This window comes from Carassius carassius, chromosome 2, assembly GCF_963082965.1.
Source record: "Carassius carassius chromosome 2, fCarCar2.1, whole genome shotgun sequence".
NCBI classification, from domain to species: Eukaryota; Metazoa; Chordata; class Actinopteri; order Cypriniformes; family Cyprinidae; genus Carassius; species Carassius carassius.
Genome location: NC_081756.1, coordinates 23,965,050 through 24,108,042, shown reverse-complemented (window position 1 = coordinate 24,108,042; position 142,993 = coordinate 23,965,050). Strand labels below are relative to the sequence as shown.

At 37.2% G+C, this 142,993-nt stretch overlaps 12 protein-coding genes across 16 annotated transcripts; 4 read left to right on the top strand and 8 right to left on the bottom strand.

The window, feature by feature from the left end:
- Positions 1-1,787: 1,787 nt before the first annotated feature.
- On the bottom strand, positions 1,788-5,731 carry LOC132097559 (ras-related and estrogen-regulated growth inhibitor-like). 3 transcript variants are annotated; one of them, XM_059503368.1, is made up of 7 exons: positions 5,621-5,731; positions 5,303-5,398; positions 5,150-5,206; positions 4,947-5,020; positions 2,880-3,027; positions 2,394-2,487; positions 1,788-2,169 (listed from the first exon to the last, which is right to left on the bottom strand). In XM_059503368.1, exons 2-7 carry the CDS (start codon positions 5,373-5,375, stop codon positions 1,980-1,982), a joined length of 636 nt encoding a protein of 211 aa, XP_059359351.1. In that variant the 5' UTR covers positions 5,376-5,398; positions 5,621-5,731; the 3' UTR covers positions 1,788-1,979. The 3 variants fall into 3 exon arrangements, with proteins under 3 accessions (XP_059359351.1, XP_059359334.1, XP_059359342.1); XM_059503351.1 differs by having other exon boundaries at positions 5,303-5,380; positions 5,621-5,727; XM_059503359.1 differs by having other exon boundaries at positions 5,303-5,508; positions 5,621-5,709.
- Positions 5,732-6,604: 873 nt separating this feature from the next.
- On the bottom strand, positions 6,605-8,568 carry LOC132106927 (putative nuclease HARBI1). Of its 2 annotated transcripts, none has more exons than XM_059513027.1 (3): positions 8,449-8,568; positions 7,162-7,850; positions 6,605-7,065 (listed from the first exon to the last, which is right to left on the bottom strand). In XM_059513027.1, exons 2-3 carry the CDS (start codon positions 7,829-7,831, stop codon positions 6,689-6,691), a joined length of 1,047 nt encoding a protein of 348 aa, XP_059369010.1. In that variant the 5' UTR covers positions 7,832-7,850; positions 8,449-8,568; the 3' UTR covers positions 6,605-6,688. The 2 variants fall into 2 exon arrangements, with proteins under 2 accessions (XP_059369010.1, XP_059369016.1); XM_059513033.1 differs by lacking the exon at positions 8,449-8,568 and adding an exon at positions 8,368-8,447.
- A 158-nt stretch (positions 8,569-8,726) lies between these two features.
- LOC132106915 (autophagy-related protein 13-like) lies at positions 8,727-16,997 on the top strand. Of its 2 annotated transcripts, XM_059513006.1 has the most exons (18): positions 8,727-8,908; positions 9,641-9,721; positions 9,830-9,910; positions 10,011-10,130; positions 10,225-10,271; positions 10,382-10,522; positions 10,644-10,684; positions 10,776-10,872; positions 10,981-11,079; positions 12,568-12,661; positions 13,375-13,473; positions 13,864-13,959; positions 14,151-14,290; positions 14,405-14,489; positions 14,887-14,964; positions 15,099-15,212; positions 15,726-15,854; positions 16,159-16,997. In XM_059513006.1, exons 2-18 carry the CDS (start codon positions 9,653-9,655, stop codon positions 16,234-16,236), a joined length of 1,608 nt encoding a protein of 535 aa, XP_059368989.1. In that variant the 5' UTR covers positions 8,727-8,908; positions 9,641-9,652; the 3' UTR covers positions 16,237-16,997. The 2 variants fall into 2 exon arrangements, with proteins under 2 accessions (XP_059368989.1, XP_059368998.1); XM_059513015.1 differs by lacking the exon at positions 13,375-13,473 and having other exon boundaries at positions 8,729-8,908.
- A 3,807-nt stretch (positions 16,998-20,804) lies between these two features.
- On the bottom strand, positions 20,805-29,718 carry LOC132106904 (rho GTPase-activating protein 1-like). Its single transcript, XM_059512995.1, has 13 exons — positions 29,562-29,718; positions 26,443-26,587; positions 25,168-25,260; positions 24,996-25,083; positions 24,032-24,163; positions 23,849-23,935; positions 23,615-23,713; positions 23,385-23,495; positions 23,096-23,172; positions 22,810-22,887; positions 22,577-22,705; positions 21,445-21,548; positions 20,805-21,140 (listed from the first exon to the last, which is right to left on the bottom strand). Exons 2-13 carry the CDS (start codon positions 26,576-26,578, stop codon positions 20,970-20,972), a joined length of 1,305 nt encoding a protein of 434 aa, XP_059368978.1. The 5' UTR covers positions 26,579-26,587; positions 29,562-29,718; the 3' UTR covers positions 20,805-20,969.
- Positions 29,719-30,508: 790 nt separating this feature from the next.
- On the bottom strand, positions 30,509-35,227 carry LOC132106894 (prothrombin-like). Its single transcript, XM_059512986.1, has 14 exons — positions 35,034-35,227; positions 34,780-34,937; positions 34,573-34,597; positions 34,178-34,249; positions 33,946-34,051; positions 33,633-33,763; positions 33,021-33,335; positions 32,549-32,659; positions 32,315-32,441; positions 32,065-32,232; positions 31,737-31,910; positions 31,078-31,256; positions 30,893-30,963; positions 30,509-30,770 (listed from the first exon to the last, which is right to left on the bottom strand). The coding sequence occupies exons 1-14, from the start codon at positions 35,107-35,109 to the stop codon at positions 30,615-30,617; spliced, it is 1,869 nt and encodes a 622-aa protein (XP_059368969.1). The 5' UTR covers positions 35,110-35,227; the 3' UTR covers positions 30,509-30,614.
- Positions 35,228-35,895: 668 nt separating this feature from the next.
- LOC132106888 (zinc finger protein 408-like) lies at positions 35,896-39,899 on the bottom strand. The gene is made up of 5 exons (XM_059512973.1): positions 39,769-39,899; positions 38,780-38,991; positions 38,233-38,297; positions 37,883-38,133; positions 35,896-37,793 (listed from the first exon to the last, which is right to left on the bottom strand). The coding sequence occupies exons 1-5, from the start codon at positions 39,791-39,793 to the stop codon at positions 35,980-35,982; spliced, it is 2,367 nt and encodes a 788-aa protein (XP_059368956.1). The 5' UTR covers positions 39,794-39,899; the 3' UTR covers positions 35,896-35,979.
- A 7,822-nt stretch (positions 39,900-47,721) lies between these two features.
- Positions 47,722-59,353, bottom strand: LOC132106881 (synaptotagmin-13-like). Its single transcript, XM_059512960.1, has 6 exons — positions 58,927-59,353; positions 55,895-56,075; positions 54,883-55,020; positions 53,375-53,691; positions 50,854-50,977; positions 47,722-50,309 (listed from the first exon to the last, which is right to left on the bottom strand). Exons 1-6 carry the CDS (start codon positions 59,098-59,100, stop codon positions 50,005-50,007), a joined length of 1,239 nt encoding a protein of 412 aa, XP_059368943.1. The 5' UTR covers positions 59,101-59,353; the 3' UTR covers positions 47,722-50,004.
- Positions 59,354-65,459: 6,106 nt separating this feature from the next.
- On the top strand, positions 65,460-76,109 carry LOC132106872 (F-box only protein 3-like). The gene is made up of 11 exons (XM_059512948.1): positions 65,460-65,596; positions 67,909-67,998; positions 68,149-68,312; positions 68,424-68,538; positions 71,691-71,895; positions 72,977-73,022; positions 73,108-73,192; positions 73,293-73,415; positions 74,626-74,741; positions 74,931-75,121; positions 75,239-76,109. The coding sequence occupies exons 1-11, from the start codon at positions 65,505-65,507 to the stop codon at positions 75,365-75,367; spliced, it is 1,356 nt and encodes a 451-aa protein (XP_059368931.1). The 5' UTR covers positions 65,460-65,504; the 3' UTR covers positions 75,368-76,109.
- Positions 76,110-78,209: 2,100 nt separating this feature from the next.
- LOC132097551 (CD59 glycoprotein-like) lies at positions 78,210-80,629 on the top strand. Its single transcript, XM_059503340.1, has 4 exons — positions 78,210-78,257; positions 79,614-79,688; positions 79,796-79,897; positions 80,027-80,629. Exons 2-4 carry the CDS (start codon positions 79,634-79,636, stop codon positions 80,224-80,226), a joined length of 357 nt encoding a protein of 118 aa, XP_059359323.1. The 5' UTR covers positions 78,210-78,257; positions 79,614-79,633; the 3' UTR covers positions 80,227-80,629.
- An 11,758-nt stretch (positions 80,630-92,387) lies between these two features.
- LOC132106866 (26S proteasome regulatory subunit 6A-B) lies at positions 92,388-98,116 on the bottom strand. The gene is made up of 11 exons (XM_059512935.1): positions 97,988-98,116; positions 97,396-97,476; positions 97,174-97,299; positions 96,955-97,059; positions 95,614-95,676; positions 95,356-95,493; positions 95,131-95,274; positions 93,727-93,972; positions 93,495-93,640; positions 93,019-93,100; positions 92,388-92,753 (listed from the first exon to the last, which is right to left on the bottom strand). The coding sequence occupies exons 1-11, from the start codon at positions 98,027-98,029 to the stop codon at positions 92,643-92,645; spliced, it is 1,284 nt and encodes a 427-aa protein (XP_059368918.1). The 5' UTR covers positions 98,030-98,116; the 3' UTR covers positions 92,388-92,642.
- A 1,359-nt stretch (positions 98,117-99,475) lies between these two features.
- On the bottom strand, positions 99,476-105,689 carry LOC132106860 (mitochondrial carrier homolog 2-like). Its single transcript, XM_059512923.1, has 13 exons — positions 105,530-105,689; positions 104,360-104,444; positions 104,171-104,277; positions 103,350-103,373; positions 103,133-103,189; positions 102,577-102,634; positions 102,425-102,476; positions 102,291-102,350; positions 101,918-102,011; positions 101,642-101,689; positions 101,030-101,097; positions 100,692-100,767; positions 99,476-100,197 (listed from the first exon to the last, which is right to left on the bottom strand). The coding sequence occupies exons 1-13, from the start codon at positions 105,614-105,616 to the stop codon at positions 100,111-100,113; spliced, it is 903 nt and encodes a 300-aa protein (XP_059368906.1). The 5' UTR covers positions 105,617-105,689; the 3' UTR covers positions 99,476-100,110.
- A 15,329-nt stretch (positions 105,690-121,018) lies between these two features.
- Positions 121,019-123,392, top strand: LOC132097542 (hatching enzyme 1.2-like). Its single transcript, XM_059503330.1, has 9 exons — positions 121,019-121,142; positions 121,261-121,291; positions 121,372-121,434; positions 121,594-121,740; positions 121,821-121,938; positions 122,054-122,232; positions 122,390-122,471; positions 122,588-122,709; positions 123,168-123,392. Exons 1-9 carry the CDS (start codon positions 121,047-121,049, stop codon positions 123,170-123,172), a joined length of 843 nt encoding a protein of 280 aa, XP_059359313.1. The 5' UTR covers positions 121,019-121,046; the 3' UTR covers positions 123,173-123,392.
- Positions 123,393-142,993: the final 19,601 nt, after the last annotated feature.

Genomic DNA, 142,993 nt, shown 5'->3' with positions numbered 1-142,993 from the left:
AATCCCAGAAGTATTGAACACATTTTGTATGATAGACGTTAATACTAAAACATATTTCATCACAATTGCGAAAATTCCAAAGTGATGTAGAGAAGCTGCGTTCTGTTCGGTGGTTTAATGGTATGTCAGATTTTCTAAGTGCATTGAAAAAAGAACGAAAAGGGAAAACAGCCCTTACATAAATGCTCATCTGATTTGACTTTTGCAAATGTCATCTCCTGTCCTTTAGGGGCCAAGAATCCTGAGGCCAGACGTGGTTAGTAGGACTGACTGTGCTTCTGTGACAGATGTTCCCTGAAGAGATAGATGGGAATCTACTGTGTCTCCTCATTCATGTTCCTTACACATGAGAATTGGGTATTGTGTCCCAAAGTGTATGAAGTCTGATCTCCTCAGATATTAATAACGTTTACTGAGAGCTCAGGCTTTTGTACATGTTTTTAAGATACGCATAGTAATGCTTTTGAAGATTCACGTTCTTACACCTCATGCTGTTACCTCATTCAGGTTGATGAAACACTCTAAAAAAATCAAGGATAGATTATTGAAAATATCAAGAACACAATTTACTTCAATTTGTTGTAAAAAAAAAAAAAGAAAAAAAAAAGTGTAGATTCTTTCATAATAGTTTTTAAAAGGGATGTGTATTGCTCTTTTCTTTCATTTTACTTTTTTTATATTTTGTATGTTTTGTTTCTTAATCTTGTGTGTTGCCTGATGTCTGTTTACCTTTTCTCATAGAAGTCCATGTGTAAGTTATTTGAATATATAACTTCATGAATTCTTTCTGTTGAGGAGGCTGGATATTACTGGAGCATTTGATCAATTTGTATTTATTTATTTTTACCATTTTTGCTAAATAAAATTGTAAATTAAACAGTCTGTTTTTCTCTCTAGGAGGAGTTCAGCGTTCTGTTTTACACTAAAGCAGCAAATATTAACACTGTCATTCTAATGAACATTTAAACAATACATGCACAATTAATAATACAACATTTAGCAGTATGATACACTCTCCTGTAACCCATTTTGGAAACAATTTACTCCACAGAGTGGATTGTGCACACTGCCAGGACATAGTAAGTCTAAAAACAGCTGTGTGAAATAGAGAAACACCGTAAAATTGGTTCTGTTCCCTCATGACATTTCAATCTAATGGAGGCACATGAGAACAGAATTGGATCAAAATACCAAGTTGGAAGACAGATCATCTGCCACATGGTGCGTCATCTGCCATTTTAGGCTCGACTTAATATTAGACAAGCTCAGTCTATCAGAATGAATTCAGTTCCTATAAATAAGCATTTGTGACTTCTCACACATTAAATTCAGTTTAAATACAGAATGAATGTTGCATTGGAATGACATCATTTATAGTAAAATTGATGCAAAGGAAGAGGTAAACTAAGTGGTCAATAGGATCCATTTTAAATGTTAAAGTACTTTCTCTTAAACTTGACTTTCTGTAGAGCAGTGTCGTGTAACTCGATTCCTTGAAGGCCTGAAGCCCTGCAGAGTTTTGTTCTAACACATATGTAGTTTTCAAATAAGTCTGAGGACTTGATTGGTTGGATCCGGTGTGTTTAATTAGGGTTGAATCTAAACTCTGCAGGGATCCAGCGCTCCAAGATTTGAGTCTGACACCCCTGCTACAGAGTATAAACTGTTTATCAAACATTTCAGCTTCTGACTCAATCAGTTGTAAGTGTGAGGGGAGACTGCCTGTCTCCTGCCAGGGAGTGTTTTAAGTCATTATTTTCACAATTTAGTTAATTCCTGCCAGTGGCCCATAAATTGCACACTGCACCTTTAAAAAAAAAACACTGATTTTTGGTTTTTTATCCTGTCTGTCATAAACACAAAAAGATCACAATGTTCATGACACTATTTGGAAATCCAAAAGGCACTTGTTGTTCTCTGAAAGGTTACTGATTACAGCACTACGGTTGTCATCTCTGAACTACGTTTAGTCTTTCTGGTCACCACTGCATGGTTTTACTCCGTGTGAGCTTGTTTTTGAGTGCGTGTCTCATCTGCAGCATCCGTGAGCGCTTGTCCATAGCCAGCAGATGACGCTGAAACTCCTGACGCACTTCACGCACCAGCTGCGCACACGCGGCCTCCACTGCTGAAGCGTCCTCTGCCACAGACAGCTCAAAAAAACTGCACCTACACCACCAGTGAAACCCTACCTTTAACACACACAGCAAAACCTTCTCATTCAAATAAATGATTTAATTGAGGCATTTCAATCAAACTGAAGATCATCTAAGTGTGTTCAGACTTTTTTTTTTATTAGGATGGATAATGGAGTTCAAATAACCTTTATTTGTATGTACTTCATACTATCACTCACAACTGTGCAGTTAATAGTAGGAATAAAGCATACTGACCTCAGGTCTGAGGCTAATGCCTGTCCCTCATCTGTCCTCACCACTCGGCCATTCTCCATGTCGCATTTGTTGGCAACGATGACTGTTGGAATACCTGGAAGACACACACACACACACACACACACACACAAAGACACAGAATGATGTAATGGATAACTCTGACGAAGAACAGACTGCCATTAAAATGACAGTACCTGAAGATGAATGGTGTAATAAAATACTGCAGAGTTGTAATCTATCTGTAATTTACAAACTTACACTCACAGGCTGCAGTTTACTATATTAAGAGTTCATGCCTGAGGTGAAATCTCTGAACCGAGACCAGTTAAGGCAGGCTGAGTCACACTGATGGATAACAGCACTATTTGCTAGTTGAAGGGACCATATACATAAACAAGACTGCTTGCAGTAGTGCTAATAGCAGAATAGTGTCACTATTTCTCCTTAGTTTGTGATCATTCACATCCACAATCTGAATGGTCTTACCAAGCGTTTGTTTAACGTGGTCAATCAGTCTCTTCAGGCGCGACACAGCCTCAAAACTGCCACGATCCGTCACAGAGTACATAATGAGGAACCCATCGCCCCATTTAATGGAACTCTCCAGAGACGACGCAGCAGGTCCCACACATTCCTGAAAACAAACACTTCTCAATCCTGGACTTAGAGTCGAAGCGCTGCACATTTTGGATGTCTCCATTATTTAAAAGGATAGTTTTTCCAAAAATAAAACCATTTTATAGATAAAGCAACCATTCAGTATAATTGACAGAAACATTATTTTGTGTTCTAAAAAGGAAAGAAAGTCAATCGGCATGGTGATGAGTACATGACGACATTTTCATTTTTGGATAAACTATCCCTTTACCCACACCTGATTTATATCATCAGCTTATTCAAAGACCTAAAATAGGTGTATCAAAGTCCTCCAAAATACCAGAACCGCTACTCTACTGCATTTACACAGACGGTGAAGCTACAGCCTAATCTTATGAATTAACAAGTGCTGCTCTACTGAGTAACACGATCAATGGCAGGCGGGCCTATGGAGTCAAAATAACGCCTTATATATACGCAAAAAAATTAAAATAAAGTTTTGCAAACGAAAATTAAAGTATTGAGGAAAATAAATTTGCTTTTTGCAAACAAAAATTAAGAATTGCAAAACATAAATGAAACAGCGCGAAAGCAATGATTTTGCAATACATATTTTCCATGGTCATATCTATTAATTTATCTGCAGCGCTGCTTTTATTTTGCGTGTCAATCTAGTTTGAGCTTGCAATACCGTTTTTCCTTTGCGCTTCACTTTTCTGCACATCTCTTTGTGGCACTGTTTTGACGTGGGGGTGGAGTCAAGGGACGGGGGCGTGTACAACATGCCTCCCTGGAAGTGACGTCATCGGCCCGAGACGCAGCTCACTGATCCAGGTCCTGTCATGATGAGCGAGACTTTTGAGTGGATCGTTTCTTTTTATTCAGTAGCATTAAAACATTCATGTTTTCGTTTTATTTACTTTATTAACAAATGTATGTGTATTAGCAGCGTTTGCTCAAGTTAAAGAAGTTGTTAACGTGAACATCTGCTGTTTATTTCTCTCGATGTGCACACTTTTATTGCATTAAAATGTGTATTGATTCATTTGGTTAACTGCAAGTGTTTGTTTAAAATCTCTTAACTTGTGGAGGACGCCAGCGCACAGAAGCTTACATAATGTAACTGGGAACGCTTCTGTGCGGTAACAACTTCTTTAACTTGAGCAAACGCTGCTAATACACATACATTTGTTAATAAAGTAAATAAAACGAAAACATGAATGTTTTAATGCTATTGAATAAAAAGAAACGATCCACTCGAAAGTCTCGCTCATCATGACAGGACCTGGATCAGTGAGCTGCGTCTCGGGCCGATGACGTCACTTCCAGGGAGGCATGTTGTACACGCCCCCGTCCCTTGACTCCACCCCCACGTCAAAACAGTGCCACAAAGAGATGTGCAGAAAAGTGAAGCGCAAAGGAAAAACGGTATTGCAAGCTCAAACTAGATTGACACGCAAAATAAAAGCAGCGCTGCAGATAAATTAATAGATATGACCATGGAAAATATGTATTGCAAAATTATTGCTTTCGCGCTGTTTCATTTATGTTTTGCAATTCTTAATTTTTGTTTGCAAAAAGCAAATTTATTTTCCTCAATATTTTAATTTTCGTTTGCAAAACTTTATTTTCTTTTGCAAAACGTAATTTTTTTTGCGTATATATAAGGCGTTATTTTGACTCCATAGCGGGCTGTTAAAGCTGCTCCAGCAGCCTGAGATTCAGCACAGCACACATGAAAGGAAAGGAATGGTTCAGAGAGTCCTGTGTCTCATCAGCGGTTTGACAAGGCAAGATCACCCTGCTGACTTTCTTTGTGTCTATGGATAAATAGGCCTGTAAAACAGCACAGCGGCATATGCACAGTGACAAAGAGATGCTCATTTAATTTTTTAGGTAAGAGCCAAAATACAATACAACAACATACTGCAAGATCAAATCTCAGGCACTCTGTACCTTATTAACAGTGTCTAAAATCTCCAGCTCAATCGCCTCCTTGTCCACGATTTTCTGACACCTGTAGGTGACCTCTAAGAGACAAAAAAAGTATATGGCATGTCATATGATGCAGATTACTTGAATACAATGCAGATACACAAATGTTTAGAGCATGAAAACAGCTTTACAGCATCACCGAGTTTGTGTTTCACTTGTTTTACCCCTTTTATGTTCATACTCTCCAATGAAACGTCTGGTGATGAATCTGACACACAGAGCTGGAGTTCAAAAGAGAAAAACCGATCTATTAAGAGTCATCAAGACCAACCAATAGTCATTAACCTCGAGAAGAAACACAAAAACAGCATTGTTACCTGTCTTCCCACAGTTATCTCTTCCCAGCACCACGAGCTTCGGCCTCAACATCTTCCGTACAGATTCTGACATGATCACTGTGGATAATATTATATCTGAATATAATAATAACAACACTTTTAGAGGCAGGCCAAATAAATGACCGCGGCTGCTGTTAGTAACATGTTCTCTTTCTCGTGTTGAGCTTGACTGCACTTCCGCTACGCTAAAGATGATAGATAAATGCGGCAGAGCAGATGCAAATTTAAGTATAATACAAAGTTAAAATACAAGGCACCGTGTTGAAGAATGAAACAAAGTTCCCCAGAAATACTTACTTTGCTCTTGAAAGTTGTTAAAAGTGTGAGCATCTATATCACTGTGTTCCAGTGGAGACTCTCGTGGAGATCATATGCTGCAGTCTCTGCTGCTCCTGCGCTCTCCGTCTGTCTGCTATTAGTAATTACATTAGAAATAGCGCGCGCGCGCGGACACACACACACACACACACACACTGCGGACAGCACACACACCGGACTCGACACACACCGGACTCGACTGAGAGACTCATTAAACAACCCGCTGATTTATCGCCTTTGACAGGTAGCCTCCGGAGCAGCAGAGACAGAACCATTCATTAACTCAGGCTAAAATTAAAGCTTTTTATTTTTGCCCTGATATATCTTTTACTCAGATTACAGAGCATCAGTGGGGATCTTTGAGGAAGATATACTTAGTAGGTAAGTGCTTCTGATGATATGGACTAAAAATTTTACAATGTGAAAGAAGCTTGAGTTCATGAATAACTAGCAAGAGGTTTGCCTTGTTTGGAAAGTCATTTGTTCCTGTGGAACTTAAGTTTTGAAACATAATGCACTTGACAGAGATATAAACAGACAAAACTACTTCTGATGTGTTATTTATTGATGTCAACATTTTACAGGTCTATGAGTTTTGAGTAAAATATATATACTTTTTTTTATTAGAATTTCAATAACTTGTAATAAAATACACTATTTTCATTTCTCATTGCTAAATACTTGTAATTACATTACAATGTAAGTGTACATTACTTAATACTATTTTTTTAACTCCAGCTTTGCAGTTTTTTGTGTTCACAGGACCAGAGTGATAAACAGCACACTCATAAAGGGATAATTCACCCAAAAATGCCATAATCATTCACTTTGTCATTCTAAAACTTTATGACTTTCTCTTTTCATTTTGAAAATTAAGACAATATTTTAAGAAACATCTCACTGTTTTTATTTATTTGTTTACTTACTTACTTTTGTCCATACAATGAAATGAATTAAAACTTTGAAATATCATCTTTTGTTTTCCACAGAAGAAAGAGGAGACTGAAACAAGTAAAATGTTAAATTATGATTAAATGACAGATTTTCCTAACTGAAATGATTTTGGATGAGTTCCTGTCGAACTCTGAGAGCTTCTGGGTCGACGGGGTCATTGAGATCAATATTCTCCCCTGATTGGTCCGTGGCCTCAGTCCTCTCAAAAGTCCAGGCATCAAGGCCAGACTGCAGGGAAATGTTATGTAGCACACAGCAGGCCTGGATTATATGGGAGCATTTCTCCGGGGAATACTGCAGGTAACCTTTAGCCCCATCCAGACACCGGAAACGCGTCTGAATGGCTCTGAATGTGCGGTCCACAATCTCATGCGTCGTCGTGTGGGCCAGGTTATAGCGGTACTCAGCAGGGGACTCTGGACTCTGCACTGGAGTCATCAGCCACTTCTTCAGAGGGTAACGGTTGTCACCTGGAGACAAGAGACAGAAAATACACTGACATTTTCACAGGATACTTTGGCAACGTCAAGAAAAAGTAACTACAGCAACCAAACTATGTGTCTCACCTAAAAGCCAACCTTCATCATTGTCTTGCTCTTCAAACAGCTTTGCCACACTGGATTGCTTAAAGACAGCTCTATCTGTCAGACTACCTGGCCAATGTGTCTCAGCGCTCAGCAGCAGTCCTCTGGCATCACATACTAATTGGCAATTGATTGAGTGAAATCCTTTTTTATTTACAAACGAAGAGTCATCTGCATTGGGAGCTTTAATGGCTATATGTGAACAGTCCACTACTCCCATGACATTAGGAATTCCTGCTATTCGGTAAAACTCCTCTTTAGACTGCTGCCTGGTGGCCTCATCCCTAGTGAAGCCAATAAACTCTGGTGCTTTCTCAATCAGAGCTTTAGTGACGTTAGAAACACAACGGCTCATGGAGGCCTGGCTGATGCCGATCGCGTCTCCCATCTTGCTCTGGAAAGACCCGGTGGTGTAGAATCCCAGGGCGGCGAGTATCTGGACATCTGGGCTGATGGCTCTGGATCTCTGTGTCCGTCTCAACAAGCTGTCCTTTAGCAGTTCCACTAGGTAATAAATGAACTCACGTGGGAAGCCGAATGTTGTCATCAGAAATTCATCGGACACTGTCTCGATATCGAATCGATCAAGTGTTTTGTGCCCCCGGCCATGCAGAAGCAGGTCACAGTCTAGGATCGCAATAGAGATTGCCATTCCACACACTCAGGAGGACCTGTGGACAGATGCCATGTGTGAAGGTCAGCTAGTGTCACGTTACGCCATGTCAATAACTAAAAGATGATACAGCCGAATGTTCACATTTCTAGGCTTCTCAGAAGTGGAAATTGTACTAGTTGGGTAAACATCTATAGTGATGGATGAAAACTACAACAAATATAATTTTTGCCTTCCTATAAAATCCACAATAGCATTTCTGTGACTTTCCAGAAGAGGGAAAGAAATTTAGAGAAACATGTCAAAATTGCTGTGACGCCCATTGTATTAGGAACTCATCAGCTTTTTAGTTTCTGTCATTTAATGGCAAAGGAATAAACCACAAAATGATAAATGATTCTGCATGCGCCGCTGCACTGATTTCGCCAATGTGTGACTGCTTACAACACAATCTTAAAGCCTATCTTGACCTAATCACGTATTTGTATTACAGTAAAGTTACTTATCGCTCTTAAACTGAGCTGGTAATATGATCCAGTTTGTCGGCTCAGCACAGTATTTTACACAAAACCGACCGTGATCTCATAGTGAACAGATGTGATGAACGCAACGGCAGTGGAAACAGTCAGATTGACTGAAAATGAGTTGATCGTTACCTGCTGCACTGGAGATTGTTTGTGTGCGCCGACATCGAGATGTGACGTCACGCACGGAACACATTTCCAGTTCGAGGGCTACACTTTCGATATTTGTATTGGTTGTTTTAAATAATAAACTAAGAGCAGGCCCATTCATATCATAATATAACACATATGTGCATATAACTGTATTATATCTCAATTGCGTACAGTCATTTGACTATATTTAAAAAAACAACGAAAGTGGCGAGGTTGAATCGGTACAGGCTACACGTCATTCCTGACCTACCCAAACAAGAAAAATAAACAAAAACGGGGAGCTTGTCAGCGTGTGACGCTGTGGTGCTACGATGTGATTGATTAAAAATACAGGATCGTCAAGGCTGTATTTGATCATTTCACGCAGTCAGTCACGCTGTTTTGCTGTTATCGTCACACTCTGCGTGTTAACAGCTGAATCTCCGCTCGGTGATGAGCTGTAAGTATCTGCGCATGTTTTGCTAAGGGGTTAGCACTGGCTGCACAGACAGACAGATGACTAAACTATTTGAGATGTTTTGCTGTGAGAAACAAATGGACTAGCAGCTGTGGGGTCACACTGATTCTTATGAAGGGGTTTTAGTGTTGTGTTTTTTATTATTATTATTGAGTAAAGTTAGAGGCGAGCTGCCGTAGAGATGCGACAGTATTCATGAAGACACCAGTACTTTCGTTAATTATTACTATTATTAGAGTCGGATGGCGCAAGATGACCCCCACCTTATTTTTCCTCTTGATCATAGAAGCACATAAGTCCCTAGTGGCATGTTATTGTTATTGTACTATAATAATGTAATATGTTTTAACAATGGTTACTGAATAATAATATGCTAAAACCTGCTTTGTCTGTTGTTTGTCTGTCATCAGTCTTTCAGATATTCAACTAAATTGTCAAAGTACAATTTTTAATAGAATAGAACCAGATGATGCAGTATTTTACATACATATCACTCATCTTTTACATGTTGTATCTAAATATGGTACGATTTTAAAATGTTAAATCAAAATGTGCATTATTATTATTATTAAGGGGGCTTTTTCCTTCATCGTATCCTACTAATAGTCCTGACCTTCAGTTATGTGTATTATGTTCCTTTTTTATTATTGTGTTATTTATATCAGCTTTTTTCACTCTTCACTGAGGAAAGTGTCTTTAATTTGTATGTCTTAGGCTTGTGCGACAATGGATAGTGAACTGAGCTCACAGGACAGGAAAGACTTGGATAAATTCATCAAATTCTTTGCCTTGAAGGTGATTGCATTAATTGCTACAATGCTAAGGGTATTGTTTCATTCATGAAATCTGTTACCCCATGCAACAGGGTGATGATATCCTTTGCTTTATGTGTGTGTCTTTCAGACAGTGCAAGTTATAGTTCAAGCTCGGCTTGGAGAGAAGATCAGCACTTGCTCATCTTCATCACCGACAGGATCAGACTGGGTAAGACACCTCCAGGACGCTTCACTTACAGAGGTCCTGTTTTCTTCATCATAACTAATGTGAGATCTGCCTGTCTGGTTGTTTTCATGTTTTTATCAAGTTTAATCTGGCAATAAAAGACATCCCAGAGGTGACTCATGAGGCAAAAAAAGCTCTTGCTGGCCAGCTGCCTGGCATCGGCCGATCCATGTGTGTGGAGATCTCCCTCAAAACCTCAGAGGTCTAGTCTTTCTTTTAGTTCACCATGACAAAGATATAAATATTAATAAAAAAATGTTTACTTGAGTATTAACAAATTGTGTTTTCCCATGCAGGGAGACACCATGGAGCTGGAGACGTGGTGTTTGGAAATGAATGAAAAGTAAGCAAGCCCACACAGTTCCCCTTCATAGACAGGAGATTGATACATTATTGATAGAGCCAGTCAATATTTACTATAGCAGGGCATAACTAGGGTTTGCATTTTTCCAGGTGTGATAAGGACATTAAAGTGTCCTATACGGTTTATAACCGTCTGTCTCTGCTGCTCAAGTCTTTGCTGGCCATCACAAGGGTGACTCCTGCTTACAAGCTTTCACGTAAACAAGGACATGATTATGTCATACTCTACAGGTAATCAACACACTTTCTTCTTGCACCACAAAGCTCTATATTGCTTGATACATGAGTTCATATAGAGAAAAAAACAGGATGTCATATGTACAATCCAATCTTATTAATATCTCTATGGTAGGATCTATTTTGGAGATGTCCAGCTGACAGGTCTCGGGGAAGGTAATATTATGAAAGATTCTCTTCAGAATGCTAATAAAGGATTTGTAGATGTTCTGTAGTATTTGTTTATCCTCTTCACTGCTTTCTGCAGGCTTCCAGTCCGTGCGGGTGGGTGTTGTAGGCACTCCTATAGGCACCATCACTTTGTCCTGTGCATATCGCACTAATTTGGCCCTCATGTCTTCAAGGTATATATTATAGCTTCCTGTATTCAACACATTCAAGTATTTGGATATTCTGGTTATTGTAGTTTTGTAGTGTTGTTGTGCAAGAAATTGTCCTTGTGTGTCTCACAGGCAATTTGAGAGGACAGGCCCTATCATGGGTATCATCATTGATCATTTTGTGGAGCGCCCCTTCACTAATATGGCACACATGCATCCCTGCACTTACAGGTGCGTAAAAATCCTAGATATGGTATAGGAATTAATACTTTTTATTAAAGCTTTTATTCAGCATGACATTAGTTGATCAAAAGTGGCAACGCATACTTTTACATTGTTACAAAACTAGGGATGTAATGATGCCAAGCTGGTTGAAAATCGATACAAATATGCAATGATTCAAGTCGTTTGAGAAGTTAAACGAATCACAAAACAATTTGTGGTGGGGGTTTATATTAATGTATCTCTGAGGGAAACTGACTGTATTCAGAAAATTCAATGGTATTTTCTTTTCATCGTGCCTCTGCAAAATGCATATTAAAACAGTATTTAAAAAAAACAGAGTGCTACTGTGTTTGCAGCGATAACCTGCAATAAAGGAAACGCTTTATCGCTGCTGTTCCATAAGCGCCACCTGCTGTCAGAGAGTGAATCTAGCTCTCGTTCAGTGCATCTGCTGATATTGTTTGTAGCATAATTTCACAAAGCTAAAGTCAGACCATTCTGTTTTTGCTTTAAATTTTGAAATTATACAATCAAATTTAGATCACAAACTGCTCATGCTGCATGTATTGTTTGGATTGTGATTATAATGCAGTGTTTGCCTATACTTTTAAATGGAAAGAGCACAGACAAAGCCTAAGTTTGTTTATATGAGATTTATTTTATTTTTATTATTTATTTTTTTGATTTAGGATTTGTTTTAAAAATACAGTTTACTTTTGTTATCAATTATTTGACATGAAAGGTGTATAATTTTGTCTGAGAAATTATAAAAGGACAGCTTTTCATTTATAATTTGTCGTAAATGTAATTTTGTTAAAGAAAATCGTAGTGTGAAATCAGTATTGTGAATCATATTGCATCATGAAATGACTGAATCATTAACATCCCTATACAAAACATTTCTCTTTCCAATAAATGCTGTTCTTTCTATTCATCAAAGAATTATGGAAAACAATATATCATAGTTCCTACTTATTACAGAAAAAAAAATGCTAAACTTTTCAACATTGATAATAATAAGAAATGTTTCTTTAGCACCAAATCGGCATATTAGAATGATTTCTGAAGGATCATATGACACTGGAGTAGTGGAAATTCAGCTTTGCCATCACAGGAATAAATTTAATCATAAAATAGAAAAAAGTTATTTTAAATTGTAATAATATTTCACATTCTTACTGTATTTTTGATCAAATAAATGTGGCCTTGGTGAGCATAAGAGACTTCTTTCCAAAACATTTAGAAAATCTTACCAACCCCCAAACTGTTGCATATATTGCAGTGTAGAATATCACCTGAATTGTTATTTACAGTCAAATTTATATTTAATTTTTTTTTATTGTAAAGTAGAAAGTAGTTTTTTTTTCAGTGTTCAAAATGAGTTGGAATCAAACCATTAATACCAGAAGTTAACCTTTACATACTGATAGTACAAGGATTCAAGCTGATAACTCTGCTTTCTTGTCCTTTGGCCTGTTCTCTTTTCTCTCTTAGAGCCCCTGGAGAAGATGAGGGAGGGACTTATGCAGGAATAGAAGACTCTCAGGAGGTGTGCACCACGTCCTTTTCCACCTCCCCACCATCACAGGTAATGGCATCACTATCAACGATCCATCTATCCCATTAAAAATAACCCTTCACCACCTTCCTTGTACAGGTCAGGCTTCAGTACAGGTGCAGTGCAGCCTGCCATAAGAGATTAACTGTTAACCTTGGATAAGCTGTTTTCATTCATGAGTCTCTTTCAACTCTTCCCTGATGTACAGGTCTCATTCTTTATATGGGGTTTTGCTCCAGCCATAAATATGACCTGAGATTGCTGCTTAGTACAGTACATATCTTCCCTATTCTTAGGTGTTTTCTTTCATTATTTTTCTCAGCTTTTGGTTAGTCTGCTGTCTCGATCAGTGTCATTTTAACTAATATATATATATATATATATATATATATAAATATTTTTAAAAAAATACTTAAAATTAAACAGTAGCACACAGCTACAAAATGTTCTAAAATTTAAAGAAATTTTAGGAATAAATGCTGTTTTAAAATATTACTAAATACTAAAATAGTATATAAATAATACTAAAATAACATTGGTCTTGGTGTACTTGCTTTAGTATTTACCTTTCCACATAATGCTTGTGTAGTATTGGAGGTTGCAGAAAACTAGCATTAAAGTCATTTATGTGACCATGGAATCAGATTCTCTCTCCCCGTTATCTCTTTCTGTGGTAGTGCTTTCATTTCTATTATTGCTTTTGTTTTCTTTCTTTCTTTCTTTCTTTCTGTGTGTGTGTGTAGTGTGTGTGTACCGTAAGTCAGGCACATTTTAAGACACCTAAGCCGGCTCTGATGGCCACACTGAAGGTTCCCCTCATGGGGCTTGGCATCTCACAGCAAGTGAGTCCAGTATGTGTTTGTGAGAGAAGTGTGTGTACACGCATGCAGCTGGTAGATTAAGTACAAAGTGTGTGTGTGGCCTGCCCCAGTTACCTATACTCCACTGCTTACCCTTCATAACCTTGTATAACCTTTTAATGAAGAGGGTTATACAGTACCACTCACACAAGAGATTGTTTGAGCACTGCTCTGACAAAAGCACACAAATCACTGCTGCCTTCTCCTTAAACTGAACTGCCTGCTGAAGCATTTGTGTGTTTGCTCTGACTACTACTCTGATCCTTCTTGCGCTCTGCTCTGCAGTGAGGTTTTAACAGGACCAGATTTAAAAAGCTGTCCTCTTAATCTGACATTTGTCTCTTATTTGTGATATGAATCTCTCTGTCTCAGCTGTACAGCTCTCGTCTGTCATATCAGACTCCGGCTCTGGGAATTGTGGATTTGTGCCATCCTACAGCTTGTACTGCTGCTGCACATCCTCACCAGGTACGGCACACAGTGCGCCAGCGCATACACACATGCAGGAGCCCCACCCTCACTATCATAACTTCATGCCCTTGATCCCTTCTGATGTAGAACAGCTGCTTGGAATTACTTGCACGTGTCTACAGAAATGAGTTTACTTGTGTCTTTCTGAGCTGACTGTGGTGGCCATGTATGTGTCTCTTCCAAATCAGATGGTTGTGCCAGGTAAAGAAGGTGGAGTCCCACAGGTGCCGGCTCAGCCTAATCATGGCACTGCAGCTGAGCATGGTCGTATCCCATCATGCCCCAATGGTCAGTCCCCTCAGCCGGCACAGCCCACATCCTGTAGTAGGTAAGAGTGTGAAGAGATGTTCAATACTGATTTTTTCATTGATCAATTCAGCAACATTTGATTCCGTGTGTGTGTGTGTGTGTGTGTGTGTGTGTATGTGTGTGTGGGTCGTAGCGAGGTGAAGACTGTGTTCTGTGATGCTCTAGAGACCACCTTCACCAGGAAAGTTGGTGCTTTTGTCAACAAAGCCACCACTCAGGTTAGAATATACTTATAATTTATAATAACCTACTGAACAAAAATGACCTTATTGTATATTGAAGTAGTTCTCATAAAAATCAACATCAATCAGATATGCTGATTTGGTGCTCAAGAAACATTTCTTCTACTTCTTTTTGTAATTATTGTACGCTGAGCAAAATTGTGCTCCTTAACATTTTTGTAGAAACTGTGAACTTTTCAGAATTTTTTGTTGCATAGAACGATCCAAATAACACCACTTATTTGAAATAGAAATCTTTTTAAATGTCATAACTGTGACTTTTGATCAATTTAATGCATTTTTATGAATAAAATGATGAACATTGAAAAGTGATGAACACTGTCATGTTCAGGGAGAAATGCATTCTGATGTGTTGTGTATGTGTGGAACTCAGGTGACAACAACCAGCCTGGATCTTCCTTTTGCTGCATTTGCTCCAAGAGCCTATGACCTGGAGTTGAACGACCCAATGGTATTAAAACCGAAAAACACACATGCATACTATGTATTTCAAATTAAGAAAACCCACTTGGACTCTACGTTTCCTTAGTGTGCAGCTGCATCATCCACTGTCTCCTATTTAGAGGTGTTGTTCTCTGTTTGCAGGTGCACCCTCCTCCATCCCCAGCTCCTTCGTCTCCCTTGCAAGGCAGCCTGCACTCAAACAGCTCGAGCCAAAGCGGGGGGCAGCCACAAGATGACTTTGTCATGGTTGACTTTGTAAGTACACCAACATATAATAAAAATTCACTTCTCAAGATCTGCTGAACAATTGAGAGCTATATAAAAGAGAACACACTGAAAGGCACTGCATCAGTACAATGAGTGAATTTGAACTGATAAGTATCATTAGAGAGATGGGTTCTGGTTGGCATTTTGTTGTTTTTAAATTCTCATGTGAGCGGTTTGATTTAGGGCTGCACGATTACGTCAAAAATCATAATTGTCGATTATTCCCTTGAAATTGTAATTGTGATTATTAATTATGATTAGCACAATTTACATTGAATGCACTAAAAAGCACTAAAAGTGTTTTCAGTTAGTGTTTTCAGCTTGTTTATTTTCATATAAAAATACGGCATGCAGTTGCATCAAACAATGGTATAAATATCATTCAGTGTAAATTGTGATAATTGTAAGGGAATAATCGACAATTATGATTTTTGTCAAAATCGTGCAGCCCTAGTTCATATTATGTTTTAAAGACCAGTTCTGTGTTTGTGTGCCAAGCAGAAACCAGCATTCTCTAAGGATGACCTTTTGCCAATGGATCTGGGAACTTTCTATAAAGAGTTTCAAAACCCCCCTCAACTTGCAAGCCTGTCCATCGATGTCAGCGCTCAGTCTATGGCTGAGGATTTGGTGAGAAACAAACACATTTTCATCACGGCACATACTGAACATTTTTGCAATCTATGTGGGACAGGTTGACCTTTAAAGCAAGAAAAGCATGAGAATATACACTTGAGTAGAGACACTGAGAGTATTCATATAGGTATGATTACATTAGTAATTTTGTAGCACCAAACCATTGTGTAGATAATAAAAATAATTGCAAGTATTGTTTATATGTAGTACATTCATGCCGTAGTATGATGTTAAAACTTCTGTAACATTGTAATGTGTTGATTATTAGTTGTTTGGTAACATGAACGTATTTTTGCAGGATTCTCTTCCAGAGAAGCTGGCTATTTATGAGAAGAACATTGATGAGTTTGATGCATTTGTGGACACTCTACAATAGAACAGAACAGAGATTGCATCCTTCACAACTTCTTTACTCTTCTTGCTTCCTTCACTGAAGCATCCCTCATTGGATGTCTTCATTAACCCTGTTTTGTGTCAGTTTTTCCTTGTGCAATGAGCTATGAAGAGAATCATCGTTCAAGAAAAAAGTGAACTGAGGTATAAAGAGAACAGCATCTGTTAAAGAAACTGAGCAACATAAAATTTCCAACACTTGTATTTATTAAAATAGCAGAACTGTGTAAGTAAAGCTCACTGTAATGAATGTATAAACCGGTACCAGCCTTTATTTTTGTTTTTCTCATCACGACAACACACGTAGTTCACTGATTTCTGTCATTGTACTGCTGACTCCATACAAATTCTCTACAGCTTAAATGTGAGGGGGAAACTTGAATCATCTAAGAGTATGTCCACTTTTGCTTTATAGAGTTAAACATGAATGACACTACAGTGAATATTGACAACAGTGAATTGTGAGTCTGTGTCTGCTTATCTGGTTCTTGTAAATGCATCTTACCTTAACTTTTCATCCTTTTTTAAATTTTATTAATTAGGGACAGTTTATCAGTACTACTTGTCAGTTTTTTAGATGGTGAGGAATGCCTTTTTCCCCCCTTTTTTTTCTTTTAAAGCTTATGTTTGGCAAGTCATTAGGAGCTGGACCGTCTTTTATTATTTTAAGTGTCTTCTTTCTCTCCTCACTTGGTTAATATGGCATGTAAATGTTGGGTAATAAACTGATTTATTTCGGACAAACCTGTGCTTGTTTCCCCTGTATGCTGAACTCGTCAAAAAACATTACGCAAACCTTGTAGTTGCACTAGCTAATGAATATTCGTTAGCTCGACGTTCGCCCAATGGAATGTCGAAGGCTTGGCTTATGAATATTAATTAGGGTGCGTTACTGAAAGGCAACCAAGCAACGTCTCCAGCGGCTATTTTCATAAAATTCATGAGCACGCCTACATCCTAATTGGGATGAAAACTTCTTTTGACAGCAGTTGTGAAATGTTTATCTCTTGTCCAGCTATCGTAACACCTATATGTAAACTTGACTGCAGTCTTTATTCCTTTTTAAACGCGGATTTTAAGTGCTCAAAAGAAAGTTTTACATAAGTAACGTTAAGCGTACATTTGGTAAGTCCTATGTTTTCTCTATAGTAGATGTGTACCCTTCTGAGTTCTCCGCGTTTTGAAAGATCGAAAAATAGCCGGCATGGTACACTCGTCCTCTATAATATAATAACGAATATGTAATATGTAACTTAAAAATATTCGAACTATCATGGCGCCCACCCCATCATTGCCTGTAGTAATGGGGACATTGGATTAGCTAAAAAAAAATTTTTACTGTACAGTCATTGATATGGTAGATATGCTGTGTGCTGTAGAGAGCAAATGTTGCGCCTGGGAGAGTTGGGAGTGGGATCCGGACAGTAAATCTCCTGATGCTCATCTGTCTCTGTGCCGACAAGCTGTGTATTTTCATGTCAGTCCTCTGCTGGACAGTCAGGGTACTGCAGGGGTCAGAGGCACCAAAGGTGAGATCACAAGTCAGCTAGTTTTATTATTCAAGTACAATCTCACATTTAATCAAGATTAACAAGGGAGGAAGCGTACAGAACAATTAGACCATATGAAAGCACACAATGCTTTTCTTTTAATCATTTTAACGGTGTTTATTTTATTGTTATTATCAAAGGCATCGACAGCGAGAGTTGGGGTCTGTCATACAAAGGCTTCATCTGGCATAACAGAAGGAGTCACAAATACACAGAGCCTTTTTATGAAAGAAATACAGTCCTTGGGGTTTTGCTGGACTTGAGCGCTGGAACACTGACGTTCTTCTGGAATGGAGTGAACCTCGGGGTGGCCTTCACTGGCCTGGAGCAGGTACTGTAAATATCACTGCATTGAGGATGTGGAAGTACTGGATGTAAGTTATATGTGGGGATTTATAATGCTCTTGTAACTTTTGTGTTCCTTTCAGGCCAGCGAGGCTCTGTATCATCTGGTGAGCTCCACGGCTCCTGAAACTCCAGAGAATCTCCTCCCTACAGGAACAGTGCATTCACATCATCACACAGTCCCTCTCACATTATAGACACGCACACGAATTACCATTACCCACATCTCTGCTCTGTCAAATACACAAACATGTGCATTTATAAAGGAGGTATGACCTGTTTCTGATTCATTTAGAGCATGCCAACCTCAAATATCAACACAAATATGTCTAGTGCAGCAGATCCATTTTATATGCAGCCTACCTCAAAAATTATATTTTTATTACTTCAGCTGAACAAAAACAACATGTGTGACCCCAATGTAATCATATTACTGTTTGTATTCTTAATTTATATGCCATTTCTGCATTTTATAGATGATGTTGTTGGCAATGATTGTGTACCAAAATAAGATGTAATTACCTGTATTTATAATTATTTGTAACTTTTTAGGACCAAATATGTAAAAGCCAATTAAATATAACTGCCTGCTTTAATATGTATTGAGAAAACTGTGGTAAAAGTGTTTCTATTTGCTCACCAAAACCTGTGGATGTTTAAAAAAAAAGGGGGGGAGGAAATATCACACCATCTCTAACGATTTATTACTCTGAAATCACAACATGATATACAAAAGTAAAGATTTCAAAAGCACAGAATACACATTAACAGCCAAAATGGAAGAAAAAACCTTCACAAAAGAAGTAATGAGTTCCACCTGGAAACCAGATATACACGTCTACAGTACAGGGGAACAGGGAGGTGTTTGGATACAGATACAACAAAATGGCACAAAGTCTACAGATCTGTCCAGAGAAAGGGAATTTAACAGCTAATATCATCGCCAGTTCACTCCATTAAGGCACACGTACACTTGGGTTTGAGGGCGCTTGTCTAAAACTATTTAAGCCACTGGTTCACATGTCAATGCTCGGATGGATTGACATGAACAGGACGTTTACATGACACGGTAAACAGTTACAATTTTATATCAAGGCTAATGACACTTACCCAAGTACCTGCTTTATGGTTCTCTTGGATTTCAGACCCATGAAACAAGACTCTATTGTGCGAAATCTGGACGATTCACTTCACATACAGAGCCCTGGGACACAACTAAAATGTCGCTGTACTATTATGTACTCCAGTACACCAGTGATAACTCATCGCACTGTGATATGTTTCTTCAAAGATAAAACCACAATTTCACTGATAGGACAAAATGACATCAAATAGTTCTTTGCTATTTCTATCTTGATTTGGGCTTTTGTTGCACCCAAATGCACCTATGTTTAATGCCACTGTCCTCGACAGGCAGTACGTCTTCCAAGTTACAAATAAATTTGATCACACAAACATTTTAACCATATAATATTTGCCGAAAATAAATATGTCTAGGGTAGAATAATACAACAGCATTACTGAACAAACCACACACAACTCTGTGGACTGTTGGCAGACATACAGCATGTATATAGGCGTGTGTGAATATATATATATATATATATATATATATATATATATATGACATATATGACCCTGGACCACAAAACCAGACTTAAGTGTCAAGTTTACGAAATTGAGATTTATACATAATTGGAAAACTGAACAAATGAGCCTTCCATTGATGTATGCTTTATAAGGATCTGACAATATTTGGCCGAGATACAACTATTTGAACATCTGGAATCTGAGGGTGCAAAAATCGAAATACTGAGAAAATCACCTTTAAATTTGTGCAATTAAAGTCCTTAGCACTGCATATTACTAATAAAAAATGAAGTTTTAATATATTTACGGTAGAAAATTTACAAAATATCTTCATGGAACATGATCTTTACTTAATATCCTAATGATTTTTCCCATAAAAGAAAAATCAATAATTTTGACCCATACAATGTTTTTTTGGCTATTGTTACAAATATACCCCAGCGACTTAAGACTGGATTTGTGCTCCAGGGTCACACACACACACACATGCATATATAAATGTATACACACACATACAGTTTTTGATCATAAAAATGACTTTTCTGTTTCAGCATTATTAAATTTGTGCTGGCCATAAAGCATCTGCCCTGTTCCTGGAACCACTGAGACACCAAAAAAAGATGAAACAGATTATAGAAATAATAAAAATATAATGATATGATAATATAAATGAAAACTGAAAGCTCTTTGAGACAATACATAATATCATATATTTTATGTAAAAAGCAATAATCATGTTTAAAATAAGTGTTTCAAGTTTGAGTAGTAGTGCTTTATACTTGTGCCAACTATGGCTTACAAAAATGTGGCCGTGTGCATTTAGTCTTATTTTACTTGGAAAAATGAACTGAAACGAGTCTCTAACAAACAATATATGAAGTATTGCAGATGAGCTACCAAAAAATAAAAATAAAAGCAGCTACTTGTACACTTGGTTTATTGATCTAGGCCTCTGCTAACAGACCATATAAAACTCTAGTGCCTGTGCCAGTACCATTATGTCTGACAGTACCCACATGACTTCTGCAGGAAAGAAAAGGAGACGATTGTCAGAATTTGTCAGCTTGACCACTCTGCACCCTCCAGTATCCTTTTTTTATTTAAAATACTCATGCATTTGGCAATACTGAGGGAGACATGAAGGACGGGACACAGCCACAGAGGAGCAAAGCTATGGAACTAGGAGGGACAATAACCAGAGAGGAGTCATCGTGAAAAGTTCTCCCGCTCCTCACTGGGTAAAGACCTCCTGATGTAGGTCGAGCAGGATGCGGGTGAAGTTGTTGATTGGTCCGATCGCGCTGAGTGTCATAGAAGCATCCTGCCCCCACAGCAAGTTGGGCCCAAACACCACAGCCAGGTTGGCATTGGTCATCTTATTGACTTCACTCTCAGCAGACACCTGCACATCAATAACAATAAAGATCAGAAACACTAAAGGGCTTGAAGGAGAAAGGAGGAAAGAAACTAATTATAAGAAGTTGCATTTAAAATTCTAAATGCAATATAAAAAATAAGTATAATAATAATATGTGCATTTATATTATTGTTATATATTTACACACACACACACACACATATATATAAAATATGTAGATATATATAATTATATAATATGTAAATATATAATTAATATAAACTTTAAATAAAACTTAAATTAAACTTTTAAATAAAAATAATTTTTGCTGAGCATTGATGAGCATTACCTGAGCAAGAAACTGTACAAGGAAGCGCAGTGATGCATAGTTCTCCTCAGGAAGTGACATCAGCATGTTCTGAATCCTCTCTGCCTGAGACTCTGTGTCAACATCTGATAACACATCACACGTGGAATGCAAATCAAGTTTGTGTGAATGTGTGTGTGGTGTGGTCAAGTCACTTTCAAGGCTCATTGTAAAAAGTCTACATGCAAAAGCTGTGGTTTTAACAATCAGTAAACAAATGTCAGTATAGTAGGTGTACAGATTAGGGATGTAACGATTATCCGCGAGCCAGTTGAAAATCGATTCAAATTTGTGACGATTCAAATCGGTTGAGATGCCAAACAAATCGCGATACAATTGGAGTAGGAGTTCCTATAAATGTATCTCTGAGGGGAACTATCTTTAGAAATGTTTACGTGGTATTTTCTTTTCATCTTGCATCTAAACAATGCATATTAAAGTAGTGTTCATAAGCGCTGAGCTGCTCGAGCAAACACTGTATCACTGCTGTTTATAAGCGCCACCTGCTGTCAGAGAGTGAACCTGCGTCTCATTCAGCTCGTCTGCGGTTTCATTCAGATATGTTTTATGTGGTATAGTTTCACTATACCACTAAAACTAAAAAGAACTAAAACTAAATTCAGACCATACTGTTTCTGCTTCTAATTTTTTTATTATACAATCTAATTTAGATTAAAAACTGCTCATGTTGCATGTATGTATCTTTTTTTGGATCATGATTAAAATGCAGTGGTTGCCTCTAATTTTAAATGGAAAGGGCACAGACAAAGCCTTAGTTTGTTCATAATAAGATATTTATTTTACTTGTAAAACTCACTTCCTTGAGTTGGGGTTTGTTTTAAAATTTCAATTTAGTTTGGTTATATTTCGATTTCACAAAGAAACAATGCAGGAATAGCCTAATAAAACGACACCTTTTCAATTACTGTATGTCTTCAATCTCATTTTGCAAAAATCGTGAAGCGAATGGAACCGTGAGTTGAGTAAATCATTTCATCCATTGTACAGATGTGTGTGTGTGTGTGTGTGTGTGTGTGTGTGTGTGTGTGTGTGTGTGAGCTTTCTGGAAGCTGCTGGTGTTGATGTGTGAGTGTGTTGTGTTTTGTGTTCTCACTGTGGAAGTTGACAATGTCGTTGTAGAGCTGATAGGTGAGCAGCGGCTCTGGCAGTTCTCTGAGGAACATCTTTAAGATCACAGCTGACAAGTGGACATCGTCCAGCTGAGATAAACTCACTTCCTCTCCTACAGACACACACACACAAGATTTAAAGACCTGATGACAATCGTTCTTGTGAACAGGAAATGTGTGAGGATTCTTCTGCATACAGAGCATCTCATGAATTTACCGGAGTTATATTTCAGCTTAACATCCTTAACCAAAGAAACATTAGCAGAACGCCGGAATATTCCCTCTGTCTTGAGACCTACAATGAAGATGGGAATAAAATTCACATTCTCAATTTAAGAAAGTAAATAAATAAAGTTTAAACTATTCTATAATAAACAGAATAGCCCCCCCCCAGGCTAAACAAAAAGACTACTACTAGTATATCCAACCTTACATGGATACATACAGTACACTTACGTTACGTAAAAGTTTGATTATAAATCTGACTTTACTAAAAGACCTACCGTTCTCTTGCAGGTATCCAATGGTGTCACGCATGACTAGTGGAATTCCCTCCGAGTCTGCAGCCCTGTGTCTCAATCTGATTACAAGCAACGACACAAAACATCACCTAAATAAGCTCCTCCAAAAAAAAATTTCTCATAGTGCACAATCAAAGAGTAAAAATATAAATTCTGTAGTATAAATGAGACTACATCTTCAACTACATTCGGTCCAAACATTCCGTCAGGAATAATATCTTTAACAGTAGCTGTGTGAGATATGAGAGGAACTGTTAGCGACGTTACTTACACTGACAGTGGAACCCCAAACTGCTGGAAAGGAAGAGGAGGACTACGAGGGGGAGAGATCGGTCCAGGGACGACAGACGGCTTCAGGGACAGATGGATCTTATCGTCATACCTACACAAAGAAACTCCTGAATGCACCTCAAAAGAACTTATAATCCGGCCTCAGATGTGACAGTGTGATTCAAACACATGAATACATGCCTATATAAAAGCATATATAGAATTTCTTACTCTCGGACTCTGTTGGGGATCACCAGCTGATCACACTTCACAATCTCCTCCAGTTCACTCAAATAATTGATGTAATTTATCTTGCGGCCAAATTTAAAGCTGTGAACAGAACATAAGCACATGATGTATTACGAAGTATTATGCGTTCAGGCTGTAAGATTCAGATTACAGTACAGATCACACTTGATAATCAAAGTGAGAATAAAATAACATTGAGTGTAGTGTGGCACGGACCTGATGATGGGTTTGAAGAGAATAAGGAGGGTTCTGATAAACATGGTGGGGTGGACAATGTACAGCGCCTTGATATTTTTCTTATACCTGCAACAGACACAGCAAACTGAAGCTTGAGGTTTGCTCTCGTGTGCCGCAGTTAAAAGCACTCAAGAGCCTCTCCCTAACAACAGCGTCACTCACTTCCTGTCAAACTCTCGATAGGCATCTCGAAGCCAGCTTAGAGAGGGCTTGTTCTCGCTGGTCAGACCATGATGGAAGTAGATGAGGGTATAATCACTCTCCACATACTTATCAAGAGTCTGCTTCAAATACCTGCACACAAATATCAATGAATGCACACACCAAATCAAAACTTGTTTGAGTTCATATTAGACACTAAAACCAACAGAAGGAACATCTGCACTTATTGTTATATTTATGAATCAGCTTCCAATTACTGAAACTTTAGGTTTTATTTATACACTTCAGCGCCTGTAATATATGCTCTAGATTCCATTACACAAACCCTTCTGTTCTCTGACGTTCCCAATAGGGAACTAAACTAAGTCTTGATTTCACTTCATTAAAAACGTCATTGTCTTAGGGTGCTTTGCCCCACTGAACACATGATTCATTTAGAACTCAGCATACGAGTGGTTGACATTTAACCCCAAAAATGAAGAAAGGAAAACCTCAAAAATCGTCCTAAATATATTTCTCACGGGAATATACATTTTGGCATTTTAAGATAACTAGTTTAACTTAAGAATTGACAGTTAATCCCTGAAATCATCAAATGATGTGGCATATGGTGTATCATACATTTATATAATAATGTAAAATGACATATTTATTTTCAATAATCATTCCACTGACTGGCCAATCAGAGCACACTGCGCTTTTCAGAACGATGAGCTTTGTAAAAATCGATGTGTTTCAGAAAGGAGGGGCATAGAAGAGAAACAATAATGTAGAGTATGTGGAAAATTTATGTGTTTTTGAACCTTAAACCGCATAAACACATTGCATTACACCAAATACAAAAAATAATGGCTTTTTTTTAGCAACATCATATGACCCCTTTAATAAGAGGCGACACAGTGTATTGAGCCAGGCATGATACATCTAATGAACCACTTAAATGAAGCAGAGCAGCGATGCCTACATGAGAAGTTTATGATGATCCAGCTGATGTTGGGGAGGCATGCGGCAAGCATTAAAAACAATGACCTTCCGACCAAAGTTATCATCACCTAAAAAGAAAGATAAAGATCAGGAGATTTTAGAATTAGAATTAACCCTCGCTGGTGATGCTTGTGCATTTCATAACACCTCACCTGCAACCTCCACAATCTGATGTCTGGCAATGTCATAGAAGGGGTCGTCCCAGGACAGATGTGATGGGCTGCCAAGGCTTTTAATATCTGAAGCTGCAGGAAAGACTATAATGAATGCTACATTTTAAACAAGTAAAAAAAAAAAACAATTTGCTAACTTAACCAGATGATCAGGATTTGAAATGAATAACCACCAACCCAACAAATGCAAGTAAAATCAGCCATGGTAATAAATATCATGTCCCCCAACCAGAAGCCTTCAACATCAAAACAAAAGGCATAAAGAGGGCCACACATTGGACCAGAACCATTTCCTGAACCCCCTAGGAAACATAGCCACTTCTTCTGAGCTGTTCTCACCTTTCTTTTTTTTATGGATATATATGTGTGTGTGTAGCTCAAGTGGTAGAGCATTGCATTAGCAGCGCAAGATTGTGGGTTCAATTCTCAGGGAACACATGTTAACTACAAAATGTTAGTCTGAATATACTGTAAGTCGCTTTGGATAAAAGTGTCTGCTAAATGCATAAATTTAATTTAATTTAACATAAATTGTCAGCATGCTAAGCTTCAACGTATTAAACACTAATCATTAATTTTAGGGTGACCTATATTTGGAATTACAACAAAAAATAAACAAGAATTTCTATTGTATTTATTAATTTTTTTTTTTTACAAATACATTTTTAAGGTATTGGTAAAAAATGGTTGACTGTCGTAAAATTGAAGGCCATTCAATGATTAAGAATCAGGTTTAATAAAAAATATTTTCAAATTTAAGCAGTGATTTTGACCATCAAGTTTATTTCTGATATTTTTGTTCCAGCTAGAAGAAATTCTGAAACACCAGAAACTTAATTTAGTAGCCAAATTGTCCACTAAGTAAAAACGTTGATTTCAAACTCTGAATTACACTGGACTTCACGAAGCCCGCCCTGTAAGAGGGGTAAAGTGTGCCTCTGGGTATATGCCTGTGTAAGTGTGTGTGAGTGTGTACTGTATGAGTAATGCTGTATGACTCCTTCAGTTCTCTGCTGCCTCTTAAAAAGGCAGTGACAATTATATCAACCGGAAGGTTTCCGCTTCACTTGCCTCTAAAAATATAGCAAGCATATGATTGGTATTCATGATAAGCTGGTAAAGAAGTTGACAATTACTTCCTTTTTCTTACACTGCTTTATTCTTTGAAAAGATCAGTATAATTCTGCAAAACTGAATGTCAAAATGATTATTATCCTGTATGACACACATAAACTCCCACCACCATGCACTCACCGGATTTGCTCAGGCTAACAGGGTCATCTGGTGGCCACTGTTTGTCCTGAACCAGTTTGAGCTGGTCCAGGGCAGCGCTAGGAGAGTCATCTCCTCCCAGATCATCGTGAAGGTCCACCAGCAGTTCAGAGGACATGATGGTCCTCTTAGACAACACAATTCACACACAAAGGTTAGACACAGAACAGCACGTTACAATCCCACACAATGTAACTCTGAGATCTGTGAAAGCTCAGCTGCCGTCACACTAGGTTCCTGTCTGTCCAGCATAAGCCCGGGTAAATGCAGCATTTTCACACGGGCACACTTGCATGTTTAGTGACTTCCTGACACACATGATTGACCACGATGTCAAATGCTGAACAGGTCGTTTGAGTTTGTTCCGTAACTCAACCTAACCCCCCCTTAAAATGAAAATGAATCTCGTGCATACTGGCATTTCAGAAAAGATCAGGGTAGTCATGATATCGGTACTGAAAATTCTTCAACGATTCCCTGTCCCTTCTCACAAAACTCAAAAAAACAAACAAAAAAAAAAACACCTTAACTTCTTCATTGCAACAATATCACATTCAAAAGAACAGGTAAATGGTTGCATTAAATTTGATTGTTAAATGAGCTACAGTAATTGTGTCTATTAAAAAAAAAAAAAAAAAAGCATGATTAAAAATGATTCATTTCCAGATCACATAATCACTAGCTGCTCTGCCCTGCCATGTGCACTCCATCGTGAGCAAACTAAACCCAACAATTAATACCTAATGTTCTTTCTAAGACAGTCCACAGTGCATTCATTTGACAGCTCGCCTGTTGTTTGAATGTTTTTATTTGCCACAACCATAATGATCACAATCAATCTTCTCAGCGCGCATGTCGGAAAGGTCAAGATTTGTGGAACTAAATTCTTAATAATATTATTATTTCTTATGTTATATATTTTTGAATCTGTGTGTAGCTATAGGGCTACCAGAGCAGGCGTCAGTAGAGCTCAGACAGTGATCTGCTGTGACAGTTCTTCTGCAATGAGGCCGTCCAGCCGGATACTGACAACAATTCTCTGTTTTACCCTTTGCACCTATTTATATCCTCAACCCTAGAAGAGCCAGTTTCACATTTACTATCATCTGTGACAGCCTTTGTTCTGCTATCTCTAAATAAAGTGATAGCATTAGAGCAGTCTTCAGGTGATGTAACCTGGGCCATTAATCTGTCGCTCTGATTAAAGAACATCTCAGTTATCTAGCCTTGTTGTACTGACAACACTCTTGCTATAGATTGCTTATAGTCAAAGAAACCGTATAAAGAAGCTTTCACAATTCTTAGGTTAGTTGGACTATCGTTGATATTGATACTTTATACATCTCTTGGTTCTAACCAAACAGCACCTGTCCAAAATCAATCCTGTCCCTCTCTACAGTGCCATCTCATTCATAGCCAGTTCAAAAAGATCGTCAGCAAAAACTATGAGCCTCATTCACACTTTTGCTTCAAGGCTGCACTCAGTGAATTAACCAGCACTTCAGACAGAAACAAAGACCCTAAAGAGAGCATAAAACAAGAGACCTAAAGAAACCCCGAAAACCTCCACACCTCCAAAATCAACTACACTTTCTAAAATATAAAGACCACAACATAAAGCAATAACTGCCAGAATAAAATCAATAGCTAGTGCTTTTCTCATGTACTAATGAGCTTATTACAATTATTAACAAAATACATACAATCAAGAATTCACTCTAAATTATAATATTAAGAGCAAAAAAAAAAAAAAAAAATACAGAAAAAAAAATTCTGTACTTGATTTCTGCCCATTCACATGTTAGTACATCTGTGGCTGGTCACTAATACTGAGAGCCAGACATCGCTAAAACCAGCTCCATATCCCTGTAACGTTCCTCAGTCATAAGTTACTAAACATCTGCTAAAAAAATGCAAATGTGATAATTATCAGTTCCATTTCAAGTACAGCCAGATGGTTTAGACGTGCTCGGCTGACAAACACAGTGAGATACCACAGAATAATCAGCAGAAAGGAGCAGACGAAAGCAAAACTGAGTGTGAGGTCTAGATCTTAACAGCATCATGTGATTCTGCTCTTCTCTCTGCAGTGTCACCATCCACACGTGGATCCAAGGAAGAGAAACACGTACAGAACAAATGATCTCTGCACGTCTCTGACGATCCCCTCCGCTAACTGCTGGATTAACTGTGATAAGGTCATTTGCGATAAGGTAGACATTTATTACGGTAATTAAGAAATTGTAAGAGAGAAGGGGGGGGGGGGTCGATATGAAGGATTTCCTTCACTAGTCATTTTTAAAAGGCCCTGCGGTGAGATAAATTGTTTTCAGAAAAAATAAAGGTTAAATGTAAGTCTCTCAATTAATGTGAGGTCATAAAAAAATGCATGCACAATAATAATAAAATAACAACTAATGGCTGTTTAAAAAAATAGTATCGGATGAAGAAGACCATGTTACGCTGCAGTGCATGTCAATAACCCAAAACCCCTTTTTTGTTAAACAGGTACCACCATGTACTACAAATAGCCACGGTAGAGCCAATATTTTACCTCATGAACAATATTACAGGAAAACAATCGACATTCGGGATAAGGGCTTAGCGCTTGGTAACGTTAGTCTATGAGCGATTTCTCTGTGGCAGGTAAGACAACATCACCGATCGTGCTCTTCCAACTTTCAGAGTGTTTTAGTAAAATGACAAACGTTTGCTCTCTTTTTGGTCGTCTGATGTAGATACACGTCTATCAAGAGAGACAGTGTCTGATTCCCAGCGTTTCTAGGGAAACGCAACATCTGCACGCGCAGCCGCGCGCCTGACAGCACGAACAGAGTCAACATGTAGACATGTGGTTTCATAAATAATACGCAATAGTTAAGGGCTCAGTGATGGCGAAAAAAGCCAGATGCCGCACATATTTGTGCAGTAACATCATTCGACAGTCTGCTAAGCTAACTAGCTACAAATCTGTTTAATATTGACTCACGAAAACGGAGATTCTAACAAGTGTCGCCCTGCCGAGTGACTAGAGGCTTGTGCGGAACAGAGAGCAAAACAACAACAGACGTTATGAATCGAATATGGAGAAATTAATTTACCTAATTGTCAGCGCTCCCTATCGAAGTCTTCACCAAATTTCATGCGGCACTTCCTGTTTGCGATCCGTGTAGTTGAGTGTAAACGGCCCGGATGCGGGAGGGGGACGCCTGACCACACCTCCGAGAATGTGGTGTGTTGTGATAATCGTCGAACAACGGGGAAAATTGCCCACATATTAATATCTAATTGTCTAAAGCAAACGCACCAATGTACACATTTTATACTGCTCTTTGTGGGTTCAGTCTTTTATCATAATGTGTTGAACACAATGATCTGTAAATATGCTCTCTATTATGGATCAGTGGTTGAACAGGACAAGAGCCATAAATGTCAGCCTGCCTCTGTGTCACTCCTTCATTCTGGGACCATTGAATCAGTGCGACACCATACGTGAATTACAGTTACATTATAACCTTGTAAGAAATGTATTAGTTTATGTCTGTTCAACCGAGGTGATTGCCCTGAAACTGCCTGACATTTATTTTAGCATTGGATGACATTTTAGTGTGAAATACATAAATTCAGAAATTAAAGCATTCAGTGATCAGTTGCACGACATCCTAAATGATCTGGGAAGATGATTTTTTTTTTATTGAATTACTCTTAATAATTTTGTCTGCATTCCCATTTTATGCAAATTTACTAATAGGAAACTTTATGGCCTTTAAATTGCTATTTTTTAATCTTCTTTCAAAGCATCACAGCAAAATACAGTGGATTTGATAGTTGTGAAAAATAAGCGCATCTTTGGTGTGTGTTGTAATCTCCCTCAAAACTGTTATCATTCAAAATCACAGTTCCTTCTCTATTTCTGTATGGGAGGAACCTGGCATTTAATTTAATTTAATAAAAGCAGAATTACATTACATGTGTTTCATTATAAACAAGACACCTGCCCATTCTCACCTTCAAAACACAGAAAGAACTCCAGGATCACAGACGTGTATCAACATACAAAGATTTCAGATTTATTTATCCATTTGGAGGTTTAATCACATTTGACCAAAGTGTTCATTTATTGTGTGGCAAAGGTGTTCTTTCAGCTTGGAAGATCACTCGTCATCTGCTGAGCCTGTTTTCTCGATTACTTTTTTCATCCAGCGACGCATACGGAATAAGTGTGTGTAGAATCCATATTTGCCATCGCGGTCACAGCCCTCGCCCCACGACACAATGCCAATCTGATACCAGCGACTATCTGTAGGACTCTGTGGGCAGTAATGGGTTTTAAAAGATGTTCAAATATAGAGGTGTGAGTCCAGCAAACAGAGCTTTATAGGTCACTGACAAGTCAAACTTGTTTGAGGAGAGAAAAGCATAAACACTGTACCTTCATCACAAAAGGTCCGCCACTGTCTCCTTCACAAGCGTCACCTCTTTTTGTATCATCTGGCTGGTAACCTATAAAACAAAAGATGACCTTGTGGTGACACCTGAGTGCAAAAACATCAAACAAGCTCTCAGCAAATGAATTGTCTAGGGTCTAAAAGCCATGAAGAATATAAAGTATATTACCGGCACAGAACATGTTGTCAGTGATGATGACCGAGGTGGAATCACGACAGATGCTTTGATCCACAATGGGCAAGTGAATCTGTTGCAGCACTGATGGAAGATTGGTTGGGTTTGAGGACCACGATTCCCTCAGGTTCCCCCAGCCAGTCACACGGCCCTTGAAACCTGCAAACATCAAACTTCAGAGAGAAAATCTGTCAGTCACAGCATACTTTCAGTTTGTTCTAAAGTTATGCTAAAATGCTTTTTCCATACATCGTCATTCCCCAAGAAAATGTTTCACCATAAATAAAGATAACCAAATGCATAAAGGGGGTTGAAGGTGTTAGCATCATTATGGTGTGAAGTCTCAAAATCGTAATGAAATGAAAATCTACTTTCTAAATGCATGTTATTAATCTTATTGTGACTGATTCATTCATGATTCATCGAACTATTAGTCTGCTGACACTCTACCTGTTTCTTACAATTGACTGCTAACTTGCATTCATGTACCTCCATCCAATCAACAACCCATGAGTAGCGCCAAGTCCCTGCCCTACATGATTTTCTTCTCCAATAATCTTTTAACTTGTACATACAGAATGGAACAATATATCTGATGCAACATCTGTCTCATTGTAAATATATATAGATATTAAACTACTGTGTTTTCTTACTTCTTTGCAATGCTCTTGGTGGGCAGACAAACAGGGTGGATCTCATTCGTAAAGGTTACAGGCTTCTTCATGTGCAAAAGAGCAATGTCTCGGTTCAGATTTTCCTTCCAGTTATATTTAGGGTGGACAATGATTTCATCAATGGCCACAATCTTCTCAGTGCCCCTCTCATACCTGACTCAGAGAGAAACAGGAAAGGGTTTAAAACACCTCAACCTTCAGTAAACGGATGTTTCTCAATTACTTGGGATAAATAAAGTATGTATTTGTGAAAACTCCAGTGCAAAGAACTATATACAGGTTTACTAGAATTTTTTGAAAGGCTCACTTGGTACGCGAGTGTTTTCCGAGGCGTACGATGATATCATCGATGGAGAAGTTCTTGTTCCACGGTGGATAGAGAATGCAGTGGGCGGCAGTGAGGATCCATTCGTCACTGATCAGACTGGCTCCACACAGCAGCTCCTGAGGACTACGCTTATACAGCATCACCTGCCTGCATTAACAAACACATCATTAGCTGTCGAGATAATCAGTAATGTCAAGATGTTTAAAAACAGCCTCTGTGTTGTATTTACCATGGGGCACTGCCCACTTCAGCCTCCTCTCCTCCCACTATTCTGCTTCCAGAGTATGACGCTAGCAGCTCCTTCTCGTTCTTGTCTTCTTTGTGGGTCTTCTCAAACAAGGGGCGCACTCCACACTCTGACAAAAAACAGTTTAATCATCTTAATTATCAGCTGATTTTAGAACAACTCAAACTTCTAGTGATAACATCCACAAAACAGATGGGCAAGGTATCAGACTCTTACCTTGCTCTCCCTTGCCAAAGCTACGGGGATTAAAGAAAGCTTTCCTTTTGTCTCCGAGAGTTGTTCTCTCTCTACCATCTGATTCCTCGACAAACTTGTCCAAAGGGGCATCTGAGAGTAAATGACAAAGACCGAAGGATGTTCAGTGTTGGCTTAGTGGTGTGTTTATAATTGATGTCTAATGCACTAAGGCTTTGAAAATGACATTTAATCCTAATTTAAACACTTTGGTTGCAGATGTCCCTTTCAATGAAGGTTCAAGGGAAGAAATTCATATTTTGTTGTTGAAGAGATAGTTCACCCAAAAATGAAGATTCAGTTCTAAAGGTCCAAAGAAGAAGAAGTAGAAGTTGAGTAGAAGACATTCATACAGGTTTCTAACAACAAGAGTAAATGACAAAATGTACATTTTTGAATGAACTATCCCTTTAATGTATGTGTGTTTTTGTAGAAGGCACTACTGTTCACTTACCGCACATCTCCAAGTCACAGTAATCAATGGTAATGTTTCCGCCTGCTCCCTTTACATAGCACCAGGGACCCTCCATATCTCCATCTGGGTTTCTGCAGTGGTTCTTCACCAGCTGAACTTGAGCTAGCAACTCTTTCCCCTTTATTAAAGCCTGCACTTCTGCTGCGCTCCACTGCAGACATGTGCGACCCCCCAGAGTAACAGACAAATTCCCCGTGTAGCTCTCCCCAGATCCATCCAGACAGTCTTCAGTCTTCAGGTAATGCTCTTCAGGTTTCACACTAGGTAGTGGAGGAGGGGGAAGAACAGTCTCACCTGAGGAGGAAAGAGTGAGATGATCAGGCCAGGTGGGACAGCATAAATGATGCAATGGACATGTAGAAACTTTTTTTTTTTTTTTACGTATTTACACTGAAGCATAAAATGTGCCATAAACACAGGGAACAAATATGTGTCAGTTGCTATAAAAAATATGCATGTTTTAGTAAGTCAGCAGTCATTTAGCAACCATTTCCTCTGAGCAACCTGGTTCAACAACACAATGCTGATGGCTCAACATTCAGGTTGCCAGCACAGTGCTTTAGTTATTGCACCGCAGGACATTTTCTCTACCGCATTTTGGCACGCTGCAGGACTCCCTCCTGACTGTTGGGTCTCTTGTAAAACACCAAGGGCCTTGATCGCTCTTATCTGGGTTTCTGCAAAAGTTCTCCGGTAGCTTCAGCTGTGTCGCATTAACTTCGCTAGGGGGGGAACAAGACGGTCATAAGACAGAAGAGCTGCTTCAACATTACGGAAGGCTTTTTAAGCTAAATGCATGAAAACAAAACACCCTTTTCTTTACTGAGAGCATTTGTGTTTTCTAATCAACATAAAAAGATTAAAAGTGGTTCAACACAAAAACAACATAAACAGGAGTACATACTGAATCCTGTGGGGGAAGTTGCTTGTCCAGTACTGGCATAACTTTCCAGACTTCGTGACAGACACAGTACCACTGTAGCTTTCACCCTTGTCAGTGTAACAGTCTCCTGTCAATCACACATCCAACTTATAGGGTTATTTTGTAACATAGAAACTAAAGCTTTTACCAAATATGTATTTGTGTTACGAGAAAGACTCATATTCTGTGTTATGAAAGTATGCATCACTCTTACCCTCTGTTTGCACACATACTCTCAAACTCTTTATATTAGTTGGTGTTCTGGATAATTTTGTTCCTTCACATCCTGTTAAAAATAACAGAGGCGCCAGTTCGGCAGCATCAGAACAATTTCATAAAGTTATAAACAGTTAATATAAAAAAAAAATAGCTCAAAATTAAAGGATTGCCACTTTTATAAATGATATTTGTTCACAAGCTGTCATTCTTAAGGTAGGTTTATTATTGCTATTATTGTTTTAACCTGATACAAATCTCTTTCATTTGTAAATTGAACAGGGAAAGGTTAGAGAAAATGCACTTTGTCCCTGGTTCAATAGAAACTGTTTACACAAAATGTTGTCACTGTTTACACTGAAACTTTCCGTAATGTGATATATACATTCTTACCCAAATATTTTGCCCAAAAAATCTCCTGTGAGGCAATGGAAGAAAAAAAGTGAATAATATAATATACAATATTAGATTAAAAAAAATATATATGCCACACTTAAAATATCTGTAATTCCATAAAGACATACCTTAAAAAAAATTATACATTAAACACTTCCATTTATTTTCAACTGCAGCTAATCTGTCCACAAAGGCACTGCTCACCGTTTTATCAGCCATCTCGAATACTTCTCGAGCTTCCTCATGGTCACAGATCTCTTCCACACACTCTCTCTCCAGATTCCCAGGTTTTAACTCCTCAAGAAAAGTGTTAGCCCTCTTTGCCCGAATGATCTGAGAGGCTCCCTTATTGTCGATGAACACTAAGGTACAAAAGTCAATATTTTTCCAAAATCATCACAAAGAATCATCACAAAATAATGTTTTAGTTCTTAGCCTAAATCTCTGTTAATGCTTACCATTACGACACAAGGCGAGTTGGAGGACTTGTCCAAGAAGTAGGGATAGTAGGAGAGTTGCTGGTTTTGCTCCCATTCTTGAGTAGCTGAGCCTGTAATCCTGAAAAAAACTTGGAGCATCTCATTGAATCTCTTCGCCCACTTAGTCAGAAAGCCCACAGCTAGAGTTACTGGAGTCACCAAGTTAATATTGAACCAAAGTTCAAAGAGAACAAACTGTCTGAACTGTTGATACTCTTCACTCAAAAAAAAGCCACTCTTCAGTATCAGATCACCCTTATATCAAAGTGGAACATTCTTTGCTTTCTGAGGAACATGAATCACAGATATATTTAATGAAAACATGATGATACGCTTCATATCTCCAAAGCTATGTGAATTCATGCGTGAGGACATATTATACAAGTTCTAATATTCAAACTAAAAAAATCTTACAAGTCTGTTTAAATATTTCACACGGTGCTTTTTTTGTTGTTTAAATATATTTTATTTAAATGTAAATGCATTTTGTTACATGCCATCAGAAAGAGCGTTCATCATGAAATTATCTCTATGCAGCTGAACAGCTCTGTTAGTGCTCCTCTTATCCACTCATTTATCAGTAATCAGTATGTACTTCATGTAAAAAGTACAAACATAGCATTTCAATTTTCCTGTTAAGGTATAAATGACGTGCTTATTTTTAACTCCAATACAACAGATATATCATGAACTAATTTGCCAACCCAACTGTGTTTTGCTGCTGTACTTGTACAATGTCTGTATAAACAGTGATGAAACAAGGTCCACTGCACACAGGAGTCAATATTTACTGATACGTGCCACAAACCCTCCTAAAAATCAAAGAACAGCAAGACTTAAATTCAACAGAGCTTATACATTTATTTCACAAAGGTTGTTCGAGACATGTGAGACATAATATGAAGAAACTATATGAAATTCAGTGTCACAGCCCTGTCTCTATTTCTATAGTCTCTGCCACTGAACCTAGACCATCCTGACCTTGTAAAATGACCAAACAATTATTAGCAACATGTTCTGGAGCTACAATACAGCCACTGCTGGCATCGTCTTCCTGCACAACTAGGCATTTAGCATTAGCTTCATGTTCCTGAAGCTCTATAGACTTAGAAGGCTGTTCTTGCACTACTATACACTTGGTATTGTCATCGGAGACAATAATCTCAATGATATCCTCACTGATCTCAATGCGTTCAAGCCCCTTTTCTGCTCCTTTTTCCAAAACAATTGTGCCACGGTGGTAGACACCAGAGTCCAAAATGACACCTTCTGGGTGAGACAACATAGTGAAATCCTCTGAGGCTTGAACATACGCCACAGCCTGTCCCTCCTCCAAATTACTGCAGTCTGTCCTCTCCTGCTCACCTTCTGCTTTCTGGCCTGACCTTTTGGGTCGACCTCGTGTCGGTAACGCATGACCAGAGTCTGAGTGATGTTGGTGCGACTGCAGATGCCGCTGTAGACTCTGCATCATTGTGTATTTGGCTCCGCACACCTGGCAAACATGTGGCTTCTCCTCTAGGTGAGACTTCATGTGGCGCCGTAGCTTGGTTGCCATCGTGTACCCCTTCCCACATTGTTCGCATTTATAGGGTCTGTCTCCCGTATGCAGCCGTTCGTGGGCCCGCAGTGTGTGAGGGTCCCGTAGAGCCTTACCACACACAGGACACAAATACACCTCACCCGTGTGTGAAATCAGATGCCGACGTAGTTCAGGCACTTGGGAAAAGCGCATCTGGCAATGGTCGCACTGGTAGGGTTTCTCTCCTGTGTGGATGCGCATGTGTCCCAGGAGATTGCCACGTTGGCGAAAGCTCTTGTTGCAGTGCTGGCAGACGTACGGCCGTTCTCCGGTGTGTAGACGCATGTGGTTCCTCAAAGAACCAGAATTGGCCAGTTCTTTATTGCACTCTGGACACTTAACTTTGGGAGCCTGGTAGTCCGGCTCTTTCGTCCGGTGGACTTCCCTGTGGACGCGCAGCGAGGGCCGGCGAGCGAAAGCTTTTCCACAGATGTCACAGACGAACGGTTTCTCGCCTGAGTGAAGAACCTGGTGCTCCTTGAGGTCCCGTTTCAAGCCGTAGCTTTTGTCACAGTGCTGGCACTGAAAGGGCCTCTGACCGCGATGCATCAGTAAGTGGGCTTGGAAGCTCTCCTGCGAACTGTAAGATTTATCACACTCCGTGCACGCGTAAGGCTTTTGATTCTGATGTGTGAATTTGTGTTTCTTCAGATGGCACAGCTGGAAGAAGCTCTTGTCACACTCCTCGCATTTGTACTTCCTCTCTCTGATAATAAAGTGAGTAAAATCCCGCTCAGTTTGCTCTGCTTTGGAATCCTCATTAGTACTCAACGTCTGCATTGTGTTGTCTTTGTTATCCGAGAGCTGCTTCTTGCTGCTTAGGCTTGACCTGTTTTTTGATTCTTGTCGTTTGTAGATATGCATTGTTGACGAGTGCACTTTTCGAGGTTTAGCGGCAAGGCGAGAGCTGGCTCTCAGGTTTCTTTCTGGGTTCAAATGTTCTGATGAACTCTGGGCTTGTGATGCACTCATACTAATGCTTGGACTCTCTTCTCTAGCAGGACGCTCCTCGCTCTGATCAGCTTCACTGTCCCCGTGTGCCTCATCCACCCCATCCTGCTCCAGGACACTGGAATCACAGGCTCTAGACTCCTGCACAAGATTTTTCTCCTTGATTGAAGGCTTTGTAACCTCTTGTGTGACACTCTGAACAGGATCTGTCAGAATACAAAAGTTTCCACATTTTCTAAGAAAAACATTATATCATGGACCTTATACATAGCGTAGATATTATGTATAAACTCACCTGCACAGCCTGAGAGGTGATCTAAAGCGATGGCCTCTAAAGCATCATCTTGTTCTCTGTTTGGTGTACTACTAATTTCACAGGCTTTTACTTGCAGTACTTCTTTTTCAAGAGGGGCTTTTTGTTGATCTTTCCAGAGGAGCAGTTCTGTTCCTGGCTGAACGTCCCGACAGACCCTGAGGCCTAATTTTCCATCCACCTCGAGCACACTGACATTGCTCTCTTCCTCATTTTGAGTGCTGCATGCAAACCTGTGGAGGCAGTTAAACAAGTCTGATTCTGTGTTGTCTTGATATGCAACTTAGTCATTGTATTAAATATAATACTAAATGAGTTCTGGGTAAACTTACCTCATCCAGTAGATTTTATCTGAGATTTCACATCTGAACTCATTAAGGCATGCAAGTTGCAACACCTGGATAATAACAAGATTTACTTCTTATGTTTTTGCTTCTTAATTTAATTACTCACTTAAACAGTTAAAAACAGCAACAACCCATGTAATGCTAAAACTGCTCTTGTTCTTGTTGAGCCAATTGAACGTAGCTATGACATACAGTACTTGCAATATCAGGTGAGAAGAAAATGTAAAGGCTGCTATTATCTAGAAGCAGATTTGCTGTAGTGGTACTAAACCAGGGGTCACCAAACTTGGTCCTGGAGGGCCGGTGTCCTGCAGAGTTCAGCTCTAACTTGCCTCAACACACCTACCTGTAAGTTTCAAGTATACCTAGTAAGAGCTTGATTAGATCAGGTGTGTTTGATTAGGGCTGGAGCTAAACTCTGCAGGACACCAGCTCTCCAGGACCCAGTTTGGTGACCCCTGGACTAAACAAACAAACCTTTGTCTCAGCTGTATGGTGCAAAATGAAATCTGAAACACACGGCTACGCATACCTCAGCCTTTTCCTTCCTGATTATTCTGTCAGGTTCCTCCAGACCTAGCAGGGTGTCTTTCTCCAGCACGCGCCCAACACACCACAGACCCAGCTGTCCATCTTGGGCCAGAGAAGGACCCAGGGTCAGCCCTCGTGGTACTGATCTCAGCACGCTGTGGATGCAGTCTCTCATGTTCCCGGAGTCTTCATCCCTTCCAGTCTCTGTAGCCACTAGATAAAAACACATGACAGTAAGACAAGCTGCTACTCTCACACTTTCATTTTGAAAACTGTCTGTCGCTCAGAGAATGAAGTGATAAAACTGAGACATCACTTACAAAACAAACACTTCTGATTCTAAATAAATGTATATTCGGCTGTTAATTTTTCATTAAACCATTTTTCCCTCTTATATTTTTATAAGATATTTTATTACATTATTTATTTATTTTTCAGATTTATCAAAAAGGTTTCCCTCATCTTAAGATTTCTCATATTGTTACTGTTTGAAGGAAAGTTTATAATAACTTATTATGGTTTTACAGTTATAACCACAATGGAAGTTACTGCTAGTCATTATTGTACTATACGAATTAATGCAGTTGCTAAATTGTAAATGCACAGTTTTTATAACAGTGTGGTAAATTATAACAGTGTGATAATACTGTTTGTAAGTTTATAAAGCCATGTGCAGTTTGTAAACTAGACAGTATAATGGGAGAGCAGCGCTAGCTGATGACAATATATATATATATATATATATATATATATATATATATATATATATACGAAGTTCAATATTAGTCCAGTGCATTCCATCTTTCATAAGTGAAATAAAATATTATACAGTAACGCGCGATGTCCTATAACTCTCCATCAAATATTGTTTTTGTTGTATATCTATAATTAAGCTTCTTCACAGAAACAGATTGTGCCAAAAACCAGCGCTCGTCTAGAAAGTAACAGAATCTGAAAACATAAGCATGAGCATAAACATGTTCAACCAACTCAGGGTTATATTTCCTCTGCGCATTGGCCACTCGAAGGTTGTTTATTCATCCAAAACTCCGGGAAAACTATCGTTCTCCAGCCAACGGAGCACCGAGCGGAAGTCAGGTAGCTGACTGTCCCAGAGAAACGGTTCCCTCTAGAAACAGCTACCGCTGCTCTCACCCTCACCAGAGAAAGATGACAGTCACTTGGTTTGGAACTTGTGTTAAAAGAAATTTCATTATATTATAAAGGCTTTTAGCAGATGCTGACAAAAGGGTCGTATATACGTTACAGGTATATAGATGTTCCTCGGCTTGTCGTTTATGGATTTTAACCGCTGAACTAGGAGAACCAACCCTTATTTCAAATCATTAAGGAGGTTTTGCTGAGCTACGGTTTAATCTTTAAATTTAAATAATGTTTAATGTCTTAATCGTTTAAAAAGTAAAGAGACTTTAGAAACAATCTAAATGCAGACAAATTTTCCAGCACTAGGTGGCGCTAGAGACACATCTCTGCTTTACATACAGAGGAACACAGCTAGAGCACAAGACAAAGTCCTTCTGGACGTTTTGACAAAAAGACCAGCCCACTGTTTCACAGACAAGGCTTAAGCTAGTCCCAAACTAAAACGCGTGTTTGAGCTGTCTCAACCTAAAATATTTTGCTCTGACATATCTTTAAATATGTCATTGTTCTGTGTCAAGATGCACACCTAAGGCATTTTTGTAATAAGTTGCTTAAATATAATTTAACTGAGGCCTAGTCCTGGTTTAAGCTAAGCCCCATTTGTGAAACCAGGCCTAGAGGTTAATAAGTATACTTTAAAGTATAAAAGAGCACGACATTCTGACGTAGTGTTTGTATTTTACCGTGTTCATGCTGGCTATTCACACTTTGCCCACAGTGTCAGTACAAATGCAAAACCTAGCAGATTACTTAAATCTACTGCTTCATCATTCAACATGTTTTAAATTCTACAAGCTCTGACATAACATTAATTTCCTTAGAAATGCAGAATACACCAGCAAAATCACTTTTCCATGCCACTAAAGCCTATGAGAATCTATACTATATCTTTTTGCAATGCCATTAGAGTAGAGAGCCTTTAAAATAATAAATAAATGCATACATATATGAAGTCTTTTTCATTTTAATTAAAAGCACAGGTGTTGTCCTTCATCTACTCACCAGTATTTCAGTCTAGCTGAGGTTACAGTGTTAGTTTAGACCACTGCTACATCAATTTCAGATTATTTTGCTATTTGCTATTTTTGTATCAAGAGTTTCAAACATATGCTAAATGCATTTTAAAGATTTCAAGAAAGTGAACTGATAGTAATATACTTTGAGATTATGTGAGCTGTCCCTGATTGTTATGTAATTCTGTAATAGGGAGACCGGAGCAGAAGAGTAGGCTAATGCAAGAAACATATTTTGCAGAAAGATATGTTACAGTAGTCTAATATGCCTGAACAAGTGTGTGCCAAGGGCAAAATTTTCCTTTTGTTATGCTACCTGAAACAGATGTTGCAGAGTGATTCGTAAAGGCTAGCTGGATGTCCAGTATGCATAGGTGATCATGACTGCTGTAATGGCTGGCTTTAATCACAGCAGCTAGCAGTGCCACTTATATGGCACTTACAATGGAAATGGATGATTTGTATAATTACAAGTTTTTGTCAGGAAGAAAAACCTGTATTAGATCTCTTGATATATGTGCAGTTCAAGGACTGCCTTAATTCTTTGTGGCATAGATTCAACAAGGTGTTGGAAACATTCCTCAGAGATTTTGGTCCATGTTGACATGATTTGTCGGCTGCACATCCATGATGCAAATCTCCCATTCCACCACATCCCAAAGATGCTCTATTGGGTTGGCTATCTATCTGGTGACTGTGAAGGCCATCTGAGTAAAGTGAACTCATTGTCATGTTCAGGAAACCAGTCTGAGATGATCTGAGCTTTGTGACATGGTGCATTATCCTGCTGGAAGTAGCCATCAGAGGATGGGTACACTGTAGTCATAAAGGGATGGACATAGTCAGCAACAATACTTAGGTAGACTGTGGCATTTAAACGATGGTACTTAGGGGCCCAAAGTGTGCCAAGAAAACATCCCCCACTCCACAACCTCCAGCTGACTTCTGACATCAACAAGACATTTTCGTCTTGCCGCTCACTGGATATTTTCTCTTTTTCGGACCATTCTCTGTAAACCCTAGAGATGGTTGTGTGTGAAAATCCCAGTAGATCAGTAGTTTTTTAAGTACTCAGACCAGCCCGTCTGGCACCAACAACCATTCCACGTTCAAAGTCATTTAAATCCTCTTTATTCCCCATTCTGATGCTCAGTTTGAACTTCAGAAAGTCGTCGTCAAATTGATTCAGATATTACTCTTAGTGGCAAGAAAAATTATTACTTGGTCCTGGCTCAAGGTCCAACCCCCTACGCTTGCACAATGGGGTTAAAGGAGATATATTGTATAGAGAAAATCACACCCCAACTTCACTTGAAAATTGATCAGTTTAAGGATCTTTGGGACCCAGTTATTCAATATTTGAGCTGGACACAATAAAATGTGAGTGAAGGGGGGACTTTCTTGCCTATTTCTCTTGCATTTATCTTGCATTTTTATTTTTATTTATTTTATTTTTTTCAAAGCAGTAAAATGCAGATAAAGAATATTGCACTATAATTGTATGCTATGGGAATATCTAACGAAAAAATTTAACTGTTATTTTGGATACGAATTGATATTTTACTATGACCTTAATTTTTATTTATTTTTGTGTGTTTGTGTAGGACACTGCCGAGTTTGCCGTTGTTCTTCTGTGTTTGTAAAAAAATAAAAATAAAAGTCAATTAAGATGTGCATTTTCTTAAATAAAAATGTTCAAAAAAAAAGAAAGTCGACGTCACCACATCTAGATGCCTAAATGCATTCAGTTGCTGCCATGTGATTGGCTGATTAGCAATCTGTGTTACCAAGCAATTGAACAGGTGTACCTAATAAAAGTGGCCAGTGAGTGTGTGTGTATATATATATATGTATGTATATATATGTATGTATATATATATATATATATATATATATATATATATATATATATATATATATATATATATATATATATACATGTATATATTTAAGATATAAATGTAATATATGTATATTTATATGTATATATATATATATATATATGTGTGTGTGTGTGTGTGTGTGTGTGTATTCATATATATAAATATACACAGTACAACCACATATATTATGTAAACAAACTTTTATTTTGGATGTGATTAATCATGATTAATCGATTTGACAGCATTAATACATACACATACTGTACATACATACAATGTGTTGTTGTTTTTTTTTTACTTTTATGTGCTTTTGACCATAATATACATCAAAGTAGAGCAGCTTATAGTGCCAGAAGACACATCCAGTCACAGTGAATGTGTTAAGCAGCTAATTCTTTAATCGCTTACTTGCCTCTGCATTGAAATTCTATCTGTTTGTTTTCTTGAAGATCGATCAGTTTCAGTTTTTTCCCTCTTCATTAGCTCTGTTACTTTCCCCATATCCTCTTATCTCTGTCTCCTTGTACCAGTTATTGATCTCTCTACTCTGGTAGAATTGAATGTTGAATTGTTACTGTTAAGGACCTGCACATTTTGTCTGTTAGTTTTGAATCGATTGTTGAGGATGAGGAGATGGTCTGAACTGATGTTTCTAAACCTTGATGTTATTCAGCAGTCCTTACGGTCTAAATGACCAGCCAGCCCAGTTGATGAATGCAGAAAAGATCTCGATCACTCAGCCTTCTCACATCACCGTGGCAACATGATCAGTCTAACTAACCCAGGAGAGGCTCATAGGGCAGACTGGATGCAACACAACACACACACACACACACACACACACACATGACCCGCTCGCTTCAAGCTGTGATTTGTAAAACATGTATACCTTCATTCACAGGTTTTATGGTGGCTTGAATGAGCAGAGAACACATTCTCATATAACATCACATCTTTCTGAACATTTAAGAAGGACAAAAAAGGTGTGCAAAGGACCTGATTTTGTTAACCAGAGTTCATTATCATCTGAATGGAGCTGCAATAGTGTTGTGAATCAACACTGTATCCATGCATGCTTGTGTGATGGACACAATATTAAAGGAATTGCTCAGCTCAAAATCAACATTTTCTTACCCTCAGGCCATCCAAGATGTAGATGTTTCTTGACAGAAATAGGTTTGAAGAAATGTATCAATACATCACTTGCTCACCAGTGGGTCCTCTGCAGTGAATGGGTGTCGCTCGCCAGAATGAGATAAAAACATCACAGTAATCCACAAGTAATACACATGACTCCACTTCATCAATTAACATCTTGTGAAGCAAAAAGCTGCAAGTTTGTAAAAACAAATCCAATATTAAAGCTTAACTTCTGGCCAAAATACCAGTCCATAATCCATAACACTTCATCCAGTGAAAAAGTCCATTCCTTGTTGTCATCTCATTAAAATCCACTTACATTTGTTTATAACTGTTTTGATCTGTGCATATTTTTTTTCTTGATATAGACAAGTAAAGGCTACTTTTCATTGGAGAAAGTAATATTTTGACCAGAAGCGACGGGTTAAAATGAAAATGTCTTAATGGTGGATTTGTTAATTGATGGACTGGAGTCATGAGTCTTTCATACTGAGAACTCTTCTTATGTTTTTAGCATAATGATGCATTTAATAGTTAATAGGCCAAAGGCATCTGTTTTACCTTTGTGGTATTTGTATCTTCATAAAATATTGATGCAGATGAAATATTAAAGACCTTAGTTAAATTAGACGGCATACTGCATTTAACTTGCGCAGTTTGCACAAGAAGGTGTTGTCGGCGCTGCCCTGATGATTTGATCAGTTAACATATATAGTGTAGCAACTTAAAGGCTAACGTTACACATGACATTTCTCACTAGCGAGGTAATAACAGCACTGTTTAGAGATGCGCAGAGGTAACACACAAGCTCTCTCTCTCTCTCATTTTTCCCTCAGGTTAGATATTGATTATTGATTAAAAAACATACTATGCATTGGCAAACTTATTGTTTTTGAATGAATCGGTTGAATGAATGTTTAAATAACTCACACATAAAGATTGTCACCACTTCCTGAAGTAAGGTAATGTAACCTGCAGAAAGAGTCACTTTCTGAATTCCCACCACTAATGGATAGACTGACAGTCTTTCAGGAACACAGTACAGATAGAGACAAGTGGAGTGATGGATACAGTGAAAATGCTGAACTCAAATTCAAAGACCAGAACTAACTGTTTTTATTTGTACAACATAACATTTAATTACAGTTCTGATAAATCCTACGACACTTATTATCATTTATCATTTATCATTTATTAGATTTTTGAATCCATAGAGGACTTTTAGGTCTCACTGTACATGGTAGTGACTTAAGAGTGTTTGTGTGTGTTCGAGATGTTCTGCTCCTCTCCCTCTGTTTCTGTTTGAGGCAGCTGATACCACAAAAATACAGCAATATTAAACAGGCCAAAAAAAGGAGAGAAAGACACAGAAGAGCTGATACAAAGCAGTACAGGTTGCTTCGTGCAGTGTCTTTTTTTTCTCCCTGCTTTGTCTGAGAGCCAAATTTCACTCAGCTCAACATCAGAATCATTTTCTATAGCAGCATGTGTTGTTTCTTCGGGAAGAAGATGGTCTTGTTCAAAGCAGTGTTGTGGTCAATGTGAATGAGGACAGTGCTTTAATGCTGTTCATGCTGGGCAAAGGAAGGAATGAGCTTTAATTTTGCGGTTTTCAAACAGTAAACCATAATGAGAGCTTTAATATGCTCTCTCTCTCTCTCTCTCTCTCTCTCTCTCTCTCTCAACTCAATTCATGTGAGCTTTATTGGCATGACTTGCACAGTTTTGCCAAAGCATTGGCATATAATGCATAAACAAAACAAGAATAGATTTATAATTCAGTACACAAATAATTACGTTAATAAAAACATTTTTATAAACAAGACATATGAAAATAGTTAAGATATTGTCTTAACTAAAAAAAAACTTACTATGTACTACAACATAAATAAAATAAAATTGCTTTAGTTTTGTCCAAGGCCTGACTCTCTTCGTTTGTGACATGCTGATAGGTATTTTGCTCCCCCTGCAATCATGCTGGAATTTTCTCCTAAAATATTACTTAATTTTTTTGCCTTTGGTAATGCCATAAAATTTGGTTGTATTTCTTGGAATGTAGTGAAATCTGCAGCTCTAATGTTGTGATGTTCTCGTGGCTGCCATCTCTGTACCGTCCTCGCTCTACAGCCAGACAGTGATCACTCAGTCTGTACTTTGTTAGTGTCTTTCTCAATTTGTGCTCTTTTACACAGCTCAGGTATTCTGCTGGTTTATAAATAGAGCACCATCTTCTTTTGTATTCTAGTGGCATCTTTCACATTTTTTAGGCAATGTGATTGTGTTTTTGTAACTGTGTGATTTGGTTGGGCCGGATTGTGCCGTGCTGGTTTGGGTGTAGTTTGAGCACCAGCTGTAAAAGGGCACTCCTCTGCAGGGCTTTAGCCTGGTACGAGCTTGCCTCACTGCATTTGAGGTGCTGGTACAATTTCAGAGCTCTTTTTTGAATACTAATTAATAATTTGTATTGTCCAAATTCAGCACTGCACGAGTTCTTAGGGGTTGCTCTGTTTACTTTTAAGATGCTTTTATAAATTTGTGTATGCATAGTTTCGATTTCTTCTTTTTCCCATTTAGAGAAATCTTGGGATTTTAGGGCTCCCCATATCTCGCTGCCATAAAGAGCAATTAGTTTGACTGACTTCTGTTGAACTGTTTCTTTGATCATGTAGAAGACCCCGTCTTTCACTTTCCTTTTAGTTCATTCACAGCCAGATTGACGTTCCCTGTTGAACAGATTTTTATTCCCAGGTGTATTCGTGGGTGTGTTGGAGGACCTGGTTTCCTTTCCTTTCCTACACCTGGATCCATTTTGAAAAATCAATCAGTTTTTGGTTGATTTTAAGAGCCCATGTTTGACTGAACTCTCACTCAGTACATTTAAATGAACATGTGCACGGTTTTATTCTCCATTAAAACATCTGAATGAACTTTAGATATGTGTCGTGTATAACTAGGAAAGAGTGATGAAAATCCTTTCCACGGGTCATTCTCTCCACTTTTTCACATGATCAGAAACATATTTATGTGAATTTACTTGCGAGTTTTGAAGAGCACAACCCTGATCAATGAGCCTGTTGTCAGTGATCAGCCATCATTTTTCAGTCCCTCAGTCCTTCTGAAATAAGGACAGTAACAGACAAAAGACATTTGTCATGTGACTTGTAGTGTGTTCTCTCATTCATTCACACACGGCTCCTCTGGGAAGAGCGAGCCAGCAAAATCATTTCTAGCTCTGGCAGGGCAATATCAAGCAGGTGGGAGTTTGTTTTTTTATCAGTGGAGTTATGTAAGAAGCTCATCAGTGATGCATTGCAGTTGCCGCTGGTATCCTGTGCCATTTTCAAGGCTGCCGAGCAGACAGTCAGTGGACTCGTCCATTCTGATTATACAGACTACTGTGCTCTGTCGTGCCCACCACTAACCACACAGAACACATTACTGTCACCTGTTATGCAACAAGACACTATTTATGTGTAAAATGAGAGGGAGAAATAAAAGGCAAAAGAAAGATTTCTTTAATATTCTGTGATCCATTTAGTTTCCCATTCTTGCTCTCTGTCTTTCTCTGATATATTTCTCAGTGTGTGTTCATTTGCCGCTGATTGTAGGAAGTGCTGCTGTTGGTCTGGATATCTGTCACTTCCTGATATTGCTCATCTGAGTGTCATCTATCAAGTCTGACCAATTCTGTAAATAAATCATTCAAATCTCTGACATTAAGCAAACACGTGAGAAATAACACATTCTGAGAAAGTAATATTTATTTCACACCAACACGTGGCTATTTGATTCAAGCATATCTGTGGATTAAAAATACATTTCTGTCAGTACGAAATCGAGAGTGTAATGCAGTAAGTCATGTAGATGGATCAGACTGCAGTGATTAACATTACATTGGTCACCCCTCTCTGGGAAAGTATCAAGCACAGCAATCATGTCAATTCAAAAGTCATTGCACTGTAAATATTCAATCATAACTGAAGGACAAATAGAGCTAAAAAATTGTTATCTAATGTTTTTACACATAAGATGGGGGATTTCATTGCTTTTTTACTGCTACCCAAGGAACCTCTACAAATATATTTAAAGCTTAAATTGATCAAAATATCTAAACATATCTGACATAAACATTATGAATAATTTATGGTCTAACTGGAGATGTTATTGTAATCAGGTCACACAAAACAGATTAACACTAAAATAAACAACAAATACTTCAGCAAATATCTTGTGTGACTTAGCTGAATATTCACTTACAGCTGATTGATTTAATTTGTCATTTGGTTGAATCACTACTTTGTTGATTATAGCGAAAAATATACATTTCTTCCTAGACAAATGCACAATATTTGATTTTAGTGGTATTTGGCATGTCACCTCTAGAATGGTGAAACACAAACCCATTTTTGGAATAAATCAGGGTTGGTTGTGTTTGGCAACAATTTGACTTGGATTTGGAAAGAAGGAAGCATTTTTAATGGGACAAAATTTCAGCATTTTACAACATTGAGCTATAGATCCGTAGCTTGATGAGTGAAGCCTGTTTTCTATACAGAATAAATTATTTTAATAAATAAATGATTTTCCTACAATCTGTTATATAATTTTATAACAGAATTGCAAGAAAAAAGATCAGAACTGATGTTACCTTACAATTGCAAGTTCCCAGAATTGCATGTTTATATCAGAGAGATCTAATAAAAACTCAGAATAGTAAAAAAGAAACTGCTTCACAATTGCTTCTCAGAATTGTGTGTTTATATCTCACAATTCTGTTTAGACATTTTTTTTTCACGATTTAGATTTTGTTTCTCGCAGTTCTGGGGAAAAAATTGTCCGTCTAATTGTCTAATTGAAATAAAATGAGCAATTACCTTTTTTAATTTTATCCAATTTTTTTAAACAGACTTTCATCTCCAAACTGAGTAATTTTCATTACAGTTATGAGTTTAATTTTGTCATCTAAAATGTCCTAAAGCACAATAATGGTAGAGAACACCATCTTCTATTACACTCAAGAGTATAAAGTAACTTTCCTGGAGCCTGGCAGTACCTGTTGAGATACTTTATCCTGCTAATACACATATGGTATATAGAATACATATCCTGCTGTTTATATATATTTACATTTTTTAAATTAAAAGACAGTGGTACATTTAAACTTTTTTCTGTATTCATGCATCTTGAGGAGACTTAAGCTGCAGTATTGAGACCCTTTATATTACTGCTGTAAAGGTAAAGGTACTAGCCACAATCTACAGTCAGTGAGCAGGACTCCATCTTTCCAGCTGTGACAGTGTGACTGAGAGGATCCATAAGCTTTCATAGCAGGAAAACCACACTGTTTGCTATTAAACTTGAAAATGAATTATATTCGAATGTCTTTCTAAGTGTTCCCGACCACAATAGACTGACTTCTGTTTTCTGATGCTTTCAGAAAAACCCTGCCTGTGGATCATATAAGGGCTTCATCTGACAAAGAATGCTTTAACCTAATATTTGTTGTGATTGTTTATTCAGGATGAGTTATGAGGGACATCTGTTCTGCCAAACCTGGTTAGATACATTAGTTTAACCTTTCTCCTGATCTGATCCAGCCAGGCTTTACACATCAGATCTGAGCCGTTGCTTCTCTCTCCCATCAGTCACTATGATATTGACTGAGTGGGCTGTTCAGTCATATTTTATATCTGACAAGTGTTAGGAGATGAGGATGGCTCCAAGTCGGACCAGTTTAAAATAGCAGTGAGTAATTTGAAGACTCATTAACAACAGCAAAGCTAAATGCAGCACTGCTTACATTAAAATACTCTAAACTATTGTGTAACAATATTAGTACTGCAGAGAAAACGGTTTCATATTACAGAATTAAAACAACTGGGTTCACACATTATATCTAGTTAAATATTTATTATATTGGAGTACTATGTTTTTACACAGCAATAGAGTAGTGTCCTAACAATCCAACCACACATTTAACCAATCACTGTGTGCAGGTGAAGTTTTGCAGAATATTAACCTGTATTCTAGGTGTATAGAGGGTGCCACATAGCAATTTGTTTGCGTGGATTATCTAACATCTGTTTCCAGTGCTGCAGGCCGGTCCCAGAGGTGCAGAGCCCCAGCATGCAGCGGCCCAGGGGGAGAAGGGTCCCGGGACTGGCCAGGTTCAGGACCTCCAATTCAACGCTGGATTTAGCCAGTAACTCACTGGGCAGCTCCAACATCATCATCTCGTTCCAGACTGGATTCATCTTGTGCTTCACTCGCCGCGTCTGCTTCTTCTTCAGCTTGGCATTTAGATGTTTTAAGGTCAGCTTTACCGATAGATCTATCAGAAAACATACAGGATACAGTGTTCTCTTTATTACACCTAAAACATTGATATTAATATTGATTGTACTGACTTTATTTAGAACCAGCAGTTTAGAAAATGAGTGGATGGATGGATGGATATATTTATTGTGTGTGTACATATACACGACCGGTCAAACGTTTGGAATAATAAAGAAATGTGAGTGTTTTGAAAATTGTTTGAAAAACATTTTTAAATAGAAAACATTTATTTAGAATTGTAATAATATTTCACAGTGTCACAGTTTTTATTGTATTTTTGATCAAATAAATGCAGCTTGGGTGAGCATAAGAGACATCTTTCAAAAAACAAAAAACTAACTATTATTCCCTCTTGTTTTAAATGGTAGTGTATTTAATTGAATTGTTAAATGCATTGCACTGAGCTGATGAATCTTTAGCTCACTTCCATTTTAGAGCAGAGATAATCCAGACGGTTATGTAACTAATAGTTGATTTGGGATTATTTGTAATGTTCATATTAATTTATGTGTCGTTAGGTCATATGTTGGGGTAAATACCTATGTTATCTTTCAGTTTGTCTGACTGTAGTCCTCTTGCCTTCATTACCACCACCCCAAGTCTATTGGCTGCTGGCAGATAACTAAGTGACAATAGAAGCTCTCCAGATGATGATGCCACTTCCTGCTGAAAAAGACTGGGTTACTTCTTGTGTCAGTTTTTTTTATTATTATTAAAAGCATTGACTTGAAAAAAACATTTTGTGTCAGGATATTTTACTTAACTCTGTCTTCACATAAATATGGATTTTAGTATTTGCATATTCATAAAGATCTCTTTGCAGGGTTAATGAACTTGGCTTTTGACTGCATAAGGAATCATTTCATGCAAATGTTCTGGTAATCTGCTGATTTGAAATTGTCAGATTGTCAGCACAGTCCTCACATTAAACACTCTGAATGATGGGATTTCATTAGCATCATGACCTTTGCCAAACCTTCTCTGTCTTAAGTCCGCCCCACATAATCAGCTGCATGAGCAAAACATGACATTTTCTTTTCACAAATTCTGAAATATAATCTGGTTCTTTTGGAGGAATAATCTCGGAATAAATTGGATTTATCAGATGATACGGAAAGCCTTAGGGTAATGCAATCATTATTTTGATGGACATTCTTGTCATTGAGTTAAATTTGCATAATATTATTAAAACTGAAGTCTGGATTTGAACTGAAATCACATTCAATGCATGCAGATATATCTGCCCATATACACAGTACATAACTTTCCGTCTAATTCCCACATTCATCAAAGATACCTAGCTGCAAGAATGGAATAAGAAGGCAGAAAATAATACAGTCCAAGGTCTTCCATTCACAAGCCAAAGTCCTATCCTGAATATTCAAACACGAATCATTTGAAAAATCAGAGCACTCAAAAAGAAAGAGTGTGTGAACATTTTGTTTTATGTGAACAAATAATACATTTTTAATGATGCTTATATAACCCAGTTCAACTTGCGTCATCCTTTTTATCACAGGCCTGGACCGAAACATATAGTACATTCAAAATACACACACACACACACACACACACACACACACAGACACAAAATCTCTCTCTCTCTCCTCTCTCTCTTCTCTTGTCCAATGGTAGTTAGTAATTCCTGGCATGTCTTTGTGTATGTGTCTGTAAGAACCGGATCTCCTCTGGGGGGTGCGATGACGCAGATAAAGATCTCTAGCTCTGGAGGTCTATGACATCATCAACAGATCACACAATAGTGGGGGTGGACTGCGTGCGCATATATGTGTGTGTGTGTGTGTGTGTGTGTGTGTATAGTTTGGGACCCAAGAGATTGATTTAAAACAAACAAGGTGAGGAGGGAGTTCAGTATCTTCTAATAAAGTCTCAGATCTATTCTGTGGATGTCCAAAAGAAATGTCTGAGGCACTTTGCACTTGTGGAGACTGAGGAACACATAAACACAAAATCCTATGCTAAAATATTAATCTGGCACCAAGTTTGCGACCACGACAACCTCTTATTGTGAAAAGTGTGTCAGAAGAATATCACCTACTGCTGTACTTCATATGTTTTAGTGTTTAGAATGTTTAAATATGTTTTCACTTTTTATTCAGGTCTATGTTTCAATTTTATTTCATTTTATTCAGGCCTGTGTTTTAATATGTTTTTATTTATTTATTCATTTATTTATTCGTACTTTGTTTGGTTTTCTTATACAACAAACTAGATCAAAAAGTGAGGTCCAAAAAAGAACAAACAACAGTACGGTGCAAACAGATATACAAAAATAAAAGTAAACAGAGAAAGTCTTAATTGTCAGGGATAAATATCTCTCATACAATGAAAAACATCGATCCAATCAAAAGATCAATATTATTACATCTTGAGGGAATAAAGAAAAAAACAAATAATGTTTTTACTTTTATTTAGGAACAGGTCTATTCATATTTTAACATTCATAGCACGGCATTGCTCATACAGTGTGTGTGTGTGTGTTTTTTTTAATCCACTTAGTTATATTCCTATTTATTACATGACTTACTGGAACACTCTGTTCTGATATTTGGGTCATTCTTCATTTGTGGTGGTGAGTGGCATCTCTCTATTTTCTAACAGTTTATAAATCTTTAAATACCAAGAAATCATAAAATGTTTGCATATTTGTATTATGTAGGCTGAAAATTTTGTGCACTATTAAAAGTTAAATTTAATATTTCAAATTCATATTTAACTGAGTTTGAGAGATTTCGTGTGTAACAAAATCTGCATGTATGCAGCCATACCTCAAACAGGTATCCTGGGATGTAAAAACTACAGTTTAAACACACATGAAGTGTTTATATTGAGAATACAAATTGTATATATAACGATTTAATATTTTTTCCATTCAAACATTCAGATTTAGCACACGGTAAACACCAAAATGAATAATGATGAGGATCATCACACTGATGAAGTAAGGACCAGCTGACAAAGTTGGTATTTGTAACTGCATCACTCAACTAAATGTAATAGTGACAAATGTGCAAATGAATTTTAAGCAATGTTCCTCACCTGTTTAGGTGGCTGTAAGTCAACCCAGCAATCAGCATCCAACATCATGCTTATATCAGCCAGCTTAAAGCGCATTGTGCCCAGAGTGGAATTATGGGAGAATCGATCACAGCAGTGAAGTGAGAGGGCCACTTCTCCATCTAGACTGTCTGTGTCTTCTGTGCCCTCCACGGAGAGAGCAAACACCAGCTCCTCTCCCCACTGCACATGTGCGGCTAGCTTGTGGACGGCTGTGTGAGCATGCCTCTGCTCTTCAGAGACGCTCACACACCCTGATATATATCCCTCACATCCAGCCTCCACTGAAATATTCTCCGCTGCAAAAAAAAAAGAGAATATGAGTCATATTATAACAAGGAGCAGGATGACAAATTGGGCCACATGAAGCTGTTCCAAGCCGCAGAGGCACCAAGCGGTTTCTTTTTTTGACTCCTCACTTTTCATTCCTTTCTAAATCTCAGCCGGCATGACTGATCCTCTCCCCTTTTCCTGTTGGGATGTGCAGAATAGAGGTTTTGAGTTTAAAGCAGATTTACTCTCATTACCGATAATGATGCGTATCAATCAAGGCTGCTACTATTGAAATGGTAATTCTGTGATTAAGAGGCTTTAAGCTGCCTGAAAGAGGCTTTTATTTCTCTCAAACATTGGTTTAATCACAGAGAGTTTTGAATATCAAAACCACCCTCTGTTCCAGCCCGGAAAGCAGAGCAGAACCATTGTACAGTGACACCAATCCCATAAACACAACACACCTGGATGAACCATAAAAGCCTGCTTTTTAAAGATATATTTGCTCATGCTGTGTGACCTTCAGATGACCTGTGCACATACTGTAAAATGCTCCTACAGCTTCACTGGAGCTGAGTCCAGAACTGTTTGTGTCTGTCGTCTGAGTTGATGTGTTTGTAAGGCCTTTGCACAGATATTTCCCCCTGTTTTGCAATAGAGCTGTCTAAAGTCAGAGCTAGTCTGCAGATTTTGGGCAGTCGGAGTTGACAGAGTTTGCAGAGTGTGGTGTATCATGAGCAGTGAGCAGACTACATTTTTTTAGCTTAAGACTATGATTCTATGCAGTATCCAAAGGATACCAAAAATGTTCTATATTTTGAATCTGATTCAGTTGTTATTTTTACAGAATTTACAGAATCAATGATTTGGCTGCAGCAGCCAAATGATCAGTAAATAATAACTTAAATTTGTGTTATTTTAGTATTATGTATGGTATATAATGGTATAGCGTATAGTTTTGTATTTTATGTTTTAATTTTAGTTTAAGTTTTAGAAACTTTATTATGCTCTTACTATTTTTATTGATAACAAATCTTTATTTTGGAGTTTAACATAAAAACCAACTTTAAAAAGTTATTTTTTTTTAAAGCGACTGCATATTTCTTTTTTTCACAATCATTCAGATGGTACACTTGATTGAAAATGCTTTCTGACTTGTAAAACAGTGAATGTACATTCCCTTTCTAGAAACATCAAAGTAGATGAATGTGTGTTACCTTCCACGATGCTGATGTGTAGCTCTCCATTTTCTTTGTGCAGGCTGATGGAGAAGTGTAGTTTAGGATATAGGATAGAGCTACTTTTCGTCATGGCACCAGTTTGCTCAGATGTGCAGGGCGTTTCATCTGCGGAAGCTAATATGAAGAAAATAAATATAAATGAGATTCAGCTCTGGGTAAATTTTAGGAGCAAACTTTCTCATTAAAAGCCAATGTATTCTCTAGAACCCGAAAAACATTACATACAAGTTAGTTCTGGTTCTCCTGGGACTTTTCACTGTTTCATGGCGACAAGTTACTGTCTTTTTAAAGTGAGTCATGGTATCACTTACATAACCGATTCAGTCAATAACATTGATTCATTCAGGATTCATTCATTCATGAGTGCTGCTCGAAGACATGCAACATCAAAAATGGACAATGTAAGCAACAATAATGCATACAAAATATTCCTATGTAAACCATCACATGCCATCGCGCTGTTGGTGTGACTCTCAGCTGACACAGCATGACATTGAAGTAAAACACGTGCTGTTAAATTCTTCAAAGAGGTACTTCTTATCTTTCTTTCTCTGCATCTACTAGTGGATGGATAAACGTCAAACCTTGCTCAGAAAGGAAGGTCTTGAACATGAATTATTATATTGTGTGCAACCTTTACTTGACATGATAGAAGCTGTGAGCTATGAGTCAGATCAATGTATGTCAACCACCGGGCATTATTATAGTAGCAGGTTTCACTGCTTTAATATGAGAGGTTGACAATTGCCTCTGGGCCACATCTGCACAGATTTTAACAGCAACAGCAAATTCCATTTCGTGTCCAACATGCTAATGGTGTTTAATGGCCGAAATTTTAATTTCCAAGTTGGTTCCAATTTTCCAAACTCCAAGTGGTCTGGAATGCATAAGGAAGCCACACAACCACACACACACACACACACACACACACACATGAACACAGCCTCCCCCATTGAGTTCCATTAGATTTTAGCGGTCATATCCTTACCTTGCCGCGGGAGGGAGAAGACTTCCTCACGATCGGTTGTCTGGTTACAGGTGTCGAGCGCGGCAGCAGACGTGTCATTTATTACCTCTTGAGAAGTGACACAAGGTTTGGGGCAGTAGATTTCAGGAAACTTCAAAGATGCTTGAGGCTGGATGGGCTTTGTGGACTTCTGCACACTGAACTAAGACATGTACATAAATAAGAAAGAGAAAATAAAAATTCTGAAATAATATGATTGGTTTGAGAATAGATAGGTAAAACAAAAGTAGTAGGTTACTCCACTCAAACCATTAGGTGTTCTGCACACAAAGTTCTTAAAAATTCTGATGGAATATTCAGAAAACATTGATTATGCCCAGTAATACCATTCCAGTAATACTTGATCTTAACCAAAGAGTGTATTCAATAAAACTAGACTAATCCTAATCAACCAAAAGAAATATAAAAAAGTAATATTGTCTCAGTATGAATGAATCATTTCCATTCCTTCAAAGCTTCAGAGACATACTCAGCACTGATTTTAAAAACCTTGGCTTCACATGAGACAGGGGCATTTCACTAAGGGGCTTTCTGATGACTAAATTTAATGTCTCATTGAGGTTTTGATGTGTAGTGTCTGATTAAAACAGGAAAGCATGAATGAAAAAATCAATACCAGAACACTCCATTTCCCCCAGGTGGGCAGTTATCGTGCTGAAATAGAGCGCACAGAGAAAGGAGCGAGAGAGGATATTCTTATACACCTCTCATCTTCATTATTAATAAATACTGGTGCAGTGAGACAGATATGAGACTGACCTTATCTCTAAATATATATACTGATACACATGCACATACAATCCTCTAAATACAGACAGGCCAGTAACACTCAGCTCTGTCTTCACTCTGGTGCTTTAGACAACATCAGGAAATGAACTATATAATCAGTTTTTGCTCATGTCTGCCACAGATTACATTTTAATTGGGCATATCAAAAGAGGCTGAAAGATTTAAGAAGGAAATGAACAATCTCACAATCAGCACTATCTCTTTCATAAATGGAGAGAATGATTGGAGGGATTGTTGATTTCACAGATTCCAGTCATAAAAAAATTAATTTACTGTGTAACCCAAAATGTCACAGATTTTGGTCAAATTTGGATTGTGACGAGTGGGGCGGGGCCGAGGGACATGGGAGCGAGGCCGGGGGAGTGATTGGAGATGAACTACACCTGTTCGTCCCACCGGTCTCGAGGCCCATGGAGGAGATGGAAGGATATAAAACTGGAGCGACGACAGTGAAGGACGAGAGAAGCCCAGGCCTGGTCCTCTCTCGTCCTTCACTGTCGTCGCTCCAGTTTTATATCCTTCCATCTCCTCCATGGGCCTCGAGACCGGTGGGACGAACAGGTGTAGTTCATCTGCAATCACTCCCCCGGCCTCGCTCCCATGTCCCTCGGCCCCGCCCCACTCGTCACATAGATGTATAAATCAAATGGCAGGGTTTTGCACTTAATCACATTGTGATATGGACAAGTGTCTGTGAATATTAAACCGCTAAAAAAGACTACTATTTTAACGTGACTGTATGTTCTGCGTGTCTCAATATTTTGAATAGCCCAGCTTCGTGTACTATACACATACTGTAAGCATGCGTGATGCTTATTGTGCTTTCAGCATACATTTTCTGTAATGATGCTTTGAATCTATATGCGTTGAAAGGGGGAAGCAATTGTGGGGGGGGGGGGGGGGGGGGGGTGAGAGAAGAAGAAAATTTTAAAGGGCTCTAAAACAATGGATAAATGTCCCAATAGATCTAGTGTCACTTTTAAATGAAGACATTTTTTTCTTATTTTTCCTTCAGCATACAGCCACACACATATAATGGTATTTAAGTGATTATTCATGACTCCATATACATATACAAAGACTATGAAAGGAAGTGTGTGGGGATGGGTCAGTTTTTGCCAACATCATGATGACCAAATGTCCTCAAAAGGAAAAATCTGAAATTTTGTACATTATGAGCACCAGCCAATGGCCCCCACAAGAAAAACAGCTAAAAAAAAGGAAAAAAATAGAAGAAGAACAAGTGTGTGTGTGTGTGTGTGTGTGTGTGTGTGCATGCGGCTATGTGAGTCGTGACTCAGTTTCAGGACTGTTTCAGGGAAAGCTCAGCAGATGCTGAACAACATCAGTGTGAGAGTGTGAGTACAACAGCATGTCTGTCTGTGTTTTTAAGTTCACAGACAGACGAATCATTTCTAAACTAAAATCTTATCTCTTATAAAAGTACTCTGGAGAAGATTCTAATAATAACACACTTGTCCCTCACCATTCTTAACTTGTTAAGCCTGTTACTGGATGAACTCAGTGTTCTTTGAATTATTTCAAAATGGCGGTTTCGTTTGAATTCATATGATAAACATATAGTTTTTAGGAAAAAAGTAAGCATGAAGGCCCAACCCTAAACATAATGGTCACTGGGGAGTGAGCAAATCATATGAAAACCTATGAATGAGACCATACAAATTCATACGAATTAGCCACAAGTTTGCATAAATATTGTCATAAGAATGTGTTGGCTTTTCTGCTCCTACTACACCAGGCACTAGTAACAGCAGCAATTTAAAATAAGGTGACATATAGACAGCTACATTGCATTACCTTTGCAGCCATTACATTTGATTTACAATGTATTTACTAAATCACAGAGCAGAACACAATTTTTAAGTACATTTATACCATAATATTACATTATAAGTAGGCATGTAGATTATTCAATAATGACACAGTCATCTACTAAAGACTTTTCAGATACATGCAAATAAATCCTTTTTAGTACAGCATCATTGTTTCTGCCTCAGTGTGCTAACCTGTGTTATGTAAGTGCCACTTCCATCCTTCCTCTCAGGTCAGAACATTTTACTCATGGCATATCCCAGTCTTTGTTCTCATATCTGTTTGTTGTTTTATAAGCTCTTCTTTGTCTGTATTTAAAATCAGATCTGGTTGCTGGTCCATGGCTGTGTGTTAGGGAATATTGGTCTTACCTGTGTCAGAGTATGCAGGATACTGGGTTTGGCTTTCTCTGGGTCTGCCTCGTCCCCTCTTTCAAGTTTCCCCTTCTTACAGCTCTTGCACAGCAGCGAGAGACCACACAGCGTCAACAGTCCAGACACGGTTCCCAGTGTAGCCCCCAACAGCGCTGTCGCAGACACGAGCATTCCCACCTTGAAACAGACACCCAAACACACCGAATCAAGAGGAGAGAAGAGGAAAAACAGGGGGAATAATCCACTCTTTAGTGATGTGACTCCATGGTGGGTGAGGAGAAGGAAGAGGAGAGAGCAGATGAGTGGAGAGCTGCTAGAGACATAGAGTGGCACATGTATGTGTGTGTGTGTGTGTGTGTGTGTGTGTGTGTTTGTGATGCACTGTCTGAAACCAACTCAGCCTGGCAGACAGAGCAAAAGGGAGAGAGAGAAGGAATGAGAGACAGGCATAGACAGAAGCGAGGTAATCAAAGGGGTGGGGTTCGGATGGCTGGCAACTCCTCCTCAATAAGGAGAAGTCTGTCACTGCAGCCCACCCCCTTCTTCACCAAAGTGGCTGTATGTCAGCCTTTACGTCAGAGCTGCATGAACTCACCTTCACACACTGGGTGTGTTGTAGCAGGGCTTCATATATACACAGTAAAGATTCTTAAAATAATTAGGTTTGAAGAGTGTCATTAATTTATTTATGCATGGCATATATTTATATTACATTGTCTTTTATCAGTTCATGCTGAGAATCCATGACCTTGCCGTTGCTAACACCATGCATGCACTACTGTTGGGAGTTAAAAAGTTAAAACAACATTAAAGGCATTAAAGGGTTGGGTTTTATAAATTTAATAATAATAATGATCATGCTTATTAATTAAATTTACATTTCTGATAGGCCTATATTTTCTTGTGTTTTTGCTCTATTTAATATATAAATTAACGAATCTCACATTAATTTTTTTTTTTTGTGTGAGTTAATAACACAATACGACTTATGACTGATGCTTTCACAAGAACAAATTTGAACTGATGCCTATAGGTATAAAAGTGAGATTAGGATATATTTTTTATACTGTTTTGATAATATTTTTAAGGTTTGGAATTCATTCCTTTAAAAAGATGGATCTGTCTTTGTTTCAAAGACATGAAGCGGTAATGTTTGATCGCTTTGACCTTGAGAACGGCAGAACGAACATGGATCTGTGACGCCATAGGTGATTATATAAACAAAGCATTTCAACCTAATAAATGCCAAAGTTATACTATGTAATACTTACAACCCTTGCTATTATTTAAAGGCCATATATCTCATTCTATGGCTGTATGTATTCTGTGGGTTTTTATTAAGAAGAGGTTCCGTTAAAAATACCAGAAATGAATTCGGTTCCGTTTTCGCTTGTAGTTGAACAACTCAAAGCAATGTTTCACAAATTAGCAACATGGCTTCTGAAAATACAGCGAGTGTAGTGTAGTCCGATACCCATGAGTCGGTCCAGTTTTTTTGGGAATGACTTATGAATCAGTCGAAGCTGTTAAGGACTTTCCCGCAGTTTACATTCATTAGATATATTTTGTTCTAGATTAAAGTGACAGTTTTTTTCATACGAAACTGTGTAGTTATATGTAAGATTATTCGTTTGAATCTGTGATTTAGGGCTATATAAAGAAGACTGTTTTGTATTATTATTTTTATTTAGTCCTTAGCTAGGGACCAATTTGGGTAACACTTTACAATAACAGTAGGCCTACACAGGGCCAGATTAACCATAAGGGCAACTGGGCAATTGCCCAGGGGCCCAAGACCTCTAAAGGGCCCAGGGAAGCAAGGGCACGAGCAAAATACTGTATCTGGTAATCTCCCGCTTTACATTAAACAAACTGTCAACACGGGCTTTTGCGCTGCACAGAGAGACGCTGCGCTGCCTATGACTTTGAACGTGAGTTGAGAGCGGTTGAGAGTCAGTTTCATGCGGAATGACCAATGAAGAGAGGGCCTCAAGTTAAGACCCTCTCCTCATTGGTCAGTCCGCATGAGGTGTGTCAAATGTTACGCCGAGCGGGTTACGTCAGGCGTTGCTACAACAGAAAAAAATCTGACATGGAGAAGCTAAGTGGGAGCGCGAAGCGGAAATTAAAAAAGGAAAAGGACATCAAAAACGCAGAAAATTTTAAGTATATACCTAAAATAGGTCATTTCTTCACTCCTGTTAATGTTGCCGAGAGTTCTGTTAAGTCAGCTTCCGTCAACGACGAGGACAACTCAGCTAGCCAGGACTTTTCTTCAAGATGCCAAATGAAAGCAAACATGCACTCCCTAATTATTTAGGATTAAATTGTGTGTTTTGCCAGGTTTTGAAGTATTTATTTTTATCTTTCTATTTTAGCTATTGGACATGAACTTGTTAGTGGCCTTGATTTGGAAGATGTTATACACCAGTTTGCACAGTCAAAGTCCAGAAAAAAAGCCATTGTAAGATGTGTTTGCCAAATGAAGGCATTTCAAATTCAAACATGTACTTCCTTATTATTTAGGACTAAAATTGTGTGTTTTACCAGATTATGTAGCATTTATTTCTGTCTTGTCTTCTTCAGAGAAATTGACAGATTTCTAAATGTTTATGTAGCACTAAAATGTTTAACTGGTTAATTGTGCTGTAATATGTTGTTGTTCTATTTTAATACAAGTTAAAATGAGCTTAGGATAAAAATGTTTATGAGCAGATAATAGTGATACTGCATTTTATTTATTTATTTTTTCCTTGAGGTTTCAGCTTTATTAAAATGCTGTATATTGTTGTGGAGGGATAACTGGCAGATTTCAAATTGTTTGTGTTGGACTAATAACTTGATTGCCTTGTTGAATTCTGAGGAGACAGGGTCACCCTGTCAGGGTGATTTCTGCTTAAAATGAGAATGTTTCTTGATGTGTTGTCTGTGGTCTTCTGTTATAGCTCTATCAATTCAATACATTTATATTGGGAATAAATGTTGTTAAATAAACAATGGTTTGAAAGTGGTTGCTTATTTATTCATTTTTGTGAAAATGGAGGATATTTCCCTCCCTCTCAATGTAGTGGGTCAATTTTACCAGATTATACAGATGCTGATGTGTTTTGTTTTCATAGCATTATATGTGAGTGAATGTCTTTGATAGGGGACATAGTAGTGCATTTGTAGTTCTATGAGCATTTAAATATTTGTAAATCAAAATACACCTGATGACAGTTAGAATTTGAAGTATTGAGTATATTTACTGTATATTACAGTAATATATTCTGTATATGACCATATTATGGTGATCCCGGGGTCGTGATGATTGGGCCCTTGAATATTGTTGCCCAGGGTACAACAAAGTGTTAATCTGGCCCTGGGCCTACATGAATCATCATGTACTAACACCTGAATTAATAATAATTGACTATGAACTAATGATGAGTTAAGACATGTATTAATCAAGAGCTAATGAAGAACTAACTTAACTGTGACATGAGTCATATGAAATACTGCATGAATAACACTACCTTAATTACATGTTAGTTCCTGCATGATAGTTAATGTATTAATTAACACTTTGAGATAAACTAAACCACACATGTTCTAGAAGCAAGATGTATGAAAATGGCACAATTTATAAATTTGCTACCAGCTGTGTCACAACCATCAGTGAAAGACAGTGGATTTATTGCAATATTTACCTTTAACCTAACTCATCCAACGCACAATGATGCATTCATAATTAAAAACAATTTTATCATTCGGTTTTGAGTGATTCCACTGCTGCTGTCCTACAATAACATTTAAGCATACACAATTTTCCAAATTAAAATCAGTTAGCATAGAGATGCTGATTATTACGTTTGTTATGTTATGGATTGGTTTACTGTCTTTATATCAGCCGTTTGTCTGGCTCTTCTTTTGGGCCACTATCGCCAATTCAAATTATCAACTTTCCTCCTACTGTTCAGTTCCTTCTCGGTCCAAATGCAGCCACAGCACCTCTGCTCTTCAACTTATTGACAAACCACCGAAAAGGACCAAATACCTTACTTAGATGAGTTGAATATGTATAGAACATGTGGAATTGATAACTTTTTAAAGATGTGCCCCACCAAGACAAGTCATGACATAATGATACATCAACAAGTCATGAATTCATATTACTTTATAAGTAATTAATGATGAGTAAGTAATAATGTGCCCCCCCCCCCCAAGTAAAGTCATGACATAATGACACATCAACAAGTCATGAATTCATGTTAGTCTATGAGCTGTTAATGATTTAGTAATGTGTAGTAATGTGAAGTCATTATCTTAATAATCTCAATTAACATCTACCAAGGTGATTCTTATTTTGCAACAGTATATCCAAGATGATTACTTTAAGATACACATTACCCAGCACTTAAAGCGCAGAAATTAAAAAGGTAAAATACACATTTGATTTAACAAAGCTTTTAAATATCAGTGTACCTTAAATCAAGGGGACAAGTTAACTTGTATTTTACTTAAATATTATATAAAACACAATCAAATGTTCAGTGTGTTGTCCTCTAAACAGGAAATTGATGGTGAATATCTTTTATTAGGCATCCAAGTGGCCTCCGTTTATTTTTTTCACCAAACCAATGAGTCCACTCTATGAGAGAGAGGTGTTCTTTTAGCATGTTCTCTGTACTATTCCCTGTTAGTCTCCATCAGTTCATAGTCAAGTTATTATTAATTCAGGTATTAGTACATTTTGATTCATGTACTGTTATTGTAAAGTGTTACCCAAATCTTTTACACAAAAAGTTTACATAAATTTGTATTTATTACTGTGCGGTTGATCTCATCATTTGCTTTTGGCAAGATTATATTTCTTTAAAAAATAAGCAATAATAATAATAATAATAATGTATACAGGTGCATCTCAATAAATTAGAATATCATGGAAAAATTCATTTATATTTCGATAATCCAAAATTTCCAAATTGTGAAACTTATGTATTAATACAAATTTTGTGCACACAGACTGAAGAAGTTTAAGCCCTTGGTTCTTTTAATTGTGATGATTTTGGCTCACATTTAACAAAAACCCACCAATTAACAAATTATTAATATCTAAACAAATTAGAATATGGTGACATGCCAGTCAACTGATGAACTCACAACACCTGCAAAGGTTTGCTGAGCGCTCAAAATGGTCTCACTGATTTGTTTGATTTGATTCACTGGGCTACACAATCACAAATTGTGGAAGGAAAAGATGCACCAACTGAGAGAACCACAGCCTTATGAGGATTGTCAAGCAAAATCGATTCAAGAATTTGAGTGAACTTCACAAGGAATGGACTGAGGCTGGGGTCAAGAGACACCACACAAATGGCTAAAGTTGTCATATTCCTCTTATTAAGCCACTCCTGAACCACAGACAACGTCAAAGGTGTCTTACCTGGGCTAAGAAGAAGAACTGGACTATTGCCCAGTGGTCCAAAGTCCTCTTTTCAGATGAGAGCAAGTTTTGTATTTCATTTGGAAACCAAGATCCTAGAGTCTGGAGGAAGGGTGGAGAAACTCATAGCCCAAGTTGCTTGAAGTCCAGTGTTAAGTTTCCACAGTCTGTGATGATTTGGGGTGCAATGTCATCTGCTGGTGGTGGTCCATTGTGTTTTTTTGAAAACCAAAGTTTACCGTTTACCAAGAAGTTTTGGAGCACTTCATGCTTCCTTCTGCTGACCAGCTTTTTAAAGATGTTGTTTTCATTTTCCAGCAGGATTTGGCACCTGTCCACACTGCCAAAATGAAATCCAAATGAAATACAAAACTTGCTCTCATCTGAAAAGATGACTTTGGACAACTGGGCAACAGTGCAGTTCTTCTCTTTGCCAAAAGCACCAAAAGTTGGTTAAATGACCATGGTGTTGTTGTGCTTGACTGGCCACCAAACTCACCAGACCTAAACCTCATAGCGGATCTCTGGGGTATTGTTAAGAGGAAAATGAGAAACAAGAGACCAAAAAATGCAGATGAGCTGAAGGCCACAGTCAAAGAAACCTGGGCTTCCAGACCACCTCAGCAGCGCCACAAACTGATCACCTCCATGCCACGCCGAAGTGAAGCAGTAATTAAAGCAGAAGGAGCCCCTCCCAAGTATTGAGTACATCTACGTACAGTAAATGAACATACTTCCCAGATGGCCAACAATTCACTAAAAATGTTTTTTTTTCTTATGAATTATTCTAATTTGTTGAGATAGTGAATTGGTTGGTTTTTGTTAAATGTGAGCCAAAATCATCACGATTAAAAGAACCAAAGACTTAAACTACTTCAGTCTGTGTGCATTGAATTTATTTGATTCACACGTTTCACAATTTGAGTTGAATTACTGAAATAAATTAACCACGACATTCTAATTTATTGAGATGCACCTGTATCTATGTTGTATCGCAAAAAAAAGAGGGAAATCGAAAACAGAACCTTTAAATTTGGTGAATGTTAGCGTGGCGACGTGTGCACTATATTTGATAACAGAGCAGCGTGCGGACACGCCCTCATGTCATCGCAGTGAAGGGGCGGGGTTTCGATTCTGCAGTCGCTAAAAAATGGCAACGTCCATAGCGCTCAGCCTGGATAACTTACCGTCTGATCCCTTACTGCTGGTGCTGTCATTTCTGGACTTCCGAGATCTGATAAGGTAGACATTCAACTTGAGTCTTTCTGTCAGTCCGTGCGGTAATAAACACGCTTGTTTGTTTTTCGAATGAGCTTGAAAAGCTGTACAGTAAACGTTAGCTGGCAATGCTAACAGCATAGTTTATGATGTTACTTAGGCAGGTTCTGCTGATAGACAAATGCGATAATACGGCGATAATGTTGGTTTTCAGTCACTATGAAAAGTCACGCATCTGATAACTGTACACCAGATCATCTCATGAATCTTATGTTTGAAGACATAATGCATGAGCTACTGTAATGACAGGAGCTTTACATCTTGTCATCAGGTTTTAAAAGATAACTTGCATAAATTTACGTTTGGTAGATACTTTTATCCAAAGTGAATTACGTTGCACTCAAGGTTTTAACACTGGTCCGTCCACACCTCAGATTTGAAAAAGAAATGGGGGTGTAAAGCTGTGGAAAAGTGGGTGTGTAGAAGCTGGGAAGAGGGGAGTAAACAACAAATAAAACACAGACCGAACTAAAGCAACTCATTATACAGAGAAGTGAATATTAAAATATGAGCCGAGGGGAGAAAAACAGAGTTAGGGATCACCTAGATTTGATTAAAATATAACCCCATGATAATTAGCTCAATCTTCTCATTAGAGACTACTAAAACATGAACAAGTCAAATACGTTTAAATTAACTTTTCTTTGAAATGTAAACAAATCCGCAATATAACTTTGAAGAGTATGGGGTAGTAAAATAAAGAAGGACATTTAAAAGGTCTAATATTTTCCTACATTGACCAGCACTACAGTGTTTCAAAAAATGACATTAATTTAACACGGAAAGAATAAAGGCATGGTTCCTTTTTTATACACTCTTCTTTGTATTTTGGGTCTAATGTCATTGTTTGCCATGTATCACAATAATCAGTCGTGTCATCGCCTTCATAATCATACGTACCACTCTATCAGTCTTTATTTTGCACATATTTCATTTGACCAAGATATGATGAAATATATGCGCATTCAATTTCATCTTCAACAGGTTTGTTTTTGTAAAATGTAACTTTATAATTGCCTTTTTTTCAGTCATATAATTATTATATCACCTCAAATACGTTGTGTGTAAAAAGTGTTTGTTTCAGCCAGTGTGCACATGATCAGGATGGTACCACCTCCACCTCATTCTGAGCCAAGTGTGATCAGAATGATTACAATATAGAGAAAATTTAGCAACTGTGCATAAGGATAGTAGCAATATTTTGAAATCAATATGGAACCCAATAGGTAACCAGTGTGTAGAGATGATAAAATTGGGGCTAGTAGTGCATCACAGTAATCTAGCAGAGAGGTCATAAATGCATGAACTAGCTTTCTGTGTCAGCAACAGATAGCATGTTTTGCAGCTTAGCAATGTTTCTGAGGTGGAAGAAGGCTGTTCTTACTCTCCAGCCACAGCAGCCAGTCGCCACTCTCAGTTAACACATATACATCACTTCATGACATTAGTTCAACTTCGCTTTTTAGACTGGAAGAAAGAATTAACTAAAAAAAAAAAAAAAAAAATAGCCACTTTTCAAATGACCACGAATGATAATTTTAGTGTTTCATGACCCTTTAAGGTAGTTAAAAGTTTACAAATTTTGGCTTAACTGCTTTTTCCTCCATTGCAGTTTTTCCCCCCATGCCATCTCCATCTTAAACAGCTAACACAGAAATGATTACCTGTTTTCTGTAATTAATATCTCCATTTCCAGCATCTGCCTTTCTTTTAAGTATTGGGTAGATAAATATGCATATTTTTATTTATACATCTGTACAGTAAATAATGCACAAATCTGTACCTAAATATTCTGTTCCAGATTTTACCACATAATTATTATTATTTATTTATTGTTTTTCTTTATTCTTTTTTTTTAATCGTTCTTTCTTTTCTCATGTCATATACATGTACCAAGAGCTCCTAAAAAACCACAACAAATTCCTTGTGTGTTTGCTAAGCTAATTCTGATTCATTTATTCTTATTTAATGGTTTGAGAATAGCTGTCATTACCAAACTTTTTTGAGAAAAAAAATAGATTTGTTATTTATTCAACACTTAAAAGCCTCCAAGTTAATTTTAGTTGTGTTTTTCTTCATATGTAATTAGACATCATCAAAAGTTGGTCACAATTACACTTTGTACCAAATTATGTAAAAATTCTCATGAAGGTTGACCAAGGCCATGATCAGATCTTTATGTTTTAATAGATTAAGCATTGCCTGAATAGGTCACCTTTTTTAACATCTCAAGTTGTCAAAAGTGTTTGCGTTGATCTGGTTTGTTCTGTTCTCAGCTGCAGTTTTGTAAGTCGTCGACTCAATGAGCTGACAGGCCATAACCCTCTGTGGAAGAGACTTTGTCAGAAGCACTGGCTCCTTACAGAGTAAGCTCACTCCTCATGCCCTCAGAAGCTTTTGATTTATTCATGGCATGTGCGTTTTTCTGTCATAATCATTTTTTTTTTTTTGGTTAGATTTGCTGTAATGAAAATATATTGTTGATGACAAATGATTTTTTTTTCTTCCGTTTTCAGGGCAGACAAAAGCCACAGAGGCCTGGCATGGAAGGAGCTGTTTCGGGAGCATTATGCTGATCTGGGCCGTTATATTGACTATTACGGCACTCTCAAGAAAGCCTGGGATGATCTGAAGAACTACCTGAATCAGAAATGTCCACGAATGATAGCTTCACTTAAAGGTCTGTCCACACTGTTACTCATCCAGCCATATTTTGAAAACCTATGTGTGTTTTTTGTTTTTTATTTCATGATAGTTGTCCACTAAAGGTTTTGCTTCCTTTTCTCTGAAGAGGGTGTAAGGGAGGAAGAGCTAGACACTATTGAGGTCCAGATTGGCTTCAAACTCCCCAATGACTACCGTTGCTCCTATAGGATACACAATGGACAGAAACTTGTGGTCCCTGGGTAAGACTTCTGATAATATCCTTGATCCTTTCTTCTACTTTAGAAAAATAAAGTATTTATTTAAATGCTTGTAACTGATTCGTGGCCTAATGATTAGAGAGTCAGACTTGTAACCTGCAGGTCACAGGTTCGAGTCTCAGTACTGGCAGGAGTTGTAGGTGGGGGGAGTGAATGAACAGTGCTCTCTTCCACTTTCAATACCCACGAATGAGGTGCTCTTGAGCACCCAACCCCCATGGTTCCCTGGGTGCCACAGCAAAAATGGCTGCCCACTGCTCCGGGTGTGTGTTCACGATGTGTGTGTTCACTATTCACTGCTCTGTGTGTGTGTGTGTGTGTGTGTGTGTGTGTGTAACATAATCAGCCTCTGATCTTAAAAACTCCCATAGTATCTTATATTATCAATAAATAGCTAAATGAATGGGCCAGTGTATGAACAACAAACGGTATGAAAATATCAATAGTCCCTGGGATCAGAGGTGTGTTTCAGAAAGGACTTTAAAGGTATTCTCCTCCCCAAAATGAAAATTGTGTCATTAATCACTTTCCCCCATGTCGTTCCAAACCCGTAAAAGCTTCGTTCTTCTTCGGAACACAATTTAAGATATTTTGGGAGTATATAAACCGGGAGGCTCGAGACTTTCCCATAGACTGCCAAGTAAAATACACTGTCAAAGTCCAGAAAAGTATGAAATGCATTGTCAGAATAGTTGCTCTTGGCAGTTTAAGTGATGAGGAGACTGTTGACAAAGGAATTATTGAATATAAGTCGTTATTTTAGTTTTCTTCGCTTACAAACAGTATTGTCGTCGCTTTATAATGTTACGGTTGAACCACTGATGGCAGATGAACTATTCTGACGACGTCTTTCATACTTATCTGGACCTTGACACTGTTATTTATTTGGCAGTCTATGGGACAGTCTCAAGCCTCCCAGTTTTCATCCAAAATATCTTAAATTGTGCTTCGATGACGAACAAAGCTTTAACAGGTTTGGAACGACATGGCAATTGATTAATGACAATTTTCATTCTGGGGTGGAGTAACCTTTTAAGTCAAAACTCTAAGTGTGTTCACCCTGAAATGAGGGAAACTCTGGGTTTTTTAGTTACAGAATGGAAAGTTTGTCCTACTCTAGAAAGCAGGGTAATTCAAGCACGTTTCTTAAAGAGAGGTAACTTCTGAGTCCAGAAGTTACCATGGTAACGTACACTTTGAACCTGACCTGGTCAGGCGCAGGTTTTCTTCGTTAAACCCAGAGTTTCTTTCAGTCTCCTCTTTTTTTAAAGCGTAAGCGATGTTTAAACACCTCATTTATTCATAAACTCAAGCTGCAAAAAATGAGTATTTTGGGATCTAAATTAAATGCATTTGAATTAAAACAAGAAAAATAATATTAATACAAATGGATACAAGATTATTGTTCTTACCCCTTTGGCAGATAATTAGCAAAATAAGAAAAATGCACCTAAAAGACTAAATACTCTGTTATTTTTTAATGTAGAAAATGCATATGTAATTTTTCTTACGTATAAAATGCATCTTGATTTAAGAATCTTTAGATATTTTGACTGGAAACAAGAAGACACAAATACTAAGTAAGAGAAGCATTTTTGCAGTGCAGGTACATTTATTAATTGCACATATTTTCATCATGCAGACACTCTGAAAGTGACACAAACGACATGTCCTCATACTGAATCCTGTAGATGAGGAGGCTACATCAATTCGTAGGGAGTTACATTTACATTACTATTTTTTTTGCCATATCCACACGCATATTTATTTGAGCTGGACCATTTTTTAATTTTAGATTTCTATATAACATTGGGGATGCAGAGCGGTAAGAAAAGTGTGTCTCACTGTCACGCTCTTTCTCATAATATGTGTGCAGTTTTCTGAGCACATGCTCATCAAAAATGAAGCTGATTACTGTATGGAACGTAAGGATGCCAGATGAAAGGGTAGTTCGAGAGATATGCCTTAACCATCACCACAGCTGTTACATTTATTTGATCATCTTTATTTCCTACAAATACAAAAGCAACAGTTATTCTTTTTCCTGTTTGATTTTAATATTATTCTAATACTTGGTACTGTGGCCATCTCCTCTTCATCTGTTCTTCATCGTTTTTTTTCTGTTCTTGCTGTTGGCTGAGTAGACGTCAAATGTTCATTTCATTTACTCTAATTAATAAATTAGAGTAAATGAAATTACAGAAATTTGAAGGATTAAATGGATTAGAGAACACTTAATTATGTGAAAAGAGCATTAGACTATGTGGAAAGTGGTGCTGCGCACTGAAATAGACACTGAATGTAAATGTGAAGTCATGTATACACTCATGAACCTTTTATGCTTCAAGCTTTACCTTGATTGAATTATGTTTTTATATTTCATGTTTAGCTGCTTTTTTTCTTTTCTTCTTTTCTTTTGGCTGTAGGATACCATGAAAATGAAAATAACTTCAATAATTTACAGTTCTGACACTTTTTACCTTTTGATATTATAACCGTGAATAAGAATTAAATTACGTATTGACTCGGAAGTATGCGGACGTATTTTTGTTGGGCACTTTTGCCATGGTGAATCATAATTTCTGAGCTCCATTGATCATGGCTTTTCATAGTTGTGGTGCACGCGCTAAATTCAGCAGTTCTGAACCCTGAAAACTCAAAGTTTCCATCTCAGGGTAAGTCAACTTAGAGTTGGTTGAACCTCCTTATTGAAACAGGCCCCAGATCATATATATATACACGATAGCAAATAGGACATCCCAGAATCACACAAGTTGGATCAAATGAAGATCCACCAATATGCTCTTCACACCAGAGTTCAATATAATTTTCAATATCATAATATTTAGTTTTATCAATAGGTGTCTTCGGCTTGAAGAGGCGCTGCACAGACCGATTGGTGTATGACAATTGCGAAAGCAATTCGAAAGCATAAAGAGACGTCTTTCTTAAATGAGAAAATGTTGTATCTGAACTGTAAATCATGTTTTTTTACAGTTTAAAATGTTATCATTAGACATTTAGTTATTTAAAAGTCTTAAATTTGAGCTTAAAGATCCTGCAGATAACCTGTAAAATGGCAATCAATCTTTCACATGATCATAAGTGATCTTTGCACTGCCTCCCCTCCACAGGCTGATGGGCAGCATGGCTTTGTCCAATCACTATCGCTCAGAGGACCTGTTGGATATAGAGACGGCAGCGGGGGGATTTCAGCAGAGGAAGGGGATGCGGCAGTGTCTTCCACTCACATTTTGCTTCCACACTGGCCTCAGCCAGTACATGGCCTTGGAGAGCACAGAGGGACGAACACGCAGTGAAATCTTCTATCAGTGCCCGGTTAGATCACCACCCTCAGACCACAACAGTCTACCATGTATAAGCATGCGTTCATCTAGGGCTGGCGAAATGTTATGAAAAGTGAAGCTGATGCAAACCACAGGAAGCAGGTTTTATAGAAGCTGGAGGCTAGATAGTAAATGTTATAGGAATAGTTTACCCAAAAATGAAAAATGTGCTGAACATTTTCTCACCATCAGGTCATCTATGATGTAGATGAATTTGTTTCCTCGTCAGAATTGGCATTATATCCACTTGCTCATCAATGAGTCTGCAGTTAATGGGTGTTATCAGAATGAGAGTTTAAACAGCTGTTAAAAACACTGTGATAATCACAGAGGTCCATCAGTTAATGTCCTGTGAACTGAAAATCTTGTGTTTGTAATAAACCCATCATTAAGACATTTTTACTTTAAACCATTGCTTCAGTAAAATACGAGACCCATTTGTAATACTGGTTTCTCCAGCAAAAAAAGTTGTCTTGTCTGAATCAGGAGAGAAATATTCACAGATCAAGCACCACTTAAAAGTCCAAAATGGTTCAAAACAAATATTTTTTTTCACTGGAGTAAGTATTATTATTGATTATGGACTTTTTGCCAGAAGCGACGGTTTAAAGTTAAAATGCATTGATGGATTTGTTTCTTTCAAACACTTTTTATTTTCGTGTTTGTGACGTTTATATCAGCTGTTTGGTCTCTCATTCTGACGGCACCCATTCACTGCAGAGAATCTTTTGGTGAGGACATTATTCTAAAGAGTGATGCTAAATTCCTCCAAATCTGTTCTGATGAGGAAACAAATTCATCTACTTGGATGGCCTGAGGGTAAGAGTACATTTTCTACTAATTTAATTTTTGGGAGACTTACTCCTTTAAAAGGCTTCCCAACTGCATTGTAGCTGACAGGAGGTGAAGCCATTTACTGCATCAGGTACATACAGTTCTGCTTGTGCATGTGGAGACTCCAGCACTAAATAAAATACAGGGGTTTTTTTCTTGCATTGTTGCACTCTGACCAGTAGGAGGTGCTCTTGTCTTCTTGTGTATTATAGCCGTTCTCTTATATCTATTCTTCACAGGATCAACTGGCACAAGATCCCTCTGCGATTGACATGTTTATTACAGGTAACAAAGTGCAAAAGGGTCCATTAATGCATTGCAGTTTTATCAGGTCATATGAACCCTTCTCTCTCATCTTTTCTTTTTTCAGGTCCCAACTTTACTGAGTGGTTTACTTCCTTTGTTGACAATGTTGTAACAGGAGAATACCCCATCATTCGGGACCAGATCTTCAGGTGGTCCATCTTTCATTGTCTTACACTTAGTAATGCATGTCAGCATTTGAAATCACAAATCCCACATTAAATTTGATCCCCTTTATGTTTGTTCGTTCAGGTATGTTCATGACAAGCGCTGTGTGGCAACCACTGGTGACATCACAGTTTCAGTCTCTACCTCCTTCCTGCCAGAGCTTAGTTCAGTCCATCCGCCACACTTTTTCTTCACCTATAGAATCAGGTACTGCATAAATCCACACACATCCATTTGGCTTTGTTGTCTGAATCAGGCTATTTAAGAGCTGAGCTCTGCATGAATGCTTTCCCAGACCTGATAAGTGATGAAAGTTACTGGGATATTTTTGACCTTTTTTTTCTTTTCTTTTTTTGCATGTAGCATGCAATATTGACATAAGATATGTCTCAATATTTTCTGAGATATACGTTTTAACCAATAAATTTAATTAACATAATAAGATAATTTTACCAATCAAATGGAATCTGCATTAAGAAACATCCATTTTTGCACTGCAGAAGTGACACAGACGCTGCATCTGAAATGGCATTTACTTACATTTACACAGACTGTTTAATACAACTCTGAGGTAGCTTGAATGCATTTACAGTTGCAAAAACAATGTTATGTGATGTTATTTTCATCATATATTTAACTATAAAAAAAATCAAGTCACTGTCTTAATGAGTTGATTCGTTCAGTAATTCATTCAAGTGGTTTGTTTAAATGGCTAATTAATTTAGTAATTGAATCATTCATTATACTGATTTGTTCAAATTGTTATTGAATTACTGAAACTGATCGTTCAAAATGTGGATTAATTCAATAATAAAGCACCGATATGTGTTACTCTGAAAAGCAAAAGTTCTGCTGTTGTTTCAATTTAATCATGTCTTGTAACTCACAATGTTAACTTGTTTGTTCCGCTGTTTTATAAACCCAGTATGACATTTGAAATTGTGCTTTAATTTGGTAGACAACAGCACTGTTGCTCATGTGATATTGCTTAACTGTATCTTTTGGTATACAAGACAAAGACTCATTGGGGAAAATCATTCTTAACTGGCAATCTACTGGCATTAAATATCACATAGTGAAAACATGCTCTCAAGGCAAGTTTGGTTTGATTTCTGCAAAATGAGTGACATACTCAATCTCATCTTGCACATTGTTGAATCAATGATTATATTATTATCGTAGATGATACATATTGCATACCCCTGTGGCACGCTTCCTCTATTTCTTCTCCCAGTGTCTTTCCAATAAGTAGAGATCATCCCAGTGCTTGATTCATAAACAAAGTTCTTACTAAAATGATCAAGCTGTTTTCTGATGTAACTTGCTGTAATGCAACACAGCTGTACTAAGACTTGACATATGATGATACATTGAGCTTGAACCTATGACCTCTGAGCCGTGCCATCTTCTGCATCAGGATTGAGATGGCAAAGTCTGCCCTGCCAGAGAATGCATGCCAGCTAGACAGTCGGTACTGGAAGATCACAAATGCAAACGGAAATGTGGAGGAGGTCCGTGGCCCTGGTGTTGTGGGTAAGAGCATACCCCTGTAAGTTTAGAGTAAATTAGAACAGTTCGCAGCTGGTGACGGATATGTTGAATTATCAAGCTGAGACATTCTGACAGTATCTTTCAGTCCGTATAATTCACAGTGACAATTGCTCTACTTTCTAAAGAATGTCCTGCATCTGTGTTTTGCATATGATGTAAATGCGAGTGCAGGTGAGTTTCCAGTGATGACACCTGGTAAAGTTCACGAGTACGCCAGCTGCACAACGTTTTCCACCACCTCTGAGTTCATGGAAGGCCACTACACATTCCACCGGCTCAAGAACAAAGAGGAAGTGTTTGACGTGTCAATCCCACGCTTCCACATGGTGTGCCCACCTTTCCGTGAATCAATGGTGCGGTCGGTAAGTTGCTATTTATATCTTTGTGTTATGTCCAAGAAAAAATGTATATCCAAAATGCTAATGTGTGTACATTTATCACTCTAAATCCCTCATTCTGTGTTTGTCTCTCTCATTAAGAGCTCAGTCAGTGAGGTGTCTGCTCCTTATGATGATGAGAATTCATCAGACACCGATGACTACGAGCGTGGAGAAATGCGTGGCATGAACATGGCTGACCCAGGAGGACGCTGTCCTCGGCGTGTCTGATGCACTTTTACATGCCCCGGCCAACACCCGCCCACAGATACTGATGCACAACACACTCACACAAACGGGAGAGCAGGAGGACAAACAGAGCTTTTAGGCATCCATTGTTTATTGTACAGCGCTCTTGTGCCTGTCACCTCTTGAGCGTTTTCTCCAGTTTCTGTGGCCAGGGGTCTGGTTGTGGCATATCTGTGTATGTGCACGTCTGTGGACGTGTGAGATTTTGGTACGTGAGTTTGAGTCTGCAAGTGTGGTTTGTGATTGAGTGAGAGAGTTTATTGAATTTCTGTGAGATTCTGTGAGATTGTCTCGTTTTGCCTGGGTTTCACAATTACCTGACTAAACTTACCTGAAGGACTGTTTCAGCCAGAATTGATAATTGGAATTTACTCACCCTTACGTTGTTCCAAACCGGTATGTCTTTCTGTCTCTTGTGGGACACAAAAGAATATATGAGTATATTTTGTCCATGAAGTGAAAGTGGAGTCCATTGTTGTGTTGGACCCTCTGCCTTTAGATTTATGGACCAAAACACTTTCTCTTCAAAATATCTTTGACAGTAGACATGTTTGGGAGAAGTAAGACAGTCATACAGGTTCGGGACGACATGGGGGTGAGTTAATAATGACAAAAAATTTAATTTTTGCCTGAACTATCCCTCTAAAAACTTACAATTACAGAGCACGAGTAGAAATTATGACACTACTATTATCAGAAATGTAAACACAGACTGATTTGGGAATACTGTTTTATATATATATATATATATATATATATATATATAGATTGAATACTTTACAGAAAGGCTCAATTAATTTCTTCCACAAGGCCTCAGGTATGGTGTAGCATGTATGTGCTCGTGTATATATATTTGTTTTTGTGTCGTTTGTACTTAAGGTTTTCGCGGGCAGGCTGAGGTTCAGACAACAGCTAACCTGTGCAAGCAACTTGACGGCTACTAGTTCTCCACTAGTTAGCTGTTCAGAGGTGCTTTTGCCCTGTTCTCAGAAACGCTGGATGGATGTAAACAGAAGGTCAGCCAGGACACATTGGTGTACTGTAAAGGATCTTTTTAGCTCTGATTATCTTAAGGGCTGGAGGTTACACAGGCTGGTGTGAATAACAAAAGATAATTTTATGAGAAGTATATGGCATTAATTTGACTTTCCACCTTTATCTCCTTAAAACCCTGTGCAAGAGGTAAATGATCAGACAATGTTTTTGTTGTACAGTTCAGTTTTTCAGAATGAAATCTAGGCAGACTTAAGAATTTCTTTGCTATTTTCCTCCCCTTTCTTTCCTAATGGCAATGTGAGCAAATCTTGCCTAGACATATGTATAATTTTGATATTCATGGTTTGAATATTGTTATCATCTTGGATCATAATGGATATTATGTTATCATCTTTGTAAAATGCCGTGCAGTGAGATTTTTCAACAGTTTGCTATTATGGTCTCTGTTTAGCTCTATTGAACCTCTCAGATTACTCCTTCTTTATTTTGTAAGTGTGAGGGATTTATTATAATTTCTTTGAGTAAATAAACAGGTCGTGGTGTATCAATACCGTGTTTCACGATCACATTATTTGTTTACATTACTGTTGTGATCAGGATGCTTTCTACTATCGAAGCACAAAGAGGCCATTGCTCTGTTTTTCTCGTCTCTATTGTCTCATGCTCTGGAATATCTCTGAATACACCTATTGTTCTCACAACACAAAACTCAGTCATTTTTGTTACTCTGACCCAAACACTAACCCACCCTGATAGTCTCTGTTGTCATGGCAACGAGTTGAAGAGGCCTTGTTGTAGTCAGACTAATGTTTCTTTGTGAAGCCGTTTTGTTTTTTGACCCACATTTCCTCCCATCTCTTTACTCATTAATTTCAGCTATTCTGAAAGAGAGAAAATGCTAAATTTCTGTAACGTATCTTAAGTACTTCCTTCAATTGCACACGCACTAGGGCCAAGGCTTTCCAGGGCAGATCACTTTAAATCACAATGTGCTGCACACCAGTGTATGTTTAATGGCCCTTCATGCCTACATGTGATTTTGATCGTGTGTTCTCTCCGTTCCTCGCTGAAATCCTCACGTAGTTTAGCTTTTCTTGTGCTAGAGCAGTTGACCCCCTGTCCTGTAATGAGCCATTCAGAAAGCCAATGTCTGCTGAAGCCTGACCTAGACGTGTGGTCAAAGGGTTGTGAAAGAATTATTTGTAAATGTATAATTGATTGTTAAAAAAAAAGAAGAAAAAAAAAAGTGTAAATCTTATGCTGATTCAGCATTTTATAAGAGGGAAAAATAATGTTAAGAATGTTATAAAGACATAAATGAGCTAATGAGAGACTTTGTGTCTTGTTTATGCAAGTAAGAATATAAACATTGTAGATGTATGTTGAACGGTGGGATTTTCACTAATGGAAAACTTTTAATATTCAGCTTTCACCCACAGGATGCTGAAGAAAGATTATAGAGAAGGTTTCTCTCATTGCAGGTTCATTCCTAAAAACAGAATAATGCTGGAATTCAACAGTTGCAGAAATCCCAACGCTAAACCCTCAGTACTATACTATAGAATAGCTCCGTTTCAGGGAGACTGTTCCTGCCTCTAATGTACAGTACATTACTTATGATTCATCTGTTCATATAGTGATGAATTGTTATAGGGATATTATTTCTTCTTTTTTATTTCTTAAATTAAAATTTACACAACACCATATAATATATATTTAAATATTTTAGTACCGCAGAATGGTATACATTTTAAAGCACAAACGATTAATTGAAGAGCATTGTGGGCGTGTTTTTAAGAAGCGTGAGCAGCTCAATCTCTTTAGTTTTCAGACTGGTTTGGATGTGTCTGTGGTTGGATTCCTTCTTCACGCTGGGGTAAGACTACAGAAGAGTAACTGATAGATTATGGCATACTGCTTAGTATATTCTTCACGTGTGAACCAGGCTGATTTAGATTGCATTTTTACAACTTTTTAAAAAATATGAAGCATTAAACATATTGACTTTTTACAAAGACACTGTTTTTTTTCTGAGGTCATGGTAGAAAATTATTATAAAGGTAGTCTATTGGTTTTTGTTTTACAAATACTATATATTCTGAAAATCAATCGATCAATCCTTAATTTAATAAAATGGACTCAAGCAATCGGCTGGGTCAAAAAAAAACAAATCTAGTTTTTTTATTTGGTTGACCTTTTTTTTTTTAAATATTTTGTAAATCCTATCCAAATTTAAATTTTTATGAAATTGTTGGTTAAACAATAAAACACTGGCATTAAGAGCAAAATTAATTTTTAAAGTAAAGTACAGTTTTAACTAAAAGGTTGAACCGTGTTCTCAGAAAAAGCGTTTCTTGTTGTTGTTGTTGTTGTTGTTTTTTCATGTCAAGTGTTATGCCATAAATATAAATTTTATATATTATATTATTATATGTATTGTATATATGTGATTCAAGATGAGTTCCCATGGAATGTTGATAAAAGTCTGACATGTTCAGAATTGTAGAATTTTGTATGAAGTTCAAAAGACAAATAAGAATATATTCAATAATGTCTAAAGCTTAATGATTTCTATACAAAATAACAACAAGCGAAAAACAATAATAGTCTTGGTGCTAGATGCAGTAATAACAGTAGTAGCTATAATACAGACCAGATCATCTGCCAAAACTGCATCTCAGTAAAACTATGTAGTCCTTAGATGACCCACAATTCTTTCTCTTATGATTATGTTAGTAATCTTTAAAAAAAATAGAAGAGATTTTTTTTTTTTTTTTATCATTTGCTCATCCTCATGTTGTTCTAAACCTGTGTGACTGTGTCACTTCTGTGAAACACACAAAAATCATATTTTGAAGAATAATGTTAACCAAACAGTTTTGGTGACTGTTGACTCACCAAACACCAAACAGACATTTCTGAAAATATCCACAGAAAAAAGAAAGTCACACAGGTTTAGAACAAAATGATGGTGAGAAAGTGAATTACCGAAGCAATTAGAGGCATGGTGTTTATGCATTAACCTGTAAAAAGTCTAAACATTACCACTGATCAACTTTATTTCCTTAGGATCTACTCTGAATGTGAGGGTTTGAGAGCAGTGTACAAGTTTAAAGAAGACATGTAGAAAAAATGTGACTTTGAAATCTGCATTTAGAACGAACATATGCAGTCACATTCAGACCAATCCAAACTGTACACTCCTCAGATTCCTGTCTTTCTCTCTGATTAGACTGGTAAACTGAAGGCATTATGAAAGCTTCTGTTGGAGTGTGTGTGGTGTTTGTTCTGGCTCTGGTGGGGCTTGGTATGTCATGTCAATGATCCTGTTTTCATCATGCATAAGATGTGTTTTTGTTATATTTTGAATTACTATTCTTGCAAAAATATGATCTCTGCCATGTGTCTTTCAAGGCTCTGCCATTAAATGTTACAGTTGTAGAGACTACACGGGCACATGCTCTAAAATTCGAGACTGCTACTATGATGATGCCTGTGTGACCGTCTATGAGAGAGGTGACAGCTCACTCACTCTTAGATAAAAGTGTCTTTCTGTATTCTAACAAATTGTCAAAATGGCACAACCATTCCCATGACCCTTTGACTTTGCATGACATATCTTTCCATTCTCCCTTTTTTTTCTAGGTGGTGACACATACAGGCAGTGCATAAAGTACTCTGAGTGTGAGCACAGCACACTCGCCGAGAAGTTTCCCAAAGTTTCCAGCTTCAAGTTCTCCTGCTGTGCCACTGACCTGTGTAACACAGCACCTGTGTCCGTGTCCAGCCGCTCTGTGGTGGCAATACTGGTCTCACTAGCACTCTTCTGGTGGGGTGTTCTCTAAAATACTTCGGCATTGTTCCTCGTAAAGCTGGTAGTGTTATCTTGCAGTGAGAATGCAGAGATCTTCTATATCTTGAGTTAATTGGTCAAAGAAGCATTCACATCTTAAATCTCAGCTGTATGTTAAAACTGTGTGTGCTCTCTGCTAAAGCTTCTATTTTTTAGTCTTGCACTTAATAGTGAAAGGGAAACCATCTGACTATAATGTATTGTATTCAGTGTTGCTTTGTGTATGTGTACTATTTTCGCGGCTAATCCTGTTTCCCAGAAAAGTGGTACAACTGCACGTGCAGTGGCGTGCACAAGAGGGGTGGGGCCCCATTGAGGTCTGACGCTAAAGTGCCATTGCGGTCCGGTCTGCGATTTCTGTCGAGGATAGGGGTGTGCGATATGAAGATTTTTTATTGTGCATTAACTCAGCCGCAGAGTTACTCTCACAGACACCACACTTTTTTTTGTGCATTTGCTTTAAAGCCTTACTGGTTATTTAAACGTTTCATTCGTGTTCTGTTGTGACGTGCGGGTTTTCTTCTGAGCACACTCAAAGCGCACGCACGAGAACGAAAAAGCCCTTCGAACTGTGCCTGATTACTGAACTAAGTTATGTTTGTGTTAATACTGTCAAAACACACATGATTTATGTATAGCCTCAGTTGGTTATGTCTAAAATGAAAGTAAACAACTGAAAGAAACAGATGCATGTCTGTATATTAGATGCGTGCAGGTCTTAGGGACAGTACTGAACATGCTGCCGACTGTAATTAAAGGGATAGTTCACCCTAAAATTTAATTTCTGTCATTGTTTATTCACTCACATGTTGTCCCAAACCTATATTCATTTCTTTCTTGTGCTGCACACAAAAGAAGATATTTTGAAGAATCTGGATAACCAAACAGTTGCTGGTCCACAATGAGTTTGTTAGTAGGGGAAAAATACTCTGGAAGTTACTGTGAACCAGCAACTGTTTGGTTTTCCACCTTCTTCAATATAGAGTTAGCTGAAGAATGAAACTCATTCAGGTTTAAAACGACTTTTGAGTGGGTACATGAAGGTATAAAAAACAAAACACTAACATATTTACATTTTACATATTTACAACGCAAAGAGAAAAATCACACAATATTCTTGACTGAAAAACTTTAATACAGTTGCTTTAATAGGAATCAATGTATATAGTGTTTTATTTGTTCATTCAATTTTTTGAATGCTCCTGCTAAATACTATTGTACCTGAAAAAATAAAACATTGTTTATTTTTATTTGTACATTATGTTTATTTTTAAAGTGTATCTTTGGTTCTAATCTTTTTTTTTAATAACAAAGATAAAATAATGACAAAGATTTTTTATCTTCTCCCATTTTGGCCTAAATATCCGCCATACTTTTTAATATTTTGTTACCTAAAGTAACAAGCTTTGTATTTATTATAGGGAAATCAGTTTGGCTGTACTGCTCAAACAGCTTGACAAAGAATCATGAAAAAATCATGATATTAAAAAAAAACAAAAAAAAAAGATATTATTGCTATAACGCCCACCCGAACAAACCAATACACCCTACCCATCACCCCCCACCATCCCCAGTCTGCGGTTGTGCCCTTGTAAAGCCATTTCGCCGCTGACCCTCCAGAGGTCTGTGCACGCCACTGCAACTGAGTGGGTTGTGAGGGTTCTGATGCTGACATGTTCAAAGGTTATATAATATTAATTTTCATAAAAACACTTTATGCCTGCTTTTCCTCTGCCTTGTTTACGAATGTCTCTTTTAAAACTTAAAATCTGTTGAAAAACACTGTGCAATATATAGACGTAGTCTTTTCAGTGTACTGATTAGCTTCTTGTTACCACTATAGCCAGCGAAACTTACTGAACCTTTATGTGACCAATAAAAGGAACATGCTGTTTTATGCAAATTGAGAGTTTTCTGTTAAATATTTACAGTGCATCTATATCTGTATCTTGCATCTCATTGCTTCAAATAACTTGAAGTGCTATAAAGAATAAAAATATATCGGTAACCTTTATATAGCAGTTTATTAGTGTGGAGAAAATGTTATTTCTATCTGAAATATTCATATTATTATTAGTATCATTTGCTTCACTGTACTAAAGGGTGTTGTTTAGACTGTCTCTGAGTGCTTCAGTTTGCTTCAGTATGCTTGAGTTTTCAATGAGCTGAGATAACAGGAAATCTATTTAATGTGTGTGTATGTGCAAGACATGTGTGAGACAGGAAATGTTATTTTAGCTTAGTCCTCCTGGCTTCTTAGAAATGCATCTGGATGACATAGTTGGACACCTTAAATGGACTAAAATATATATAATATAATATATAATATAATATAATATATATATACAGTTGTGGCCAAATGTTTTGAGAATTACATAAATATTAGTTTTCAAAAAGTTTGCTGCTAAACTGCTTTTAGATCTTTGTTTCAGTTGTTTCTGTGATGTACTGAAATATAATTACAAGCACTTCATACGTTTCAAAGGCTTTTATCGACAATTACATGACATTTATGCAAAGAGTCAGTATTTGCAGTGTTGGCCCTTCTTTTTCAGGACCTCTGCAATTCAACTGGGCATGCTCTCAATCAACTTCTGGGCCAAATCCTGACTGATAGCAACCCATTCTTTCATAATCACTTCTTGGAGTTTGTCAGAATTAGTGGGTTTTTGTTTGTCCACCCGCCTCTTGAGGATTGACCACAAGTTCTCAATGGGATTAAGATCTGGGGAGTTTCAAGGCCATGGACCCAAAATTTCAACATTCTGGTCCCCGAGCCACTTAGTTCTCACTTTTGCCTTATGGCACGGTGCTCCATCGTGCTGGAAAATGCATTGTTCTTCACCAAACTGTTGTTGGATTGTTGGAAGAAGTTGCTGTTGGAGGGTGTTTTGGTACCATTCTTTATTCATGGCTGTGTTTTTGGGCAGAATTGTGAGCGAGCCCACTCCCCTGGATCAGAAGCAACCCCACACATGAATGGTGTCAGGATGCTTTACTGTTGGCATGACACAGGACTGATGGTAGCGCTCACCTTTTCTTCTCCGGACAAGCCTTTTTCCAGATGCCCCAAACAATCGGAAAGGGGCTTTATCAGAGAACATGATTTTGCCCCAGTCCTCAGCAGTCCATTCACTATACTTTCTGCAGAAGATCAATCTGAAGTGGCTTCTTTGCTGCCCTTCTTGACACCAGGCCATCTTCCAAAAGTCTTCGCCTCACTGTGCGTGTAGATGCGCTCACACCTGTCTGCTGCCATTCCTGAGCAAGCTCTGCAGTGGTGGCACTCCGACCCCGCAGCTGAATCCTCTTTAGGAGACGATCCTGGCGCTTGCTGGACTTTCTTGGACGCCCTGAAGCCTTCTTTACAAGAATTGAACCTCTTTGCTTGAAGTTCTTGATCATCCTATAAATTGTTGATTTAGGTGCAATCTTAGTAGCCACAATATCCTTGCCTGTGAAGCCATTTTTATGCAACGCAATGATGGCTGCACGGGTTTCTTTGCAGGTCACCATGGTTAACAATGGAAGAACAATGATTTCAAGCATCACCCTCCTTTTAACATGTCAAGTCTGCCATTCTAACCCAATCAGCCTGACATAATGATCTCCAGCCTTGTGCTCGTCAACATTCTCACCTGAGTTAACAAGACGATTACTGAAATGATCTCAGCAGGTCCTTTAATGACAGCAATGAAATGCAGTGGAAAGGTTTTTTTGGGATTAACTTAATTTTTCATGGCAAAGAAAGACTATGCAATTCATCTGATCACTCTTCATAAAATTGCTATTATAAAAACTTAAGCAGCAACTTTTCCAATTTCCAATATTTATGTAATTCTCAAAACTTTTGGCCATGATTGTGTGTGTATATATATATATATAGACAGGTCCTTCTCAAAAAATTAGCATATTGTGATAAAGTTCATTATTTTCCATAATGTAATGATAAAAATTAAACTTTCATATATTTTAGATTCATTGCACACCAACTGAAATATTTCAGGTTTTTATTGTTTTAATACTGATGATTTTGGCATACAGCTCATGAAAACCCAAAATTCCTATCTAAAAAAATTTGCATATATATATATATATACTACTTTTGTCACATTCAGATTTAGGCAAATTTCTTAATAGATTTTATTAAGCTATCAATATCTCATAGAATATGCTGTGATTTCAAATGTCTATTTTGAATTCCTAATAAATTTAGATAACATTTTAAGTGCTTTTGGAACAGAGCGTGTTTATCTAATGTCATATATATATGACCTTTTTATTGACCCTCACTAAGTGGCGGACTGGGACAGTAAATCAGGCCGGGAATTTGACTCCACCCCAGGCCACATCTGTTGCTGCAGTCACCACCCAATTCATGTGTCCACCAGACTGCTAAACTCTTTGGCTCTTTCAGTTGTTTGAATTGGGTTATACTTAAAAAATAAATCATAATCCTTAGACTGTGGACGGGCAAAATAATCAAATGAAGTATCAAGAAGTATCAAGGCATTCACTGTCTCTATCATCTTTCCCTTAATCCCCCTCTCTCACTCTACACATTTGAGTTTCTCTGCAATATGAAATAAGCACTTTCAATAATCTATATTAATTATGCAGCCATCAATTGTATGTCCCAATGATCACAGTCCTACTACTGATGACCTTATAAATCATAAAGGCACATATTTTTCTAAGAGTATAGCCAGCATGTTTATTTTTGCTTATAGCTTAAACTTTACCTGAAGGTTCCTGCTCTGACTCAAAAGCTGAACTGTCGACCCTCTCTTGTTCAAAGCAGGAGCACTTGCAGCACTAGTGCTACTGTTGCTTCCTTCGTCATCTTCAAAATAAATAAGCATTGTACACTAGGCTACGTATTGTAGGCTAGAAATGGAAAATCAGTTTCTGGTCAATTTTTGCACTAAAAAAATACTGTATCTTCATATGTAAAACAGTGTGCTAGTTTTTCATTAAGATGCTCTTTTAAAACATCCATCATTATATACATTTGTAATATGTATGTGCTATGTTTATGGAAAAACTATACTTTAAAAGAATATATATATCATCATATTATTAAGAATATTCTATAGAATATTCTTAATAATATGCAACAGCACAAATAAATACAATAGAGTAAAGATACAAATAAAATAAACTGACTTTCAGGGTTTTTTTTAGGTACAGAAATTAAATAAAGTAATCAAATGTAAAACAGCATTGCATTTTGGACTATAAATTAAAGTCAAGTCAAGTCACCTTTATTTATATAGCGCTTTAAACAAAATACATTGCGTCAAAGCAAGTGAACAACATTCATTAGGAAAACAGTGTCAATAATGCAAAATGATAGTTAAAGGCAGTTCATCATTGAATTCAGTGATGTCATCTCTGTTCAGTTAAATAGTGTCTGTGCATTTATTTGCAATCAAGTCAACGATAATCACTGTAGATGAAGTGTCCCCAACTAAGCAAGCCAGAGGCGACAGCGGCAAGGAACCGAAACTCCATCGGTGACAGAATGGAGAAAAAAACCTTGGGAGAAACCAGGCTCAGTTGGGGGGCCAGTTCTCCTCTGACCAGACGAAACCAGTAGTTCAATTCCAGGCTGCAGCAAAGTCAGATTGTGCAGAAGAATCATCTGTTTCCTGTGGTCTTGTCCTGGTGCTCCTCTGAGACAAGGTCTTTACAGGGGATCTGTATCTGGGGCTCTAGTTGTCCTGGTCTCCGCTGTCTTTCAGGGCAGTAGAGGTCCTTTCTAGGTGCTGATCCACCATCTGGTCTGGATACGTACTGGATCCGGGTGACTGCAGTGACCCTCTGATCTGGATACAGACTGGATCTGGTGGCTACAGTGATCTCGGAATAAGAGAGAAACAGACAAATCTTAGCGTAGATGCCATTCTTCTAATGATGTAGCAAGTACATAGGGTGTTATGGGAATTGTTTCCGGTTATGGTTTACCTAATTAATGCAGCCTAAAAATCCTTTAACGGATTTGGACAATAAAAGCATATTAGTATGTTATGTGTAAGCCAGGTTAAAGAGATGGGTCTTTAATCTAGATTTAAACTGCAAGAGTGTGTCTGCCTCCCGAACAATGTTAGGTAGGTTATTCCAGAGTTTGGGCGCCAAATAGGAAAAGGATCTGCCGCCTGCAGTTGATTTTGATATTCTAGGTATTATCAAATTGCCTGAGTTTTGAGAACGTAGCGGACGTAGAGGATTATAATGTAAAAGGAGCTCATTCAAATACTGAGGTGCTAAACCATTCAGGGCTTTATAAGTAATACAGCAATATTTTAAAATCTATGCGATGCTTGATAGGGAGCCAGTGCAGTGTTGACAGGACTGGGCTAATATGGTCATACTTCCTGGTTCTAGTAAGAACTCTTGCTGCTGCATTTTGGACTAGCTGTAGTTTGTTTACTAAGCGTGCAGAACAACCACCCAATAAAGCATTACAATAAACTAACCTTGAGGTCATAAATGCATGGATTAACATTTCTGCATTTGACATTGAGAGCATAGGCCATAATTTAGATATATTTTTGAGATGGAAAAATGCAGTTTTACAAATGCTAGAAACGTGGCTTTCTAAGGAAAGATTGCGATCAAATAGCACACCTAGGTTCCTAACTGAAATTAGATTTTTTAATTTTTTAATAAAGATTATTCTTTATTAAAGTTAAAAAAGCTTTTAAATCAGGAGCAGTGAGTGATTTCTTTGTTGTTGCTGTTTAATATAAAGACTGTCACTTTAAGAGAATGCACTGATACAGTGTTTGTATTGGTATTGAACAAGACCGAATGATTTGTAGAGGTATTTTTCATCGCTGTTGTAATGTGTGGGAATCCAGAATGCGCTTCCATCAACAGAAACATATATTAGATGAACCCTGTTTGTTTTACGTGTTATTTATAGTAAACCATATTACAGATGCTTTGTCAGATTTAAGTTGAACAGCGGTCCCAGCGCGTGCCGAACCGTGTGTGGAGAACTGAACGGTTAAGGTTTTTTTAGTGAACCGTCCCATCCCTAGTAAATATAAATGTAATTATGACCGACCTGCTCCCTTACTGGCGAACATGGCTGGGATTTCGCAGCAATTTGCGTCTGTGGCCAGGGCTTTTCTCATTTTTATACATTCCCTCTCTGCTCCTCCTTTGCGTTTACGGCTCCATTTTTGCGCGATTTTCTAAGATAAAGCCTGCCTCTGGATATAGCCAATTAGGCAGTGCTTCGCTGATGTTTGGTCATGTGGTGGTTTCATTTTCACTCCGCGATCGCCTGATTCGTAGATTCATAAGTCCGTCAATTAATTCACAGTGGCATAACAGCCTATTGCACGTCAGACTGATCGACTGCACAGCGGCACCCGGCAGACCAGAATGACTACCAGGCCACCGGGAAATGTCCCGGTGCTCCCGATGGCCAGTCCGACCTTGCCCTCACTATTTGTACAGCTGAGATCAGTTAGGAACAAGAGAGTAAAATATATGAGCGTTTCTCTGGCGTTGAGGAGATAGTGTGAAGTGTTAAGTGTATATTCTACATAAGCAATGCAGTAGCCTAACTAGGGCTGTCACAGGATGAAATCTTTAGGGTGGGCCTCCCACTGGCTCAATGTTTTTTTTTATTTTTTTTTTATTGATTAATTGGTCTAGACTATTTCAAATGAAGATGCAAACAGGAAAATTAATCTGCTTCTACCGCTGCTAATAAAAGTCTCTGTGAGCATTATCTCATCTCCTGGCTATTGTCCTCTGTAAATATTCATTATGTTAGTTAGAGAGAACAAAAGTTATACAGTTGCATTTTTTAATATTTGCATTGATTTCATAGATTGCATTGCATCATAGCTTTTCTTCAAGACAAAAGACCATTTTCATTCTTATTGAGAGTATCACACAAAGCCCACAATAGGGAATCCCTGAGTTTAAACAACACAAGACTCAGACTGCTCAAACAGAACCATCACATTGAATTTATTAGTTAAACTGAGACAGAGGAATAGTTCACATAAATGTGCATAAGTTTATGTGAGACTGATTTTTTTTGTGGAATAATCTGTTATAATCTAAAATATGTTTCCAAACATATTAACATAATATTGTACATTAAATTTGCCATGTTTGATATGGCATGTTTATTGTTTATTTTCTGCAAGCCACCATATGAAAGTTTTTTGTAAGTCTCTTGTCCAGACCAATACTGGAAGAAGCACTCAGAAATAAGATTTGACAGAAAATTATAAAGTATAGCAAGTTCCTCATTGTATTCTTAGAAATTAACAGCATGAAATTGATGAGAAATTGTTACTTTAAAACTTCAGAAATGTAGATACATGGTGATTATTATATAAAATGAATTTCCAATCCTGGGTATTTTTTTTTTTTTTAGGTAAAGATGTTTCAAACCGTTCAGGCATGTGTTGATATATGTATGCAAATGTACAGGTCTTACTCTCACTTTTCTTGGTATAAAATCACCCTGCAGAGCGATTCAGTGAACACAGTCAGTACAACATTGGGCCACACATAATGTCTCTGGAACTACTTGGAGATCTCACAAAACTGCTATGGGGTGGTCCTATGAGAGAAGAGGAGGGAAGAACAGAAAAGGGAATGGACACGAAGAGGGTCTTTAAAGAGTAGACACTTCTCAGTGGGTGAGACATGAAAAACATTTGATTCTGGGGAAGATGCTGAGAGAGATAAAGAGAAAAGCATGGATACACAGTAACTTATGTCCTTCTTTTAAATGTGTGCGGTCATTTCTGATTCAAAAAAGCTAATAAGTGGTCGTAAATCGAAAAAATCTAAATTTCAAAATACAGAAAATTTTTATGTGTACAATCTACAAATCCCCCACAACGCAGAAAAAAATTGCACAGCAATGAAAGGGTGAAACTAAAACATCTAGAGTGCAAAATCAACACATCACTCACACGCGCAGACACACACTTGTACACACACATACACACCTACGAACTTGTGTGACTGTAACACTGCAACTATGTAAAATAAAATCAATAATTCAACTACAATGCTGAAAAAAGTGGACAACAAGGAAGGGGTTACACACTAAAACATCAAGAGTGTAAAACGGATACATCCACTCACACACACACACACTTACTTACACTCAAAGACACACACATACAGAATTATACATACTCAAATGAATTGGTAGGACTATAGCCAATTTGAGTCAGAAAACTGAAATAAGAGATTCAAATCAGATCAGAAGGATAAACCATTCCTGGTCATTTTTTATACATTTTTATAGAATTTTAATGTTTTGTGTAACAAAATACTTTTCATGATCAGCTTTGAATGTAGTAATAATAATGCTAAAAAAACTACACCTTGACAAAAAGTAGTCTTTGAGAATGCCTTAATATACATTTAAACACACAATCTAATAAAAGTAAACAATTATGTATTAAAAACAACTGGGGAATTCACAAGCCTCTACAGAGTCCTGTGCGGGGATCTAGTGGTTACACCATGAAATTACAGGTTTCTCTTTTTTTGCTCTCACCAGGAGGTGCTATTCTGCCTTCAAAAACTGGACTGGCCTAGTCTCTATTTTAATCTGATATACTGTTTTAATTGAAAAATAATAGGGAAAAAAAACTTTTTTTAATGGGAAAAATTTATCATAATTATTGCATAAATATTAATTAGAAGCATGAAATTCCCCAGAATACAAAAGAAAAAAATATTATTGAACAAAAATATATTGGATTGATTATACTGAAAAAAAAAAAGGTTACGTTTCAGGTATCTGGTCACTTTTGACCATGAAAACCATGAGGTGTGACTCTCAAATGAGGAGCGCTCAAGGGTTAAAAAGATAATCTGAAACCATAGAGACAAATCACACAGAAGAGGAAGCTGGGCACATTTATTAACAGAAGCAGAGGATAACTCTTAAGAAAAATAGGTATGAGATGCTTTGTTTCTTATTGTATGTGCACCTGAGGTGTGATAGAGAAGCATTGCTTTTCTGGGATAGATTTTATTACTGTTTTTCATTATGCATGTAGTATGTACATCTCTAGATTTGTAAACAAAACGACAACAAAAAATTATTTTTGGAAGTGCTTGTATTTCCTGACATGGATTAGTTATGTCCAAGTATAACATACTCTGCCTGAGTAAAATAAGATTTAAAAAAAAATCCATGTTTGTATTTAAACAAGCAAATACTTAGGAGTTATTGGATCTTTATTGCATGGATTATGCTTCTGGCATGTTATACGTTTGGCAAAAGTTCTTTTAGACCCATCTGATACAGTGTGAAGCTTTTTATTTGTTAAACAACCACATTGGAAGAAGTATCCCATGTCCATGTTCTAATCTTTTTTTGGCCTGGCAATGTATAAGATGGCAATTTATGGGTTGAGAATGTATGTGACAGCCAGAAATTATATGGGAAATTCTTTTTCATCTGTTTTTTAAATTCACAGCTTCCAATAACTTTTGTCTGTAAGTGATATCCCACTGAAATGAAACAGGATTGAGGAGGAAAGTCACTGACTCTTTCAACTTATTTGTGGGAAACATCTAAAAACAGAACAAACAAGAACCCAGAGCAAACACAAGTGCTCCCATCATCAGTTTATAAAGCAGCATTTCTTTTTCAAACCATTCTTCCCCTCTCAAGCCCTTTAAAATAAACTCTTCAGTTCTCTTTCCTGCTCATGTCATCCACTTGCTTTCTGCACTAGGTGCAAGTGTGGCTCTCAGATGTCTGGGTCTCTGTTCTTCCCTTCACTCTCTCCATCTCCCTCATGTGACTACAGAGAATGGTCTGCAGCCGGGGTGCTGATTCCAAGTGTGTACCCCCTGGTGTTTGTCGTGGGCTCCCTGGGTAACGGCTTGGTGCTATGGGTGTACCTGGACCGCCGAGCGAGAGGCCCAAGCAATTCCAAATCTTCCCAGACACCTGATCCATCTCCTTACCCCTACAGTACAGTCTTAAAAATGAAGGTGCTTCAGAAGGTTCTTCACAGCGATGCCATAGAAGAACCATTGTTGGTTCCACAACAAACCATTCAAAGGTTCTTTAAAGAACCATCTCTTCCTTACCTTTTTATAATCTGAAGAACCTTTTTTTGTCACAAAGAACCTTTTGTGAAAGAGAAAGGTTCTTAAGATGTTAAAGGTTCTTTATGGAACCATTTAGACAAAAAAGGTTCTTCAATGGCATTGTGAAGCACTTTTATTTTGAAGGGTCTTTACTAGCCACTCTAGCATTGGCTGACCTGGCCTTTGTCATGACCCTGCCGTTGTGGGCGGTGTACACAGCGCTGGGCTACCACTGGCCCTTTGGTCAAGTTCTGTGTCAGATGAAGTTACATCGTGGCACTAAACATGTTCACTGTGTTTTCTGTGACTGTGAAAATTGGATTATTCTTTCCATTCATCCGAGAGATTTAGCATGAACTTCACCCCACTCAAGAAAACAATATGCCAGTGTGGGAACTGATAAACAGACAGGATCAGATTTTCCCATGACATTGAGCCTGAAAAGTAACGATGATCTTCCATGCAGCAGCATCTCCCAACATTATGATGCCATCAATTCAAACTGCACAGTGGCATGTTGTTGAATTCTGAACATCTTTAGTATGATATTACTTTCTGTGCAAACATTTTTACATGTCACAAAACTTTGAGAGCCTGTTTAGCCATATCAGTGACTTTCAGTACAGCAGGCATGCATTTTTGTACTTAAAATGTACAAGTATAAAATAAAACTAGAAAGAAAAAGTTTAAATACATTCTTCAAACCCAGCAATGTAAATTGATTCCTATGAAAGGTTTAAATACTTCAGCACTATTAAAACATTGCCGTTCCTCTGAGGATCTCTACCAGCCTGACAATACCATTGGCGAAACCAATGGGATGAATTTGGGACGGGACTAACTGTATGAGCAATGGCAGATTGGGAGCGTTTGTAGACAGTCACTTTTGCAATTACATTTTACACTTGTGGTGCAGAAATTACACAAATGAAAGAGCTTGATTACAAAACTAGGATTATTCACTGTCTATTTTTCCATCATTAATAAAACAGGAAAAACAATGGAGATCTATAGAAACAACACTTGACACCTTCATAGAAAACGCACAAATACTGGAAAAAAGGTTTGTGTTTTAATGAACTGAAAGACAAACAGAGGTTAATTGAGAAATATTCCACAAGTCATCACTGGGAGGCGGTCCAGTCTGATTTCAGCTGATCTGTCTCCCTCAGAAGCAGGTAATTACTCAGAACAGTTCTGGATCCCAGTAGAACAGGTTTACCTGATCCTGCTGTTGGACTACTTTCACACTATTTCTCTCTCTCTCACACACACACACACACACACACACACTCCTTCACTGGGCTAAGCATAGTACTGCAGATTGGCTTTCTTCTTCGCCTGGACCTCCAGAATGCCCTCCATGTAGTCCTCATGGTTAAGTTCAGTGGCCCCACGGCGCAGAGCAATCATACCCTAACACAAAAGCGAACGAGACACATATAGGTAACGTGCAATAACAACAAACAGGAGCAATGACTACTCCCAAAAGAAAAAAACAAGTATTTAAGTGGTGCATTAAATGGTGTCTTTTTGACTCAGATTCTGTTTTTCAAACAAAAATCTCTTTTTGTCAGGTATTGTCAGATATTTTGTTTGTTTGTCTGATTGTTTTGATGAAGTGTTTATTTGAAAATCCTTACATAAATAAATAAATAAAGTCTGCATACTGCATACTTACAGCTTCAACACAAACTGCTTTACACTGAGCTCCATTGAAGTCATCGGTACAGCGCGCCAATTCTTCATAGTTTACATCAGGACTACAGCACACAAAGAAGTGGAAGATACAGTCATGAAATAAATTATGGGGAAGAACATGAGTAACAAGAGTAGTTTGTGTAAGAGAATTATAAATCAAATTTGCATAGCAGTTGCACTTCAGTTTTACAGATAGAACAGAAAAATGACTGCAATGCAATCGAATAAAACCGCAATAAATCATTATATAAGCTCTGAAAGCTCTTGTTTTGTGTCCTTTACTTCATGTCTTGTCTACAATAACTGTGTGCTCTACCACTGCAACGGTCTCATCAGTGTATGTGCAAAAACACAAAATGACCATTTAAAAGCAAATGCCCAACCTAACAGTAAAATATATTTACTAATAACAACAGCCAAGACCAATTAAGACACAAAAGAACAAATGTTCCATACCAGACGTTCATTTTGCGTGAGTGGATCTGCATAATGCGAGCCCGAGCCTCCTCGTTGGGCATGGGGAACTCAATCTTACGATCCAGACGCCCTGAACGCAGCAGAGCTGGGTCGAGGATATCCACCCTGTTAGTGGCAGCAATCACCTTGGGGGTCACACAAAAAAAAAATTTAACTTGAGGCTGACAGGTCCATGATTATGATAGAGTTGCATATGGGTTCAAGTGTTTACCTTCACTTGCATGTTGGGCTGGAAGCCGTCTAACTGATTGAGCAGCTCCAGCATGGTCCTCTGCACCTCTCTGTCTCCGGCCTTCTCACTGTCAAAGCGCTTGGTGCCGATAGCGTCCAGCTCATCAATGAAGATGATGGAGGGAGCTTTCTCCTTGGCGAGAGCAAATGCATCCCGTACCAGTTTGGCACCATCACCAATAAACATCTGCACCAGCTGAGGGCCAGCCAACTTCAAAAATGTTGCCTGAGAAAAGACAGTAAAAGAATAACTTAAGGTAAAGTTTGATGCATCAACACAAAAACTGTAGTGCAGGGGTTTCAATCTTAATTTCTGCTCGGGACAAATTTCCGTTATTTGTACCCCCCAAAAGGGCACACTATAAATCAAAGACCAATTTAACTGCTCACCATAATAGGAGCTATTTTTAGAGTTTGATCATTACTGGAGCACATGTGTCCCCTGAAAATTTCCCAAAGGTACTTTTAATTATTATTATTATTTTAACAGATACCAGTTTTTGGGAATATACTTAATTTTAATTTATTTCCTGATCACATTATGTAACAAAAATGTATTTGCTGCAGATCGACAGCTTAATTTAAATTGCCATATAGGTCCTTGTTAAAAGTGCCTATGTAAACTTTTTTTAGGTAAAAAAACTGGTATTGTTTTAGTTGATGACCATATATTTATACCTTGGAACACCATTTTATCAGGGTAATTTTTAAACAAATTATTATAGATTTTATTAAGAACAATTACTTTTCCATTATTATTGCCACTTCCAAAAACATTGCATTTTTACTAGAACTAATGTCTGAAATGTAACAAACAGCACCAGCGCAAAAGCAGACTTCAATTTAGCTGTTCAAGTCAAGCACTCTCTAAATACACTGATAGGAAGTGTCATAGGGTAAATAACTGCAAATCGCAAAGGACATAAATAAATTAAAATTAACGTGATGTTTTTTTATAGAGTGAAGCACTATTTCACTCAAGCAGCTCATGATCAAGTTTTCAGTGTCTTCGAGACACTGCTCTGAGTTTGGGTCGCTTTTGTCCTGCATTTGGGAATGCAACATTCACCAAACAATACTTGTAGTTAGAAGTGCTTATAAATGGGCTGTTGTAAACAAATGAGATGCTTTAATGGTCCCTGCAGTTTTGCATCAAAATAAATGTTAGATTTTTTAACATTTGAAAATGAAGGGAGGGATAGTAATACAGTTACTGGTAATTGTACTGTAAAATATTTGTTTTTCTTAAACATTACATTTTCTGTGAAATATTAGAACAGTAAGCAACAGAAATCATAATTTTATCAGGAAAAATAAAACTTCAGACTGTGATTTTTTCCCCGCCCTAGCGCTAATGGTTCTCTTTTGCTCAGAGACTCTGCACCTTTGTTTGGGCTGCACAGGCTCTGGCCAGCAGGGTCTTCCCTGTGCCTGGTGGTCCGTACATCAGAACTCCCTTCGGTGGCTGGATCCCCAGATTCTCAAACTTCTCTTTGTGGTTCATGGGCAGAACAATTGCTTCCACCAGCTGCAAAAAGAGAAGCAGTTAGTTAAAAAATAAATCAACTAATGTTTTGTCTACAATACTGTCATTGATCTCCTTCATTACCTCTTGAATCTGTTTGTCAAGGCCACCAATGTCACTGTACTGCTCTGTAGGCCTCTCATCCACTTCCATGGCCTTGACTCTAGAGTCATACTCAGTGGGTAGAGTCTCCAAAATCAGATAAGAGTCTTTATTCACACCCTGTGAAAAGGTGCAGAAGCAAATTTAGCATGTTTCTAGGGAAAATACTTTTTAAACAACACTATTTAAGGTTGTGAATATCCTGAAGTAGTCTGTCAGGAGAAATTAATTCTCACTTACCACAAGATCACCAGGTTTCAGTTTCTCAGCATCCACCAAACCAATCACAGGCAGGAAATAGGTCTGCAATTATAGTACTATGTCATACACTATAAAACCATTGAGAAAGTATATTATTTGCATGTGCTTTAAAGCCATTTAACTTGTTTGCCTGAAGCACATGCACACACACACACCTGTAACACAGTGCCTGGTTTCTGACTAAGTTATCTGTCGCATCAAAAACACACAAGGTTTACTTATAAACACAGCTGGTTGGGTCTAAAGTGAATGTAAATAGTTGAGACTGAGAGAAAAATGGATGTTTGCCTGTGTATTAGATGTATGCAGTTCTTAGTGACAGCAGACTAATAGTACGAAACATGCTACTGCATTTCATAACGGGACAGTTCACCCAAAAACTTAAATACTTTCATTATTTCCTCACTCTCGTGTTGTCCCAAAACTGTATCAATTTCTCTCTTGTACACACAAAATAAGTTTGAAGATTGTGTAACCAACAGCTGCTGATCCCTACTGACTTTGATAGCAGGAAATAAATTTTAAAAAATACTACGGAAGTCAGTGGGGACCAGCAACTATTTGGTTACCCACATTTTTAAAAATCACTTTTATGTTCAAAAGAAGAAAGAAACACATTCAGGTTAAAAACAACTTGAGAGTGAGCAAATGATCAAATAATTTTCATGTTTGGGTGAACTATCCCTTTAATGTTAAGAAAATAAAACAAAGAGAAAAATCCCTAACTGCTCTTGACTGAAGAACTTTAATACAGTTGCTTTAATAAGAATCAATGTATAATATATACAGTGAAACAAATGGTTTTATATTTTTTTACTTGTTCATTCAATTTCTTGAACGCTACTGCTAAATACATCTATATGTACCTGAAAATAAGGCACTGTTTGTTTATTCGTATATTAGGTGTATGTGTAATGTGAATCTTTGTTCTTATTATTAAGATAAAATAATGACAAACATTTTTATCTTTGCCCTCTTTGGTCTAAATATCTACAATTCTTTTTTATTTGTAAGGCTTTGTTTTTAAAATAGAGAAATTGTATCGGCTGTACTGCTCAGACAACTTGCAAACTAAACCAACATGACAAAGAAATGTGATAAAATCATGAATCGTGATTTTTCTGAGAATCTTGATATGATTTTTTTCCCCATACTGCTGACCCCCAAGATAAACGGACTGAAACCCATTCAAAACACAAATCAGTATTAAAACACACACACACAGGCAAATGTTTGTGATGACGGAAAGAAAAGCATAATGGAAATGTATGGCCATATAAAAACAAAGCTGAAGCTGTTCAACTAACATAGCAGACTCACCTGCCGCGTGGAGGTTTTGATGACGGCACACTTGCCCTTCCTCTGCGAGTCCAGATCAATATTGGCTCCATCCTCCTCTTGGTCATTAGGATCTACATCTAGCAGCTTCCATTCAAACACATACAAAATTTAAAATCCCATGCACGGACCAAAAAGTGTCCTTATGTCCCGTTCTGACACACCAAATAAGATGTCTAAAATAAAGGGGACATATATTACCTCTATGACGTTAGAGACGAGGTAGGGCAGAGTCTTGTTCACTTTGATTTTCTCGGTGTTTTCCTTGATCTTGTCTTTCATGGCTTGCAGCTCATGAGTGACACGCAGAACCTCGCTCTTCATGATCTGAAATCATATTCATCATAAAGAGGCGCAGAACTGCAAGACGACACTGAAACCAATCATCAGCACACTAAACCTGAATCACAGTATGAAGTTTACCTTGATCTCACTGTCCAGAAGACGAGTCCTCTGAACGATCTCCTCAGTGGACATCTTAAGGACTTCTTCGCCGATGCCATCCTATAACATATAACAGAGTCATGTCTGAATATACGTCCTGCTTTAAAGTCCTCCAGCTTTTAAACTCATAAAATGTAAGATACACTTTTTATAATGAGTAGCAAAACTCAAAACAACATCGCCTGTTTAAACTGAATAGGAGACTTCAGTGCACTGATCACCATTAGCTCACACTGCTAACGTTATCCTAGCAAGCCGTTATCAGATGAGGCTAGCTGTCCTAAAGATGCATTGAGATCGTTTAGAAATTTTAGACCGAGTTAAGATTAGGAGTTGTCTGTCATTATCTAACATGAATGATCGTATGGGTGAATGAACACACTTATAAAGACTGAATGAAGCAGTGTGATTTTCACTGTGTCATGCTGTGCTCTTCCATCAGAAAGCCATTAGACCCAAAGCCGGTGCTGAAACATAATCCTAATCCTAATACACATCTCTACGCATATGTACAATAATTACCAGTTTTGACAAATAGTAAAGAACCTTCCCATAAACATATAAAACAGACCTCCACTTCATCCCAAACTGATTTGTCATTCAGCGACGACATCTTGAAGTGTTGACGCTGCTCTTTTTCTTCTTCTTCTTGTAAATTTTGTGCGGTTGGTAAACCTGCTCGTGCTGCATCACCGCCACCGATTGGTCAGGAGTGTAGATTGACAAGAGTCACACTTTCAGCAACTTCAGAAGTATTTTACAAACAATATTTGGTTGTGATGTAGACTATGTAGAGTATAAATCTATGTATATTACCATATTCAATGACTGACCTTCCTCTACCCATTCAAGGGCTAAAAGGATAGTGACTAATTCTGATGTAAAAACGGAAATATCATTTTGGGATACTGTATGTATTAAGTTGTATGACCAGAGTAAGGATTCTTGGATCCATATGTATATATCCTGAGCACTGAGAAATATGCCTAATTTAAATATAAATTTACAATAAATTGATGAGGGTAGAATTCTCCTTTTTTTTTTTAAATGTATTCTTCAGTTGGAAATCAGCTCCAGGCATAAGGAGATGTCAGAAAGAATTCACAATGATTAAGTTTGATACACTTAACAGTGTATGCAAACTCTGCTCAAATGACTTCAAGAAAGATTTGTACATTCTGCACACAGAAATTCAGTGAACTGATCCAATCTTCCCATTACTGCTTCTAAAATGTAAGGGGGTGGAGTAAGGAGTCAGGGTGTGTCATGGGGTGGCTGAGCTGGCACTGACCCCAACACTACTTTATGGTCATTATTATAAAAAAATATATATATATATATATATATATGTGTCTACTCACATAAAATGAAGACTCCAAGCATATCAATATTTTTCACCATATATTGAGATCACATGACAAACTGAGCACTTTATCGGCTACATTGACCGAAAAAACTAAAACACCCTGACTGTATTGTATATTATACCATAAAAAGTATATTGTACCTTATTAATACATTTAATTGCTTAATGGGTTAATATTAACTGCATTAAATATAAGTGATGTACATGCATTACATTATAATTTAACATTAAACAACTGTAGACAAGACACTTAAACATTCAGCTTTACTACTCTAGCTTAGCTTTGGTTGATACTAATAATTTAATAATTTGGATAAAAGCATCTGCTAAATTAATAAATGTAAAATGTAAATGTAATAATCAATTTAATATAAATTATACAATAAATTTAATTTAATTTAATACATAATTGTATCTTTTTGAAACATTTTATATCATTAAATGATAACTGTCAGACCCTCCAAGTTGAAATCTCAAAAAACATAGCAGTTAATAAATCTCGATTTAATAAAAAAAAAAATTTCATACTTTCTTGCACTAAGCATTATGTAAATAATATAGACAGTATTTGCAGTTTTGGACAATGACAATAGAACTTAAGATAAACAACGTTACAGCTAGTTTCTAAAATGTTTCTGTATGTTGAGCACCTGTCTGTGTTGTGCAGATGATAGATGACTAAAAGACACAAAGAAAAAACGCATTCCCACATTTATTTGGGTCAAATAGAATGGCATTAGAAATAAAAATCTTGAGTGATTTTGACTGGACTAGAGCTCAGATGGATGTGGCTGGAAATCACCCTCCACAACACACACAGTTCTTCCTCTCACATGGACACACACACAAAACGCAGTGTACTATTAACGGGAACAGAATTTCTTGTTTGTCAGTCAGTCAGTGCATGAACCAGTAGAAACAACAGCAGGTGTAGAATTACTGTTTTACTGACAAGCAATATGGTCAAGCACAATAAAACTAAAACTGATGTACAGGCCTGTACTGGACTCAGGCACAGAGGGTCTAGAGCGCCCTCGACTGCTCCACTGAAATTATACTGTGGTCTGTTTTACTTGGTGATGTATACAAATCCCTGGGTATTAAAATAAAGCTCTTCGTGTTTCACGATTTCAAATCGCATCGTAATGTAGTGAAAACAATGTACTGATACAATTAACTGCAATAATCCTGGAGGCTGATGCGGACTGATTATCAAAAAAAAAAAAAGTTTGTCATCTTAAACAAGTGCATACGAAGAATTAGGAGTCCAACTTTGTGGGCCAGCTCAATTATATTATTATAATTTGACTATACCGGTAGCTTCCCATTCAAAAAAATCTCTTCTGCTCAATGGCGTACATCTTCCCCACAGGCAACTTCCTGAAGAACAGACTGTTGCCTCTGCTCATGTTGCCCTGAGACACACAAGAAGAGAAAAACATAATTCTATTTTCTGACAGTTTCTTAAAAATGGTAACATTCCTAAAGCAGTCATTCTTAATAATGAAGTGTCTTATTTAATAAGTCACAGAAGAAAAACATTAGCAGGTACTGTGGTCAACAAAACTTCTTCTGTTGCTCAAGATGTTCTGTCACTCTTCCAGTTTAACAGATCAACTCTTTTGGATGACAAGAGAAACATCTTTATCTTAAGCAACAAAAAATAAGAGAAAAAATGGATCCAGTTGACTAGAATAAATGACTTCAGGTTGTTTTAAGCAGCCATGTAGGTAAACTCATTATTACAATGGTGCGCTGCTTTAATTCTATTAGGCCTTTAATTCAATTAGCCTATTCAGATTCCAATGAACATCACAAGGTCATCAGTGGAAGAACCGACACATTCAAGAAAAGTTAACAATACACAAATCTCCATTCCCAGTAACTCCTATCAAGAAAAACTGCTCACCTCTCGGCTCAGGTGACCCCAGCAGTGGAGCCAGTTGGGATAAATGGCAGCATAAGGTGGCAGACCTCCAGCCAGCCTGGGTCAGATCAGGAGAAACATTACTTACAATGTATTATCTGTTTTCAACAATCCCTCCATTAGTCTTAAATATTGTAAGGACATACAGGTGATGTCATTTTTGGCAAAGGATAATACGTGAATAAATTAGAAATTTAAAAAGGGGTTAAACAAGATTACAAGCTTCTCATGAAGTTCTCTGACTCACTATTCATGTACAGTAAAATCTCCTTTAATGCCATTCACAAATGCTTCCAATAGAGATTTACAACATCCCTTACCCACAGTTATTTACTGCCATCAGGTTGGACACCAATACAAATGGATACGTCAGCATACTTGCAAAAAACTAAGTAAAAGTCAAAAAGAGAGAAAAGGTAAAATATGTTAGAATGAGAGCAATAGCACAACCTAGTCAAACAAAACAACCCTCTATTGACACACTGGCAACAGGATTGCCATCAGCTGATACTTTTTTATTTTACTTGCCAGACACACAAACAAACATTTTACACTTTTCTTTTTTATTCTTACAATAATATTAGTAGTATTTTTAAATACAATTTAAAGGTGTAGGAGGAACCATCTGAAAAGTCCCAATCTCATCAGCTTCTCCTCAGAAAACAACACGGCTTTTTAAGATTAAGTATATACATTTATTTGTAATATCATTTGAAAGAATAAGAGCTAGAAACATCAGTCAATAAAGCTTTTTTATTATAGAAGATTAATAATTGGAACTGAAATGTGGCAACCATGTTTTAATGAAAATGTATAAATGCATATTCGTTAATTTAAACAGAAATTATGAGCTGGTGGTGGTGCTTGAGACATTATTCGTCATTTAATATTTCTGTAAAAAATAAAAATAAATAAATAAATAAAAACCTTACCCCGGTAACAGCTTGAGAGCAGTTTTTGATCTCTCCTGTATGACTCGTCTGAAACAGGCACAACAGAATTATCAACTCCCCAAATAACATGCAATTATGATTGATACTTGTGTACAATTGTTGTACCCAAGTATGCAATGTACAGTATGCAACGATGAATCAGTAAATACCGAAAGATTACAAGTATCTCGCATACATAAAATTTTATTTTGTACAAATCTAGGGTCAAGACGTTTTGTTGTTTGTACACAAGTTTGTGTGTGTTTGTTTACATACCGAGTCGTCTATAGCGTAAGTGTTTATGAAGTGAGCAAGCATGTTGCAGATCCACAGGGAAAGAACGTCACCCAGAAGACGAGGAATGAGGCCACTGTGGGTTGGCAAACACATAAATCCTTAAGTTAAAAACTCACAACCTGACAGCACTCATGAACATCTTTCATGTCAAGCCTACTCAATGTTGTGCTTTTTTTATATTTATTTATAAATTAAAATGACAAGTAGATTAATAAGCTTGACAAATTTTTTCACATTCATGCATTTTTAAAATGGAGCCATACATTAAAAGCAGTACAACTTAAAAAAAAAAAAAATGCATGCTGAGGCAATCCATAGATTACTTAATTTGAAAGTGTCATTTTGCACTTACGCAAAAAACCCCAGGATTCCATCTTCTCTGTAGATGGTAAGTATGGAGTCAAAGACACCACTGGAAAGAACAAAGTAAATGATTAAATGTGTGAGACAGAAAAGAGAACTGTCCCTGTAAAGATAACAACTGACCTGTATTTGGCTTCTCTACCAATAAACTGGACCATGCATCTGAGAGTGATCACTGCGATTGGAAAAAAAGACAACAGGTGACATTCACAGACTAAGAGAAACGTGAGATTCAAATAACAAAATCTGTTATTTATTGTATTAACTGTATTTACCATGAAAAGGGTGTGTGACAATTGTAGCACATGAGCGTGCAATCATCTCTTTAAAGGTCTGAGAAAAAAGGGGGGGGGGGCATTAAAAACGCACAAAACATTTTCACATCTCAGAAAACAATAACTGGTGCAAACATGAAAGTATATATAGTCTGCAATGCAAACTGTGCTGAAGATACGTCATCAAAGTCAGGCAACAATATTAATGCAGAGACTAAGAAATAGATTTTTATATTAACATATTTTGTTAATAGGAAATAAGGAAAAATCATTGGAAAAGTGTAAACAATTAAAAAACAAAGGTCTTTTTTACATGTTCTGAGCATAAAGAGTAGTTTAAAACCACAATTAAACTGGTTTCTACAATTTTCACTTGGGAGCAAAAGTCTGTCTTTAAACTTGAAAGAAATAAAGATTAGAAATGTATTGTGATAATTAACTATCGATATAAACTGATATGAAATATCTTATCAAGATAATTTTTTTGGCCAAATCACCCAGCCATACAAAGTGGCATGAAAGCTACTAGTCCAAAATTCTGCTTTAAATCTCTCACCTCATTTACTACATGTTCCAGAGAACCATCCTCTGCTTTCTGACTGCTTCCCAATATCTGAAAAGGTGAAGAGATGAGATACGTGCTATCATATTACATCACACACAAATGTGCAGCAACTAACTGCAGCAATGCCAGCTAAAGTAAAAAAAAAAAAATAATGGAAAAATAAATGGATTAAAGCACTAAAATAATAACTCCAAAAACAAGTTCCTACCTCAATTTTTTTATCCTGGCATTTCTGTGGGTTATAGCAAAAGTTAAGAGACATTTAAAACAAAGTATAAATAAACCCTGCTTAACTGTGCCCACCTAAATAAACACAAAAGTTGCATTGCAACAGTCTGAACATCACAACATACAGCCAGCAACACCCTAACACAAGTCTCATGGCTAAAGAAACTAAAGGCTGGAAAACTTTACATGTAATCATGCACTTTACTGATTTTGAAAATGGTTATAGAGGACTTTCAGAACTCATTTTGTTATTAAAGTCTGGTAGTCAAGTTATTGTCAATTCTTCAACATGTACAGTACATACATACAGAGAATTGAAATTGCATTACTCTCAGACCCATGGCGCATAAAGATAACACTAACAGTAGAGCCTAAAAATCTATATCAAATATAAAATACAACTATACAAATAAGGTCATGATTAAAAAATAAACAAGGTTAAAATAAAGCACCGCAAGTAACATGGCAGATAGAGTGCAAACCAGTGAAGTGAACAAACAGTGCAGATAAAAACACTGTAGAGCAAACAAAAAGCTTATTCAGTCTGATTAAAGTGACAACGGGCTCAAGAGCAGTTCTTTTTATTTAAACTGACTGATGAGGTAGTAGAATGACATCAGTTCTATGCTGAATGAGGTAGTGATCAGACCAATGCTGCTGGACCAAAGTGACTGGTGCATGTCATCATATGTTAGTCTGGCAGTTTGTTATCCTTAGTTTCTCACTCAGAAACATACACATTTATTATAAAAACAGTCTCAAAAAAGCAAACCTCTAAAGGACCAGGTGTGCTTACTATACCTGCAAGACTTTACTGTGAACAATGGTGCCAATGGTCCCAGCACAAAGCCTTGGGGCGAGGCCCTTAAACAGGCCTGATTTGCCATCGATCTTGATGATGTGTTTGGCTAAATGAAACAAATGTCAACATGAGAGCAGCATGCACAAAAATGAAGCAACCAGATTCAGATCATCACTTCATGATCTTACCGTATGCAAAGAGACCTGGAAGCTGGTACACTTGTCGACCAAACATATTTCTGCCTAGAGTAGGAGGAAGAGGTTCATGTCCAACCTATTTTTACAGATGAAAATAAGTTAGTGCACCAATAAATACAGATGTGATTGTGACAAATTGATACACAATACATTTTATTGTGCCTGGGGGAAAAAACCCACTTGTATTATGTTATATTACACAATATCTGACATGACAGAAAGACAGTCCTTTATATTATAACTGAAAATGTGTGGTAATACATCAGAGGTAAACTATGTAATGTTACATCTTGAGTATAAACCACATTTAGCTTACAGTAGTTAACCTGAATCAATTTACTTTCACTTCTACACAAATCAAATGGGGTGAATCTGTGCTTGCCTAATACACAATTTGTTATAAAACTGTAAATGCAGAGCACACTGCCTCACACATACACACACGTGTGTGTTTGTATCCCATAACCTGCAATAACCTTTATCTATACCATATGTTCTGACAAATAATGCTCCCTATCAGATTATGCTACCAACGCTGTATTTATCCCACTGTAAGGGTAAGTGTACATGTTAATAAAGCCTCACACCTTATTAATATCATGACGGAAGCAAAATCATAAAGGTAACTTAGCACTTTTCTCCATCTAATTATGCTACCATCTGTTTTAATGGGAGGTAGCAAAATCTGACAGGATAAGTTAGCACAAATCGTCAGAACACCGGAAAAACAGACATTCATAACCACAACATTAAATGATATATGTCAATCGCACTGTTTTCGGAGTACATATAACGCATTAACAAAGCACAACGTGTTGGTATATTTCATTTTTTTTTAGAAAAAGTATTCCTGACAGACCTAACGTTACCAGCCTGACCTTTCAGAGCATTATAACTCACATCAGTTAAGACAGCGGCCAACAACCCTGCTAGCACAGCTAACTATGAACATGGACATCTTTATCCCTGTAAAACAATGTACTGCACACAGCGATGCTCAGAAGGACACATTGTAAAATGTATTAACCAGGTCACTGTTAATAAACGACCTGGCTAACGTTTATCCACAAGCTACCGAAGCTACTCGACAGCAGCGCGTGAGCAGGCGTCCACCTGCAGCGGCTGGCATTGTTGCGAGTAATGTGTAAATCCTTATGTTACCTGAACTAAAACCTTGATGTACATAAGAGGGTGGGAAAGGATTGTTAATCCAGACCCGAGGAGGATTTGGCCACATGTTTCCGCCATTACTAAAGCGATCCGAAACGTCCCCCTCCTTGAGAGAGAAGGTCCGTTGGTAGTACGCGCAAAACAATGTTGCCAGATCTCGCTAAAAGCTCCCTAAAAAATTATTATAAAATAAGCCTAAAATGAGCGAGTTTCCTTAAGTACAATAATAGGTGATCTCAGTTTTGTGCTGCCGATGTTTGCGTGATTTCGCTGGTCTGATTCTATCATTTTAGACCATTTTACAAACAGATTAAATTGTTTCGCAAACAGACTAGAATTGGCCTACTGGCTAGCCATTAATCACAAACAACTATGAGTAAAGAAAATTGAAACAGAAAGCAGCTCGAACAGCAGGTGGGGATACCGACAAATGTGATTATTGGTCGGTTATATTTTATTCAATAATGTATAGCCGACCAATAATAGTTTTTTATTAGGGCTTACTACCTGGGCCAAGTAAGCCCTAATAAAAGACTAATAATAAATAATAATAAAAGAATTATAGAATTATAAATTAATAAATAATGATAAAAAACAATGCCTAAAATTGCAACACATGATTCTCTATATTTATAAGCTACTAAAAAAAAAAAAAAAAAAACAAGAATAATGTGCTTAAACTAAAAGGACATGGCAACATTATCTCATCACGTGATGAGGTGACTCTTGTCAAGTGTGTACGTAGGTCATCTGATTGGGAGCATTTTCTACATTCACCGGCAAGTGGCGCACTCTTACGTCATTTTAACAATGGTAAATTTGCTATGTCGGTCTCAGCTGTTTTGCTGGATTGTGTACTTACGCTACCCTGAGGTGACTGTTTGCTCCCAAGTCTGTGTTTTAAGAGACAATGTTCTAGAAATGCGATACTAAAATATGACCAACCTCAGCCAAAGCGGATCTGGTGCTAGTCATGGCAGTGTATATATACTATATTTGATAATTTTATATTTAAATTGTATATTTTCATTTATTACTTTATGTTTCTGTTCATAATTTTGTTTAAAACGTCATTTTCAATATCTGATAAAAGAGACTGCATCTGAATGAAGTATGGAAGCATGTCGACATATTCTTTTACACAAAATAAAGATCTTTAAAATAGCATCATATGACCCCTTTGAAATATATATGAACTTAATACATGACCTAGATTATTTATTTAGCAAAATCTTATCATTTTAATAAATATGACATGAAATTTATTAAAAATAGTTGCTGCTCCAATTAAGCTCAGTGTGCTCCCTTTAAGCTCTTCCACATTGAACATCTAAATAAATACTTAATAGACAGACTTTAAATATTAACTGATGGCTGTCACTTTAAGTAAAATTTTTATATTATGGTTAATAACTTATTTTCACAGCTTTAAGATGACAAAACCTAGACCTAACTATAGTTTGTGCTGAAAGATGAAAGAAGGAGTCAACAGAAACCTGTCGCATCTGTCCAAAAGAAAAAGATGACTTAAGGCTGGAATAGACTACACGACTTTTAAAATTTGAACAGATTTTCTATGAATTCAGTTGACTCAAATCTACAGACTGGCTCTGATCTTAGGCAGCTAGCATCAAATTCTCCAGTCTGTAAATTGGTGGAAAATCAGGACAAAAAAATGTGTAGTATATTCCAGCCTTAAGAGATGATAGACAAGTTGACATCCATTTAATAAGAGGCTTCATAATGAGGCTAGTTTCTGTGTTCATGCCCATGAATGATATGGTTTATTGGTTTGTTTTATTTTATTTTTGAATATGTGCTACTTACAGTAGCTGAACGTGACTAGTCTAGATGTTGCTTAAATGACACTTCACTGTGAATAACTGGAATGCCTCGTTGCTTGATTTTAGTGTTCAGGGGTTTTTTTGTGTGATTGATTCTGTATCTTTTAATGAAACATTTTTCAATTTTTCTTTAAAAAGGTTGATTAAAATAAGAATTTTTAATAAAACATGATGTGAGTTTAATGGGAACAAGGTGTGATTACACGGTAAAAGCATTTCAAGGTCAAGGTCAAATTTATTTATAAAGCTCATTTCCAAGCAGTCATTACTGCCACAAAGTGCTGTACAGAAATTCATACCAAACATAAAAACATACTAATTAATCAAAAAGAGAAATTACATAGGCAACATGTCCCAATAATAATAATAGTAGTTAAAAACACATGTAGACATTTTTACAATCAAACATCACAACGTCACAGCTCGTATTGTATTAAAAGATTTTTCAAAAAGATTAGTCTTTAAAAGCGATTTAAATGACTCAATAGAGCTAGCTTCCTTAATATTAAGGGGAAGAGCATTCCATAGCTTAGGTCCTGCAACAGAAAATGCTCTGTCTCCTCTGGTTCTCAGTCTAGATCTAGGACAGTCTAGAAGTCGCTGGTCATTTGACCTAAGTGCTCTGACTGGGGTGTGCATAGTCAGCAAATCCGCTAAATAAGACGGTGCTAATCCATTTAAAGATTTAAAAACAAATAATAAAATCTTAAACTGGATTCTGAAAGCAACAGGCAACCAGTGGAGGGACGACAGTACCGGAGTAATATGATCAAACCGTTTTTGACTGTTGTCAACAGACGAGCGCCTGCATTTTGTACTAATTGTAATCGGTGAATAGACGACTGATCTAAGCCATAGTATAAAGAGTTACAGTAGTCCAAGCGATTTGTAATGAGGGCATGTACAACTTTTTCTAGTTGACTTTGCGGCAGGTACAGCTTCACTTTCCCCAACAGTCTAAGCTGAAAAAAGCTTGTCTTAACTACTGAACTAATTTGTTTCTCTAACTTAAAAGAACTATCAATAATGACTCCAAGATTTTTTACAGATGGGCTGTAATTAGGGAGTAATGGGCCTATAGCCCTGTTTAGACCTGAGATATCCGGCTTCCCAAAAATTATAATTTCATTTTTTTTGTCATTTAAATGTAAAAAATTTAGTGACATCCAATCCCTTATTTCACCCAGATAGAAGTCATACATTTAAAATGCATTTCAATTTATTAGTTGTTTATTGAGAACCGGATCCGTATGTTTTATTAACGTCTACAACTTACCACAACACTAAACCTTACAGTAATGCAAATACAGTAATTATGTGTTATATTCGCGGTTGTAACTAGGGATACACCTACAGGAAACCACCAATAAATTATTTTTTTCTACCTATTAGATAAAGTTTTATTAAAGTGTACTAACCCTAATGCAGTAATGCAAATACATTTAATATTGTTGTTAAGCATGAGAAAAAGGTACCAAATCTGACGGGTTAAAATGTCAAGACCCTGGCATCATCAGGAGCGGTGTCTGTACTTAAAATAATGTTTCCATAAGACACGGTTTGTGATCAAATGGACAGGTGGCTTCTAAAAAGAGAACATGCTCCTCTGACAGAAGAAGAACATACTAAAAAACAAACAAACCAGAGCCTCAAGAATACCGCCAGTTTTGTGATGAATACATAGGGATGGGATTTACATCTACTTCACATAACCCTCCCTCAGTACTATGCATTTTATGCAATGAGCTGTTAGCTAATAGCGCAATGAAGCCACCTCATCTTCAACGGCATCTTCGGACAAAACCACATCAGGTCGGGTCGAGAACTCACTGGAGTTTTTCAGAAGAAACTTCCATGAATTTACATCATGCCAAGAGAACATGAAAAAGGGATATTTTCAGGATTTTTTCCAACATTGTTAGTTCGTTTTTCTCAGAACATGAATTCAGCTGTGAATCCAGTGTGTGCACTGACGCAGCAGCATCAATGACGGCTTATCAAAGGCCTCTCGCGCACATGAGGCAGAAGAATCCTGACATCCTGTGGACACACTGTGATATACACAGAGAAGACCTGGCATAAAAGAAGATGAGCCCAGAGCTTAATTCCGTTTTGAACGACAATGTCAGGGCAATAACCTTCATAAAGTCCCGACCTCTGAATGCACGTCCGTTTCGGAGATTACGTGACGGCATGGGATCTGAACACACCGAGCTACTTTTACACACCGAAGTCCGCTGGCTTTCTGAATAGACTGTTCGACTTCGAGCTGCGAAACGAGGTGTGTTGCCCTTTGTCAGACAATGCGTCCCCTTTCCCCACTTCGTTTAAGGACAACAATTGGATTGCCAAACGAGCGTATCTATCAGATATTTTGACTAAACTGAACGAGTTGAATCTCAGTCTGCAAGACAGGAACACTACGATTTTGAAACTTCATTACCGAGTTGGTGGTTTTCTCAAGAAAGCGGAATTGTGGAAGAGATTTTACCTTTAGTTTTCCTCAGTTTAATAGCTTCGTTGTAAGTGAGGATATGGAGAGAGACACTGTAAAAACCTTTCTGGATGGACACTTAGTAACGTGATAGTTTCAAATCATACTTCCCTCATGTAAGAGAGAAGTCTGAGCAGCTGGATTGGGTTAGAAACCCATTTACACTTTCCTGAAGCAACAGTGGCCCGCTACCTGTTCACCTGAGGGAGGAACTACTGGATTTGTCGACAGACCGTGGGTTGCAGACTACCTTTGATGTGTGTGTGAGGAGAGAGCACACTGACCAAGGGGAAGAGGGCTTTAAACACCTTCTCCCATTTGACTCTACCTCTGTGAAACCTCATTTTCAGCAGTGACCCAGATAAAAATGAAACAAAGAAACAGACTTTGCCTTGAAAATAGTCTGATAACAGCTGTAGCTTCCCTGCCACCAAGAATATCAAAAATCCTAAGAGAAGGAGAGGCCCATGTATCCCATTAAAAGGATCATTGAAAAATTGACACAAATGGGCATACTAGACATAAAGACATATGAAAACTGAACTGTTAGTGAAAACACACTGAAACTTTGTTTTTTTTTTCTAATGATCAGAGTGAACTTTTATTTAACTGAAAAACACTGATTCACCTTTAACTGGTATAGCTAATACTTCAGAGATTTAAATAGTTGTGTAAAGTTATACATACAGAAATGTTTATAAGAAATAAACCTGCTCGGGGGGAATCGGATATAGTAACTGTCTCACTGATATTATTATTCAGGACTCAGATTGGCACCTGCTGCCTGCTACACTGTTTCTCCAGCGTCTGGCCTCCCTATCCTTTCACTGTTTTTCAAAGCAAAATTTGTCTGGTCAAGGGGTACCTGGCTTGAAAAAAATCATAAAAAAGGGTACTTAAGCCAAAAAGTCTGAAAACCACTGTGCTATATCTCTCACATATTCAGTGATGTTTCCTCTTTTCCTCCTTTTGCTTGTGTGTCAGCAGGAGCTAACTACATCCAAAACACTTTTTAAGGCCACCTAGAATCATGGCACTTTTGGGTTTTTAAAACAACTTATATATATTTTTTTAATAATAACTCAGATGTTGGGCTGGGGTTGATACAGATTTCAGGATTCCATTTGATTCACAAGTTCTTAATTCAGTTCTGATCTTGATTCAGTAGGGGTTATGCACAACCAAATTCTGAATTCTGTTAAACGGGTCTCGTTGCTTCTGGTTCAAGCATTTTGCATGCTTCATTAAATATGAAGCTGTTTTACTCCAGTTTCCATATGATTTAATTGGATTGACTAATTTGGAAGTATTTGGAAATATTTCTGAGAATTTGTTGCCAGCCAATTATGTTGCTTTAGTTAATTTTGGTTATAGTCTTGTATTCTTCAAGAGTACTTCTAGATTGACTCAAAAGTCTATTTTGCTCTAATATTTACACAGAATACAAATGTTGTTACAGTAGCTGATACACACTGATATTACTTGGACCAAGAGTTGTCACAACTAAAAAGATACTTTAAGACACTGCCAAAAGATAAAAAAAGGTTTAAGTTTGCAGGGCCATAAAGTTACTCAGTGTTTACCATAAATGTACTGTACATTCAGGCAATTAATGGAGTTCCCTGACAAGGATGTGCAAGAAAGCTATACTGTCTAAACAGTACTATACTGGAAATAACTGTTGTTGCACAAGTTGTTACCTAATCTGTCCATGAATACATTTAGATGAGATAAACTCATGACCATTTTTCACACATTTCCCCATTTTTGTTTTTCAGATCAGCCGTCAGTGGTTTATGGAGGCCAGCCAAGACCAACTAGGATGCTATTTGTTGCCTTATTTATTTTTGTTGCCATATTGTTGTGATCTCTAATTTGATTTGTTGTTATGATTTCAGTTCTCTATTTTATTTATTTTTATTTTTTTGGTAATGTCGCAGAATAAAGCACAATAAATATGTAAGTAATGGATGTACAGTATTTGAAAGTGGCAGTGAATAAAAAATATACTGTTCTACATGGACTCTAGTCACTTATTTGGAATAAATTAAATGACATTCATGTAAAATATTCAAAGGTTTTGTAAAATAAATAGTGTAATATAAATTACAGTAAAATTACTGTATTAGTAAAATACTGTATAGTACTGTATATATACTGTATATAGTGTAAAACTAATGAAAAAGTCTAAGTGTGAGTTGCTTCATGCACTGGGCTTTTACCACAAACAAGAACCTCAGTGACTGTGACAATCATGTCCAAATCCTTTCTAAAAACATATTTCCTAAGCAGGTTGTGCTTTACACTGTAAAAAATCCGGATGACGTACTGGCAGAAAATTACCAAGACATTTTTTTTGTTAAATTTATGGACATTTCCTTCAACTTTAAAAAAGAAAGTTCTGTAGATTTACATTATCTTCTGTTCCATAAACAGACAATCTGTTATGCAGAAATTTCAAAAAAATTATAGCACAGGCCTATCTTTAGTAGAAAATAAATCCAGCACAATATATACAAATTTAACATGGTTTATTTTTACCTCGTGTAAATATTCTTAAAAGTGCATTCAGTGGCTTTTGTTTCACTTAAACAGGTGAAGACTGTAAAGCAGTATTGTGGAACACTTTTTAGTTTTAAACAGCAACAGACAGAAAAAAGAAAACAGGAACAGAAACAACTTGTACAATATTGGCGTTGTACCAAATAGTGGTCACTAAGATAAACCTAACTCTGAAACAGTCAAGATTCAAAACATTTTCAAATACATGGGGAAAGAATAATACAAAGACAAGGCTGTCAGTAATAACAATTGCTATAGATAATCAAGTAATCAAGTGAAATGTTTCAGTGTTGACACCATTTTCCTATTGGAGAACACAGGACAGTTCACCCAAAAATTTGAATTCTGTCATCAGTTACTCTCCCTCATAGTCATCTTTCGAACACAAATGAAGAGTATTTTTGATTAAATCTCTGAGCTTTCTGTCCCTCCATTGAGTGCCTATACAACTACCTATGCAAGTTCCAATAAGGTATATTTGTAAGATTTCAATAAAATGATCTTCATTAGTATTCCAAAAATTGACTAAAATCTTGAGAATTTTCATATAGTATTTTGAGTCACCATTTAGATTACTAACCTCTAATTCATGCTAAATTATCTGCCATCTAAAATTGACATGGTTCTGCAAAATTACTTTCTTGTACAGCATTTGAAAATATGGAACAGAGATTCATGCACTCATGCAGACATTTCGATCTGTAACCAGGAGAACTATACAATCTGAATTAAGAGCAGGGTTCCAAGTGTTTGTGTGCTTTTGGTATCTCTAGCCATATGCCAGTTTGAGGAAACTACTTTCTTTTTTTATTTGTTCAGTCCAAGTTCCATGTTGAGATTTGAAAAAAGCTGTCCATGGATTCTCGAAGTTGTTCATACATGAGTCTTGGAAGCATCATTTCATCTGAACCTTTGACCCTCGTTCAGGATTTTATCACAGGAAGACTGGAAATGACAAGAAATTACTGTTTTCACCATAGACAGTAAAAGAAATGGACACAGCGACCCCATTGGATTCAACGAAGACAAGTGAAGTCAATTAGAAGCACGCACTTCCTGGGGGTCGAGTGTACTGCGCACACTCAAACTGAGTTTGATGACGTAGATGTCACGTGAGCAACCTGTATGACAATTGTAAGTCTTCTAATCGCTGTGCCAAGAGAAATCTGAATCACCCACTGAATCTTGCAGTAAAAGATTGCCTGCGAGCTTCTCCTCCTGTCCATACGGTAATTTCTCTACTGTGCGACAGAGAGTCGCAGGTTATGATGCAATCGTTAGCCTATCTTTACAAAAACTGCTTCTACGGGACCATAACGTAAGATACAAGGTAATGGAGCCTTTTATACATTTTCGTGTTTCTTTAGAAATAATTAATTAGTGACTTTTAGTGACGGACAAATGGAGTCTTTAAACGCCTCAGATGTAAAGTTATTCGCTGTCAAAGTGACGCCAAAATGAATGGGAGTCAATGGAATGCTAACAGCAGGTGGGGGTCCGCTAGCCAATGGCGGCGCCCAGGGCTGCTTCAATAAAATATGAAACCCTGCCCCCCTGGATTTCACGCCAATAATAACTGAGCTTCTTGTTCCCATAATGCAAAGTGTAATTCAAAAATAAGGAAAAACATCTGTAAAAACCAAATAGGGAAAATTCCTTCTAATTATTGCAGTATATTGTACTGTATTTTTACGACTTTTTCTTTTTTTACAGTGTACATGGTAGTCTTCTCAATGAGGGTGGAGAAGCATTTGCTGTTAAATGCTGCTAAAAGTCACTAAAGTTTGTATTTTAAAGCAGAAACAGGAGATTATACCATTTATGATTTTTAACATGACTGAATACTATTTTTATATATTTTTATTCACTGTAATAGGGCAGAGGCACAACTTTGACAAAATCAAGACTAACAGCCTATCTTCTCTGGATAACCACCCCCCAAAGAAAAATGTGAAAAAAGTGTTGTGACAACTAGAGGTTGTGCCTCTGGAATGTGTTTGATTACTTGAGTGTGTGTGTTTGTTTATGTGATTCCAGGTTTGCCTTCTCCAAGAACAAACAGCCAACCATCATCCCTATTCCTGACAGTAACGTGTGTACAGGGCAAGCTGAGAAAATGAGTTCAAATGATATTCTGCGTATTAACAGATTCTACTGCAGTATGTTTTAAGTCCTTCCTTCTCCTATTAATTCATTTAAAATAACATTTTGAAATCTTTGTCTGTTTATCTAGGTTACCTTGATAAACAAATGCATTCATATTTTTTTCAGAATGCACAGACAGGAGCTTGTGTGTTATCAGACTTAGAAAACTGACATTGACGTTTCACTTATAGGTGATTTAAAGAAGCCAAAATACTTTACAAATTCAGTTTAGGTGTTTTTGATTAGCATAATTTTAGAGTTCGGTCTGTTTTTAATTATCAAGTGAGGGTTACAACTTTTCAGGTAGTCTGGCATGTAGATGAGTGAAAATTTGCTAAAACATAACATAACATTTCTCTTCCTCTGCCTCATGGTTTTTATACCAGTTTGTAAGGTTGCTAACCCCTAACAGAGCCATATATAGTTTCTTCTACACCGAGAGGTTGTGCAAGGTCCTCTTTTTTGAAATGAGGGTCTGTTAAATGGTGAAATATGGTGTAGCAAATGTTTCAGAGAAATCTTTAGAGATTCAAGCTTTACATAAAAAAAGACAGATTTACTAAATGACTACTAAATTTGCTAGATTTCCTAAAAATTTGTTTTATTCAAATACTACTGAAAGTTCATTGTTTTTATTGGAAAAAATGTTGTGTGAATTTGTGTGATTTGTGAAGTTGTGTGAATGTGACTAATTATATTAACCCTTGTGGATTGTTCAAATTCACTACCCTTTCGGTATGTTAGGGATGAAAACATCCACTCAATTAAACTGCTGTAAAAATGTATCAGATTCATATTTTTTTCACATTTTTTTGCATAAATCTGTTAATCAACTTCAGTCCTGATCAAAACTACCAAATGGTTTTAAAAAAAAATCTTTAATTGCCAAGTTCATAAATGATGTCACTGTTTTGGGGGAAAAAACACACAAAATGACTTATTTTCAATATAAAAGTAATTGTGGCTGGATTTTTTTTTCACAAATCAGGCAACCAACTTGACTTAATTTACACATGCTATTGTACTGCAGACAACATTCTGGTAAATCCCTATATATATTTCTGGCCATTCTTAATTACATTTAAACTACATTTTGCTACCTGTATGCCACCAACCCCTATACCACTTACTTTTAGATGAAACCTACACTCCCTTTTCCCCTCCCATCTTTTTTTCCGTAGTATCCTCCTTTCTTCCCTCACTTACCCATTTCTCATCTCTGGATGTGAATGCAACAACTGACACTTTGTGCTCTACTTTAACCTCTTGTCTAGATGATATTTGTCCTCTCTCCTCCAGCCCAGCACGGCCTGCCCCTTCTAACCCCTGATTATCCGATGTTCTTCGTGAGCACTGGACCAAACTCAGGGCAGCAGAGAGAAAATGGTGCAAATCAAAAGATCCGTCAGACCTGAGTATGTATCAATCTTTGCTTTCATCTTTCTCTGCTGAAGTCCATACTGGCAAATCTTCATACTTCTGCAACAAGATCAACAGTGCCCCAGACACACGTAATCTCTTCAAAGCATTCAATTATCTCCTTTTCCCCCCTCCACCACCTCCCATCACTTCTACAACAACCATTGATTTTGCCACATTCTTCACAGACAAAACCAGGACAATCAGTCAATTCTCAGCCCAACACACAAAGGACTTCAAACAAATCACACCCTAAAACACCCATCTTCTCCTTCTGTCCCCTCACTGAGCCAGAAGTATCTAAACTTCTCCTCTCCAGCCACCCTACAACATGCCCTCTAGACCCAATCCCTTCACACCTCCTCCAAGCAATCTCCCCTACACTTTTACCAGCACTCACACACATCATCAACACATCTCTCCTCAAGGGCCCCTTCCCTACTGCATTCAAGCAGGCTCATGTAATCCCACTGCTCAAAAAACCTACATTAAATACTTAACTTACAGGTAGCTACAGACCCTTGAAAGAGTTGTTTTTAACCAGATATCATTGTTTCTCTCACAGAACAACAAACTGGATGCTAATCAGTCAAGTTTCAGGAGTTGCCATTCAACGGAGACTGCACTACTGTCAGTCACGAAAGCCCTGCGGATTGCAAAAGCTGATTCCAAATCATTAGTTATTATTCTGCTGGATCTATCTGCTGCTTTTGACACTGTTAATCATGAGATCCTTCTGTCTGCCCTCTCATCACTGGGCATCACAGGGATTACACTTTGTTGTGAAAGTGGGAGAAACTGCAGTTTGGAAATGCTATTGCTGCAGATGATCCAACGATAACTGCAAGGATCTCAGGCTGCCTGGTGACATCTCAGCTTGGATGATAGAATATCCCTTACAGCCAAACCTGGCAAAGACTGAGCTTCTTGTCTTCCCTGCCACTCCATCTCTACAGTATGATTTCACCATCCAGTAAGGTTCTTCAACAATTACCCCATCAACTTCGGTCAGAAATCTTGGTGTTACCTTTGATTACCAGCCGACCTTCAAAGACCACATTGCAAAGACTACTGCAATGCTCTTCTGCCTGGACCTCCATCAAGCACAATCAAACCTCTTCAAATGATTCAGAATGCAGCGGCATGACTGGTCTTCAAAGAGCCCATGTTACACCTCTCTTTATCTCTTTGCACTGGCTACCGGTTGCGGCTTGCATCAAGTTCAAGACATTGATGCTTGCATATAGAACACCCTCAGGCTCAGCACCCACCTACTTCCACTCACTACTACATCCCCTCCAGAAGTCTGAGATCCGCTAGTGAGCGACGCCTCATGGTACCATCACAGAGAGGCTCAAAATCACTTACCAGAACACTCTCTTTCACCATTCCTGGCTGGTGGAATGATCTTCCCACCCCTATCCGGAATGCTGCATCCCTGGCAATTTTCAAGCGACAGCTCTTTCGAAGCTACTTCACTTCATCATAAACTTTATTTATTCCTTCTCTTTCTAACTTGAACTTATTTGAACAATGTCTAAAACTTGGTATTACAAGCACTTCCTGTGTCTGTTTGCCTCTTTAAGAAGAGTTGTTTTATGAATCCCCCAACTGTAAGTCGCTTTGGATAAAAGCATCTGCAAAGTGACTAAATGTAATTGTAGAGAGAGAAAGAGAAAGAGAGGTGTTAAAATTCCTGATTTTATTTGTTTTATGCAATTTAGTTTTAGCTACAGTTTAACTACAATTTACAGTTTAATAGTAAGAAACATTCTCTCTTTTTGTGAACTTAAAAAATTTAAGTGCATAAATGGCAATCTCTTATGTTGCAAATGATTATTTAAAATGCAAATTGTTTTGTAGTGGCAGCTAATGTTTGTGCTGGTATGAAGAATAGGAGAGTATAGTAGACATATTTTACATTAGTTTAATCTTCAAATAACTATACTAAATATATAATTGTTGATTGTTAGTTCATAGTAGTTCAAAATGTGTTAACATATTCTGGCTGAGAGTTAGTTTGGCACACGTACATTTTTCTAAAAAAACATCTAAGGTTTGTGCAGTGTCTATTGAAATATTTCAACATACTCTTTAAGAAGAAAAGGTTAATCAAATGACTCAACATCTGGTTAACAGTAAACCAAAGACATAAAAGCTTCCTCTTTGTAAACCAGGTTTGTGGTCTGCTGTAGGGAGAAACTGCAGTTTGGAAATGCTATTGCTGCGGTTTCCCACAGCTTACAACATAAAGATATGAAGAATAATGGTTGATTGTGTTGCTGTCACAGATACCTACAAAAAATAAAAAAATAGAGTAATAGTATGTAAATGGAGCTTAGATTAAATCAGAATGTTTTTCCATGAGTGGGTAGTCAAAAAAAGAAAGTAAAAATAAATATTATTTCACTCCTATTTCACTTTTATTTCATTACAAACACCACTGTATATAATTTCTCAGAGGCAAATAACATTAATTTATTTTATTTTGTTTCTACGTTTTAAAATAAAAGATGCAAAATTATATGTATTATATCAATAATAATATATCTGAGTAGTTTTTTAATAGACTTGTGGGCACCGAACCAACATATAGCGCAGTGCCTTTTGAGTTTGTTGTGGACCTTTCCTGATCCCGTCCCACTCTTTCTCTCACACTTCACTTTCTGTCTTACACAGACCTATCATAAAGAAAGCAAAACCGGCATTTAAAAAAATCTAATGTAAGATTTTAGTGATTCCACTTAAGTCGGACATTAAATGTGCAAAATATATATATATTAAAAAAAAATCAATAATGTCTACCGGTTACACACATAATGCAAAATGTCAAAACAGAGTCACAAATAATTAATTTTTAACACAACTAAAATACTAATAACCAGTTTCTGGCACCGTTGGGTCATTTTTATTTATTTATTTAACCCTACTTGGAATTTGTCATCTGCATTTAACCCTTCCAAGTGCACACATATAGCAGTAAGAAAAGGAAAGGACATGATGTGTGGCCACATATAGCAGTGAGGAAAGGAAAGGACATGATGTGTGGCCAAGTATGGTGACCCATACTTGGAATTTGTGCTCTGCATTTCACCCATCCAAGTGCACACACACAACAGTGAACAAACACACACACACCGTGAACACACACCCAGAGCAGTGGGCAGCCAAGGTCTCACCTTAGTCATGGTATTGAGGGTGGAGCAGGCCCGGCGGCAGAAGGTGGGACATCCCTGTGCCCCACCTTCATACCAAGGGGGACGGTCAGACTTGAGTTTAGGGTGTATTATCTTAATCATAAAAATGCCTGCTGTTGAATCTGCTTCCTTTTAGATGGAAAAGCTGCTCACAACCTCTGTTTTCTTCATAAAAATATACATAACAATTATTTGGCAAACAATCCAGTGTATCTTCTTCTTTGGAAAGCGTCAAATAATTTTACAATGGATTTTGTCATAGGTGAGCAATGTAGCCAATCACAGACATGTTTGTTGACTTCTAAACAGCAATGGCCAATCAGAGGTGTTTAGGTTGGAATACACGAAATCACCGCTCCAGTCACCGTTTTTTTGTTTAGTGCTGAGTTCTTCTGTCATGCTCGTGACTTTTTTTCTAACAAAGACATTTAAAAGTTTCATCCTGTAGTTACGTGCATTGCATTTTTATTTATTTATTTATTTTTATTTATTTTTTTTAACTTTGTCAGACCCCCGATTTGGCCCCCCTAAAAAACATAAAAGTCGTGTGTCCTGGTACCGGTCTTGGGGTGGAGAGAGCACTGGATATTCACTTCCTCCACACACAATTCTGCCAGACCTGAGACTTCAACATGCAACCATTTGGGTTAAGTCTGACTCCCTAACCATTAGGCCACAACTGCCCCCAAGTAGTGAACACACACACACACACACACACACACACAGAGCCCAGCACCTCAGTTACGAGTATTGAGGGTGGAAGACATTCACTCCACCCACCTACATTTCCTGCTACTACTGGGAATTGAATCCATGACCTTCGGCTTATAAGTCTGACTTTCTAAAGGCCACAACTACCCTCCTTCATTTTGTCATGAATGACTGTACAGAGCATGGTTTCAAGCTGAGTGCTGATTACATTGATGCAGCCAGATCAGAACCGAATTATCAGAACACTCTGCAGTTGGTTGAAGCAGACCGGAAACTGAGGCGTTTAAGAGCACTTGATATGGGCAGATGGCAGCTGTGACCTAATGGTTAGGGAGTCAGACTGGGTAACCTGGAGGTTGTGGGTTTGATTCTGTTGGTGGGGGGAGTGAATGAACCCACAACTCAATACCCTCTTCCACCCTCAATACCCACTCTCAGCTTGACGCCACACTCTGCATTCACGGCAAAATGGCATTGGCAGTGGGTAAACAAGTGAAGAAAGTAAATAAATAAAAAGCACTGAACCCCATTGCTCCTGCTACACCTACTACTAATGTAGTGTGAGTTCACGATGTGTGTGTTCACTATTCACTGTTGTGTGTGTGCACTTGGATGGGTTAAATGCAGAGCACAAACTCCTAGTATGGGTAACTGTACTTGGCTACACATCATGTCACTCTCAATATGAAATTACAATGGTTATTGCAGACTTTTGATGTTTTGCTGTCTAAGAATGTAGTAAGTCATATACTAGGTTTGGTAATACTGCAATCTCAAATTTACCAATATCAAATTAAAAAAGTGCACAATAACAGATCAATTCTATAATTAATATATAGAAATAAAAAATTGAATACATGCATAAAAATATAGTTTCATACATTGTCAAGAGTCATATAGAAAAAGGGTCTAATTCTTCTTGTGGGTAACCACACATCCATCCACCTAATGTAGTCCCACCCTGAAATAATAATTTACTACATTACAAAAGAAATAAAAATAATGCATTGAAAACTGAATTACTCTGCTTTTGTGGTAATTTGCACGTGGATTTATGAAAGCTGGGTTACGGCACAGAAAAAAAAAGGAAGTTAAGGCTCTCAGAAGACTATATAAGTCCAAGCTCTGTTTGGTCCATGACGGTTTCTAAGAAAGCTCTCATCATGTATCTGTTGGTGGTGGTCATCTCTCTTCTGCTGAGCTCTGTTCCCGCGAAGAGTCGTCCTGTTGAGGTGAGAACAAAATTCCTGAAATGGAAAATTATATCATCAGCAGATTTCCATTGGGAGCATTTATTTCTTTTTTTCCCAAAGGGTTTCTAATATACATGTGTTTAAAATCCATAAACAGGATTTCATCAAAAATATTTCTAGGAAGACTGGTAAGACGCACAAAAAGAAAAAAGATACTAACTTGCAATTTTGTAGTGTATTATTATTAATTTACTGTTTCATGTCTCAGGTAACATCACTGAGAAAGATGATATGCCACTGCCAAATATAATTGAGACCAACCAAAATGCAGGTAAGAATATGAAAGCTATATTATTTAATACTATAGACACATCTTTTGTGTAGCAGTTCACAGCTTATTCCTCGGCTTCTGTCATCCTTAAAAATATTTTATTATCAGAATCAACATACTGAATTATTTTGTGCATTATACTATACCCCACAGGACAAGGAATGGATGGGCCCTTGATCACGTTTGGAGATATCGCCGAACCAACAGGGTTCCAGAATGCAGATCCATGCACAGCTCGTGGATGCAAATGGCGGAGAAGCAAAGATAAACTAGTCTATGTGCCCTACATGATCTCCAACCAGTACTGTAAGTGACAACGATCACTACTTTTAATTTGTATCTCATTTGTGTCACATGTTCTGTTTAAGAGTTTACTCTTGCTACAGCTCCAGAAGAAGTACATGTGATTAAACAAGGCTTAGACTCCTTTACGGCGATTTCCTGCATTCGATTCGTACCACATGATGGGCAGAGGGACTTTCTCCACATACAATCTGATTCTGGGTAAATCTCTGGATTTAGGGCTTCTTTTTGTCCCATTTCTGTATATATAGTACATGTGCTTTCCCCAAACATAAATATACAACCTGATTTCTGATGTGTTATGTATGATACACAGATGCTATTCATATTTGGGGCGCCAAGGTGGAGGACAGGTTGTTTCTCTACAGCGTCGTGGATGTGTCTATGACTATATTGTTCAGCACGAGCTCCTTCATGCTCTCGGGTTCCATCATGAACAGAACCGCAGCGACCGTGACAAACACATCAAAATCCTTTTTAAGAACATCATACCTCGTAAGTTTCTTTAGAAAAAAACTAAGATAATAAAGAACAAAGAATAGATAATACATGTTACATTTAGTCACAGTAATTGCAGTCTAGATTCAATTTCACTGTGTATTTACCTGGTTTACATTTATAGTCTTTAATACTTTTCTGTGCACTGTAACAGAACAGGAGCACAATTTCAAGAAAAGAAAAACCAATAATCTGGGAACCCACTATGACTACAACTCTGTGATGCACTATTCAAGGTAAGTGTTCTTGTAGTTCAGTGCAAATTTTATTATTTATCTATTTATTTATTTGGGATATGCTAAAAACTTAATCATCAGAGCTTACTGTTGCTTCTTTATGTGTGTGGTTTTAGGTATGCGTTCTCCAAGAACAACGAGCCAACTATGATTCCCATTCCTGATAGGAATGCTGTGATTGGGGAAGCTCGAAAAATGAGCCCCAACGACATCCTGCGGCTTAACAGACTCTACTGTCGTATGTCAAGCCTTTATTATCATTTGAATTAAAACAGCTTTCTCTGCTGAAAACACCACCTTGTTTACATGCTGTTCACTAGCAAGACTTTCCGGGGGCAAGATGCATAAACTTAGCCTCTACATTAAGACAGAGTCTTAAGTACAAATTTGACCAACTAGCTAGCTGTTAGCCAAGGAGTAAAAATCTTATTTTTGGATTCAATTTAGACTAATCTATGCTTTTATGTAACTGAATATATATATATATATATATATATATATATATATATATATATATATATATATATATATATATATATATATATATATATATAGCCTAAATCTTGCAGGCTAAATTAGTAAAACAGGCTGGTGGTCTTCACAGTGAAATTTATAATTATTGTAACTCTTGTCATAACAAAGTCTTGTCTTTCTTTCCATGTTCACTGCTATCCCCCCCCACCCCCCACCCCCTAGGTTGAAGTGCTGCCAGGCTGGATGAAGGATGTGTTTAATGACAGTGTTCATCTTCTTTTTTATCACCTTTTTTTGCACCACAGTTTCAAATTATTTTACTTATCTATCTTTTAAAATTCAGAGACCTTAAAATCATTTTACAAAGTTCCAGTATCAAAAGTTTGTAACAAATCAAAAGCTGGGGTGAGTGAGTAGTGTGAACTGAAAATGCAAATAAATAAATAATAACACTCCTATGATTGATTGCTTCTGTGACAGAATTGTTCTTTATTAACCAACTTATGTTTATAACAGATTTTCTCTTTCTTTCTTTTTTTTTTTTTTTTGTATTTCTTTTGCAGTAGTGGTGAATCCTTGTCTTGATATTAATATCAGTAGTTCATGCATAAGAAAGAACCAAGCACTACATCCATACTGTATGTACATACTGATATAATAACCATAATATGTTCTCAATACAAAGAGCAATTCCACATTTTCCAAAAAATAGCAGCACCATCTTTATATGACATAGAAATCAAATTTTCAACAATATACATGATTATCTAATTATTATTTGGTGAATTCAAACAGCGTTTTATATAATCTATATTCTCATTCATTCACTGGTCACGCTAATTTACATTACTTCTGAGAAACACAGATTATAATATTAATAAATAAAAACACTCAATAAACCAAACGTTTTCTGAATCAAAATGTTTGGCTTTTACAGGGATATTAGACACAAATGTGGTAAATATTGTATATTTTGTGTAGTTCTTAGAAGGGCTTTAAATAAAAAGGCATTTCCATATTTGGAATTAGACAGTGCACAAAACCAGATTTACTTCTTTACATTACATTACAAACATTTGATGGGGTGTTAGCATTGCTTAGCTCACACATATGAAAGAAATGTGATTTTGAGGAAGACACGTGTAGGTATAGGAAATTACGCAATGTTGAGATATTAAATGCCCTATAAAGGCAAAAGATTTGCTGAAGGGTGGAACTGAGAAAACATGAAGATTTTTATTTGTCCAGCCAAATTAAATATATAAGACACTGGAAATCAAGCAATTAGATGTTTTAGTAATGAAATTTATACATAAAAAATATATAGCTCAAACTTGATTTTCAACCCTATTTTGAAGTTACTGTATTTTGCCTTTGCATGGTCTGCAAAAAGTGAGATGTCACACCAAGGCAAAAGGCAGAAACTTCCACATTATCAATACTTGGTTTATACTTCATTTACAAAATCATTATAGCTACACCTATATAAAATCTAGTGATCATGGGTTATCTCATAGGCTATAACATATAATGTGACTATTTACTGTTTTTCTGACCGTGACAATCAGACAAAAAGTGAAACGTAGTTGGATACCATTTTGCAACCAATGTATTGGCGAGGTTTAATGGTTAAATATGATGTGGAGACCATTTTCAACTAATGTATTGGCAAAGTTGGCTAACGGTTAAGCATGATGTGCATGGATAACGTTTTGCAACCAATGTATTGGCAATGTTTACTAACGGTTAAACATGATGTAAGTGGATACCATTTTGCAGCCAATGTGTTTGCAATGTTTGCTAACATAAAAGGATGCAAGGCTTACTAATTTCATAGGACTTTTACATCAAATTGAAAAAATAAATAGCCTAGCCTAAAGGGACGACTTGATGTGAACGCCAGTAAGCAATAATACTTGTGGATTAAAAATTCATTGCCATGAATTTTATTGGGTTACAAGAAAAAAAAATATAATAATAAAAATGGAAACCTTTAAAGATTATTTGCGATTTCTTTTTGTTGTCACATTATCTAGTCTTTGCTTGTTTGTTATATGGTGCAGTTAGATAGCGATTTGCATAATTTGTTTGTGTCCTGAAGGTCATAATTAAGGGCATGGCTTGCTGCTGCTGACACTGTCATCATGATAGGTGGGTGTGGCTTCAGCAACCAGCTCCCGCCTTTTTGCCCATTTTCGATGATCCGGGAGTGATGTGCGGTGCATGTTGTCAAGATGGCGATGGCCCATTCCGCCCAATTTGAGCTTCAAAAATGCTCTTCAGAAAACTACAGGTGACATCACGGACACTACGTCCATGTTTTTATACAGTGTATGGTACAAACGCGGCAGACTTTAATAGCAAAAATTTAACAGCAAAACAAGGCAGAATACCATAGGCTTTGCATGCTCAAAGCTGACCTCATACGTCATTCCCCCAGAACTACTTTGTTTACAACAGTGAGTGCAAGCTAGATTAAAGGTCCCGTTTTTCGTGTTTTTTTAAGCTTTGCTTGTGTTTACAGTGTGCAATATAACATGTGTTCTGCCATAAAGACTCGGGAGATAAAATGATGTACGAAGCATACATTTATTGACAACTCAGCAAGCATAATTTAAAATTTCTTTGGCGGAAGACCCCGTCCATGGTTCATAATCCGAGGGTAACGGACCTGCATTTCCTGCCTGAAGACGAAGGCAGGGGTACAGCCGACCCCCCTGGAAGGTAAGGACAGGACCATCCTGGTGGTGGTGGGGAGGGTGGAGGTTGTTATCACGTCGGCATCTGCGAACTCAAACATGTGTAAGTACGATCATTTATACCGAAGTATAAAGACGTGATTGGATAATGATGAAGGTAATAAGTGATGAAGTAATTGAGTCTTCCTGGCAGAACTTAGGCTAAAGCTTTCATTTCATGTTTCGCGTGTAAAAAAAACCCAGTATTTTTCACACAATTCACCTATCTGTATACCGCTGTTTTCACGGTCATAAAAACGGGCTGATGTCTTCCTTGTTCTATGAAGTCCCTCCTTCAGAAATATGTAACGAGTTCTGATTGAGCCAGCGGTTCCTGTGTTGTGATTCGACAGCAGCTTAGCGCATTTTGCCCTCCTGGAAACGCGATTGAGATGGTTTTGAGAAGCAAGTGGGCAGGATTTGTTTTGAAAACCTGGCAATCCTGATCTGAACGCACGTGCTGGAGATGTACTTCTAATCACAGGAGCGTTTTTACTGACGAGATGCGCATGAAAATCGCATTAGATTTTTTTGCACAGCCTAACATCTAGTTAACAAAGCTAAAAAGCGTTGCCCTTTGTGTAATAAGTTACAGAAACTGTTAAACGCACCAACTTAAATAATAAAATACACTTACCGGTTGTGGTCCATGAACAACGCCTTCTCCAGACAAAGAGGGAACTGCTCCATCTTTCAAGAATAATCTTTGTGCGAATCCGGCATTAAACTGATTGAGATTGAGGAAGCTTTCCTCAGCTAAATGTGCTGCACATAGTTTTACATGTGGATTATAATTTTCGGGAACCGAGTTAAACATAAATTGTAACCATTAATCTCCAAGTACAGCGTCCCTGGGAAGCCCAAACAAAGGTGATTAGTCAAAAAACTGTTTTAATGACGTCATTACTGCAGGAACCAGAGGGATGTAGTCCAAATGGGTCATTCGTTGTAGGCAAATTCTGTTAAATAGAAATATCTCGCTTGGCATTGAACTTTGAGCTTTAGAATTTTACAGATATTATTTATACTCTAACAACAACATTACACACTAACTAAAGTTTAAAACATGGGATCACGAAGAACGGGACCTTTAAAGTGATTATTATGTTTTGAATATGAATATTTTTCTTACAAATAAGGATCGATTAGATATACTTGTTTTTAATGGATGAGCTTTTTATTGAACTTCTCATGGACGGAGGGAGTGCAACACCCGCTAAGTTCCATAAAACGGCTTGTAAGATCAAATACAATTTTTAAAATAACTCAGACTGAATTCATCTGAAAAAAGAAAGTCATATACACCTAGGATGACTTCATGGTGAGTAAATTATGGCTTAATAAAAAATAAAGAAATAAATTTGACTCAATTTAGGCTGCTTATCAACATGATGTGTGATATCTCCTTAGTAGGCTACTCGTGGCCAGCAATGCTAAAGTGAAGTAGTTTTTCTTTTTTGCAGTTTCTCAATGGCTCGCGGTCATACCGACGTCATTACCTGAGCAGTCAAAGGCTGCGCATGGACGGAGCACAATTTAAGTGTCTAAAGCACATACACAGTTCCACTGAATGATAAATGTGTTTTTAACAATGTAGTTGTAGACTTTCAGGATCATTATTTGATGAAGAGGAAAAGGTAAATAGCGTTTTTTTGTTTTATGAAAATTAGATGAGGTTTTCACACTGAAAGAGAAGTGATCTCACGGCCAAAGAACTATAAGACATGCCAGGAAATGCCTAATATGGACAAAGGCATCTATCGCTGCTGCTAAGCTGAATAAAAAGCATAATGGACTGGTGAAATGTTAAGACAATAAACACACACACACACACACACACACACAAATTATAAATGATGCAGTGCTAATTGACATTTATTACAGTACAGAAACTATAAAAAAAAATTTTAACCTTAATCTGTGCAGAAAATGGAAATAATTGGTTGTATATAAAAGAGACTGATTATTGTTCAGCAGTTTTTTTCTTTTTTTATAGCAAGTTCAAAGTAAGAGATAAGAAAATAATTCCTTAATAAAAATAAATAAATAATACATACATACATAAAATGATTGTATTTGACATTTCTGTCATTTCTGAAATGATGGCTATTCCCCTGGAGTGACAAGATGTTAGCCTATACATAATACTTTTAAAGCTCTTTTTTTTAATCTTGGCTTACATAAATTTCTGTATATGCCTTATCATAGCATCATTAAACTCTTATCTAACAATGGACAGAAGTGGGGTTTTTTCCCCTCTAACCATAAAGGCTGCTGTGTAATTTGCCCCCTGACTAAGCATTTAAAGAATTTTGGGGAAGCATTTAAATAATCCCGTGAATGCACTTAAAAGAATCGAATCATTAATAGAATCTAATCTAATTTAATTGTGAATCATTCATTCTGAATTTGTAAAAATCGTTCTTGAATCGAATCGAAATCCTATGAATCAAATCAATTCACTGTCTACACAGAGATTAATAGCATTAATACTAATGCAAGGGCACAGTGAAGTTATTGTAATATAGCAATTATTGCTACTACACAAGACTTTGAACAGTACAGTAAATTCAGTGCCTGCAGGATGAATTGAATGACATGTCATTCAATTAATATGAAAACAACATTCATTTATTTCTAGATATGCAGGGGTTTAAATGTAGTGACGTACACAATAGGTATTAGTGCTAGATATCTGAGCTACAACATCTAAACTAATGGATGATTAAATCCAAGAAAGCAAATTAACAGGAACTTGAACACAAGTAAGGATGACAGGATACTTAAAGAAGTAAAAACTCTTAGGCCTGGTTTCATAGACAGGGCTTAGCCTAAACCAGGATTAGGCCATAGTTCAATTAGGACATTTAAGTAATTTTTATAAACATGCCTTAGAAAAAAACATTACTGGTGTGCATCTTGAGACAAAACAAAGGCATTGATATATTTTAAGATCAATCAGTACAAGTTTCTTTCATTTGAAACAACTCAGACTTGCATTTTAGTCTAGGACTAGGCTTAAGTCTTGTCTGTGAAACCGGGGGTTACTGTTTCTGAATCATCTGCATGTGAAGGCACCATACTGTGACAGGGAATTTCACACCTGTCCTTGATTGAAGGTTACACAAGACTAAACTCACTGACTAAAGAAAACAACTTGCATGTTTATCATGTTTTTCTCAAACGTTTCAAAGATAATGTTTCAATTCATACCAGCATGTACTGTTTAGAGCCTTCCCCAACCCTGAACATGTGGCCACAGCTAGAACTCAAGACTCATAAATTGCTGTCACAATTTTAAGAAAATGTCAAATACATTTATATTATTGTGTTTGAATGACTCAAGATTTGGTAGTTTTGTTTGCAGCTCTGTTTTTGTTTGTTTGTTTGTTTTTTGGCATCTTTTGTGTGCAAAGGCAAGTGAGTGTGAACTGATCATCTTCTCAGATTCCCATGACCTGGATTCTCCTAAATCCAGCTTCTGTGTTCATTTAAAGAGTGGTATCATTAAAAAATAATACATCAGCATTCAGTCCTGCAGTGGGTACCTAAAAAGAATCGTGCACAAAACCAGTTGCTACAGTGTGTCACTAACTGAATAGAAGTAAAAAAAAAAATCAATAATAATAATAATAATAATTATTATTATTATTATTATATAGATACCTAAATGTAATATTGTATGGCAAACACTTTTCTACATGGTGGACAGAATATAAAATTATAACATATCTTCATGACTCTTTAAAGTGTCTATTCTGATTCCCATTCATGCAGTTTCTAGACTTTTTGAACTGTATAGGAAATGAAAAAAGGGAAATGCAGGGCTTTTCTTTCTCTCATTATAGGTCTTTGTCTGCCATGTTTGTGACCAAGGTTTCTTTTGGCCTGTTGGCCATGCTGCTGGTTTTCTCAGCTGAGGGGAAGGTAAAACACATTATACACAAGTAATCACTAGTTAAGTTGGCTTGAGAAAGCCAACTTACTGAAATCCTATTTAAACTTCTTCTTCTTCTACTACTACTTCTTCTTCTTCTTCTTCTCCTTCTTCTTCTTCTTCTTCTTTTTCTTCAACTCTAACTCCTCCTAGAGCTTTAACTCTACAAACTCCAAATTCGGGTCAGACTTTCAGACTGTTCTGACGATAAACATGCTAGAAACATGCTAATCATGCTAGCAACATGCTAATCATGTTAACGACATGCTATCAACATGTTAATCATGCTAGAAACATGTTAACGACATGCTAATCATGCTAGAAACATGCTAGCAACATGCTAGTTGCATGCTAATCATGCTAGTTGCATGCTAATCATGCTACAAACATGCTAGTGACATGCTAGCAACATGTGAATCATGCTAGTAACATGCTAATCATGTTATCAACATGCTAACGACATGCTAATAATGCTAACAGCATGCTAATCATGTTAACGACATGCTATCAACATGTTAATCATGCTAGAAACATCCTAACGACATGCTAATCATGCTGGAAACATGCAAACAATTATTATTTGGTGAATTCAAACAGCGTTTTATATAATCTATATTCTCATTCATTCACTGGTCACGCTAATTTACATTACTTCTGAGAAACACAGATTATAATATTAATAAATAAAAACACTCAATAAACCACACGTTTTCTGAATCAAAATGTTTGGCTTTTACAGGGATATTAGACACAAATGTGGTAAATATTGTATATTTTGTGTAGTTCTTAGAAGGGCTTTAAATAAAAAGGCATTTCCATATTTGGAATTAGACAGTGCACAAAACCAGATTTACTTCTTTACATTACATTACAAACATTTGATGGGGTGTTAGCATTGCTTAGCTCACACATATGAAAGAAATGTGATTTTGAGGAAGACACGTGTAGGTATAGGATATTACGCAATGTTGAGATATTAAATGCCCTATAAAGGCAAAAGATTTGCTGAAGGGTGGAACTGAGAAAACATGAAGATTTTTATTTGTCCAGCCAAATTAAATATATAAGACACTGGAAATCAAGCAATTAGATGTTTTAGTAATGAAATTTATACATAAAAAATATATAGCTCAAACTTGATTTTCAACCCTATTTTGAAGTTACTGTATTTTGCCTTTGCATGGTCTGCAAAAAGTGAGATGTCACACCAAGGCAAAAGGCAGAAACTTCCACATTATCAATACTTGGTTTATACTTCATTTACAAAATCATTATAGCTACACCTATATAAAATCTAGTGATCATGGGTTATCTCATAGGCTATAACATATAATGTGACTATTTACTGTTTTTCTGACCGTGACAATCAGACAAAAAGTGAAACGTAGTTGGATACCATTTTGCAACCAATGTATTGGCGAGGTTTAATGGTTAAATATGATGTGGAGACCATTTTCAACTAATGTATTGGCAAAGTTGGCTAACGGTTAAGCATGATGTGCATGGATAACGTTTTGCAACCAATGTATTGGCAATGTTTACTAACGGTTAAACATGATGTAAGTGGATACCATTTTGCAGCCAATGTGTTTGCAATGTTTGCTAACATAAAAGGATGCAAGGCTTACTAATTTCATAGGACTTTTACATCGAATTGAAAAAATAAATAGCCTAGCCTAAAGGGACGACTTGATGTGAACGCCAGTAAGCAATAATACTTGTGGATTAAAAATTCATTGCCATGAATTTTATTGGGTTACAAGAAAAAAAAATATAATAATAAAAATGGAAACCTTTAAAGATTATTTGCGATTTCTTTTTGTTGTCACATTATCTAGTCTTTGCTTGTTTGTTATATGGTGCAGTTAGATAGCGATTTGCATAATTTGTTTGTGTCCTGAAGGTCATAATTAAGGGCATGGCTTGCTGCTGCTGACACTGTCATCATGATAGGTGGGTGTGGCTTCAGCAACCAGCTCCCGCCTTTTTGCCCATTTTCGATGATCCGGGAGTGATGTGCGGTGCATGTTGTCAAGATGGCGATGGCCCATTCCGCCCAATTTGAGCTTCAAAAATGCTCTTCAGAAAACTACAGGTGACATCACGGACACTACGTCCATGTTTTTATACAGTGTATGGTACAAACGCGGCAGACTTTAATAGCAAAAATTTAACAGCAAAACAAGGCAGAATACCATAGGCTTTGCATGCTCAAAGCTGACCTCATACGTCATTCCCCCAGAACTACTTTGTTTACAACAGTGAGTGCAAGCTAGATTAAAGGTCCCGTTTTTCGTGTTTTTTTAAGCTTTGCTTGTGTTTACAGTGTGCAATATAACATGTGTTCTGCCATAAAGACTCGGGAGATAAAATGATGTACGAAGCATACATTTATTGACAACTCAGCAAGCATAATTTAAAATTTCTTTGGCGGAAGACCCCGTCCATGGTTCATAATCCGAGGGTAACGGACCTGCATTTCCTGCCTGAAGACGAAGGCAGGGGTACAGCCGACCCCCCTGGAAGGTAAGGACAGGACCATCCTGGTGGTGGTGGGGAGGGTGGAGGTTGTTATCACGTCGGCATCTGCGAACTCAAACATGTGTAAGTACGATCATTTATACCGAAGTATAAAGACGTGATTGGATAATGATGAAGGTAATAAGTGATGAAGTAATTGAGTCTTCCTGGCAGAACTTAGGCTAAAGCTTTCATTTCATGTTTCGCGTGTAAAAAAAACCCAGTATTTTTCACACAATTCACCTATCTGTATACCGCTGTTTTCACGGTCATAAAAACGGGCTGATGTCTTCCTTGTTCTATGAAGTCCCTCCTTCAGAAATATGTAACGAGTTCTGATTGAGCCAGCGGTTCCTGTGTTGTGATTCGACAGCAGCTTAGCGCATTTTGCCCTCCTGGAAACGCGATTGAGATGGTTTTGAGAAGCAAGTGGGCAGGATTTGTTTTGAAAACCTGGCAATCCTGATCTGAACGCACGTGCTGGAGATGTACTTCTAATCACAGGAGCGTTTTTACTGACGAGATGCGCATGAAAATCGCATTAGATTTTTTTGCACAGCCTAACATCTAGTTAACAAAGCTAAAAAGCGTTGCCCTTTGTGTAATAAGTTACAGAAACTGTTAAACGCACCAACTTAAATAATAAAATACACTTACCGGTTGTGGTCCATGAACAACGCCTTCTCCAGACAAAGAGGGAACTGCTCCATCTTTCAAGAATAATCTTTGTGCGAATCCGGCATTAAACTGATTGAGATTGAGGAAGCTTTCCTCAGCTAAATGTGCTGCACATAGTTTTACATGTGGATTATAATTTTCGGGAACCGAGTTAAACATAAATTGTAACCATTAATCTCCAAGTACAGCGTCCCTGGGAAGCCCAAACAAAGGTGATTAGTCAAAAAACTGTTTTAATGACGTCATTACTGCAGGAACCAGAGGGATGTAGTCCAAATGGGTCATTCGTTGTAGGCAAATTCTGTTAAATAGAAATATCTCGCTTGGCATTGAACTTTGAGCTTTAGAATTTTACAGATATTATTTATACTCTAACAACAACATTACACACTAACTAAAGTTTAAAACATGGGATCACGAAGAACGGGACCTTTAAAGTGATTATTATGTTTTGAATATGAATATTTTTCTTACAAATAAGGATCGATTAGATATACTTGTTTTTAATGGATGAGCTTTTTATTGAACTTCTCATGGACGGAGGGAGTGCAACACCCGCTAAGTTCCATAAAACGGCTTGTAAGATCAAATACAATTTTTAAAATAACTCAGACTGAATTCATCTGAAAAAAGAAAGTCATATACACCTAGGATGACTTCATGGTGAGTAAATTATGGCTTAATAAAAAATAAAGAAATAAATTTGACTCAATTTAGGCTGCTTATCAACATGATGTGTGATATCTCCTTAGTAGGCTACTCGTGGCCAGCAATGCTAAAGTGAAGTAGTTTTTCTTTGTTGCAGTTTCTCAATGGCTCGCGGTCATACCGACGTCATTACCTGAGCAGTCAAAGGCTGCGCATGGACGGAGCACAATTTAAGTGTCTAAAGCACATACACAGTTCCACTGAATGATAAATGTGTTTTTAACAATGTAGTTGTAGACTTTCAGGATCATTATTTGATGAAGAGGAAAAGGTAAATAGCGTTTTTTTGTTTTATGAAAATTAGATGAGGTTTTCACACTGAAAGAGAAGTGATCTCACGGCCAAAGAACTATAAGACATGCCAGGAAATGCCTAATATGGACAAAGGCATCTATCGCTGCTGCTAAGCTGAATAAAAAGCATAATGGACTGGTGAAATGTTAAGACAATAAACACACACACACACACACACACACACACACAAATTATAAATGATGCAGTGCTAATTGACATTTATTACAGTACAGAAACTATAAAAAAAAATTTTAACCTTAATCTGTGCAGAAAATGGAAATAATTGGTTGTATATAAAAGAGACTGATTATTGTTCAGCAGTTTTTTTCTTTTTTTATAGCAAGTTCAAAGTAAGAGATAAGAAAATAATTCCTTAATAAAAATAAATAAATAATACATACATACATAAAATGATTGTATTTGACATTTCTGTCATTTCTGAAATGATGGCTATTCCCCTGGAGTGACAAGATGTTAGCCTATACATAATACTTTTAAAGCTCTTTTTTTTAATCTTGGCTTACATAAATTTCTGTATATGCCTTATCATAGCATCATTAAACTCTTATCTAACAATGGACAGAAGTGGGGTTTTTTCCCCTCTAACCATAAAGGCTGCTGTGTAATTTGCCCCCTGACTAAGCATTTAAAGAATTTTGGGGAAGCATTTAAATAATCCCGTGAATGCACTTAAAAGAATCGAATCATTAATAGAATCTAATCTAATTTAATTGTGAATCATTCATTCTGAATTTGTAAAAATTGTTCTTGAATCGAATCGAAATCCTATGAATCAAATCAATTCACTGTCTACACAGAGATTAATAGCATTAATACTAATGCAAGGGCACAGTGAAGTTATTGTAATATAGCAATTATTGCTACTACACAAGACTTTGAACAGTACAGTAAATTCAGTGCCTGCAGGATGAATTGAATGACATGTCATTCAATTAATATGAAAACAACATTCATTTATTTCTAGATATGCAGGGGTTTAAATGTAGTGACGTACACAATAGGTATTAGTGCTAGATATCTGAGCTACAACATCTAAACTAATGGATGATTAAATCCAAGAAAGCAAATTAACAGGAACTTGAACACAAGTAAGGATGACAGGATACTTAAAGAAGTAAAAACTCTTAGGCCTGGTTTCATAGACAGGGCTTAGCCTAAACCAGGATTAGGCCATAGTTCAATTAGGACATTTAAGTAATTTTTATAAACATGCCTTAGAAAAAAACATTACTGGTGTGCATCTTGAGACAAAACAAAGGCATTGATATATTTTAAGATCAATCAGTACAAGTTTCTTTCATTTGAAACAACTCAGACTTGCATTTTAGTCTAGGACTAGGCTTAAGTCTTGTCTGTGAAACCGGGGGTTACTGTTTCTGAATCATCTGCATGTGAAGGCACCATACTGTGACAGGGAATTTCACACCTGTCCTTGATTGAAGGTTACACAAGACTAAACTCACTGACTAAAGAAAACAACTTGCATGTTTATCATGTTTTTCTCAAACGTTTCAAAGATAATGTTTCAATTCATACCAGCATGTACTGTTTAGAGCCTTCCCCAACCCTGAACATGTGGCCACAGCTAGAACTCAAGACTCATAAATTGCTGTCACAATTTTAAGAAAATGTCAAATACATTTATATTATTGTGTTTGAATGACTCAAGATTTGGTAGTTTTGTTTGCAGCTCTGTTTTTGTTTGTTTGTTTGTTTTTTGGCATCTTTTGTGTGCAAAGGCAAGTGAGTGTGAACTGATCATCTTCTCAGATTCCCATGACCTGGATTCTCCTAAATCCAGCTTCTGTGTTCATTTAAAGAGTGGTATCATTAAAAAATAATACATCAGCATTCAGTCCTGCAGTGGGTACCTAAAAAGAATCGTGCACAAAACCAGTTGCTACAGTGTGTCACTAACTGAATAGAAGTAAAAAAAAAAAATCAATAATAATAATAATAATTATTATTATTATTATTATTATATAGATACCTAAATGTAATATTGTATGGCAAACACTTTTCTACATGGTGGACAGAATATAAAATTATAACATATCTTCATGACTCTTTAAAGTGTCTATTCTGATTCCCATTCATGCAGTTTCTAGACTTTTTGAACTGTATAGGAAATGAAAAAAGGGAAATGCAGGGCTTTTCTTTCTCTCATTATAGGTCTTTGTCTGCCATGTTTGTGACCAAGGTTTCTTTTGGCCTGTTGGCCATGCTGCTGGTTTTCTCAGCTGAGGGGAAGGTAAAACACATTATACACAAGTAATCACTAGTTAAGTTGGCTTGAGAAAGCCAACTTACTGAAATCCTATTTAAACTTCTTCTTCTTCTACTACTACTTCTTCTTCTTCTTCTTCTCCTTCTTCTTCTTCTTCTTCTTTTTCTTCAACTCTAACTCCTCCTAGAGCTTTAACTCTACAAACTCCAAATTCGGGTCAGACTTTCAGACTGTTCTGACGATAAACATGCTAGAAACATGCTAATCATGCTAGCAACATGCTAATCATGTTAACGACATGCTATCAACATGTTAATCATGCTAGAAACATGTTAACGACATGCTAATCATGCTAGAAACATGCTAGCAACATGCTAGTTGCATGCTAATCATGCTAGTTGCATGCTAATCATGCTACAAACATGCTAGTGACATGCTAGCAACATGTGAATCATGCTAGTAACATGCTAATCATGTTATCAACATGCTAACGACATGCTAATAATGCTAACAGCATGCTAATCATGTTAACGACATGCTATCAACATGTTAATCATGCTAGAAACATCCTAACGACATGCTAATCATGCTGGAAACATGCAAACAATTATTATTTGGTGAATTCAAACAGCGTTTTATATAATCTATATTCTCATTCATTCACTGGTCACGCTAATTTACATTACTTCTGAGAAACACAGATTATAATATTAATAAATAAAAACACTCAATAAACCACACGTTTTCTGAATCAAAATGTTTGGCTTTTACAGGGATATTAGACACAAATGTGGTAAATATTGTATATTTTGTGTAGTTCTTAGAAGGGCTTTAAATAAAAAGGCATTTCCATATTTGGAATTAGACAGTGCACAAAACCAGATTTACTTCTTTACATTACATTACAAACATTTGATGGGGTGTTAGCATTGCTTAGCTCACACATATGAAAGAAATGTGATTTTGAGGAAGACACGTGTAGGTATAGGATATTACGCAATGTTGAGATATTAAATGCCCTATAAAGGCAAAAGATTTGCTGAAGGGTGGAACTGAGAAAACATGAAGATTTTTATTTGTCCAGCCAAATTAAATATATAAGACACTGGAAATCAAGCAATTAGATGTTTTAGTAATGAAATTTATACATAAAAAATATATAGCTCAAACTTGATTTTCAACCCTATTTTGAAGTTACTGTATTTTGCCTTTGCATGGTCTGCAAAAAGTGAGATGTCACACCAAGGCAAAAGGCAGAAACTTCCACATTATCAATACTTGGTTTATACTTCATTTACAAAATCATTATAGCTACACCTATATAAAATCTAGTGATCATGGGTTATCTCATAGGCTATAACATATAATGTGACTATTTACTGTTTTTCTGACCGTGACAATCAGACAAAAAGTGAAACGTAGTTGGATACCATTTTGCAACCAATGTATTGGCGAGGTTTAATGGTTAAATATGATGTGGAGACCATTTTCAACTAATGTATTGGCAAAGTTGGCTAACGGTTAAGCATGATGTGCATGGATAACGTTTTGCAACCAATGTATTGGCAATGTTTACTAACGGTTAAACATGATGTAAGTGGATACCATTTTGCAGCCAATGTGTTTGCAATGTTTGCTAACATAAAAGGATGCAAGGCTTACTAATTTCATAGGACTTTTACATCGAATTGAAAAAATAAATAGCCTAGCCTAAAGGGACGACTTGATGTGAACGCCAGTAAGCAATAATACTTGTGGATTAAAAATTCATTGCCATGAATTTTATTGGGTTACAAGAAAAAAAAATATAATAATAAAAATGGAAACCTTTAAAGATTATTTGCGATTTCTTTTTGTTGTCACATTATCTAGTCTTTGCTTGTTTGTTATATGGTGCAGTTAGATAGCGATTTGCATAATTTGTTTGTGTCCTGAAGGTCATAATTAAGGGCATGGCTTGCTGCTGCTGACACTGTCATCATGATAGGTGGGTGTGGCTTCAGCAACCAGCTCCCGCCTTTTTGCCCATTTTCGATGATCCGGGAGTGATGTGCGGTGCATGTTGTCAAGATGGCGATGGCCCATTCCGCCCAATTTGAGCTTCAAAAATGCTCTTCAGAAAACTACAGGTGACATCACGGACACTACGTCCATGTTTTTATACAGTGTATGGTACAAACGCGGCAGACTTTAATAGCAAAAATTTAACAGCAAAACAAGGCAGAATACCATAGGCTTTGCATGCTCAAAGCTGACCTCATACGTCATTCCCCCAGAACTACTTTGTTTACAACAGTGAGTGCAAGCTAGATTAAAGGTCCCGTTTTTCGTGTTTTTTTAAGCTTTGCTTGTGTTTACAGTGTGCAATATAACATGTGTTCTGCCATAAAGACTCGGGAGATAAAATGATGTACGAAGCATACATTTATTGACAACTCAGCAAGCATAATTTAAAATTTCTTTGGCGGAAGACCCCGTCCATGGTTCATAATCCGAGGGTAACGGACCTGCATTTCCTGCCTGAAGACGAAGGCAGGGGTACAGCCGACCCCCCTGGAAGGTAAGGACAGGACCATCCTGGTGGTGGTGGGGAGGGTGGAGGTTGTTATCACGTCGGCATCTGCGAACTCAAACATGTGTAAGTACGATCATTTATACCGAAGTATAAAGACGTGATTGGATAATGATGAAGGTAATAAGTGATGAAGTAATTGAGTCTTCCTGGCAGAACTTAGGCTAAAGCTTTCATTTCATGTTTCGCGTGTAAAAAAAACCCAGTATTTTTCACACAATTCACCTATCTGTATACCGCTGTTTTCACGGTCATAAAAACGGGCTGATGTCTTCCTTGTTCTATGAAGTCCCTCCTTCAGAAATATGTAACGAGTTCTGATTGAGCCAGCGGTTCCTGTGTTGTGATTCGACAGCAGCTTAGCGCATTTTGCCCTCCTGGAAACGCGATTGAGATGGTTTTGAGAAGCAAGTGGGCAGGATTTGTTTTGAAAACCTGGCAATCCTGATCTGAACGCACGTGCTGGAGATGTACTTCTAATCACAGGAGCGTTTTTACTGACGAGATGCGCATGAAAATCGCATTAGATTTTTTTGCACAGCCTAACATCTAGTTAACAAAGCTAAAAAGCGTTGCCCTTTGTGTAATAAGTTACAGAAACTGTTAAACGCACCAACTTAAATAATAAAATACACTTACCGGTTGTGGTCCATGAACAACGCCTTCTCCAGACAAAGAGGGAACTGCTCCATCTTTCAAGAATAATCTTTGTGCGAATCCGGCATTAAACTGATTGAGATTGAGGAAGCTTTCCTCAGCTAAATGTGCTGCACATAGTTTTACATGTGGATTATAATTTTCGGGAACCGAGTTAAACATAAATTGTAACCATTAATCTCCAAGTACAGCGTCCCTGGGAAGCCCAAACAAAGGTGATTAGTCAAAAAACTGTTTTAATGACGTCATTACTGCAGGAACCAGAGGGATGTAGTCCAAATGGGTCATTCGTTGTAGGCAAATTCTGTTAAATAGAAATATCTCGCTTGGCATTGAACTTTGAGCTTTAGAATTTTACAGATATTATTTATACTCTAACAACAACATTACACACTAACTAAAGTTTAAAACATGGGATCACGAAGAACGGGACCTTTAAAGTGATTATTATGTTTTGAATATGAATATTTTTCTTACAAATAAGGATCGATTAGATATACTTGTTTTTAATGGATGAGCTTTTTATTGAACTTCTCATGGACGGAGGGAGTGCAACACCCGCTAAGTTCCATAAAACGGCTTGTAAGATCAAATACAATTTTTAAAATAACTCAGACTGAATTAGTCTGAAAAAAGAAAGTCATATACACCTAGGATGACTTCATGGTGAGTAATTTATGGCTTAATAAAAAATAAAGAAATAAATTTGACTCAATTTAGGCTGCTTATCAACATGATGTGTGATATCTCCTTAGTAGGCTACTCGTGGCCAGCAATGCTAAAGTGAAGTAGTTTTTCTTTTTTGCAGTTTCTCAATGGCTCGCGGTCATACCGACGTCATTACCTGAGCAGTCAAAGGCTGCGCATGGACGGAGCACAATTTAAGTGTCTAAAGCACATACACAGTTCCACTGAATGATAAATGTGTTTTTAACAATCTAGTTGTAGACTTTCAGGATCATTATTTGATGGAGAGGAAAAGGTAAATAGCGTTTTTTTGTTTTATGAAAATTAGATGAGGTTTTCACACTGAAAGAGAAGTGATCTCACGGCTAAGCTAAGCTGAATAAAAAGCATAATGGACTGGTGAAATGTTAAGACAATAAACACACACACACACACACACACACAAATTATAAATGATGCAGTGCTAATTGACATTTATTACAGTACAGAAACTATAAAAAATATTTTCAACCTTAATCTGTGCAGAAAATGGAAATAATTGGTTGTATATAAAAGAGACTGATTATTGTTCAGCATTGTATTTCTTTTTTATAGCAAGTTCAAAGTAAGAGATAAGAAAATAATTCCTTAATAAAAATAAATAAATAATACATACATACATAAAATGATTGTATTTGACATTTCTGTCATTTCTGAAATGATGGCTATTCCCCTGGAGTGACAAGATGTTAGCCTATACATAATACTTTTAAAGCTCTTTTTTTAAATCTTGGCTTACATAAATTTCTGTATATGCCTTATCATAGCATCATTAAACTCTTATCTAACAATGGACAGAAGTGGGGTTTTTTCCCCTCTAACCATAAAGGCTGCTGTGTAATTTGCCCCCTGACTAAGCATTTAAAGAATTTTGGGGAAGCATTTAAATAATCCCGTGAATGCACTTAAAAGAATCGAATCATTAATAGAATCTAATCTAATTTAATTGTGAATCATTCATTCTGAATTTGTAAAAATCGTTCTTGAATCGAATCGAAATCCTATGAATCAAATCAATTCACTGTCTACACAGAGATTAATAGCATTAATACTAATGCAAGGGCACAGTGAAGTTATTGTAATATAGCAATTATTGCTACTACACAATACTTTGAACAGTACAGTAAATTCAGTGCCTGCAGGATGAATTGACAGCGAATTGATTTGATTTGCTAGCAACATGCTAGTCGCATGCTAATCATGCTACAAACATGCTAGTGACATGCCAGCAACATGCTAATCATGCTAGTAACATGCTAATCATTTTATCAACATGCTAACGACATGCTAGCAACATGCTAATCATGCTAGCAACATGCTAATCATTCAACTTCTATCTATTTATCTATCTCTTTCTAAGTAATCTATCTTTCTTTCTAACTAATCTATCATTCTTTCTTTCAAACTAATCTGTCTATCTATCATTCTTTCTTTTAAACTAATATATCTATCATTCTTTCTTTCAAACTAATCTATCTATCATTATTACTTTTGAACTTATCTATCTATCATTCTTTCTAACTAATCTATCTATCATTCTTTCTAACTAATATATCTTTCTTTCTATCTATCTATCTATCTATCTATCTATCTATCTATCTATCTATCTATCTATCTATCTATCTATCTATCTATCTATCTATCATTCTTTCCTTCAAACTAATCTATCATTCTTTCTTTTGAACTAATCTTTTTATTATTATTTCTTTTGAACTTATCTATCTATCATTCTTTCTAACTAATCTATCTATCATTCTTTTTAACTAATATATCTTTCTTTCTATCAACTAATCTATCAAACTACTTTAAACTTGGAACTACTTTAAACTTCTAACTTCTTTAAACTTCTTCAAACTTTCTGGTCAGGCTTTCTCAAGCCAACTTAAAGTTTGTCTCAACAAACTTTTTTTCTAGTTTGCAAATGATGCATGCAATTTCTTTACATTCTAACTCATTCAAAATTCAAAAAATATTATAAATATTAAATGTAATACAATTGCGTTGACATCATTTAATGTTTGAGTGTTTCTTTTTCATGTCCATTTTGTGTGGGAACTGAATGAAGTAATGGTTCATTAGTGAATGTGTTGATGTATTTTTATAATAGTTGTTGAGGACAAGTCTGCTCAGCTGTCTGTGTCTGAACTGCTGCACAGAGCCAGCAGAGGCATCAGTACGTTCTCACCACATACTCACCAATACACATCAATGTGCTGCACCTGTTCTTTACTAAATGATACCAAATGAACTGTTTATGTGTTAGTTCCTGTACCTGATGAGCCCAAGCTATCGGATGACATTGCACATAGCAACCCCTGACCTTTGCCCTTTCAGCCTCCCGTGAGCTGGAGATCATCAAGCGTGGTCTGGACTCTTTCTCCTACAGCACATGTATCCCCTTCTTCCCCCGCAGCAATGAGAGAGACTATATCAGCATTGAGTCTCGCAGTGGGTAACACATAACACAATCAAAACCGAAATCAGAAAAACGTCACATGCCAACACAGAACTTGTTTCAAGACAATCCAAAAAGTACAAAGCCAAAAATTAAGGTTTGCATCTGCACCATGGGACTGCAAACAAACATGTTTAGAATGAGAATCAGAGGAAGAAGCAGAATTCCATCAGAATGAGAATTACATCCCAGATGTAACTTATTGATGAAGAAATAAAGATAACACTCTGAGATGGGTAAAAAAAAAAAAAATATTTTATGGATCTCTGTTTTACAGATGCTACTCATATGTTGGTCGTCAAGGTTACAGCCAGACTGTGTCTCTGGCCCGTAATGGCTGTCTTTACCACAGCACTGTGCAGCATGGGTCGCCGTGATTTTGCCAAGTAAGGCATGTTCCTGGATCAACATCTTTTGATGATCCTGGATCAACATTATTAACCAAAAATATAGATTTAACCCAATCCCTACCCCTAAACCTAACCCTACTCATAATTTATTCCTAAAATCAGAGG

Bases quoted from the DNA above. Each gene is read 5' to 3' on its own strand.
- LOC132097559 (XM_059503351.1), bottom strand. The intron at 5,207-5,302 runs GTAACAATGCTG...TTTGAACTCCAG, and splicing joins AGATAACTGTGGGAAGACAG to CTCTGTGTGTCAGATTCATC. The intron at 5,021-5,149 runs GTAAAACAAGTG...TTTGTCTCTTAG, and splicing joins AGAGTATGAACATAAAAGGG to AGGTCACCTACAGGTGTCAG.
- LOC132106904 (XM_059512995.1), bottom strand. From the start codon at position 26,578: ATGTCCTCTGAACTGCTGGTGGACCTTCACGATGATCTGGGAGGAGAT. The intron at 24,164-24,995 runs GTAGGCATCGCT...ATTTGTGTGCAG, and splicing joins GATCATCATAAACTTCTCAT to GTATTTGAAGCAGACTCTTG. The intron at 23,496-23,614 runs GTAAGAAATTCT...TTCTTTGTGTAG, and splicing joins ATCCCCAACAGAGTCCGAGA to GTATGACGATAAGATCCATC.
- LOC132106888 (XM_059512973.1), bottom strand. From the start codon at position 39,793: ATGCGCAGAGGAAATATAACCCTGA. The intron at 38,992-39,768 runs GTTGGTTGAACA...GTTTTTATCTAG, and splicing joins CAGAGGAAATATAACCCTGA to TGGCTACAGAGACTGGAAGG. The intron at 38,298-38,779 runs GTATGCGTAGCC...GTTATTATCCAG, and splicing joins TCAGGAAGGAAAAGGCTGAG to GTGTTGCAACTTGCATGCCT.
- LOC132097551 (XM_059503340.1), top strand. From the start codon at position 79,634: ATGAAAGCTTCTGTTGGAGTGTGTGTGGTGTTTGTTCTGGCTCTGGTG. The intron at 79,689-79,795 runs GTATGTCATGTC...GTGTCTTTCAAG, and splicing joins TCTGGCTCTGGTGGGGCTTG to GCTCTGCCATTAAATGTTAC. The intron at 79,898-80,026 runs GTGACAGCTCAC...TTTTTTTTCTAG, and splicing joins TGTGACCGTCTATGAGAGAG to GTGGTGACACATACAGGCAG.
- LOC132097542 (XM_059503330.1), top strand. From the start codon at position 121,047: ATGACGGTTTCTAAGAAAGCTCTCATCATGTATCTGTTGGTGGTGGTC. The intron at 121,435-121,593 runs GTAAGAATATGA...CCACAGGACAAG, and splicing joins TGAGACCAACCAAAATGCAG to GAATGGATGGGCCCTTGATC. The intron at 122,472-122,587 runs GTAAGTGTTCTT...GTGTGGTTTTAG, and splicing joins TCTGTGATGCACTATTCAAG to GTATGCGTTCTCCAAGAACA.
- LOC132106881 (XM_059512960.1), bottom strand. From the start codon at position 59,100: ATGCTCGTGTCTGCGACAGCGCTGTTGGGGGCTACACTGGGAACCGTG. The intron at 55,021-55,894 runs GTAAGGATATGA...TCTTCATATTAG, and splicing joins CTTCTCCCTCCCGCGGCAAG to CTTCCGCAGATGAAACGCCC. The intron at 50,978-53,374 runs GTGAGGAACATT...CTTTTTCAGCAG, and splicing joins ACTTACAGCCACCTAAACAG to GAAGTGGCATCATCATCTGG.
- LOC132106872 (XM_059512948.1), top strand. From the start codon at position 65,505: ATGGCAACGTCCATAGCGCTCAGCCTGGATAACTTACCGTCTGATCCC. The intron at 68,539-71,690 runs GTAAGACTTCTG...TCCCCTCCACAG, and splicing joins CAGAAACTTGTGGTCCCTGG to GCTGATGGGCAGCATGGCTT. The intron at 71,896-72,976 runs GTTAGATCACCA...TATTCTTCACAG, and splicing joins AAATCTTCTATCAGTGCCCG to GATCAACTGGCACAAGATCC.
- LOC132106927 (XM_059513027.1), bottom strand. From the start codon at position 7,831: ATGGCAATCTCTATTGCGATCCTAGACTGTGACCTGCTTCTGCATGGC. The intron at 7,066-7,161 runs GTGAGACACATA...TCTTGTCTCCAG, and splicing joins TGATGAAGGTTGGCTTTTAG to GTGACAACCGTTACCCTCTG.
- LOC132106860 (XM_059512923.1), bottom strand. From the start codon at position 105,616: ATGGCGGAAACATGTGGCCAAATCCTCCTCGGGTCTGGATTAACAATC. The intron at 104,278-104,359 runs GTAAGATCATGA...TGTTTCATTTAG, and splicing joins TCCAGGTCTCTTTGCATACG to CCAAACACATCATCAAGATC. The intron at 100,198-100,691 runs GTGAGCAGTTTT...TGTGTGTCTCAG, and splicing joins GGGGTCACCTGAGCCGAGAG to GGCAACATGAGCAGAGGCAA.
- LOC132106866 (XM_059512935.1), bottom strand. From the start codon at position 98,029: ATGTCGTCGCTGAATGACAAATCAGTTTGGGATGAAGTGGAG. The intron at 97,477-97,987 runs GTCTGTTTTATA...TATATGTTATAG, and splicing joins CAGTTTGGGATGAAGTGGAG to GATGGCATCGGCGAAGAAGT. The intron at 93,101-93,494 runs GTATGGAACATT...TGTGTGCTGTAG, and splicing joins TCACGCAAAATGAACGTCTG to TCCTGATGTAAACTATGAAG.
- LOC132106894 (XM_059512986.1), bottom strand. From the start codon at position 35,109: ATGGGAGCAAAACCAGCAACTCTCCTACTATCCCTACTTCTTGGACAA. The intron at 32,660-33,020 runs GTAAGTGAACAG...ATTTACTCTCAG, and splicing joins CTGTGACTTGGAGATGTGCG to ATGCCCCTTTGGACAAGTTT. The intron at 31,911-32,064 runs GTGAGCCTTTCA...TCTCTGAGTCAG, and splicing joins GGAAAACACTCGCGTACCAA to GTATGAGAGGGGCACTGAGA.
- LOC132106915 (XM_059513006.1), top strand. From the start codon at position 9,653: ATGGATAGTGAACTGAGCTCACAGGACAGGAAAGACTTGGATAAATTC. The intron at 12,662-13,374 runs GTAATGGCATCA...GTGTGTGTGTAG, and splicing joins CCACCTCCCCACCATCACAG to TGTGTGTGTACCGTAAGTCA. The intron at 13,960-14,150 runs GTACGGCACACA...CTTCCAAATCAG, and splicing joins CTGCTGCACATCCTCACCAG to ATGGTTGTGCCAGGTAAAGA.